The sequence below is a fragment of the Abramis brama genome, assembly GCF_963993115.1.
Source record: "Abramis brama genome assembly, chromosome: 3".
In the NCBI taxonomy this organism is placed as follows: domain Eukaryota; kingdom Metazoa; phylum Chordata; class Actinopteri; order Cypriniformes; family Leuciscidae; genus Abramis; species Abramis brama.
Window position 1 is genome coordinate 7,994,206 of NC_139965.1, and position 144,179 is coordinate 8,138,384.

Sequence of the window (144,179 nt, forward strand, 5' to 3'; positions counted from 1 at the left end):
TATATCTGATGTGATGTAAATCATAAATCTCAGAAAGGGGGATGAAGTGATATGGGTAATTGGTATATGGTTTAATACCCTAGTGGGGAGTTGGGAGGAGAATCAAAAAGGTATATCATCACGTTTGTCTGACCTGGTTTACTTCAGCATAAAATATCGATAAATAGCCATCCTAACACAACAGATGGCAGAGATTAACTTGTAGAGTATCTTTCTTCTTTTTATGAAGCATGTTAATGCAATTTGCGATAATAATAATAATAAGCTTGCTCATGGGTTTAATTGTGGAGTTTCCTTGATAATCCCTTGTTAGAGGTGATCAATCTCTGTTTGTGATAGATCGACTGTTTAAATTCAAGATTTTGAGCTAAGTGTAGGATGTTACTGAAGCAAGTAATGAGGAGGTAGAGACTGCCATGGCTGAGGCTGATGTCGGGGCAGTTTTGCCACCCTTTGAACCCTTTTCACCAGGTACTCCCAGTTAGAGAAGGGAGGTACAGACGAAGGTGCGAAATTGCACTGCTCCATATGGAGGTAGAAGAACAAGCACAAGCCAGCCAAGCAGAGCTGTACCTGCGTCTGAAGGTCAGCAAGCTCGAAATTCAAGCCGAGAAAGAAGTGAAGCTTCGTAAGTTGGAGATTGAAGTGTCTGTGCAACAGAACTTCACGTTGGTGAGTGATAATTCGTCTAATTCAGGTTCCACCACATATGATGTGGGAAAATTTATTGGTTTGGTGCCGAATTTAGAGAATCTGAAGTGGATAGTTATTTTAACGCTTTTGAGAGGATAGCAACTTCCTTAGGTTGGCCGAAGGATGTTTGGTCATTTCTGCTACAATGCAAATAGGTCGGCAAAGTTTTAGAAGTGTACTCTACCTTGCCTTTGGAAGATGGTCTTAAGTACGATGTAGTTAAATTGCATACTTAGAGCAAGCTAGTGCCAGAGGCTTATATGCAAGTTTCAGAATCGCAAGAAAAACGCTACTCAAACCTCTGTATAATTTGCATGAGAGAAGGGAAATCTCTTTGACAAATGGTGCAGTTTTAATGAGGATGATGATTTTGTTTTACATAGGGAACTTATGATACTCGAGGATTTTAAGCAGTGTCTTCCTGAGCGGGTGGTGCTGTATTTAAATGAGCAGAAGGTGGCAACACTTTCGCAAGCCACAGTGCTAGCGAACAAATTTGTGCTTGTGCATACAAACATTTTCAAATAGCAAGTGCCGAAAAGAGTTCCTTACCGAGGTCTTTAGTGAATGTTCAGCTGCCTAATCAGAACAGTGAGAAGTCTAAAGAGACTCGTGACTGTTTTTACTGTCATAAGAAAGGATATGTGATAGCTGACTGTTTTTCTTTGAAGCTCAAACCGGACTTTCAGAGGACAGAAGTTGCGCTGGTGACCTCTGTTGATTCATGTTTGCTTTCTGACCAGATAGACAAAATGCCAGACTATTAAAAGGGTTTGTTTCTTTGACAGGTAAAATGGAGGACCAGGTTGAAGTCCAGATGTTATGTGATACATGAGGTGAACAGTCTTCTGTATTTGCTGGTATGTTGCCCTTTTCAGATCAATCGTCAGTAGGATCCAGGCTAGTAGTTTCAGTATTGAGGTTATGAAGGTGCCCATACACCGCATTCATCGCCAATCTGACTTGGTGACAGATTCTGTGGTGGTAGGAGTACGTCCATTACCTGTGAAAGGTGTGTCTTTCATTTTAGGTAATGATTTAGCCAGGGGGAAGGCAATATACCTTACTCGGATTAAGACCAATGAGTTGTTTCAGAAATACACGAGTGCATTTCCTGCATGCGTTGTTTCACGTGCCCAACCTAAGGGAATGACATCTTTATCTGACTCTTTCTTATGTACAGATGAGGAGACTGAAGAGGTTGTGGAAACCAAGTCTTGTGACAATGGCCAGGTGATGGAAGTTGTAGTTGGTGATCCTTTATCATTAACTGTAACTCATGAAAAATTCATTGAAGCTCAAAATAATTATCCCTCGTTAGTAAAGTGTTTCAAATTGGCAGAGAACTATGAATTTGACATTGTTTCATTCTTGGTTAAGGATGGTTTACTTCTGTGAAAATGGCACAAAAGTACTACTATAGAGAACGAGTGGAGCATAGTTTATCAAGTAGTAGTTCCCACCGACTTTCGCCAGCAGGTTTTGTCATTGGCACATGATCACCTGTTGTCGGGACATTTAGGAATAACAAAGACTTATAACCCTGTCCTTCAACATTTTTTTTTTTTTTTTTGGTATGGTCTAAAGTGCAATCTAATATAGTATTGTAAGATCTGTCACATTTGTCAATACGCAGGAAAACTTATCCCTGTGTTGGTCGAACCGTTTGAACAGTGTTTGGAGAATAGCAAGAGGTAGGCTCATGCTAAGTGTACTGCACGTGTTAAGTGTATTATTTACATTGCAATACCCATAAATGGTAAGATGCACGTAAATTGTTGCATCCAACATTGTTGAAATTTACAACTGTACTTCGGTTTCTTTCACCGCCTTCACCTGCCATGTCTATTGGCTTGCTTTCGGGTTAAACTTTCCGCGACTGCGCAACTGGGTTATAGGTTGCCAGGTTGAGGTGACAAACGGGTTGAAATGGTGTGTGGATTGTGTGAATATAATGCTTTTAATACAAGATCTGGCAACTGGTCAACATTAGACAAACATATTGGTCTGATTATTCATAAAGGAGTTTGGGCCATGCAAATTACGGGAGTTTCCCGGGAGAAATAACAAACCGGGAGGGGTCCGGGAGAAACCTGGGAAAAACGGGAGTGTTGACAGGTATGTTTTAAGGTGGCTAAATATTACACACCATATATATAGTGCTTATCATTACCAAAGTCAGGGAATGTTAGAAAGGTTCTACTAGACACTAAAAGCAATGTTGAGGAAATATTGCAAATAAGTGGGATGAAGGGGTTCAAAATGCCATAAATGTAAACAAATATAATCAAACAAGCAGCAATCACAAGTCAAAATTGACATTTACATTTATGCATTTGGCAGACGCTTTTATCCAAAGCGACTTACGTTGTATTCAAGGTACACATTTTACATTTTGTCAGTTCTTGCTTTCCCTGGGAATCGAACCCATGACCTTGGCGTTGCTAGTGCCAACACTCTACTGTTTGAGCTACAGGAAAGCCTAATATGGACATACATTGAAGCTCTGAAGTTTAATTTCTCTGTTTATTCGTTGAGTTGCAGTACACAGTCCACTCATGGTCTGTAGGTGTTGCTGTGGCTTTAGAAGAGGTTTGTTTGTCATTAGCAAAATATGAGCACTCGTCCTTGCGCTGAGAGTGAGAGAGAATGAATCGCTCAAGTGCCACTGGACGTTATAGAACAGGACGTGACTGACAGCTATCTGGGCCAATAGTAGAGTCAATATGCATGTGACATTTCAAAGAGGCTCATTTGGAGCTGTAAGGGTGGTTTCACTACAGTGGTTCAGGCTGCAGGATTGAAAAAAAAACAAAAACAAAAAAAAAAACATTATCAGTAAGATGGTGTAAAACTGTATCTTGTCTATTACCACCCACTGCTACTAATACCAATGACGGAAATATGTGCAGTTATAGTATGAAAATATATGGGAGAGCATTGCTATAGTGTGACGATATTGTATTGCAATAGGTAGCACATTCATTTTAATACTTAATCAAAACTAGTTAGCACAGTATTTAGTCATGGTTACACTTGAATTGGTTACAAATTAGATGTATAAAATTGTATAAAACACAATTAATTGTACCCAGCATGTATGTAGATTGCTAGAGAGAGAGAGAGAGAGAGAGAGAGAGAGAGAGGGGGAGAGAGAGAGAGAGAGAGAGAGAGAGAGAGAGAGAGAGAGAGAGAAAGACAGAAAGTGTAGAGAAAAAGAGAGAAGGAAGGCAGAGCTCAGGTAGAAGGGAAGTGAAAGACCCCCAAGAAGAAGAGAGGAGTCAAGGACCCAAGGAAAGGACCTAGAGAAAAAAGAAGAGACAGAGCAACTGTTATAATCTACTTTTATCCCTTCCTTGACCATGTGACTGTAACCCAAATGTGAGACATTCAACCTGACCGGTCAGCAGATTACAGCTTCCCCCACCGTACTAAAGGTGTGAGAACTAGAGGGTGACACAGGAGTGGATTTTCAAACCTCTCCTGTCCCACTCCCGCAAAAAAAATCCTGTCCCATCCCTATCCCACAAAAAAAAAACTGGGGGGAAATCTGTCCCGTCCCAATCCCAGAAGAATTACTCCCATTCACTCCCACTTCTGGAATCTGTCAGTTACAGTAAAAAATACAGATCACAGCATGCCCACTTTAGTTGAATAAAAATCCAAATTTTTTTATGTTATTTTATTGAACTGAAAGCCATCTTAAACAATGCATACACATTAAATTATGCCGTCTTTCTCAACTCGTAAACATTTTTTGGTTACTTCAGACCTGACAGAAATGTCAGTGAGCACAACTGAGGTATCATTTTCCGACAGTAGTTGTTGCAGCGTGGCTTTCATGTCTGACTCCATTTTGATTATGCTTTTCGCGGCTACAAAGTGCATGGCGAAGCCTTCTTCTTTTCTTATTGGTGGTTGGCATTGGCATATCAACATGGTGCATTACCGCCACCAACTGTTACGTATATGGAGGAGTCATCAGGAGAGCATAAAGATGAAGTGCAACTAGAATTGAGTTCAAAATTAAAATTGTTTATTTATATGAATGGTATATTTGTGTATAAAGTTGGGTATCATAGTGTTATTATGATTCCCGGTCCCGCCCACTCCCGCTAAATTTTTTTTCCTGTCACGTCCCAATCCCGTGATTAATCGTGATTAATAATGATTTTGTTTCCCATCCCGTGGGATTCCCGCGGGATTCCCGTTACCCTCGGGATTCCCGAAAAAATGTCAGCCTCTAGTGAGAACTAGCAGACCCTGATGTAAGCACATCTTAGCCTACAGTCCTTTATCCCTATCAGCACCTTTAGGAATTCCAAATGGCAAAAGTCTTTGTTGATTTTCAAGCCTACAGAGGGCATTGACAAATATAATGGTAAATATAAAAAAAATATTTTTGTTGTCTTCATCCTTTTTTAATTTTTTAATTTACAATTTTAAATCTCTTTTAAACGGATGTCATTTGCATTGAAATTCCAACAGGTGTGAGAGTGGCTTCAATTTCTCTTTTGGTCTCACTATATTAATTAGAAAAGGCAATTAGGCATTGCTAGAATCTTAGCATGAGCATATTCTCTCCGTCTGTCTCTCCGTGGCCTCTTGGCATCTCCGGCGGGATTCCAATCCAAGGCTGACCGTGACATTTGCTCCTCTGTTTGTGGCTCTTAAAGAGCAACAGTTTTCCATCTGCTGTCTCGCATATTCACAATTTCCATACATGGACTGACATGGAGAAGCCTTATGATCCGGGCTACGTGTGTGTGTTTGTGTGTGTTTGTGTGTGTGTGTGTATTAGAAGAATGTAGCCAGGCTATATTATAGCAGTATGCAGTATTATTATTATTGTTAATAACAGAAATGTCATATGACTTCAAGTCTATAAATTGCTTGTTTATACCTGCCCTGGACTCCTTGACCCAGACAGCATTCCCAGGCTTTGGAGGAGAAACATGATTCTACTGACTCAATCAGAATCTAATGCCAGACATCACATGCTCCCAGAACATACAAAGTTTCTTATGGCCCAGAATGGGGGGCAATCGTGGCCTTATGGTTAGAGTCAAACTGGTAACTAAATAAAACTGGTTTTATTCTTAATACCGGCAGGAAAAGACTGAAGTTCCCTTGAGCAAGGCACCTAACCCCCCATGGCAAAATGGCTGCCCAGCGCTCCAGGTGTGTGTGTCCACAGTTTGCAGTGTGTGTGTTCACTACTCACTCCTCCAAATGTGTGTGCACTAACTTGGAAGGGTTAAATGCATCTGACCAATTCCGAGTATGGGTGGCCATATACTTGGTATCTGGAAATTGAAGCCACTCACACACCTGTTGGAATTGCATTTGCCTAGATGACACATATCAAAGCAAATAGCATCCATTTAAAAGAGATTTAAAATGGTAAAAAAAAGAATGAAGTGAGTTCATAAAAATAGTATTATTGATTAAATCATTTTTTTTAACCATTATATATGTTTGGTCTTCCAATTCATGTCACATAATAGTCACTTAATAGAACTGAGCCAGAACAACGCAGGCACAGTGTTCTCACGCAGACAAGGTCACGGAGTTCCTCTTTTAAAATCATCCCAGTGCAGTGTTGAGTTGTAGAAAGGTCCAGTATCAGTGCAAAAGGTAATTTCTTTTTAGATGTTTTAGATGTAATGTGACTGAGAACTGCATATTTCATCACAATAAAGCAAGCGTAACATTTATTAGACTGATATTTTAGATTTGGAAGGCATTCTTTGCCATGATGTTCTTTAAACACAATGGTGTTTACAACCTGTTTTCCTTTTAATCAAATCGAGTGGCACAGCTGAAAAGTAAGAGGAATTGGTGACATTATCTGAAAAGGAACGGTGGAGCACGTGATTATATTAGATGGCTTGTGATGTGATCATAGTGAATGCTAGAGGTAAAAATAGCGTTATGATGATAACGGTGTGAGCTTGTGAGACACTGATCTTTTTTGCATACCTGACAACAGCACAAGATCCCACATCAACAGAGAGATTCAAGACAAGTTAAGAAACAGATTGGATGCAACTTTTTTTTTGCAACTGTTTTTTTTTTTTACAGAAAAAAGTATATTGATGCTTTTTGACATTTGCTTTTTATAGAAACCTGAAGACACAATGGCAATGGATCAGCAGTGTCTTCAGAGAAGGTGGAGAAGTTCATGCAGAACAGCCAGAGAGGATGAAAACATGAATAATGGAAATGGATGGATGAATATATGCGAAGAAGAGGACGACCGGGAGAATCCAGTGGAGGAAAATGAGCGGTCAGAAGAAGAGGAGCTGCAAGTACAAGCATTTGGAAGTGAGAAGGCTGTTGATGACTGTGATGGATGTAGTGTTTGTTTTCCTTTTATGCATGTAAACAGTGACAGTGACGTTATGTGTACAAATAATGATAAGGCAGGTGATGAAGAGTATGCCAATAAATATGACAACAACAGTAATGTAGAGAATGCTGATAAATATGACAACAAAAATAATGATGAAGAATATAGTAACAGTTTACCTCTTAGGTCTACAAATGGTGACGTTTCAGCTGCTACATGTAAACATATAGATAAAGGCACTGATAAAGCTCACGATAAATATGATGATGACGATGATGATAACTGTTTTGCAGCTGCCTCCGTCAGTACCGATGACATTGGAGATTCAGAAAAAGACTCAACTTTTAGAGGTTTAACATGTAGAGATGAAGAGCAGCAGATGACAGACTCATCAGATGAATATGATGGACATTGCAGTTTTGAAGATTTTGATGATTGCGACATGTATCCCAAGAAGCTATACTCCGATCCAGCGTACCCAGGTGTGGTCTTCGAGGCTCTGGAGAACATGATGTTGTTTTCTGTCCTCACTGACTTGACCATCTACACAGAGGATGGACATCATTTCCAGGTTCATTCTATTGTCCTAGCTGCGGTCAGTAACCTTATCCAGTTGAGGCTCAGACAGAATCCCAGACAAGAACAGATTATCACATTGTGTTTGGGGCCTGAGGTTCATGGTTCGGGGTTGGCAGCAGTGGTGGAGTTTGCCTATACGGGGAACATCAGCATTCTGAACAAAGCAAATATGGAGTTGGTCAGGACTGCAGCTGTTAGCCTTGAAGCTCCGAGAGTTCTGGAACTCTGCAGAGAGGAGGAACAAAGAGAACAGGACAAGGCAATAGGGAAGAAAGAAGGCAGAAAATGTTTTTCTGCTGAGGAACATATGAATGATAATCTACAGCGTATCAGACAGCTGTGGACACAGAGAGTGGGATGTGATGTGGAGCTTGAAGCAGAGGGAAGAGTGTTTAATGGTAAGACATTTGTTAATATGACAGAGGTTTAAGTTTCCTAAGCATACATTAGATGATGCCTTCATGTTGTAGATATGTAGACATCAAAGCATTAATTTGATGCCCTCTGCATTTGCGAAACTGCTCGTAAACTTGTATTTATTTCCCACCCCCATGAAGCTCACCGGGTGCTCCTGGTCGCCAGCAGTGACTACTTCAGAGGCATGTTTACCAGCGGTATGAAGGAGAGCAGGCAGAAACTGGTGTCTCTGCAGTTAGTCTGGGCTGCCAAGTTTGAGGCCCTCCTCCACTACAGTTACAGTGGGGCTCTTGCTCTTGGATGGGGATGTGTGTTTGATCTCACCTGTACATCTCTTCAATTACAGTTTCAGACTGCTTACTCATTATGCCTTAACTTCCTGGAACAAGAAATAGATGCTTACAGCTGCCTGGACGTTGTATCTTTCGCAGAGGCCTATGGGATGTCTGACCTACTTGCACTTGCCAATAACTTCGTCTTGAGGCACTTTCAAGATGTGTCCATCACTCCGAAGTTCCACGATCTTCCTGTAGAAAAATTTAAGAAATACCTTCAAAGTGACTCCCTCTACGTTCTCTCTGAGTTGCCTGTGTTCAAAGCAGTCATGTCTTGGATCGAAGCCTATCCCAAACAACGGGTGAAACTCGCCAGGGAGCTGATGGGGACCATCCGCTTTCCTCTCATGACCTTTAAGGAGTTCAATGAAGTCATGTCTGTAACATCTTGGCCTAGAATTGTTAACGAAAATGTCTATAAGTCTATCTTTAAGGAGTTCTACTCCAGTTCTTCAGATGTCCAGTCAAATATCAGGGTTTACATGCCTAAAGACACTATAGTCCTTGTTGGGGGTGAGAGGATCAATGATAATTTAGACAAACATAGACCCTGCAGGGAAATGTGGTTTAGCAATTCTTTGCAGAACCATGTCGGACTGGTGAAGAAAGTAGAGTGGAAAATGCTGGGAACTTTACCCAAGAAACCAAGATTCAGTCATGGAGTTGGGGCGATGAGGGGGAAGCTTTACGTAGTTGGTGGACGGCATTATTATGGCAAAGCTGATACAATGAAATGCACCTACATGTAAGATGAAATATGAGGCTTTTTCTGTCTAACCTTGTTCAAGTTTACCCCCTCATACTATTGACTACTTGTTCAATCTCTGTTCTAGGTATGATCCCATCCAAAACTCCTGGCAAAGGTTGGCTGATATGCATGAGAGAAGAGGCAGCTTCGCTGTAGTGGTCCTGAATGGTAAACTATATGCTATTGGAGGAGAGAGATACTCGGGGGTCAACATGGAGAGTGTAGAGGTCTACTGCCCCAACACAAATTCTTGGAGGTTAGTACAGTAAATAAATAGCACACACAACATCTAGCAGGTAATTACACACCAAACACAACTGCAAACTCTAAACCATGTCTGAATGTTGTTCAAGACCGAAACCCCAGATCAAACCCTTACCCTAATATTTGATTCGTTTACGGATAAGGGTAGGTGCCATTTTTAACTTTGAACAAATGAAAATAAGTTTGAGATTGACAGATGTACTATACTGTCTTAAGGTCTAATTCTCACAAAATGTTTTCCGGAGGTTTGTCTCACCAGGAATTGTCTATCCCTCATATCCTCATTAAGCGCTTTCCATTAATATTAGGAATGTTGTTTCAGGACTAACAACAATGTAATTCTGAATCATGTCTTACTTTACTAAATAACTTCATTCAGAGTCAGAGTAAGGTAGATTTAAATGTCATAGAACATATTGCAAATGTATAGCAAAAGTCAAACTCTTTCTAATAGCTTGGTTATAATAGTGAGTGATGCTGGTAAACCTGGCCCTTCTCTTCTTAATTCTCTACTTCTCCAGTTTTGTCTGCCCATTAGACCAAGCTCTATGCTGTCATGCAGCCAGTGTATGGAATGGCACAATCTTCCTATCCGGAGGCTTAAACAGCCAGTACCAATGCCTGTCGTCTATGATCCTGTACCACCCAGAACGAGGATCCACTAACCTGAGTGAGATGAGAAATGACAGAGCGCTGCACTGCATGGAGACCCTGGGTGACCGTCTGTACGTGGCTGGTGGGGTTTCAAGCGATGCTGATGGCCTTCTGGTAGATCAATTAGGCTGTGAGGTATATGACCCTGTGGCCAACTCCTGGAGTGCCATTATGCCAATCCCAGTTCCTCATGTTGGGTCAGCATCAGCTGTCTTAGAGGGGAAGGTCTACGTAATCGGAGGCTACTGCCATGATAACTACAAAGATATTAAATTCGTGCACCGCTATGATCCTGCAACAGCACATTGGGAGAACATGAGCATGACACCTGGCCCGAACACATGCATAGCGGCCTGTGTGCTGCCCATACCTATTCACCTTAGAAAGTAAGAGGAGAATATCCTGAATACAATAAATTATCAATACACTAGGGCAGCACGATATGTCATTTTAGAATCAACATCGCGATGTGCGCCTCCATGATAGTCACATTGCAAGATGTGCGATGTCAAGTATAGGGATCGTAGTTGATCTGTGATCCATACAGACCCACTGCCCCCCGGTTCGGAACGCGTGTGATTCGCAGTTTATTTGCAGAGTTTTACCATCATAGAGTGAAAGTTTATCATTTGCATGTGTTTTTAAGTCCTGGCACTTTAAACATAAAACACAAGACAACTGGAACTCGCGCACTGTTTTCTGACAAAAAGTCACGCAGACAGAACGTGAGCACCGAATTCAGTTCTATTTCTCTTCTTTTTGAGCTTGAATAAACACTGTCGGTTATGTGTTGTAAACAACTGAGAAAGAAAACGAATGTGTATCATTATATTAGATCCGTACATTTTGTCTTAAAGTAACGGCAGCCTAATAGTCCCGCAACTGTTTGTGTCACCAATGTTAATCAAACAACAAAAAAGAAAATTACTTTTGTAGCTTTAACAAAATAATTTGTATCAATTATATTAATTATATTTAATTTACACAGTGAAGACTATGCAGATCCTCTGTAAGTCGCAAGGCAATGTGCAGGCATTAGCAGGATCGCAAGAGTTTATCCAAGGATATATTACCATCTCTGGTTATATCCAGCGTGGTGTGTTTTATAACTAGTGAAAATTGCAGGTTACTGTAGAACAGTTCTCTTACGAGAGTCCTCTCGTACTGCGTTTTTTGTAAAAACGCTGCGGGAAAAACTCTTTTTTCACAAATACTGAAGCAAAAAATTATCCTTAATTTTCCATATATGTAAAGCGCGTTGCAGCAGTACACAGCTATGGCGAGACAGCTTGCTCGCTCATTGGCTGTTCTGCGGCAACTGCATAAGCCTATCGAGCGAGGCCTGAAGTGACGTCAGGCCAATGAGGGCGCTTCGCGCCCTCCTTGTCACTTCCCGCCGAGACGGGTGTGGCTAACCTCTATAAAAGGAGCTCGAAAAGGCTGATTCACTTGATTTTCATCTCTTCAGCGAAGCTCACGCATCGCTGGATCACGAGGAAGCACGCGTCGTCTGAGGCAAGCATTTCAGCGGGACGAGCCCTCGAAGCCGCTGGCCAACGCCGCCTTCTACCGCCGTACCTGCTGCGCTTTCCGATGCCATATCCTTTCCTATTATTGTTCTTGTGTGTGTGTGTGTGTGTGTGTGTGTTCGCCTTGCAACACTCACCCCCTAAAAGAGCTGCGTCTTTCTAAAGATGCCTTCCTGCGGCTCGTGCCGAGCCCCACTCACCGAGGGAGACCGTCATGTCATCTGTGTCTCCTGTTTGGGTGAGGATCATGCAGCGCTCGCGCTCGCTGACGGCGGCTGCCCTCACTGCGAGCTTCTGCCGATGGTGACTCTGAGGACTCGCCTGGCATTTTTCTCAGAGCCTGCACTCTCCGCCGCGCTGCCGCGCCGTAAGAAGCGCCGCTCGCAGCGGGCCCCGGAACCCGCTCCAACCCGACCAAGCTCGCCGGTTCGCCCGCCTGCTTCACCGGCTTCCCCTGAATCACTTCCTGATGCTCAGCGCCCGCAGTCTGCCGCCGCTTCATCAGAGGAAGTTGTTTCCGAAGCCGCGTCGGGGGAGAAAGATTCCTGCTCTCTGCTAGCTTCAGGCAGCGAGGACTGGGCGAGCTCCGAGGATCTCGCGCCTCCTGCCCGTAGGCCTTCGACAAGAGCTAGCATCGAGAAGGAGCTCATGCGAGTACTCGCGTTGGCCGCGGCGAGCCTCGGCCTCGAGTGGTCTGCACCGGAACTCCCTTCTCGCACCCGGCTGGATGGTAGCTTCCTCCCTGGTGAGCGCACCTCTCCGGAATCAAAGCCCGCTCCTTTTCTTCCTGAGCTTCACGAAGAAGTTGCGAAGGCCTGGAACGCTCCCTATTCAGCACGAACACGTTCGTCTGTGTCGCCAGCATTTTCCTCCTTGGATAATGCTAAAGACCGAGGCTACCTTTCACTTCCGCCGGTGGAACAGGCGATAGCGACCCACCTTTGCCCGCCCTCTGCTGGACGGCGGACTAAACCGGTGTTGCCTTCCAAAGCCTGCCGCATGACGTTGACGCTGCTCGCGCGAATTTTCTCCGCCGCTGGGCAGGCTGCGTCGGCACTACACACCATGGCTACGCTGCAGATATTCCAGGGTGATCTCCTCCGTAAGCTGGACGAGATGGGGCCTGACGCTATCTGCATCGCGGATTTGAGAAGCGCTTCGGATCTCTCCCTCCGCGCTACCAAGTCTGCTGCACAAGCCATGGGACGGTGTATGGCTTCCGCCACTGTTGCTGAGAGGCATTTATGGCTGACGCTCACGGAGATGGCTGATTCCGAGCGCACCGCGTTTCTCGACGCCCCGCTGTCTTCCGCTGGCCTCTTCGGATCTTCTCTCTCCGAGTTCGTAGAGAGATTTACCGAAGCCCAGAAAGCGTCTCAAGCCTTCAAGCACTTCCTCCCGAAGCGCTCTGGTTCTGCAGCGAGTCGTGAAAAACAGACCCCGCGGAGCTCTCAGCCTCAGCCCCCGCCTTCGGCCGCCTCTTCACAGCAGCGACAGCAGCGCAGCTCTCGGCCCCGCTCTCGCTCTAGCAACCGACGCCCCGCTCAGCGCGGGCCGCGGCCGAGGATTACAGTGAAGCCGGAAGCCCCGAAGAAGTCCTAGCATGCCTAGGAAAGCGCAGGTGTGTGAGTCCCGTTGCGGCCGGTCTCTCACCCAAGCGCGCCGCTGTTTCAGCCCCAAGATTTGCGACTGTTCCAGCGTTTTCTGCAAAGCGCAAGCCCGCACAGCTGCCCGCTTGCCTGCACACAAAAGCCGTTTTTACGGCTACCCAGATATATCCCGAAAAGAGTGTATTTTCTGGTGTCCCGGCCACGGCCGATGGTGCTATAAATGTAGTGTCGATGCCCACTCCTCAGTGCCCATCCATACACACAAGCACAGCCCTACACTTAGGGCTCGCGCACATAAAATCGACTCAGGTCGATTGCGCTTCCAACATAGTAAAAGTGCCCACTTCCCAGTGCCCACGAACACTATGTCTCACAGATCGCAGGCTCTCTGTAAAAACGAGACCTGTGCGCGCTCGCTCTGCTCAGGCAGGCAGCGCGTCCAAAGCAGTGAATGTGCCCGTTTCCCGCCCACATTTACTAGCAGACAGCATGAGTCCCACGAGACTTTCTCAGCCCTCCCTCACTCAGTTAAGCACTGTAGTAGGGTCGAGGACGAGCGTTCTGCCCGCTGTATTAAGCGCGCTCCCCGCCTCGAATGTCACAGGCGTAACGCCTATGTTATTGCGCCCCGAAGCACCTCTGTCGCACGGCGAACAGAGCGCGCTTCGCATCCAACCCTTAGCCAGCCATGCAGAGGCATGGGCAGCGCTTCCAGGGGTTTCGGTCTGGGTGCTAGACTATGCTGGGTGCTTATAAAGAGAGGCTTCTCGCTACAGTTTTGTCGACGCCCTCCCCGCTTCACAGCGCGCGTCGAAACTACGGTGACTTTAGAAGTAGCACACCTACTTCGCGCCGAAATATCAAAACTGATGAGCAAAGGGGCGATAGAGCATGTATCCCAAGCTCAAAGCGAAGGGGGGCTATACAGCAGATACTTTCTGGTCCCCAAAAAGGACGGTGGTATCAGACCCATACTGGATCTAAGACGGCTGAACAGAGCATTAGTGAAACGCAGTTTCAAAATGCTCACGACCAGGAAAATCCTCGCGCATATTCGCCGAGGAGACTGGTTTATGTCGATAGATCTGAAGGACGCGTATTTTCAAATACAGATAGCGTCACATCACAGGCGATACTTGAGATTCGCCTTCGAGGGTCAGACATACCAGTATACAGTCCTGCCGTTCGGCTTGTCCCTGGCACCTCGTACATTTACGAGCGCTCGCACCTCTCAGACTCAGAGGCATGCGAGTGCTGAACTATTTGGACGACTGGCTGATCCTAGCTCAATCACGATCACAGCTCGTGGAGCACAGAACCATTTTACTCGATCACCTCGAGAATCTTGGTATCACGGTCAATTGGACAAAGAGTTCGCTGAACCCCAGTCAAGCGATTTCGTTTCTGGGTACCATTCTGGACTCACAGTCTATGACAGCGCGGCTGTCGCCACAGCGCGTGCTGCACATTCAGCGCGCGGCGAGATCCTTCCGCTGCGGCGCGACTACCCCGCTCAGGATGTTTCAAAGGATGCTGGGTCTCATGGCCTCAGCATCGCCAGTTCTTCAGCTGGGCTTGCTCCGCATGCGCCCTCTGCAGTTCTGGTTGAGAGCGCGAGTACCGCGCGGAGCGTGGGTGTCCGGCCGGTTACGTCTCAAGGTCAATCAGAGCTGTGTGGCAGCCCTGATACCTTGGATGGCGGACGACTGGTACCGATCAGGTGTAAGCCTGGGGACTTCCTCGAGAGTGAAGATGGTGTCGACAGACGCATCCACCTCGGGATGGGGAGCGCTGCTCGAGGGCAGACCGTTCTTCGGCCTGTGGTCGAGAACGAGAAAAGCTCCAACATATCAACTGCCTGGAAATGCTGGCAGTGCACAACGCGCTGACGCGTTTTTGTCCCCAAATCAAGGACCAACACGTCGTAGTCCGTTCGGACAACACGGCCGTAGTGTCCTACATAAATCGCCAGGGCGGTCTCAGATCCAGATCCCTGTACAGGCTGGCGAAACGCCTCCTAACATGGGCTCAGCACAATTTGCGCTCGCTGAGAGCAGTGCATGTGCCTGGGCTCCAGAATGTGGGCCCAGACAGACTGTCCAGGAACAACATTCCCCTGGGCGAATGGTCTCTTCACCCACAAACAGTCCGGCTGCTGTGGGAGAGATTCGGCAGAGCGGAGGTGGACCTATTCGCGTCCCGCGAAAACGCTCATTGCCCCGTGTTCTTTTCCAAGAACGACAGCGCGCTGTCCCAGATGTGGCCGCGCTGCCCGCTATACGCTTTTCCCCCCGTCTCCCTCCTGCCTCAGGTGTTAGAGCGGGTCAGGGAAACAAAATGCACAGTACTGCTTGTAGCACCGTTCTGGAAGAACCAAGCATGGTTTCCAGTCCTGATGCAGTTAGCAGACATCGCTCCATGGCCAGTGCCATTGAGGAAAGATCTCCTCTCGCAGGCCAGGGGCTCGATTTGGCACCCACACCCGGAGTTGTGGTCCCTTCATGTGTGGGCGCTCAACGGATATCCGTTGATCTCGCAGAGGGAGTGATGAATACCATCACTCAGGCTAGAGCACCGTCGACTAGGCGGCTTTATGCCTCGAAGTGGTCGGTTTTCTCCGGCTGGTGTACAGCTCGGGGCCTATCACCCCTCGATTGTGAGGTGACGGAGGTTCTCTCCTTCCTACAAGAGCTGTTGGATAAGGGCAGATCCCCTTCCACGCTCAAAGTTTATGTGGCGGCTATTGCAGCGTTCTCTGGAACAACGCTAGGTCAGTCACTAGGAAGGAACGATTTAGTCATCCGCTTCCTCAGGGGAGCTAGGAGGCTGAATCCTCCCAGACCTCCTTCAGTCCCTATGTGGGACCTTTCTACGGTTTTGGCGGCCATGAAAGGTGCCCCTTTCGAGCCTATCCAATCTATTAGCCTCAAACATTTGTCTTTTAAAACAGTGTTTTTGATGGCTCTCGCTTCGGTGAAGCACATAGGCGACCTGCACGCGCTCTCCGTGAGCCCAGCGTGCTTAGAGTTTGGACCTAATGACTCTAAAGTCATACTCAAACCTAGGCATGGTTATGTGCCAAAATCCCTCAACACGCCGTTTCGGGCTCAGGTTATCTCCCTGTCTGCCCTGCCGGGATCAAGTGAGGAAGGGGACTCAAGTTTTCTTTGCCCCATTAGGGCTTTAAGAGCTTACGTGTCCCGCTCTGCTGTCTTCAGACAGACTGAGCAGCTCTTTGTCTCGTTCAGTGGACGTTCCAAGGGAATGGCTGTTTCGAAACAGAGCCTATCCAGATGGATAGTTGATGCCATAGCGCTGGCTTACACTGTCAAGGGCCTCCAGTGCCCGTTGGGCGTTAGAGCGCACTCCACGAGAGGCGTCGCCTCTTCGTGGGCTTGGTCTAGCCGGATTTCCTTACAGGACATATGTATGGTGGCAGGCTGGGCCTCGCCGTCTACATTTATTAGGTTTTACAACCTAGAGGTTCCCGCCTTGCAGGCTAAGCTACTATCGGTGTAGTCGAATCAGCTGTCTAACTAGAACACTGAAATCGCATGCGCAGCGCGCTACCGACTGTCTTATGGGCAGAATTGTGTAAGACCCACATTTCCCACATTAGTTCAGGTTCCCCACCCTGTCTGTGTGATGTCATATTCGCGTCTGCGGACGCGGCCATATAAGGATGGAGGGATTCCCCTTTTGTCTCTAGACTCTCTCTGTGAGGTCATGTTTTGCGTCTGCGGACGCTACAATATAGGGAATTAAGGTCCCCCCCCCCCTTATTCCCAGACTCTCTGTGAGTCTATCTGGTGATTATGCACTGTATACCTGGGTTAGCTTCCAGTGATCGGTGTTTTATCCCAGCACGCACAGCGTTTTACAAGGGGTTCCCGCAGCGTTTTTACAAAAAACGCAGTACGAGAGGACTCTCGTAAGAGAACGTACTCGGTTACTAACGTAACCTCGGTTCTCTCTAGAAGAGGGAACGAGTACTGCGTTCTCTGCCGTGCGTACGGTTCACTCTGGTTCGCTTCGGCGATGAAAATCAAGTGAATCAGCCTTTTCGAGCTCCTTTTATAGAGGTTAGCCACACCCGTCTCGGCGGGAAGTGACAAGGAGGGCACGAAGTCGAATCAGCTGTCTAACTAGAACACTGAAATCGCATGCGCAGCGCGCTACCGACTGTCTTATGGGCAGAATTGTGTAAGACCCACATTTCCCACATTAGTTCAGGTTCCCCACCCTGTCTGTGTGATGTCATATTCGCGTCTGCGGACGCGGCCATATAAGGACGGAGGGATTCCCCTTTTGTCTCTAGACTCTCTCTGTGAGGTCATGTTTTGCGTCTGCGGACGCTACAATATAGGGAATTAAGGTCCCCCCCCCCTTATTCCCAGACTCTCTGTGAGTCTATCTGGTGATTATGCACTGTATACCTGGGTTAGCTTCCAGTGATCGGTGTTTTATCCCAGCACGCACGGCGTTTTACAAGGGGTTCCCGCAGCGTTTTTACAAAAAACGCAGTACGAGAGGACTCTCGTAAGAGAACGTACTCGGTTACTAACGTAACCTCGGTTCTCTCTAGAAGAGGGAACGAGTACTGCGTTCTCTGCCGTGCGTACGGTTCACTCTGGTTCGCTTCGGCGATGAAAATCAAGTGAATCAGCCTTTTCGAGCTCCTTTTATAGAGGTTAGCCACACCCGTCTCGGCGGGAAGTGACAAGGAGGGCTGGAAGCGCCCTCATTGGCCTGACGTCACTTCAGGCCTCGCTCGATAGGCTTATGCAGTTGCCGCAGAACAGCCAATGAGCGAGCAAGCTGTCTCGCCATAGCTGTGTACTGCTGCAACGCGCTTTACATATATGGAAAATTAAGGATAATTTTTTGCTTCAGTATTCGTGAAAAAAGAGTTTTTCCCGCAGCGTTTTACAAAAAACGCAGTACTCGTTCCCTCTTCTAGAGAGAACCGAGGTTACGTTAGTAACCGAGTACGTTTTTACCGTCGTTTAATATATTTGGCAAAAAGCTTGTGTTATAAAAGACGAAGTGTTATGCACAGGCTGTATTGGCTATGACTAGATGGCAAATACCAGACTAAGACACTCTTCTCCGCTCCTCAAATACAGTTTTAAATAGAGAAAATGCGGTACTTATTAAAATAACCAGTTCTTTATTTACCTTTGCACTGCAAACAAGCAGAGACAGTCTCCAAAATGCGTGCAAGACTTTATTCACGATTGAGGCTACTGGAGCTACTGTATGAGGTTTGGCGACAGTTAAAGGATCCATCGAGTTACGAGGATTAGTCACAAGCTCTTAGTATACAGTTCAACTCAAGCTCTGGTATAAAGTGTAGACAATTTTTTAATTTTTTTATTAACCATTATTTTTCTAATTAAACCGTTTTCGGAACGATACTATGGAAGCTTGTTTCCGCCACAGAATAAAACATTTTAAAAGATAATTGCGACTTTTTATCTCACAATTGCGAGTTTACATCTTGCAATTCTGACTTTATTTCTCATATAAAGTCAGAATTGCGTGAAATAAAGTCGCAATTGTGTGTTATAAAGTCAGAATTGTGAGATATAAAGTCAGAATTGTGTGATATAAAGTCGCAATTGCGTGTTATAAAGTCAGAATTGCGAGATATAAAGTCGCAATTGCGTCTTATAAAGTCAGAATTCTGACTTTTTTTCTCGCAATTGTGACTTTATATCACGCAATTCTGACTTTATAACATAATTGCGAGTTCATATCTCGCAATTCTGACGAGAATTGTGAGTTTATATCTCACAATTCTGAGATATAAAGTCCAATTCTAAGGGGAAAAAAGACCTCAGAATAGTTTATATATCACAATTCTGACCTTATAACACGCAATTGCGACTTTATATCATGCAATTCTGACTTTATATCTCCCAATTGCGTGTTATAAAGTCAGAATTGAGAGATATAAAGTCAGAATTGCGTGAAATGAAGATGCAATTGCGAGAAAAAAAGTCAGAATTCTGACTTTATAAGACGCAATTGCGACTTTATTTCATGCAATTGTGACTTTATATCTCGCAATTCTGACTTTATAACACGCAATTGTGACTTTATTTCACGCAATTCTGACTTTATATCTCGCAATTCTGACTTTATAACACGCAATTCTGACTTTATATCTCGCAATTCTGAGAAATAAAGTCAAGACGCAATTGCGACTTTATTTCATGCAATTGTGACTTTATATCTCGCAATTCTGACTTTATAACACGCAATCTGTGGCAGAAACAAGCTTCCATACAATACTGTTACAGAAAGAGCGCATAAACACAAATGTTAAAATACTGATTCTGCTCTGAGTGAAAGATTGGATTTTTTCCCTGTTTTTTTAAGCTCCGGATAAAGCATTGCTTATGCATGTTTCAGTCTTTAAAAAACACACAATTTTCTCAGCTTTATGCCAAATTTTATATGTATATAATATGTTTTGAAGACTGCTTCTAGAATAAACAAAAATAAAGGAAATTAGTTTCTTCCTACTGTGTGCATTCAGTTTGTTAAGAAGTTTCTTCCATATTGAGATATATTACAGTACAATTCATCAAAGAATACCAACTTGAAAATCCAAATGTGTTTAGTGTTTGTTAAGAAGGGATGTCAAACATTTTAGGACTGAATGACAAAGAGAATTTGGGTTAGATAAGTGCGTTATTATCAACATATTCTTTATTTTTACAAATTGACCATACATTATATCCATCAATCAACAGTGTGTCACAAATACAGTCAACCAAGCTTAGTTTGTATTTAATCCAGAATATTAATTTGACAGGTGTTTTGTGTGTATGGGTTTACTTAACTATTTTGTTGGAATTCATTAGCAAGTTGGTGAAATATGAGAAATCCTCCCATCTAGGGATGTACAGTAGTGGCCAAAAGTGAGGTCTGGCCTAGGAAAATTGACATCTTTATTCAAATATTAAAGATTGTGTAAGCACATTGTGTAGTTGTGCTGGGAGTCAATTGTTTTATTTGTGAATGATTTATTTGGTTATTTGTGAATAACAATGAAACATGCCAAATTTTGCCGACATAATTTTTCCCAGGCTGTCACACAAAGAAATTATAAACACATGTAAAAACAAGAGAGAACCATACCTTAACCAAGTTTAGTGTTTTGTTCTTCCATCATATGGAAGATGGTTATCCTCATATTTTGATGGTTTAATCGAACTTGTAGGGCCATTAAAAAAAATATCCCCCTTAGACATCACTTTTGTACGTTGACCGTGAGGGGACATGTTCGGTTCACTTAGTTTTGTCGTGGCCACAACATATAAACTCGCGGGAACGTGATATTAAGTCATGGGAACGTCATAATATCTCGTGGGCACGAGATTGTAAGTTGAGCAAACGACATCCGTTTCTCGTGGCCATGACTTAATGTTGAGGGAACGACATCCGTTTCTCGTGGCCACGACTTAATATGTTGATGGAACGACATCCGTTTCTCGTGGCCACGACTTAATATGTTGAGGGAACGACATCCGTTTCTCGTGGCCACGACTTAATATGTTGAGGGAACGACATTCATTTCTCGTGGCCACGACTTAATTGCTGAGTCCCAATTCGCATACTATCCATCCTAAATAGTATGCGAAACTAGAATTAGTACGTCCCAAATCGTAGCATGTTGAAATGAGTGTTCCAAAGATACCCGGATGGTCTACTATTTCCGGTTAGAATTCGAAGTGCAGATCAATGCACACTCTTACGGCTAATATTGCCCACAACCCATTGCGTGCGGGAGGGAAGAGCTTTGCGGTGATTGTGGTGATGTAAACCTGGCAGTCGGATGCAGCAGCGGAGATGCGCCCTCAGTTTTTAAGTGTAAGAATTCAAATGTTTAACCCTAATAAAAGTTATATTTTATTGTCTCGTAATATTAATGGGTTTATGTTGTGCCAAAAAAGTACCGTGTTTATCTTGTAGGGTCCGATGAAGATACTGAGCGCCTCATTGCAGGCTCTAAAACAATAAATAAAAAGGCTCTACAGTGTCATTCAAGTGTCTTTTTTATGTATTTATTTTGATGTTTCTGTCTGACTTATTTGTAGTAATACTGTGGCTGTACAAATGTTAACTTTATCAGTCCAACCAAAGAAACATGGTTACACACATACACTTTTACTATAGTAAAAGCATGGTTAATTTTCATCGGGGTATTTTTAAGTATTATACATAAGTATAAGATTAAGTATAAAATACGTTAAACAATAGTTACACTTTAAACTTTAAATATTTTAACTCAGAAAATAGCTTTCGTTACACATTTGCACATGAACGTCAGAACCAGCCGCCTCACAAACGACCTGCGTCTGGTTGATCTACGACGACGACGCCCTGCTTCACTCCTCAATTTGGTAAAACACATTGTAAATGTATTGTGGAAAAAAAGATGGGAATAGTAAATAAAATGATATTGGACATATAAGAATGAATAAAATGTAAAATGTTTTGTTAACAGTCGAGGTGTGCGTAACTAGGCAACCACGTTCAAGTTCACGTTGCATGACGTCATCGAAGTATGTCCCAGAACGTGCATACTCTTTTGCTACACACTCAAAAGTATGTACTTTTTCCTCACAAAAAAAGTACATACTTTTAGGTCGTAGTATAAGTAGGCGAATTGGGACTCAGCGAATATGTTGAGGGAACGACATCCGTTTCTCTTGGCTACCAGTTTTATAACTTGTGGGAACCGAATCTTCACACGCGACATGGGCTCCTCCTTTTACCCCGGTCATTATTTACTTTGTTATTTGTTAATTTAAGTTTCTCATTTGTTTTTTGTTTATTGCCTAAAATGGGACTTTATTCGTGACTCGAGTACTTCATTCAAGCCAGCAAATTTCCAACGAAAAAGCCCATTCAACTTAAGAATGCGCTTCATGTGTCTTTCACTTACTTACTCATGTCTTAATGCCAGAGACCGTACTATATCTTTATATGACATTCCTAATTCAAAGTAAAATGTTATTTCATCAGTCATCTCCATCTCCGACTGCTGTATATGGTTACAGTATTGGCCGCTGTGGTTCCCTCAACATAACTCGTGGCCATGAGAAATAGATCTCATTTTCTCAAAATATGAAGTCGTGGCCATGAGAAAAATATATCGTTCCCTCAACATATGATCTCGAGGCCACGGCTTTACATCGCGTGGCCACAGCATAATGCTGTCGTTACCTCAACAAAATGATCTCGTGGCCACGATTTATTATCACGTTCCCACGACTTAATATGATGTTCCCACGAATGAATATCTCGTGGCAACAACATATTATCACGTTCCCACGAGTTTATATGTTGTGGCCACGACAAAACTAATTGAACCGAACATGCCCCTCCCGGTCACCGTACCTCTGTACTCACTTGGAAAAACTCACTTGGTCTCATTATAAATAACTTTTTATAAAACAATAGAAGTCTGGGGTAAGTCCCTATTTAGATAGCCAAGTGATGACAGAACCTGATTTCGCCAAGCACAATATGTTTCTGGATCAATATCTTTGTTGATCCTGGAACAACATTACATTCAACCAGTCAGATTTGAGGGACACGTTTACAGTTTGTCAAGTTTAGGCTTACAATCAGGGTTAGGTGCTTCTACATCAGTGGATTATTCATCATAATTTTCCTCTGATTTTAGAGATAACTAGGGATATGGTTAATGCCAGGGACACACTAAGCCGACGATCGGCCGTCAGGCAATTTTGGGCCGTTTTTGAGCGTCAGCCGACTGTTTTTTTTCGTTGGCTCTAGTCGGACGTCGTTTTTTTTTAGCCAATTCATCGCGTAGAATCAGCATTGGAATGTCGGTGAGAGAGAGAACTCTGATTGGCTGTTCAGTTTAGTGGATAAGTCAGTGCACGAGAATAATAGCAAAACAGCGCAAGTCAATACGGTACAGACAGAAGGCTGTTCTAATTTTATGAATAAAGAAAGTGATCAGCATGATTGATATTAAAAGTGGTGAGCATGCACTGCTTTGATTACGCTTTGTGTATCTGCAGCCTACAGTGTCGAGAATGACGAATAAAGACATCAAAGTTTTCTCAAGAGCGACTATATATTTAAATTATATAAACTAAATTAATATATTATATATATATATATATATATATATATATATATAACACTGAGCTTACCTAAGCTGGACTGTGACGCTATTTTCTCCTGGAAACAAACTTTGTTGCATTATTTTCCTGTTATCTCTGTAAAGCTGCTTTGAAACAATCTGTATTGTAAAAAGCGCTATATATATAAAGGTGGATTGACATGACTTGACTTGACGTGTGTTCAAGCACAGCTTTTTTGCTATGACGCAAGCGACATGAGGCGACAACATCAGCGCTAGTTCTTTGGCGTTGGTTTGGTGCGTCCCTACCTTCAGACTATATTTTCAGACAGGAATGTTGTTTCAGGATCAACAAAATATATTGACACAGGAACGCGTCTAACTCAGCAAATCAGGACGTGACAAGTGAATCAAAACTTGTGTTCTGTAGAAGAGCAATTTAAGTAATAGAGGAAGACTTGTTTTTGTCTGTATATCTGAAATAGTAACCTTTTAATTAAATTCATTCATATTGAAGAAACATGAGATACAATTTCATGACTGTTAAACAGTTATTTTTGACATTTTGCTAAATAATTCACACTGATTAAATTACACAGAAGCAGAATCCTGTGGGTAAAGCAGGTAGCCTGTGAAAGTGGAATAGTTGAACCGTCGATCCACAAAGATCCAACATCTGACCCACAGCCTCACGTGAACCTCCTCACCAACATCCAGCTCCATCACGGCTCCATTGGACATCTGGTCGTTGCGATCCCCAGAATTATATTCGTATGAAGACACAAATCGTGCTGTGCCTTTAAAGATGCTCAGACCCATATCATTGGAGGCAAACGCGGAGCCTGAGTACCTGAAGTAATACACACCCTTAACAGGTGCAGTGAAGACTCCTGCAACAGATATTTTAGTCACATTTTATCATATATAATAAGCAGCAACTAAACCAAATCTGGAGCATAACAAATACTCTGTTATCTACCTTTGTGTACTTGCATAGAGTACATTCTGGTTTTAAATGCTATATAGAGCAGAACAAAGCAAGGATCTCGATGTTACAAAGTACAATTATTGAGTTTTTTATTTATTTTTTAAACTGAATATGCAGTTACCTGTGACAGGGTTGTATGCATCACCAACGTTGGTTAGGACTTTATCAAAGATAAGTTTGGTCTCTGTACTAAAAGGCCCTCGGCTTGTATCCTTTGTTGCCGACATGGATGCAGTGAATGCCACTTTTGGACTCTCTGTGTGTGGAGAAGAGTATTTCCACAAGGAAATGTGAATAATGCTTGTTCATGCTAAATGGTAATAGTTGCAAAGTTACAACAATGTCCAGATATTGTATCCAAACCCCCAAGAAATTGGAGAATTTACCCTTAACCTGTTTCCGCAGGTCCTGAATCAAGATTTTCTGCTCTTCGAGTTCATTTTTAGCAGAGTTCAGATCCGTTCTCAGTCCATCAAGCGAAGCTTTAAACTCCTTCAACTCAGAGAAGATATTCACCACAGGAGTCATAATATCCGCATCCTGTGGCATGCAGGAACTTATTATCGAGATGAAGAAGATCTGGAATAAAGCCATGACGACCGTTTCTCTGATGCTAAAGAGAAGAGCAAAGATCTACAGTCGCTGTGCTTCTTATTTGTATAGAGCTACCCTTGGTTAATGATTAAGAATTTGGAGTTTTTTGATCGGTCATGAGATTTACGGCTGATGTCTGAGGAAAAAACAGAAACACAAGTACTCAGATTTGACTAATCAATACAAAACTTTCTAGAATTGCACAAGTGAATTTCCATTATGTTGTAGGTTACAAACTTCTCATATTAGTGTAAAAGATATAAACGTTCTGTAGAGGGAAAGATCCTGTGATAATAGCATGGGTGTTTTATTTACATTTTTAGACATATCAGGGTTTCCCGCAGAAAATGTGTTAGTTAAGGTGGTGAGGTAAGGGGGGGGGGGTTGTTTGTGTGATAGGCTACAGGCTTTGTACTACATTTAACAATTATTTATTAAACACTAAATATTAAATTTAAATAATTTATAATTTATAAATAACCAGCTTTTCAAAATTACAGTTGCAATGTGCAATTTTAACAAATTATACAAATATTTAAAAATATTTGTGCCAACAAATGCAAAACAACATAACAACTGAAACAACAACAACTGAATTTTAACCCAAATGCCAGACGAACATTTTTTTTTTAATTTTTTTTTTTAAGATAAATAATGTTGTAGAATGATGACATTCAACCACCAGATGCCGCTGTTTGGACGCATCACACAATTTGGAGGCTTATCACATATTTAAAGGGGTCATATAATGTCATTTTTGTACAAGCTAATATGATTCTTTAGGGTCTAAATTAAAAGTTTGTAATATACTTTAATTAAAAATTCTCATTAGTATTGTAAGAAATCACTCATTTTACCTGGTCAAAAACAGCTCTGTTTTCAGCACGCCGTTTCAGTGCATGTGTCTTTAAATGATAATGAGCTTTGCTGACCCCGCCCCTCTGTTCTGTGCCTACACCGTTTAAAATAGTGGTTCTCAACGGGGGCGTTCAGAGAACAACGGGGGGCGTTGGAAGCAAGATTTTTGAAAGGGGGGCGTTCAGGTCTTAATGGGGGGCGTTTACGAGTTTAAATATGTAACGCAAATTTTTGTTCATTTACTTTTATTCATTTTAAGCATTTAGTAATTTAGTTGTAATAAACACTTTAAGGGGGCTATTTAAAAAGTGTTAGGACTATGTTTTTGTTAAATTATGTTGTAAAACATATGCTCAGAGTATCATATTGTGTGTGCACGCGCATCTATGGTGCGTGTGAAAGAATACCTCAGCAGCGCTCAAAAACAACAACAACAAAAAAAATTCGTGCAGCCGCTCTACTCCTGACCGCAAGTCCACCGTCAGTGTTGTAGGTCGGCACTAGGCAGGTTTTTAGCGCAATTTTCCACCGGACAAAATTACGATTGTTAACTCATGATTTCTGTTCTGTCTGTGCGCACCAATCTTGCACTTCTATCTACTCCTCAACCAGACCACCTAGAGACTTCGGGTTTTCGGCATTATGTTAAGGAAGGTCTAATCTCGGGAACGCACAAAAAAAATCCAGGAAAAGATTTACTATCTCTTAGTGTTGTGATCCCATGAGGTCAGAAAATTGCGCTAAAACACTCAACGAGTTTTTATTACTTGTTTGTGTTCATTTCTATTGCATTATGATTGAAAGCAGTATCAATAATGTCAAAAATATCATGTGCAGTCAAGTTGTGTATATGCTGTTTAAATGAGTGTTCTCACCGCGCGCGCTTGTTGTGATTCGCGGAGTTTTGACGAGTTGTATTTTGACGACTTGATATTATTTCTTATACAAAAGTTTAGAATGCCTAACATTCTAAAATCTTCCAGTTTAAAGCGACATGTAGCCTATCGTTACTTTTGCAACGACTCTATTATTTTTCCAGTCTTAGACCAGCGCTCGAGCACTGACTAGAATCCAGCGCTGACAAGAATCAGCATTCACGAGCTCAAAAATGTGTTTCACGCTGACAACAATCCGGTGGTGCCTAGAATCATGTAGCGGAGGAATGGAAAGTTGACAAGCCATTAAAACGTATTGACTTAAGAAACACTTATATTTTTTTCAAATATTTTCAATAAATCATGTTCCCATTCACTTTGGCGACGAATTTTAAAATTAATTAAAATATTCTATTTATAAGGTCAAACTTTTACATTTTTAGGCATTAACTAATTAAAATCCCTAATGCCATAATGTTTTCTTTGTTCACCAAGTAATTTACTGGTCAGGCATTATTGTTAACTCGCAAGACAGTAAGGAGAAAATGACAATTTGATGGATAATTTAAATATATTTCTGCAATCACATTTTGGTAATGTATTCATTCCGCCATCACATCTGAGCACGAAACGCTGCTTGGGTAGTTTCAAGATATAAAAATAATTAATAATACAATAATAATTTAATTGTTCATATGTGTTTAATCTTGTTTGAAGTTTTTTTGTTTTACTGATTATGAACACAAATGAATCACAACAAACCAAATTAATTGTAATTGTATTAATTATACCATTGATGAAAACAAGCTGATATACCAAGATATTTTAGGCCTACAATTCTAACATAATTTTTCATGAAAAATCATGATTGTATTTATTTATTTTTCGAAAGTAAGGTTAATGTAAGCAGCTTTTTGCAATACTCTCCTAAATGCGTAATAAAACCTAAGTGCAAACATTACCGCTTTAATGACCGTTCTTTATTTTTCAGTGCATTTGTTTTACAATATATGGCTATTACTGTCATAGGATTAATATTATAACTATTATTATGTAGTAGTGTAATGTAGACAGACACAACTAAAAGAGGTTTGAATTTTTCTTTGTTTAATTTGCACATATATATATGGGTTGGCACTTTTAATTTTGAACTCTCAAAGTGCACCAGATTGATGAATTTAACATCAAAATGCCCCCAAACCCCCTTAGAAGGCCCGAGGTTCACTCAACACAGATTTACCAAAATCCTGTGAGAAACACTGGTATTGCTATGCGAAAACTGCGTATCATATGCACGTAAAAACTAATTTTCACGTATAAATTGCACGATAAACACAATGCGTGCTATAGAGACGTATTTTAATGAGATCAGTTTATAACTTGTTTTTTGGATGAATCACTGTGGAGTATAGTTCAATTGTATTAATAAAAGACAATTTTGCACTTATTTAATCTATTAACTCTCACTCGTTCCTGGTCGCTCATTAGTTTGGGGGTGGGGGGCGTTCAGGGATTTGGATATTGGATAGGGGGCGCTGGCCCAAAAAAGGTTGAGAACCACTGGTTTAAAATAACAATACAAAATCCATAACGCGTTGTTCATTATAAACGTGGGATTATGAATTATATTGAGAACGTCGTACATAGAAAACATGCCATAATGTACCCTGAGTGTAAAAATAGCCACATTCATCGTGAAGCGTGCAAGCTATTTGCAAAGATTAATATAAAGATTAATATAAAGGTCAATAAAACGTTACACTCACTTGTTCTTCTGGAGGTTCAGCAGGAACACGAATAGTTGGTACTGATCCTTTTTTCTGGAGCAGCTTCTTAGCAAAAACAGCTTTATACTGACCCTCGTTTGTAAAGCAGTCTCGAGTCTGGTGAAATGATTCGCGCAAACATGACAGCATTGACGTTGATCGTGGGGAATATTCCCTTCGAAAACAAACTCAGCCACTGCGTCTTCAGCTGTACGGATTTAGAAACATCATCTGTTCGTTATTACACCCAAGAACAGAACACCACAATCGTTAGACGCCATTCTGCTCAGCACTCCAGCTATCAACAATGAACGCGCCGGAGGGCGCGAGGGCGGGTCTGTGTTTGAAACGCTGCTGTCAATCAGCCATCGTGGGAGGGGCGTCGATATTGTGACGTCACAATATCGAACAGCTTGATTTGAGACAGGAGGAAACATATAAGAAGATTAAAAAAAAAACACTGGATGGATTTATCATTTTATGATGGTTGTGTACAGGCACTGCCAACACACATTTCAGTACAATCAACTTGTAAAAGTGCATGTACCATTATATGACCCCTTTAAAGATTGAAAGTAGAGCTTAGATCGGGCCCAAAAAATCAAGCCTGACCATACCCAAGCCCGTTGTGTCCGAGCCCGGCCTGGGCTACAGTTACACATTAACTGTAATTATGAGCCCATGCCCGATTTAAACCCGACCATTTTTTAATATGTGGGCCGTTATAACCAGGGTTGGTGCTAGATAATTTTTTAACACAGGTGCTGAGGGGGTGCTAGATATATTATATATAAGTACTATTAATACATGAGCAAACATAGGCCACTTAATATTTAATATTCAATTATTTTAATTATCCCAATTAAAGTATTAATTTGATTCAATTGAACAAGCACAACACTCAGCATTCAATCAAATATTCTTAAAGATTTATTAGGCTATTATTAATAATGTTATTTCAACATAATATCTCGTTATTTTGTAATATGTACATAATATGTGTGCGTGCAACAAGCAAGATGTGCATTTGTAAATCAGGTGACAGGCGTGCATTGATTTTTATTAAAAAACAGTGTCGGCTGCAACTGCAAAGATGAAGTTGACGATCGTCATCTCCGTAGTGAACGCGCCTATAGAGAAATGCACATCATGGATTACATAATCAGAGAGTTGCCTATTTCTTTTAGTTTTGAATTGTTTCATTTAAAGACATTTCAAGCTTTCTTTAGATATATTTCTCATGTCTGTCAGGCATACACTGAGTTTCAGTTAATTTATGATGAGATGCGCTCTAGTTCACGAGCAATGCAAGTGACCACGGCGCACACCGGCGCCTCCATGATTATATTGTCTGCTATATTTGCTTCTTATTTATTACAGGCAATTCGTTGATGAAAAATGTATTAAAATTAAGATACAATTTATACAAAACGAAATTCACTTTAACCCTCTGGGGTCTGAGGTGTTTTCTGGGCCCTGGAGGTGTTCTGACATGCATTTTCATGGCTAAAGTCTGATTACACTGTTTTCAGCACAAACTCTGCTACAATAATATATCAGCAGCATGTATGTAAACGTTTGTAGTTTTGAGATAATGACATTTATGCGTGGTTTGTGAAAAAACAAAACAAAACAAATTGTCACTGAAATAAGGTCATGAAACCCATACTGATTATTTCTTCACAAGACTTTTGAAAATTGTATCACATAGCCTAGAATATTTGCTCCAAAACTATGTGAAAATCATCCTGACTACTCATTCTAGGGCTGCACGATTAATCGCAATAAAATCGCACGCGATTTGGCAAAGGCTGCGATTATTTTGTGCGCAACTTGTCAGTGGAGTGCGGCTGATTGGTAGTAAATACTGACCCGTTTGAACGCCAGAGGGCGCTCTCACGCAAACACGCTAAATATGCCCCACTGCAGAAGTACAATAATGCACATCATTCCAGGAAATCCCTATCGCTGTAGCTGAATAAACAGAAGATTGAAACGCTTTGATTAACCATTACTTATAAATACACGACTGCCTTATTCTGTGTAAGAAGGCACATCATCTCACAGAAGAAGGAGCTCAACTGTCGTTATGAAGTGAGCTTGGAGTTAATGCATGTTATTAAATGTTGTCTGTTGTTGGACAAGAGGTTCATAAATGCTTCTCATGTTTTGGAAAGATGTTTGACGCGTGTTGTTTTTTCAAATGCACGTTATAAGTGACTCAAACTCACAGTGCTTTCAGATGGAGCAGCGTTTACAGAGCCGTACATCAATGACAAACTGCGCATAAAAAATAATCGCAGCCTTTGCGATTTTAAAATCGCAATAAGCCATCTCGATTTAAGTGCGATTACATGTAAATTGCGATTAATCGTGCAGCCCTAACTCATTCAGATAAGACAATATATTGATTTAAAACTTGTAAGACGTGTTTTGTGTAAGAAAGCTTTATGCGAGGAGGCGTAAACACATCCTGAATAATTATGGCTTTCACACCTGAGAAAGACAAAGACCCTCCCATAATGGCCCTATCAGGTGCTATCAGGCCCTATCATTCTGAGCAACCTTGCACAAAGAATGAGGAGAGACTTACAAAAGAATGGCTTTTTGATTGTTTGGATTTATTTTCAACAAAACATAATCCAAAGATACACAACAGATGACAAAAAAACACATTTTTTAACACATATATCTAAAGACAGAGACTTGAACAGTCACACACCTTTGTGCCATTCATGAAACATAGTACATACCTGTCATTTCCAAGGTGTTTGATTTTTCATTTACCATGTTCATGTACTCATGTGAATGTTGAAGTCAGCAGGACACATCAGTGGCATCTGGTCCCTGTATAAAAATAAAAATAAAGACCTGTGAACATGCTGATACCAAGAGAAACTATAGGGCTGCACAATTTTGGGAATACATTTTAGATTTTTCTGGTTAAAATTGCGATTTAAAATGTACAAAATACACACACACACACACATACATACACACACATATATATATATATAAATAATGAACACCAGGTTTGTTGTGCGTTGTAGGCATATACGTGCAGTGCTGCATAAAATAATATTAACAATAGCCTATAGCAGGTGGCATATAGGTTAAAAAGGAACATATCAGTAACACTACACTAGAGAAAAATATGTTGATTATCATGTTACTTCAAATGTTTCCATTCGTTATGATGTTATGAAATGAGATTGGAGTAAAAACATGAAGCCTAATGCACAGTAGGGCTGTCAAAATTGCTCAAAAATGACGTTTGAATATTCCCTCTAAAAAAAACACATATTCGAACATCTGGTTGCGCATTTTGTCAATGACGCACATTACGTCAATAACAGGACAAATTAATACAAAGAGACATAACTACTTGTATAGGTAGTTTATTTAAGCATATTTGACATGTATTACCTACACAAAAACAAGTAAATCACCTAATGGCCAAGACCGCAGACCTCACTCAGTCTCGCTCACTCGCACTCGCAGGCACTCGCACTCTCTCTCACCCTCATGCTGCGTTCACACCAAACGCGAATAGAGCGTCTGGCGGAGCGATTTCAATGTTAAGTCAATGTAAAGACGCGTTTACGCACGTCTGGAGGTCTTGCGGTGCGAATGAGGCGTCACGCTCTCCACGCGTCAAATTCGCTTCAAACTTTTGCCTTTGACGCGCGAATGGATTCAAAATGTTCAAGCATCCAACTAGACGCGAATCCGACAGTGAACGCTCCGAGCGAGCTGTGCTGTGGTAAACATGGAACTTTTCCTTAACATGAAACGGTAAATAATCAAACCAGTGAAGCCTGCAGTGCATGAAGCTGCTGTATCTAACCTTACCTACCTCATTCATGCGATATCTATTCAGTCAGTACAGTAGCCTACACTTTAGTAATGTTTCTGTTTAACGTTAACGCTTCTTCCTGTGACCTGTCCCTGACCCCTCAGGCAGCGCGCCCACTCGCAAAGCAGACAGCCGCGCCTTTGCTACTGCGGGCGTTTTTCCACATTAGAATATTCATTTTCACATTCGAAATTCTGTTTTTAAAACTATTCGAATATATATACGAATTTAGAATATTCGTTGACAGCCCTAATGCACAGCGTGACTGACTCAAACTCAGCGCGTGCGGAGAACATTTACTGAAGCGATCGAGCCGCTCCAAACTATGAAACATTATTGTTACCATCTACATTTGAGCAGATATCCACAAAGTATTTAACAGTAAACACGGGTTTAAACATTATAATAATCACCATATTAGAGTAAACTCTCATACTAGCCAACATTTATCATGCTGTGTTTTATTATCGAAAAAACATCCTCGTGTCGTACATGTATATACATTTAGCATTGAAAGGTTGCCTCTAGTTCACATTTCTACAAGTTTATGTCGATATATAGATAGCCTACATATACATGTACGACATAGGCTTCATGTTTTTACTCCAATCTCATTTCATAATGTACATTTTAGTCTGGCACCAGTTTAACTAGTAGCTACAATGTAAAGTTTATACAACAATAACATGCTTACTATAAGGAGAGGAAATGTCTTACCTTCTCATCTTCAAATCGCGTTCTTCTAATTCTTCTGAGGTAAATCCAAGGTAAACAGCACAGCACAAACACAATCTCGACGAAAAACAGAGAAGTGTGTTACTGTAGTCTCTGATTCTTTGTTTTGAGGTAATGAGGGCGTTTACAGGCCAGCGTGGACTATTTGCATGTCAATCGCTCGTGCGCGCGTGGGCGTGGTCACATTAGAGTTAATGAGTTCGGACTGGAGAAACTGTACATGCTGTTGCTTTCATACGGATGACTTAAATAGAGAACATTTGTTTTTGACATTTGTTTATCATTTAAAAATGGAGACTTCAAGCTTCGTAAAGACATGTTTCATGTCACAGTGACAAGCATTCGCTGAGTTACAGATCATTTTCTGTCGCGAAAATTTTCAATCTTCACATTGAGAGACGGGAGAATGCGCATCATGTTTATTTTCTTTACTTTACGAAAAACATAACATTTTGTTTTTATTATTAGTGTACACAAATAAAAGAAGGCATTTAACAGTTTTAAATTATGTATAACACTTGCCTGTATGACAAAAAGGGGGTTAAAGAAAGGCTTTCTACAAAACAAAACTTAATGAAGTGGTCAAAATCATGTCTGACCCACTCCATGTCACTTTTCATAATGAACATAGATGGAAAAAAATAACATTATAATATTTTAACAAATATGAAACTAAATGGCTACAACACATATAGTAGGCCTACAGACAGGTTTGTACAAATTGCTGCACATTAATTTACTTCTGAATTTTGCACAAATAAGTTGAAAGGCATTTGTTTGTGCATAGTAAAACATATTTGCAACATTTATCAAGTTCACGGATAATTATGCGTGCATTTATTAATTATCTTAATGAATAATGCAACAAGGACGAAGCATGTAAACTGCGTTGTTTGTTTATTCAGAAAGGAATGGATCGCAAATGGATCCGAATGAAGAAACGTAAAAAGAAAACCCGTGAACAATGATGAACACAGAAAATGAACAAGAATGAACTAGGCGGCTACTCTAATATAATTCAACAAGGTTTTAGAATATAGAATATTTTTTAAACAAAATAAATATTTTTAAAGCCTATTATCCCGGGCCCGGTGTGATGCGTGCGAGTGGAGGAGACGCTGCGCATGACACGTGACATGTTGCATTTTGTAACACAAGTGCTTGATCAAGGGCCCGGCCCGACCCGGCCCGAGGATAGTGGCAGGAAATATCAGCCCGACCCGGCCCAAGGGATATTGGAAATATCGTCCCGGCAGTTCGGGCTTGGGCAGAGAATCTAAGCTCTAATTGAAAAGGAGAAAACAGGACAGAGTAACACGGCGGATATCGTTTATATAATTTTTTTTGACGACGTAGTTAAGGCGGCAGGCGTGTGTTGCTTAGGCAACCACCTTAGTCCCAAAGTGCTGCGGGAAACCTTGCATATGTTCTTTCTTAAAACCTTTCCTCCAGCTTTATTATCTACCACCAGTCTGAGGAACAAAAGTATTTTTCTATTTATTTTCTATTCAGCATAATCAACAAAATAAAACTCCTTGCAAACAATAAAATATTTGTTTTATTTCATCAGAATACACTGCTACTTTTGAACAGCCATTAAATTCTCAGGTTATGCATGTAACCATGGTTCCCTTTCAAAAGTTACAATCGATGCTGCGCTGATCAGCACATTGGGAACATCTTTAACGTGACCAGCTGTGAATATGTGTACAACACGTCAATGAAATTGACCCGGAACTTTTATATCCTCGGGCGGTGGCGTCACCGGAGTGTGCGCGTGCCGCGAGGCTATAAATAGATGAGCCACAGCTACATCGACAGGTCTTTTGTCTTCAGACCATACTGTGATGTGTGTGTGCTTCTCAAGCTCTCAAAAATTCTCTGTTTCCTCTGATAGGAGTTAGTTTTTGCTAGGCAGTGCACAGAAAAAAAGAAAGAAAAGAAAATAAAGAAAAAAAGGAGTGATTTACAAAACAAATGGTGTGTGCCTCCATGTTCACGTCCAATGGCTGAATCAGACACACACCAATGCTGTTTTTGTTTGTTTGGAGAAAGAGCATGCTGCCCTTGCGTTTGAGCATGGTGATTGTAAGCACTGTGGAATGTTCACAGTTAAAGTGCATCGCGTTCACTTTTCTTATTTCAAAGGGGTAGCACCCACAATGCAATTGTGAGGCTTGCGTGTCAATCTGGCTGAGGAGCGAGAGACGGGTCGCGATGGGTCTCTCCAGATCGCGATGTCCTTTCGCATTACTACCGAAGGGTGCCTCGTCGCTTCTTCGGCTGAAACTCGTGAGTTCGCCGCCTCCGAGCATTCCTCCCGTGATGATAAAAGGAGGACTGCTCATGGGTGCAGGGGCATGTGGGTTGTACAATGATGCGCCAGCCCGTAGAGATGCTCCTGGGCTATCTCTTCTCTGGGGCTCATCGTCATTTAAGGAGTCAGCACACCCAACCAAGCCGTGTATAATAACATCCACGCTGGTGGGGGTCAGACTGGTGCTGCTCTGTACACTATGGCAGTGTTACAGGCATACCAAGCTGATCTGATTAAAAAAAGAAAAAAAGAAAGAAGAACAAATGGCGAGTTGCGCTCCCCCTCGTAAAGCCTGGGTACTGGCTCGTTGCGCTTAGCAGCCTCATGATAGACCTGAGACAAATCCTGAGGGTTTTCTTGCCTTGGGTCCCACTCCAGGTGCGTCTTGCCGTTGGCAGAATGCTAACGACAGACGCCTCCCTGTTGGGCTGGGTAGCGGTCTTAAGTGGTAGTCCAGCCCATGGCTGTATTTTTGGTCCTGAAATACTTCCACCAGTAGTTTAGGGGCTATAATGTCCTAGCGCAGGTGGACAATACTATGGTAGTTGCCTACAAAAATCGTCAGGCGGACTGTGTTCGCGCCATCTTACAGGTGAGCGCAGCAGGCTCTGCTTTAGGGTCAGGACTAGTTCCTGTCCCTTAGGACGATTTACACTCTTAGGAGTCCTGGCCAAGGTTCATCATCAAGGGTCCTTGCCTCTTACTGATAGCACCTTGTTGGCTGAACAGAGTTTGGTTCTTGGAAATAATATCTCTCCTCAACGGCTTGCACTGGGCGATACCGAACAGGAGGGACGTTCAGTCTCAAACGCAGGGGACAATATCCCCAGCCCGAGTCATGGAACCTTCATGCTTGGCCCCGGAAGGGAACCAACTGAGGGACACTGGGTTTTCTGCTGATATCATAGAGACCATTCTCAGTGCTAGGGCTTCCTCCAATAGAAGATGTTATGCCAATAAATGGGGTGTCTTTGAAAGGTGGTGCACTGCACATAATGCAGATCCAGTTAACTGCCAGATTGCTTCAGTTCTGGACTTCCTGCAAAGAAAAAAATTATCAGCAGGCACACGCCCCGCCACTCTCAGGGTTGATGTGGCCGCTTTATCGGCTTGCCATGCCTTGATTAACAGGGTGCCACTTGAGAAACATCCTCTGCTTGCCTGCTTCATTCGTGGAGCCTGGCGGCAGAGGCCTCCTGTTAAAACCAACATCACTTCATGGGACTTACAGTGAGGAAAATAAGTATTTGAACACCCTGCTATTTTGCAAGTTCTCCCACTTAGAAATCATGGAGGGGTCTGAAATTGTCATCGTAGGTGCATGTCCACTGTGAGAGACATAATCTAAAAAAAAAAAAATCACAATGTATGATTTTTTAACTATTTATTTGTATGATACAGCTGCAAATAAGTATTTGAACACCTGAGAAAATCAATGTTAATATTTGGTACAGTAGCCTTTGTTTGCAATTACAGAGGTCAAACGTTTCCTGTAGTTTTCCACCAGGTTTGCACACACTGCAGGAGGGATTTTGGCCCACTCCTCCACACAGATCTTCTCTAGATCAGTCAGGTTTCTGGGCTGTCACTGAGAAACACGGAGTTTGAGCTCCCTCCAAAGATTCTCTATTGGGTTTAGGTCTGGAGACTGGCTAGGTCACGCCAGAACCTTGTTATGCTTCTTACAGAGCCACTCCTTGGTTATCCTGGCTGTGTGCTTCGGGTCATTGTCATGTTGGAAGACCCAGCCTCGACCCATCTTCAATGCTCTAACTGAGGGAAGGAGGTTGTTCCCCAAAATCTCGCAATACATGGCCCCGGTCATCCTCTCCTTAATACAGTGCAGTCGCCCTGTCCCATGTGCAGAAAAACACCCCCAAAGCATGATGCTACCACCCCCATGCTTCACAGTAGGGATGGTGTTCTTGGGATGGTACTCATCATTCTTCTTCCTCCAAACACGTTTAGTGGAATTATGACCAATAAGTTCTATTTTGGTCTCATCTGACCACATGACTTTCTCCCATGACTCCTCTGGATCATCCAAATGGTCATTGGCAAACTTAAGACGGGCCTTGACATGTGCTGGTTTAAGCAGGGGAACCTTCCGTGCCATGCATGATTTCAAACCATGACGTCTTAGTGTATTACCAACAGTAACCTTGGAAACGGTGGTCCCAGCTCTTTTCAGGTCATTAACCAGCTCCTCCTGTGTAGTTCTGGGCTGATTTCTCACCTTTCTTAGGATCATTGAGACCCCATGAGGTGAGATCTTGCATGGAGCCCCAGTCCGAGGGAGATTGACAGTCATGTTTAGCTTCTTCCATTTTCTAATGATTGCTCCAACAGTGGACCTTTTTTCACCAAGCTGCTTGGCAATTTCCCCGTAGCCCTTTCCAGCCTTGTGGAGGTGTACAATTTTGTCTCTAGTGTCTTTGGACAGCTCTTTGGTCTTGGCCATGTTAGTAGTTGGATTCTTACTGATTGTATGGGGTGGACAGGTGTCTTTATACAGCTAACGACCTCAAACAGGTGCATCTAATTTAGGATAATAAATGGAGTTGAGGTGGACATTTTAAAGGCAGACTAACAGGTCTTTGAGGGTCAGAATTCTAGCTGATAGACAGGTGTTCAAATACTTATTTGCAGCTGTATCATACAAATAAATAGTTAAAAAATCATATATTGTGATTTCTGGATTTTTTTTTTTAGATTATGTCTCTCACAGTGGACATGCACCTACGATGACAATTTCAGACCCCTCCATGATTTCCAAGTGGGAGAACTTGCAAAATAGCAGGGTGTTCAAATACTTATTTTCCTCACTGTAGCTATGGTCCTGGAGGGTCTGGTTGAGACCCCCTTTGAACCTCTAGGGTCAGCGTCTGATAAACTTCAAACTTTTAAGATGGTTTTTCTTATGGTTATCACTTCTTTAAAAAGAATCTTGCATCCTAATCCTGACTAACCTAAGGTGCCCTTCTCGACTGTATATATCCAGTCACTCTTGAGGCCTTCTGCCCTCCTCCGTTCACAACACTGGGTCAGGAGAGACTTCACAGACTGTGTCCAGTCCGTGCTCTTCAGACCTATGTCCACCGCACTAGCTAGTGGTGTAAGTCAGAGCAACTATTTGTTTGTCATGGAGGCCGTAACAGAGGCGGCCGCCACAAAACAGACAATTTCACATTGGGTAAAAGAAATGCTATTGCCCTTGCCTATGAGGCGTGCAGACAAGCTTCGCCAGTAGGCATCAGGGCTCATTCTACTAGGGGGGTCTCTTCTTCCCAAGCCTTGGAGGGGGTTGCCCCCATACAGCATGTTTGTGATGCGGCAGGCTGGTCCTCTCCGCACACATTCATTAGATTCTATAGTTTGGATGTTCATGCCACTCACATGTCCTTGAGTTGACATCACAAGCTCATGAAGCTCTGAGACCTTCTTGCGTTCTTGTGAGCACACACTACACAACCCTAAGGGTTCCAGACACCTCCAAGCACGGCGGCGTGGGTATTCTCGTTCCCAATACGCTGATCAGCACAGCATCGATTGTAGCTTTTGAAAGGGAATGTCTCGGGTTACTTGATTGTAATCCTGTTCCCTGAAAAAACGGAACAAGATGCTGCGCTGTATTGCCGTGCTGTAGATGTCCCAGGACTGCTCTTCAGACAAAATATCCTGTCGATGCAGCTGTGGCTCATCTATTTATAGCCTTGCGGCGCAGGCAGTGAGAAGGGGAACGAGACACTGCGTCTTCAAGAGGACACTTTGGGGAACGCCTCTAGCATGACTGGTGTCTGCAGCATGTTCAAATGCGTCAATGTCGCTGGCCGACGACAGTCAGTGACTGTCAGTGACTGTCAGTGACTGAGTAAGATTATCTTACTCAGGTCCACGGAACTGGTAATGCCAGCCTCTAAGCCAGACATTATCTTTAAGGGAATACAATGGTTCCCTCGCCTGTCACTCACAACCTAAGTGAGCTGTCTACTTAAGGGACTCGCTTTCGGGGGGAGACAACTTCAACCTTAGTATTGATTCATGAAGGAGCTGCCTACTTGGAAACCCAACCTGTAGGGAGACAGCACAGCTTCATGAAACATAAAGAAGCTGCCTACTTAGAAACCCACCATTAGGGTTAGGCATGAGCCTTACATGAGGCATGATATATATAGGGTTATCTGGTTCAACCCCTAAACACCAGAGGGGAGCATTTTAGTAGCAACATTCTCCATCCCGTCTTACCTAGAGTCAGGATCTCGCAAGGCCAGCACTCCTGAATTAAGTGTGCTCAACCAGTGGGAAGGGATGCAAAGCTCAGGCAAACCCACTTCTCACCAGGGCCCAGAGATGGGTCCTCTGGGGAGCTGAGGACCCTTTAAGTGAGGGGAGTCCAATGCTCACGCAATACTGTGATCCCCAACTTAGACTAGGCTAGAAGCAGGGACCATAGACCCTGATAAGGAAACCCTATCAGGGAAGGGTGAATTACACCCATTAGAGGAAATTAGAAAAAAATCTGCAAAGTGTTAGCCATGCTAAAGTCCCTTAAAGTCTGCCTGAGCGTGAACAGAGCATGAAGGACCCAAGAGAGGGTATCCCACTTACAGTGATAGTATGTGCAGTTATAATATGAAAATATATGGGAGAGCATTGCTATAGTGTGACGATATTGTATTGCAATAGGTAGCACATTAATGTTAATACTTAATCAGAACTAGTTAGCACAGTATTTGGTCATGGTTACACTTGAATTGGTTACAAATTAGATGTAAAACACAACACAAAACACATACAAAACACAAGTAATTGTACCAAGCATGTATGTAGATTGCTACCTAGAGAGAGAGAGAGAGAGAGAGAGAGAGAGAAAGAGAGATGGAAGGCAGAGATCAGGTAGAGAGGAAGTGAAAGGCCCCCAAGAAGAAGAGACAAAGAAGAGAGGAGTCAAGGACCCAAAGAAAGGGACCCTGAGAAAAAAAGAAGAGACAGAGCAACTGTTACAATCTACTTTTATCCCTTCCTTGAACATTTGACTGTAACCCAAATGTGAGACATTCAAACTGACCGGTCAGTAGATTACAGCTTCCCCCGCTGCCCCGTGAAAACTAGCAGACCCTGATGTAAGCACATCTTAGCCTACAGTCCTTGATCCCTATCAGCACCTTTAGGAATTCCAAATGGCAAAAGTCTTTGTTGATTTTCAAGCCTACATAAGGCATTGACAAATATAATAGTAAAATAACAAATATTTTTGTTGTCCTTCATCCTTTTTTTAAATTTTTATTTACCATTTTAAATCTCTTTTAAACAGATGTCATTTGCATTGAAATTCCAACAGGTGTGAGAGTGGATTCAATTTCCAGACTCTTTTGGTCGCTATATTAATTAGAAAAGGCAATTCATTGCTAGAGTCTTAGCATGAGCATATTCTCTCTGTCTGTCTCTCCATGGCCTCTTGGCATCTCCGGCAGGATTCCAGTCCAAGGCTGACAGTGACATTTGCTCCTCTGTTTGTGGCTCTTAAAGAGCAACGGTTTTCCATCTGTTGTCTCTATTTCCATACATGGACAGACAAAAGACATGGAGAAGCCTTATGATCCAGGCTACATGTGTGTGTGTGTGTGTGTGTGTGTGTGTGTTTATTAGAAGAATGTAGCCAGGCTATGTTATAGCATTATGCATTATTATTATTATTGTTAATGAGAGAAATGTCATATGAAAATTGTATTAAAGCGTTCAAATAAACAAACAAACACACACACACACACACACACACACACACACACACAAAAAAACGTTAAATCTATAAAATGTTTTATTGTGTAAAGTTTCATTTAAAGCATTTTTAAAAAGAAAATTAACCTTCAAGTCTATAAATTGCTTGTTTATACCTGCCCTGGACTCCTTGACCCAGATAGCATTCCCAGGCTGTGGAGGAGAAACATGATTCTACTGACTCGATCAGAATCTAATGCCAGCCATCACATGCTGCCAGAACATACTCCAAAATTTCTTATGGCCCAGAATAGGGGGCAGTCTTGTGGAGGCAGTCGTGGCCTTATGGTTAGAGTCAAACTGGTAACCCAAAGGTTGCAGGTTTGATTCTTAATACCGGCAGGAAACGACTGAAGTTCGTTCGTCAAAATGGCTTCCCACCGCTGCGGGTTTGTGTGTCCACAGTTTGCAGTGTGTGTGTTCACTACTCACAGCTTATACTGTGTGTGCACTAACTTGGATAGGTTAAATGCATTTGGCCAATTCTGAGTATGGGTGGCCATATACTTGATATCTGGAAATTGAAGCCACTCACACACCTGTTGGAATTGCATTTGCCAATATGATAAATATCAAAGCAAATAGCATCCGTTTAAAAGAGTTTATAATGTGTTTTTTTTTACCATTATATATGTTTGGCCTTCCAATTCATGTCACATAATAGTCATTTAATAGAACTGAGCCAGAACACTGTAGTCACATAGTGTTCTCACGCAGGCAAAGTCAAGGAGTTCCTCTTTTAAAATCATCCCAGTGCAGTGTTGAGTTGTAGAAAGGTCCAGTATCAGTGCAAAAGGTAATTTCTTTTTAGATGTTTTAGATGTAATGTGACTGAGAACTGCATATTTCATCACAATAAAGCAAGCGTAACATTTATTAGACTGATATTTTAGATTTGGAAGACATTCTTTGCCATGATGTTCTTTAAACACAATGGTGTTTACAACCTGTTTTTCTTTTAATCAAATTGAGTGGCACAGCTGAAAAGTAAGAGGAATTGGTGACATTATCTGAAAAGGAACGGTGGAGCACGTGATTATATTAGATGGCTTGTGATGTGATCATAGTGAATGCTAGAGGTAAAAATAGCATTATGATGATAACATTGTGAACTTGTGAGACACTGATCTTTTTTGCATACCTGACTACAGCATAAGATCCCACATCAACAGAGAGATTCAAGACAAGTTAAGAAACAGATTTGATGCAAGTTGTTCTGCTTTTTTTTTTTTTTTTTTTTTTTTTTACATAAGTAAAGAAGTTTTTTGCTTTTTATAGAAACCTGAAGACACAATGGCAATGGATCAGCAGTGTCTTCAGAGAAAGTGGAGAAGTTCATGGAGAACAGCCAGAGAGGATGCAAACATGAATGGTGGAAATGAATGGATGGATGTGAGTGAAGAACAGGAAGACCGGGAGAATCCAGTTGAGGAATATGAGCGGTCGGAAGAAGAGGAGCTGCAAGTACAAGCATATGAAAGTGAGAAGGCTGTTGATAACTGTGATGGATGTAGTATTAGTTTTCCTTTTATGCATGTAAACAGTGACAGTGACGTTATGTGTACAAATAATGATAAGGCAGGTGATGAAGAGTATGCCAATAAATATGACAACAACAGTAATGTAGAGAATGCTGATAAATATGACAACAAAAATAATGATGAAGAATATAGTAACAGTTTACCTCTTAGGTCTACAAATGGTGACGTTTCAGCTGCTACATGTAAACATATAGATAAAGGCACTGATAAAGCTCACGATAAATATGATGATGACGATGATGATAACTGTTTTGCAGCTGCCTCCGTCAGTACCGATGACATTGGAGATTCAGAAAAAGACTCAACTTTTAGAGGTTTAACATGTAGAGATGAAGAGCAGCACATGACAGACTCATCAGATGAATATGATGGACATTGCAGTTTTGAAAATTTTGATGATTGCGACATGTATCCCAAGAAGCTATACTCCGATCCAGCGTACCCAGGTGTGGTCTTCGAGGCTCTGGAGAACATGAAGTTGTATTCTGTCCTCACTGACTTGACCATATGCACAGAGGACGGGCATCAATTCCAGGTTCATTCTATTGTCCTGGCTGCGGTCAGTAACCTTATCCAGTTGAGGCTCAGACAGAAACCCAGACAAGAACGGATTATCGCATTGTGTTTGGGGCCCGAGGTTCATGGTCCGGGGTTGGCAGCAGTGGTGGAGTTTGCCTATACGGGGAACATCAGCATTCTGAACAAAGCAAATATGGAGTTGGTCAGGACTGCAGCTGTTAGCCTTGAAGCTCAGAGAGTTCTGGAACTCTGCACAGAGGAGGGACAAAGAGAACAGGACAAGGCAATAGGGAAGAAAGAAGGCAGACAAAGTTTTTCTGCTGAGGAACATATGAATGATAATCTACAGCGTATCAGACAGCTGTGGACACAGAGAGTGGGATGTGATGTGGAGCTTGAAGCAGAGGGAAGAGTGTTTCATGGTAAGAAATTTGTTAATATGAGGTTTACGTTTCCTAAGCATACATTAGATGATGCCTTTATGTTGTAGAAATGTAGACATCACAGCATTAATTTGATCGCCTGTGCATTTGCGAAACTGCTCGTAAACTTGTATTTATTTCCCACCCCCATGAAGCTCACCGGGTGCTCCTGGTTGCCAGCAGTGACTACTTCAGAGGCATGTTTACCAGCGGTATGAAGGAGAGCAGGCAGAAATTGGTGTCTCTGCAGTTAGTCTGGGCTGCCATGTTTGAGGCCCTCCTCCACTATAGTTACAGTGGGGCTCTTGCTCTTGGATGGGGCTGTGTGTTTGATCTCACCTGTACATCTCTTCAATTACAGTTTCAGACTGCCTACTCACTATGCCTTAACTTCCTGAAACAAGAAATAGATGCTCACAGCTGCCTGGACGTTGTATCTTTCGCAGAGGCCTATGGGATGTCTGACCTACTTGCACTTGCCAATAACTTCGTCTTGAGGCACTTTCAAGATGTGTCCATCACTCTGAAGTTCCACGATCTTCCTGTAGAAAAATTTAAGAAATACCTCCAAAGTGACTCCCTTTACGTTCTCTCTGAGTTGCCTGTGTTCAAAGCAGTCATGTCTTGGATCGAAGCCTATCCCAAACAACGGGTGAAACTCGCCAGGGAGCTGATGGGGGCCATCCGCTTTCCTCTCATGACCTTTAAGGAGTTCAATGAAGTCATGTCTGTAACATCTTGGCCTCGAATTGGTGACAAAAATGTCTATAAGTCTCTCCTTAAGGAGTTCTTCTCTAGTTCTTCAGATGTCCAGTCAAATATCAGGGTCTACATGCCTAAAGACACTATAGTTCTTGTTGGGGGTGAGAAGATCACTGATAATTTTGACAAACATAGACCCTGCAGGGAAATGTGGTTTAGCAATTCTTTGCAGAACCATGTCGGATTGGTGAAGAAAGTAGAGTGGAAAATGCTGGGAACTTTACCTGAGAAACCAAGATTCAGTCATGGAGTTGGGACGATAAGGGGGAAGCTTTACGTAGTTGGTGGACGGCATTATTATGGCAAAGCTGATACAATGAAATGCACCTACATGTAAGATGAAATATGAGGCTTTTTCTGTCTAACCTTGTTCAAGTTTACCCCCTCATACTATTGACTACTTGTTCAATCTCTGATCTAGGTATGATCCCATCCAAAACTTCTGGCAAAGGTTGGCTGATATGCATGAGAGAAGAGGCAGCTTCGCTGTAGTGGTCCTGAATGGTAAACTATATGCTATTGGAGGAGAGAGATACTCGGGGGTCAACATGGAGAGTGTAGAGGTCTACTGCCCCAACACAAATTCTTGGAGGTTAGTAGAGTAAATAAATAGCACACACAACATCAACTGTTGTTCTTGAAACATGTCTAGCAGGTAATTGCACACCAAACACAACTGCAAACTCTAAACTATGTCTAAATGTTGTTCAAGACCGAAACCCCAGATCAAACCCTTACCCTAATATCCGATTTGTTTACGGATAAGGGTAGGCACCATTTTTAACTTTGAACAAATGAAAATAAGTTTGAGATTGACAGATGTACTATACTGTCTTAAGGTCTAATTCTCACAAAATGTTTTCCGGAGGTTTGTCTCACCAGGAATTGACCGACAGCCAGGTTAATAACATTACTTACACATCTTGTATGTAGTGTATGTCTATCCCCCATATCCTCATTAAACGTTTTCCATGATTAATTAGGATGTTGTTTCAGGACTAACAACAATTTAATTCCGAATCATGTCCTACTTTACTAAATAACTTTATTCAGAGTAAGAGTTAGGTAGATTTAAATATCATAGATCATATTGCGAATGTATAGGAAAAGTCAAACTCTTTCTAATAGCTTGGTTATAATAGTGAGTGATGCTGGTAAACCTGGCCCTTCTCTTCTTAATTCTCTACTTCTCCAGTTTTGTCTGCCCATTAGACCAAGCTCTATGCTGTCATGCAGCCAGTGTATGGAATGGCACAATCTTCCTATCCGGAGGCTTAAACAGCCAGTACCAATGCCTGTCGTCTATGATCCTTTACCACCCAGAACGAGGATCCACTAACCTGGGTGAGATGAGAAATGACAGAGCGCTGCACTGCATGGAGACCCTGGGTGACCGTCTGTACGTGGCTGGTGGTGTTTCAAGCGATGCTGATGGCCTTCTGGTAGATCAATTAGGCTGTGAGGTCTATGACCCTGTGGCCAACTCCTGGAGTGCCATTATGCCAATCCCAGTGCCTCATGTTGGGTCAGCATCAGCTGTCTTAGAGGGGAAGGTCTACGTTATCGGAGGCTACTGCCATGATAACTACAGAGATATCCAATCCGTGCACCGCTATGATCCTGCAACAGCACATTGGGAGAACATGAGCGTGACACCTGGCCCGAACATATGCATAGCGGCCTGTGTGCTGCCCATACCTATTCACCTTAGAAAGTAAGAGGAGAATATCCTGAATACAATAAATTGTCAATACACTTGGGCTGCACGATATATTGTTTTAGAATCAATATTGCGATATGTGCATCCACGATAGTCACATCGCAAGATCTGTGATCCATACAGACCAACTGCCCAACTTGTATTAATTAATTATATTTAATTTACACAGTGAAGACTATGCAGTGTTATTTGACATTTGATTATTCAATTTCTGTACCTGAATATGGATAAACTAACCCAAAAAACATAAATCACTGCTTAATTTTCATTTGTATCTTTGTTCTATTTTATTTATCTATGCTTGTAATTTGTTTATTTAAATTTTTTTCTCCCCTACAAAATCAACCCAATTATCCTAGAATGATTAATTCTTTACAAATAGAGCTATTAAAATCATCTGGTGACATTTTTTCATATCACAATATATATATATATATAGGCTAGGGCTCTAATCAAACATTAGCAAAATTATTTTTTTTAAAGGAGTCATAACCTAGTATTACCTTGGATACCCACGCTCCATTATAGTCTTTCAGGCCCTTCTAAAAAAGAAAAGTGGAAAAAAAGTGGAAAAAAAAATAAACACAGAGCTCCTCTGACCCTTATTTCTGAAGGCATTATTGTCTCGCGAGATCTGATGCGATATTTTGGCTGTCGTGGACGGTCATTGTAATAATGCAAATGAGGGGCGCGTTGATTGGTGGCAGGAAGGAGGGGGGTTGACACCGCAGGTAACGCTTCAGCATATCATTCCAAAATGACATCATGGCGCAAGTTGTGAACGTTTCTGCATCTTTCACGGTCGAGTGCATACTTCGAATCGGAATTCAGTAATGGCGGCGCTCGACTGAATATGAGGGGGAGAGGGGCAGGGCGGGCTTCCTGCAGCATAGGTCTGCGGTGTCCATATATGGTATATCCTGAATTTAACATCACGTATTTGAGTGCGCGTGCACGTGGGCTGGTTGACGAACCCAGGGGTAAACAAATGCTTCACTTTTAAATATCGGCTTCCCAGCCAGTGTATAATCGTTAGGCAATCATAACATACATTTTTTCTCGTGGAAAAGTGAAAATTACAGGTCATGACTCCTTTAATACTTCCCTGTCACTGAATAAATATATTGATGTTTTACTTCTTTAAAATCAATACATTTTTTTTATTTTGTGAATCAATGATGATGTGGGCTTATTTGGAACACACACGGGCTTAAATGGTGCCAAAGTACCAATTAAGCCCATGCCAGACTTAAGACTTTATTCCTAAATTATCTTAATTTTATATTCTAAAATGTACATCAACTAATTAATACAATTTCAAATGAGAGATTAATCTTGCATTTTAACAAATTATTTTTCTTATAATCTATGTCAATATCTATGAAAAAAACCTAGACTTTGGTGGGCTTAATGGGTACACTTACCCTATCACAGAAAAACAAAAATGTCGTGCAGCCCTACAATACACACAAGCAAGGCAATGGTTGAGTATTAACTCTTTCCCCGCCACTGATGGAACATTCTGAAGAGAAACACTTATTTGAAAATACCATTAACCGGTTAATAACATTATTGTATCATTCTATTTAAGATTTTAATTTGGCAGTCAACCAATCATGAATTCAAATAGTAGGACCTATGCAAATCTGACTTTGACGCATCCAACGTGAGTGAAATACCCGCGCTCAGTTGTCAAATCATCCTCTGTAAGTCGCAAGGCAATGTGCAGGCATTAGCTGTTGGATCACAGGAGTTTATCCAAGGATATATTACCATCTCTGGTTATATCCAGCGTGGTGTATTTTATAATTAGCGAAAATTGCAGGTTACTGTAGAACAGTTTTTACCGTCGTTTAATATATTTGGCAAAAATCATGTGTTATAAAAGATGAAGTGTTATGCACAGGCTATATTGGCTATGACTAGATGGCAAATACCAGACTAAGACACTCTTCTCCACTCCTCAAATACAGTTTTAAATAGAGAAAATGCGGTACTTATAAAATAACCAGTTTTTTATGTACCCTTGCACTGCAAACAAGCAAAGACAGTCTAAAATGTGTGCGAGACTTCATTCACGATTGAAGCGGGTGGAGCTACTGTATGAGGTTTGGCGACAGTTTAAGGATCCATCGAGTTACAAGGTTTAGTCACACGCTCTTAGTATACAGTTCAACTCAAGCTCTGGTATAAAGTGTAGAAATTTTTTTTTGTTTTTTTATTAACCAGTATTTTTTCTAATTAATCCTTTTTTGGAATGATACTGTTAAAGAAAGAGCGCATAAACAGAAATGTTAACATACTAATTCTGCTCGGAGTGAACGACTGTATTTTCTTTTTTCCTTCTGTTTTTTTTAAGCCCTGGCTAAAGCATTGCTTATACTTCTTGTTGTCTTTAAAAAACACAATTTTCTCAGCTTTATGCCAGATTTTATATGTATATAATATTTGTTTTGAGGATTGCTTCTAGAATAAACAAAAATAAAGGAAAATAGTTTCTTACTACTGTGTGCATTCAGTTTATTAAGACGATTATTCAATATTGTGAGATATTACAGTACAATTCAGTATACCGACTTAAATGAAAATCTCAGTGTTTGTTAAAAAAGGGATCTCAAAAAATCTTTTGGGGGATTGGATGACAAAGAAAATTTGGGTTACACCGTGTCCTAACCAGACGCGATGCGATAAGATTCCAGCAACAAATAATATGTCTGTCCACACTAAACGCGACGCAACTGCGAGATGCGTCAAAAAGTAGAAAATGGATAAGTAGGCTACATAATCAAATTCACAAATATTACACCATTTAAACATTATTAAAAATACATCCTCCCATCTAGGGATGTACAGTTCTGGCCAAAAGTGAGGTCCGGCCTAGGAAAATTTACATTTTTATTCAAATAATATTAAAGATTGTGTGAGCACATTGTGTAGTTGTGCTTGGTGTCAATTGTTTTATTTGTGACAACACAATGAAACATGCCAAATTGTGCGGACATAATTTTTTGGCAGGTGCATTACAAAGAAATTAAACGCATGTAAAAACAAGAGAGAACCATACCTTAACCAAGTTTAGTGTTTTGTTCTTCCATCATATGGAAGATGGTTATCCTCATATTTTGATGTTTTAATCGAACTTGTAGGGCCATTAATAACAAATATCCCCCTCAGACATAACTTTTGGCCACTACTGTACTCACTTGGAAAAATTGTAAACAGTTCAGTTAGTCTGCATTATAAATAACTTAATATAGAACAACAGACGTCTAGGGTGAGTCCCTATTTGAAGAGCCAAGATAGCCAAATTATGGCAGAACTTATGGGTAGGATAGGGATCTGGTTAATGCCAGGGACACACTAAGCCGACGATCGGACAATGTTGGGCTGTTTTTAATCGTTTTGGTGTTCCGCACCATTGGCTCTAGTCGGATGGGCGTTGTGTTTTTTTGGACCAAAAAATATATATATCGGGCTGTCGGTGAGAGAGAGAACTTTGATTGGCTGTTCAGTTTAATGAATGAGTCAGTGAACCAGAATAATAGCAAAAGTCAATACTGTACAGACAGAGAAGGCTGTTCTAAATTTAGTGTTCCTGGGTGAATATTTTAATAATCACATGAGTCGAGTGGAATAAAGTAAGTGATCAGAATGATTGATATTAAAAACAGTAAGCACGTGTGACCGGCCTTCGTTTAGCTCTGCGTTGTGTTGGTCAATGAACAAGACCGGGCAACAGAAATTTCTCAGGCCAGATTTTATTCTGCACGAATAAAAAGAATTTTAGCTCGAGTCTGTGGCCTTCTCTCACAATTCAGCCTCTCTTCACATTTACCACGAACTGAAACATTTTACACTTTTGACCAGAGGTGGGAGTAAGTCACACATGTGCAAGTCACAAGTAAGTCTCAAGTCTTAACCTTCAAGTCTCAAGCAAGTCCAAGTTAATTTTGTGAAAAGCAAGTCAAGTCAAGTCAAGTCACTGCTTTATGTCAAGCAATTCAAGTCAAGTCGTAGCTTGGGTTAAGCAAGTCACTGGCAAGTCATACAAATGTTTGACGATTTAACTGAATTTATATATTAAAATAAGTTAAAACTGTAGTAGTTACGGACTATGGGATTTTTATTTGCAACAAAAAAATTGCAATATGCATTTCTACTCAAAAGGACTCCACATACAGCTGAGTTGTTAATACAATAAAAATCTAAAAATAAAAAAAATAAATAAAATGTAAAACTACATAGCCTAAAATGTAACTGAAATTAGGCCAACATAAAAGCATATAAAATATTGAAACAGCTGCTGTACCTAAATATGCCTCAAAAATTGCAGAAGACCATTAAAAAGTATTAATCAATGCAAGTATAATGGTTCCTATGCCACCAAATGGCATTCTTCAAACAAGCATCCCCTTTATGGAACATGAACATATATATCCTCAAGTTAGATATTTCCTTTTTTTTTTTTTTTTTTTTTTAAAGGAAAGAGAAAGAGAGGTTATTTGATTTAGTATGATTAAAGTGAGTGAATGTGTGTGCATATGTATGAGTGAAGAGTGTATTGTTTGCATGTGCATGGTTGAGTTTGACTGTTTTTTTTTTTATTTTCATGTGTGTGTGTGTGTGTGTGTGTGTGTAGAGAGAGAGAGAGAGTCTTTTCACTCAAAGTCTAACACTGAAGACCAATTATTAGACAGTGTACGATTGCAAAAAAAAAGTTTACAGTTTGACAAAAGCACAAGGTTGTGTTTTATTGCGAGTGTACACAAATATAAGTAAACACTTTGCAGTTTGAATGATATCCTGTACTATGAACTAAATAACAAGAGTATGTTTTTATGTTTCCACTGTTCGATCGCGCCCACGCCTCTCTCACACACACCCACACACACACACGCAACATATTTCAGCATTGCAATCTTGACATCGCACTCGCAGCCTGTTCATTATAGCCACAGAGCTAAGGCGGGACAGATTAGGTGACCGTTAAGAACCTGCGTATCTAACAGTAGTTCCGCATTACATTCATTAATTTGCACGTGTGTTATTTTATTTTTATACCGTTTAAATTCATGCACCAACCGTGACGCCCGTACCATTTCGGTTCAATACGAATACATGTACCGTTTCACCCCTAGTCTGTGCAGCGCCAGTTCAAGTCGAACAAGCCTGTTAGCGCTCTCTGCTTGCCTACTGCGTCACGTGGTTAGGTTGCGGTGCGTTCAAAAACAGATATTTATTTAACAGAATACAAGTTATTTCGAGTCATTTAACTCAAGTCAGAGTCAAGTCTCAAGTCATGAATATAAAGTCAAAGTCAAGTCAAGTCTTTTAGAAATATTTGTCAAGCAAGTCTCAAGTCCTAAAATTTGCGACTTAAGTCCGACTCGAGTCAAGTCATGTGACTCGAGTCCCCCACCTCTGCTTTTGACATCTTTATAAACATGTATTTCAGTTTCTCATATAGGCTAATCAAATCGTGTTTGTTCAATAGATTTCATAAAAAAAAATAAAGTGTTTTACATAAACTCAAAACAATATTAACAGAAAAATGAAGAAAACATATACCTGCAAGAATAAAAATTACGAAAAAAAGCTCGAGTCTGTGGCCTTCTCTCACAATTCAGCCTGTCAGTGAAAGGCATTATTTTAGCCAACAGATCGATATTGCACACTCATGCTTAATGAATTCTCTCCGAAAATACATGTTATAACTCATCACATCATTCACACAAACTTCATGCATGTTTGAATAAGATTAAAGTGCATTTTAGAACAAAATTACATGTTGTATTACAATAAAGAAAACTCATATTAAACTTTTTAGACGGAGCATCAGTACAACTCACCTCTCTTCAGTCGCATTTACCGCGAAATGAAGGAGAGCAACCGGAACCGGAACACAAGTCTTAAAGGAACCACGCACCGTATTGAACAAAACTCGATATTAGAATAATACATTAAATAAAATATTAAAATAATAATTCCAGAATACAAAATAATGAAAGAAATCTAACAAATGATAATAACACAGGGAGAGATTTTGAGTGAAATTAATAAATAAATAACTCCCGTTACACACGCACTATGTATGCACACCTGACATCCTATATGAATGTTAAAATATGTTTCATGTATGCTCACAATATAAGCAATAAATATTTGTCATTTTGAGCCTGTAATGCACAAATTCAAAACATATACTAAAAGTGTCATTGTGCATGTTTACTTTTGAGGAAGATTTTATGACAACACACAAGCACCAATACATTTAAATCAACATATCAAGGCCATGTTATAGATTAATAAATAGATGTAACCATTAACAGAAGTAAACAGAAGTTAAAATACTGGTCACAGGCCTCCATTCAAGTAAAAGAGGTAGGTCTATCTATATAGCTTCCCTTATTTTGTAAATAAATGCTGTTGGCCTACTAAAACATTCAGTGTTCAAAACTGGTGAGCAACATTTTACAGTTCTAGTTCTATTGGGTTTCAAATCACCTCTAGATTTAACATGACTCAGAACTAGATCATTTATGGGAAAATGTAAAGTGGCAGAACCAAGGTAAAGTATAGTGATTACCTAATTCATAAATAGTATAACAGAATTCATAATACATATGGTAATGTCATGGTTCTTTGTGATACGTTTACTGTTTTTCGAGTACTGTTAAGTGTTTCTGCTGTTGGCAAACATCTTACCTGCACCTGCAGTACAGAGTCATTTACAAACGCCAGATGCAGGTGTTGATCAACAGTAAAGTCATCGCTGACAGAAAATAAGAAACATTTGAAGATGTGGATTCAGCGGATTGTAGGTAAATGTCCACCTTACCCAGCGATGATTTTTTTTTTCTCTGTGTTGTTCCAAAGTATCGACTGAAAGCATTTAAACCGTTTTGAGTGAGTACATTAAAATGAACTAACTGAACAGAGTGATTCATTCACGAAGCGGTGAAAACTATTCAAAACAGTCGACAGTAAATAGGAATACATGAAATATATGAAAAATGCTTATCTATTAGTGTAGGGTAATTTTCCTTGTCAGACAAAGTTTATCTGTGATATTTAAATAATACTGGAGCTCGTGGCAGGATTGACAGATCAGAGAAATGGCGCCTTTTATAGTCGCCATGACGCTCCGTCATAAGAATTTGATTCTTTAAAAATAATTGGTTTCTTAGAAGAAACTAATTATTTTTTAGTTGTTATTATTATTTATTGTGTGCTATTTTAGTATTATATTATAGCTTTTTTTTATGTTTGAATTTGGTTTTAGTTTCTGTTTTGATTTTAATTTTAGTTAAAGTTTTAGAATTTTTGATTGTTGATTTTTTTTGTCATTTTTATTAGTTTTTGTAATATCTGTATAGGTTTTTTTTTTCAGCTTTATGTAGCCTAAATAAAATCGATTTTTTCATATTTTATTTTATGTCAGTTATTTATTAAGTAATGGTTATATAATGATATGTATAAATAAAAATAGTTCTGATTAAAATGAATAATAAAATGTCTTCATGTAAGGACTTTTATTTGTATGACAATCAGACTTGCTGCTTATACAGAGCGTTCCATCTGAGTTTTCATTTGAGAGAAAATTCTCCCTCACAAGGCAGCTCCCTGTGTAGACATAAAGGCTATACAAATAAAAGCAACACATATTTTTCTCATTTCCTGATGTGCTCAGGTAGATCAAGGAGGCATGCGCGCACGTCAGTGATGGGACCGGGCATCTTTCCCATGCTGTCCCATCTCTGAGTCACAGGGTCATAGCGGTGAGTTTGTCTTGCCTCGCTATAGTCCTCCTGACAATAACCGCCTAGAATATACAGCCTCTCCTCCAGGACAGCAGAGGCCGCGCCAACGTGGGGAATGGGAAGAGGAGTGAACACGGTCCAGGTGTCGTGTACCGGGTTGTACATCTCGCAGACCAGCTGGTTGGTGTAGTACTTATTAAGGTTGCACACCCCGCCAGCTACATAGAAATGGTTTCTCATGCTCTCCATACAGTGCTGGGCCCGGTCGTGGGTCATGTCAGCGAGGTATGTGGTTCCTCTCACTGGGTGGTAGAGGAACATCGACATCAGGCATTGGTACTTGCAGTTGAAGCCTCCAGAGATGAAGATTTCACCTCCCCAGACGGTGGCAGCATGACCGCTTAAGGCTTGGTCCAAAGGATGGGTGAAGCTGTTCCATAGGTCAGAAAAGGCAATTGACTCATTTACAAATGACTCATTTGTGCCTATGTTTTATTTATCCCAATTAATCGTAAAAGAGAAAAGCCTGAGACAAAGCTGAAAGAGCAACCTCTAAGCAATAACATTTGACTTTGGACTGGCAAATCAAATGATTGTCCAAAGATTCTCCATCATTTACAGGTATGCTGTGCTTCTGAGAGCCACAAGATGTCAGTCAGTTCATTCATTCTGTGCATTCTGTGTTTACATTTTTATTTTCACAATAACAGGCAGAATATAGTTAATTATTACTAAGGAATCTTTTAGAAAATATTTAACTTGCTCTTTTATCCTGTTATACGTTTTTCTCCTACCTCCAGGAATCTGTTTCTAGTGAGTATTTTTCCACGCTGTCAATATTCGTGTTGATGTCTTTGTCTCCTCCGACAGCATACAGGGCGTCTCCGCTCACCACCAGCGTAAAGTTACTCCTTAGTTCAAGAAGGTCTGCCAGCCTTTTCCAATGATCTCGCTCAGGGTCGTACCTGTTGATGCAGATGTGTGGATAGAGAAAAATTGAGAACAGGTGAAAGAAAAGTAAACAAATACAGGCTGACATACCCACAGAAAAACTGCGATGCAATGCAAATTCTGTGTTTTATATGCTTTTAGCTAAATTAATAGAACAAGACTTAAATACCTCATTACATTGTTTGATAAATCAAGCCACAAAACCGGACTTTGGATTTTGTGAGGTCTTTAAGTATGCATCACTTTACCTGTAAACAGATTTCATGACGTCATACTTTGTGTAAAAGTGGCAACCTCCAGCTACATACAGTTGACCATCATGGACCCCAACGCCATGTCTAAATCTGGCCTGATCTGGCATTTCTCCCAGCATTCTCCACTCTATCTCCTTCACAAGGCCTGTTCCACTTCTCAGGGAGTTAACAAACCAGAGCTGCTTGCTGGGAAGTCGTTGATCCATGTCTGGATTCAGCTGATCGCCTCCGACCAAAACCAGGGCATCTTTGGGGTGACGCACACGTTGTTGCGCCACACGGTCAGAGATGCCAAATCCAAACTCCTTCAGTGCCGATTTGTAGAGTTCAACCTCAAATTCTCCACTGCATTCCATGCTCAGGTTTACAGCACGAACTTCTCGAAATTCTTTGAAGGTCATAAATGAAAAACGCACCGCTTGCATGAGCTCTTCGGCCTGCGGGAGCCGTTCAGCGAGATCTGTCTCCACCCAAGCGACGACAGCTCGGAAAACTGCCAGCTCCGATGGAGTGGACAGCGCGTCGCATCGTAGGAACGCCAGAAGCTTCTCGGCCGGGAGGTCCTGAAACTTTGGGGTGGCAGATACTTCTTGGAAGTGTCTCAGGACAAAATCCTCAGCCAGCTCCATCAGCTCCGCCATCCCGTAGGCCTCTGCGAAAGACGCCACGTCCAGGCAGTTGTGGGCATCCATTTCTTGCTCCAAGAACTCAAGGCAGACCGAGATGGCAGGCTGAATCTGAAACTGGAGGGAAGTAGATGCGAGGTCAAACACGCAGCCCCATCCGAGCATCAGAGTGCCGCTGTAGGCCCAGTTCAGGAGGGGCTCAAGCTCAGCGGCTCCGACCGACAGCAGAGACACGGACTCCTGCTGGCTCTCCTTCATACCGCTGGTAAACATGCCTCTGAAGTAGTCGCTGCTGGCTGCCAGTAGCACCCTGTGAGCTTCATGAGGGCAAAGAATTGAGTCTTTTAAAGATGCTACTTTCTCTGTTCAAGGACACTACTGAAATGTAACTTTCTAAATTTTAAAACATTCAAATTTGAATGGTCACTGATATAACTGTGTAGAATGGATGGAATAGAATCAAAAGGTTTGTGAAGTCATTAACATAACTGTCATTTTGTCTCTACCCCTGTCCTTCACTATTGAAGACTAGCTAATGACTATTGTTGTCTTTTTCTCCAGCTGGATAAAAGTCAAGACCAGCATCTGACAAAATGGACGGACAAACAATTGTCATTTTCTTCTGTTCAAATTAAAGTTTTTAAAACGTTCAAAGTTTGTGTTGAAAATGTGTTGATTATATGGAATCAAAAGATTTATGAAGTCAATGACGTAATTGTAATTTTCCCCTGCCTCTTTTTTTCCACTTTTAAACTATTTTTTTTGGTCTTTCTCTACAGCTGAATAAACGTCAAGACCATGCCTCTGACAAAATGGAGAGAAAAGCGATTGTTATTTTCTTGTGTTCAAATTTAATTATTTATTTCTAAATTTGAATAATGCATGAATGGAATAGATTCAAAAGGTTTGTGATGTCATCAACATAAATGTATTTTTTTCTCTACCTCTGTTCTTCACTTATAATGTTCTTCACGGTAATTTACCGGGATTGCTGTGTGAAATGGGCTAATGAAGCAACCATATGGCAACATCCTGGCAACCAACCACATTGTGTTGACTCATGGACAAGCATCACTCATCACCTCTAATCATATTTAGGATGTTACAAGGTGTCTTACCTTGAAAAACCATTCCTTCTGCGACCAGTTCAACATCACATCCCACTCTCTTGGCCCACAAGTCCTTCATGGACTGCAGGCCAACTTTCATCTGCTCCTCCGCTGAGATCTTACTCAGTTTTTCTTCCCTGTTACCTCCATCTTCCTCCTCTTTGGAGATCTCCAGGACTCTTGGTGCTCCCAGACAAAGAGCTGCAGTCTGAATCTGTGGCATGTCGTCTTTGTTCAGATTGCGGATGGCTCCAGTGTAGGCGAACTCCACCACTGCAGCCAAACCCGAACCGTGAACCTCGGGACCCAGTCTCAGCGAGATCTCCTTCTCATCTCCATCCCTCTCCTGGAGCTTTTGCTGGATAAGAGAGCTCACCACAGCCAAGACGAGCGAGTGAACATGGAAGCTCATCCCATCCTCGGTGCTCAGGATCAGATCCGTGAGGATGTTCTCCATCTTCATCTCCCCTAGAGTCTGGAAGATCTCGCTTGGGTAACTTTGTCTATGATACCTTCGTAGAAGTTCATCTTCCTCCATATTATCGCACTCGTTGTCCTTCACTGCCCTCTCTTTCATTCCCATCCTGCTGTCATTGTAGGACATGATCCATTTTAGCTTCCTGTTTTCTTCCTCAAACTTCTCTCCTCCTTCCTCTATCATCCTTTTCCTGCGCTCCTTCTCTCTTCTCCAGCGTTCGTCCCATTCCATGGGCAGATATTGTCTTTTAATTTCCATGAAAAAACAGTACTTCTCCTTACTGCCGTTCTCTGTTTACAGCACTCAGTCTAGTCGGCACTCATGTATGCTGAAGTCATGTTATTCCCTGAAGTCAACAGCAAGCTAATAATAGCTCATGAGTCAGTAGATCTCATTTCGATAGACATGCAACCTTTACAGAGGGGACACAATTATTTTACAATTATTAAGTGACAATTATTATGAAGATAGTGTTACAAGTTTCTTTTTTTTCTTTCTTTTTTTAAGTATTGTATAACCTGATTATGATTATCAGGGATATATTAAAATATATCTCAGTTCTTTAACAAGAAAGGATTGTTTATCATGATATCAATTTTGAGATTTTGGGCTTTTTAGCTTTTCATAGTGTTTTTTTCAGACTATAGTGAAAATAAAACATCCAAAATACACTTTTAAGTGTATCTTTTATAGCACTTTATCTATTTGCTTCTGCAGATTTCAATTACCGTACATATCTTTAAAGGACATTTTCTCAAAATCATGAGCCATACATCTCCACTTCAGCAGCACTTACATACACCACACTTTACACTTTTATTCCTATCTATATTCTGAAGGTTTTTACAGAGGGGTTTGTGTTTATATAATTTGCATTTTATTCCTAAAAAAACTAGTGTTTTTTTTTTTCTCTTTCTGGCTGTTGACAGTATTTTCTGGTTGATAAAATCCCTAATGTAAAAGTCTTTAACTCTATATTTTACAAAAATTAAAGAATAATTTTGAACCTGGCTTTAACAAATGTTTAGATTTTTGTTCTAGAAATGTATGCAAATTAGTGCATATTTAATTGCACTAAGAAATATAAACCTTGTAATATATATATATATATATATATATATATATATATATATATATATATATATATATAATTTTTTTTTTGGGTGAAAGTTTGTTTTTGGTGAAATGAATACATGAAAACAGATTTTCTGTTTTATTTATTTTTTATCTTGTTTAATATGACCATTGTCATAGTCAAAATATGTCATGTTAACATGTCATGTTTTTGGTATAATTTTGAAAACAAAAAAAGAGCACAAATTCTGTCTGTTCAGTGATAAATTAGATATTTTAAGGAACATTCAATAGAGACATTTACATCTTTGTTTGACAGAACAGAAACTGTCCAGATGTCGAAAGAGGTGGATCAAGTCAAGCAGAAATACAGCAAAAAACGTTTCCAAAAGCTCAACTGGACCCGCCTGTTCGACGTTATCATTTGCCACATCAAAGGGATTTGCAGCAAAAGTTAAAGGTTTCTTGATGAGAGCTGGTATATTTGCATTGTTCACTAACTGTTTTGTGTACATGTCCATCTTCATTTTTAAACTATATACATAATGTTTTACTTTTACACATAGGCTAGTTCATACCGGTCACACCATTTGCAGATATGATCTGGTGTGTCATTTCACATTTCACAGTATAAAGCGCAGGAACGCATTCTTGTTAAGACTATAAAAGTAAGAGACATTTAAGCATTGGAAGATATTTGTCTGTTTTTTTATAGCCACTTATTGAAATGGAGTATGCCAGATGTATTAACTAAATAATTGGCCATAAGCTGAAAAATATAATAACATGCACATCAACCATGCATTAAACAACGTTTGTAGGTTATTTATATGTTCGTAAGTTGATCTCTTACGTAGTCACATGTACATGTTCTCTTTAAGAGATCCATAAAAGTTAAACATTATTTTTAGTGATGAATAATGCCATTAATTCCATGTGATGATAATGAACAAAAAACAACTAACTTTAGAATAATTTTGCTATACTTCGAACTTGCTCAGAATCAAACTTTAGGTTATGAAACATGTTTTCATTAGAGTTGATGGTTTGACCTTCCAGAAACGCCAGTGCTAGATAATACCAGAAACCCAGCAGACTTTCGTGAACATTTTCCCTCTGTTTACCACAAAGTAGACATGCACTTTTTTTAGAAAGATGATTCTTATTTAGCACAGTCATGTTGTTTTTTGTTTGGGGTGAAATCCATGAATAACATACTGCTGAAAAGCACATCAAATCAAACACAAATAGCCATGTGACCCAAATGAACTGTATGTAATGTGACCATGTGAAAAAAATCATTGTATTTATGCATATAACATTAAATATCTCATAAAATTAAGAAAAATAATCATGTATCAACCTGATAGTTTTAATGTATTTGCACAGAAAAGAAGACAAGCATTACAAATGTTGGACAATAGTGTATGAGATCTAAGACCCACTAAATGAGCATTTAATCACCAGCAGTTTATTCAGAATGTTATTTATTCATTGAATAATTTATGAATGTTCTGTAGATGCATACTGTACATCAACATCTAATTTCTTGTTTGTACTCTTCTTTGTACTTGTTAACAGAGATGACATTTCGAGACCCAAGGTCACTTACAAAAAGTGGACAAGCCCACCAAATGGGAACGTACCCAATAAATAACCAAAAAAAGCCACGGTAAGAAGTTTTACTGTTCATAAAATAAACTTTATGAACTTCTTTATGGCATGCAGTTCCATGAAACTTGTATAAACAGTGGAAAAGGTTTATTGCTCTTTGAAATCGAAATTCTAGGAATGGACGAAAACACTAACTGATTGGCTAATGTCCACTCTATAAATTACATATCCTTTGGCCATCCATATTTTGCCCTCATGAAAAGCATGATGGTTCCAGTAAACACAACCTGCATACCAAGATGTGATTGGTTAGATGGGCATGTGGGTGTGTTTACCAAATACCCCAGTATAGATAGCTGGAACACGTTCCCAAAGAAAACCCACATCAACAAAATATTTTCATGTTAGTACTCACAACAAATGAATGGGAACACTAGGCAAAAGTAGCAGATATCAGACAACACACATACTACTAGTATGCTGGTACTGCCGGTTCAAATCATTGTCTTTCACATATAACAACAAGGCTCTTTTACAGTAATTCCATTTGATAAAAATGGAAAAATCATGGAAACGTTCTCATTAAATTTTCATGACGTTCATTATCTTGCTACTAAGTTTTATGTGTTGTCATAATGACCCATTTTCCATTGATGCAAAGTTTAAATTCAATTAAAATTTTTACATATTGTGCTTTTCACAATGCAAGCAGGTTTACAAAGGTGAGATAGCAGTGGGACAATTCCCTTCAATGTTTTAGGAGGAAGAAACCTTAGCAATGACTCAGTTAACATGTCCAAGCATGTGTTTTGGGCAAAATAACATAAAAAAGTAAACACAGATAGTTATTGGGTAATCAATTGTAAAGACGGATCTATCTGAAGCAATTGGAGAATGCTTTTTATTATTTGGAAACATATCTCAGCAGTGAAATTAAAAGCAATTTGTGACTTCTTATAGTTTCCTGCTTGTCAGATGTTTCTCCTGAGAAAAAGACCCCAGTAACCTCAAGAGTTGCAGATGAGATCTCAACAGTGTCTCAGATTGTGCTCATGTTTGCAAAGATACCAAAGTCTGCCATCAAAAAATCAGCAATCTCAATATGAACTCGAACATTTCACATCAAATGATCTGAACTGCTTCTTACTGGATGACAATGAGAGGCTCATTTGGGTCTGATTTATTTCAGGAGAAGTTGATGAGCTATGAAAGAGCAACATCTGAGCAAATCTCTCCATTTCATGTAATTGTTAGGAGAAACAGTCAATTTTAAAAAGATCTCATTTGTGTCTCTTAATTTCCAGCAGATTTTGTGAACAGGTTTGAGATGTTGCACATGCTTCTCTAATAACAGCTGGATAAACTTTAAACATGCTTCAAAACAATGGAAAAAATCACAGGTTTTAGGGCGAGTTTCCAGGCCAGTCCAGTCATATGGGGTCATTTCAGACCAATAATAATAACTTGTAATCATTTCATTCATGATGCTCACTTTAGGAGAACGATATGTGATGTTCACACATCGAAACTGTTGCCAGACAAACTCCATTTGGCAGATTTGACAGATGTGAAATCTTGGGAAACCAGTTCGTAGATATTTCTGAAGAAGACTTCAAAGATAGCAAGAGAACACAATACAAAGAACTGCCAGTCATGGTTCTTCAAACATGTTTGTGTACGTCTAATAATGGGTGTGTGTTATTATGGTATAAAAGAAAACGCAACTCATTTCCTGACAGCAGAGAAAGGTCGGTTCATCTCCACTCGGCTCGGCGCTGTGATTTCCGTGGATGTGTTGGTACATTTCTGTGATCTCCAAAAGGATTAAAGCAGGTCGACTTCTTAAAGTTTAAAGTCCTACAGGATCCATGATGGCCAAATTTATTGATCGCATCAGAAACTCAATCCCGGGTCTGCGGCGCCCGGACAACAATGTCCCACCTCAAGGTGTTACTGTGGATGTGGGAGAGGTTGATTATGAGCTGGAAAAGAAAAAAATGTCGTTCTACAATCCGCTTGACCCCGTACCAAAATATGACTTTTACGCCAACGACACATTCTCTGGACGTATAAAAAGCACCAGACCATCACTGGATGTTCTGCGCAAACCAGTAAGTAAATTTTAATTAAATAGTTATTTGAATGAAAATTCTTGTCTAATTTAACTTATTAACACATATATTTGAGTTTATTGAATATTGTACGTGAAGAATATTGTTTGGATGGCAACACTTTGATATTTGTTGTTGATTTTCTGTATGTTTCTGTCAACAGCCGGATCCTGATGATCTTCCTCCACCACCAGAGGATGATGGACGGCCCAAAGTAAAACTTGTTCGCTTTGGATGGGTTCTGGGAGTCATGGTGAGAAAACAGGAATCATATATTTGATCTCTTTAGCATCGCAAGAAGTTTCTCCTAGACATTAAATGAAGAGCTAATGTTTAAGTCTCCAGCTTCTCCAATTTTTCTCCTGAAAAAAAGAGCAGATTTTTTCTCTACAAAGGAGAGATCTCAACATCAGAGAGCTGTGGGTGACCCGAGTTTAAATCCCGGCTCCAGTCTTGCCTCATACCGCCCTATCTAGGCAAAAAAGCAAAATATTAACTTTAAAAAATGTGTCTCAAACTGTACTCGTATTTGTAAAGATACCTGCTGTCAAAAGCCAGATGTCACCATCAGAGAACTCAAAAACTTCTCATCAAATTCACACAAAAAGAGCTGATGTTCTGAGATACTGTCCAAATTTATTTTATACCTCTATAGCCTATAGAATTCAGGTCACATTCAGCTTCCCATAGTCAAATTAGATTAATAATGAAGTGATAAAAAAGTAAAGTCTTCTCAAGTCTCTCTGTACATTTCACCCAAATTGTCATTATCATAAAGCGTTTCTTGATTCTCATTACAGCGATGAGAACTGGGAAATTATGTTTAGCAGGGATGTAAACTGCTCACTTTAATGTTAATTCGCCGTTTTGAAAGCAAAATGTGTCACCTACTTGATTCTTGCAGAAACAAAGAGTTTTGTTTGGTGGGTTTGTGGCGCGAACACATTTGTCAACGTTCGTTCTGCACGCTTTCGCTTGACTACAGTAGCGGCCAATCATGTGGCTGACCCCAGCCGTAGCCAATCACAAGTCTCGCAATCGCACTTCTGACTAGAGCAGCGACCAATCGCGTGACTGACATCAGCAGCGCGCGAACAGGGATTCTGCTTTTAATGTTTTGCTGGGCTATTGTGGCTTTTTCTCAATGCATACATTTGTACATAATAAACACACCACTGTTGAGTTTGCTGTGATTCTGTTTCAGATTCGCTGTATGTTGAACATCTGGGGTGTCATTATGTACCTGCGGCTGCCGTGGATCACGTCTCAAGCCGGACTCAGTGAGTTCATCACTTATCACTACTCAAATGACTTTTAACAGTTTCATGTTTCCTCCCTCGGAGAATTGAAAGATCTAGACCTTATCTAAAGTCATTTGACACATTTGTGCATTTTTGCTTGCAGTTCTGACCTACGTAATTATCTTCATGTCTATCGTTATCACAACAATCACGGCGACGTCAGTGTCTGCAATCTCCACCAACGGGAAGGTCAAGTCTGGTGAGTCAAATGAATTGTTTACCATAAAAACAGGAACATTTGATTTCAAATGGGTTCAATCAGAATCTTTGTCTCGTTTTCCAGTAAATATATAAATATATGCTACTTAAAACAATATAAGTTTACCTGAGATTTGTAAAATTGCCCAAGAAATGCATTGTTTTTATTTGTCTTAAACACATTTAGTGAGGCGTATTTAGTGAGGTGTATTTTTTTAAACTAGTGAAGCCAACTTGTCAAAGCAAGTGAAAGCAGACTTGTTCATCTCCAGGTGGCACGTACTTCATGATCTCTCGGAGTCTGGGTCCGGAGCTCGGAGCGCCCATCGGATTGCTCTTCGCCTTCGCCAACGCTCTCGCCTGTGCGCTCCACACAGTGGGGTTTTCAGAGACCGTCAGAGATCTTCTGAAAGTGAGACATGCACACTTTGTAGGGCTTGACAGAAACTCAGAGAGCAGCTTTATAGAAAAAAGCACATGACAAGAGTGATGCAAAACACTTAACGTGAAACACGCTTAACTTTGCTCACTATAATGCATAGTAATAAAGCATTCTATGTACAGAAAAGCAGATGAGTCAAGAAACAAACTCAACGCATTTAATTACACGGTAAGCATTCTCTGAAAACGTTATAAAGAAAACACTTAATGTGGCTTAATTAGTGATATTAAAAGACCAGTAAACTCAGTAAACACTGCACTCAGCATACTATGTTAAGCTTTTTCCCGTTAAGCGTTTTTGAATGTCCTGAGATGACTGACAGGACAATGGCAGAAGCAAAAGCGCAAGAGATCTTTTGGTAATAAACGTTGCATTTCTTTGTTTAATCGAAGTGAATTTGTGTTTGTTAGTATAGTTATAACTAGCATTTGTTTTAAAGTAAGGAGAAAATTCAAAGAGCTTTAATTTATTTGTGTTACAACGTGAGTATCATCCGTCTTATTAGTTTTGTTAATTACAGTTCGATATGTTTAATAAAAGCACATTTTCCAGTGTAGCCTACTATTTTATTGTTGACGTGTTTTCATTAATAATAATATATAATATATAATATAATATAAGCATTCGTTTTTAAAATAAGGGAAAAATCCATGACCTTTCATTTATATGTTACATCCCAGTTCCCATTTCATCAGTCTTATTCAATTTGTTAATAAAGGTTCTATGTGTAACAAGCAAGTTTGTTATTATAGCCAACTACTTGTTTTTCATTAAGAATAATATTGAATCAACATTAAACATTCTTTTTGTTCCAAGAAAAGGAAACATCTAACGTTAAAGATCAAAATAAGCACTACAGGTCCATCATTGACAAATATATTTTCTTGTAAAATATGCAGTGTGGTATCGGTAACACCGGTGTTGTCACATGGTTATTAATTAAACAAACACATAAACACAGGTAATATGTATGCCTGGAATCAAAGCATAATCTCCAAACACGACTGCAGGCTGCACAGCGACAGCACATAAAAATCAACTCGTGGACTCGTATGACCTTCACTTATGTGCGCATGTGACCTTCAGTGTGTGCTGTGACGTCACGAGACAATTGTTGGTTGTTTTCATTGTGGCTCAGGCTACTAACTAATAAATAGACTAATTAATAACATTACTTTTTTTTTTTTTTAAAGACATTTATGTTTAAATCTCATCCACAATCGTTTTCTTTATTCTCAGGACTATGAAGCTCAGATGGTGAGTGATGTCGATGACGTGAGGATCATTGGTGCGATTACTGTCGTCATCCTGCTCTGCATCACATTCGCTGGCATGAGTTGGGAGGCGAAGGTATACTGTCCTCTGCTCCTGTTTTTGATCATTTCCCAAAACAGCCTCTTGTAACATGAATGTTCCTCTTGGTTTTCATTCCACCACAGGCTCAGATCCTGTTCTTCATCGCAATCATGCTCTCCTTAATTAGCTACTTTATTGGGACGGTCCTCCCCCCCGACACACCTAAGCAGGCTGCAGGATTTTTCGGCTACCAATGTGAGTTAACAAGATCCAGAATGTGGCCTTCAAGTGCATCTAGTTGTTTCTAAGTTTGGGAGTCGTTATTTCCACCTGTTGCAACAAAACAAATAAACAGTAGATGACAAGCTTTTTTTTACCAAGCTCAGCACCGAAACGTTAACACAACATATGATTCATGCATGTGTAGCCCCTTCAGTTCGCACTGCCCGCATATTAGGATCCCCCTTGAGATTAGGGGAGTGAGGTTTACACGCACAGCTCACACTAGCCTACTTTTGTTACACTCACCCCCTAAACCTAACTCCCATCCGGGTCACGGCACCACTGTAGCCCCTCCAGTTCTCACCGCCAGCTCTAAGCGGGACGTAAACCCAGGCACGTCCGCATGGGAGGTGGGCTCTCTAACAAGGAGGCTAAAGACTGCAGTCTTTAGTGTCAGTCACTAGATCGCCCCTTGAGATTAGGGGAGTGAGGTTTACACACACAGCTCACACTGGCTTTTGTCTGAAACACATGACATCATGCAATAACCATGCAGTTTTTTTGTTGAAATCCAGACCTAAAATGTGAAATAACTTTACATTCAACTTGATGTTGGTTTGTGTTGGAACAACCAGACCTAAACAAAGTTTTCTTCTTCCAGATGATATTTTCATGTCCAACCTACTGCCTTCCTACCGAGGTCCAGATGGATATTTCTTTAGGATGTTCGCCATCTTTTTCCCAGCTGCTACTGGAATTCTTTCTGGCGTCAACATCTGTGGAGATCTCAAGGTAATATTGCCATTTTTCAGGCAGAGCGTGTAAAGTAGGAAAGTCACCATGCCCTAAAACACTACAGAAATGACTTGTGTTTGTGGTTTTCCAGGACCCAACGGGTGGGATTCCTAAAGGGACACTGCTGGCCATATTGTGGACCACCTTGAGCTATTTATTGATCTCAATCACATGCGGTGAGATCAGACCTTTTTCCGTCACACCTTTGTGTATCATAAACTCTCATGAAATTAATTGAAATGTGCATCTTATTGGTGATCCGTTCTCATCACTGAATCACTTCCTCTCTTCCTCCTCAGCTGCAACTGTTGTAAGAGACGCTTCTGGCAATACGACTGATAATTTAGCGCTATCGAATTATACGATCCACTGCACCGGTCTGGGCTGTAAACATGGCTGGAACTTTGACCGCTGTGAACAGAACTACACATGTACTTCTGGACTGGCAAACAACCTCCGTGTGAGCGCATTGGCCCAAATGGTTATAGTTTTCATTATTTTGTTGTTGGATGGATGGATAGACTTACTAATAGCTATTCATGTTTTTTTCCCCTCCAGATTCTTACCACTGTTTCAGGATCTGGCATTTTGATCACCATTGGTGTCTTTGCAGCCACCTTATCATCAGCTCTGGGTTTCTTGGTGTCTGCACCCAAAATTTTCCAGGTAAATGATGTGAATGTTGATTTAATGTTGTGTATTCTGCAGTTGATTGTAACATTTTTGTATGTGTGTTTTCATACAGTGTTTGTGTAGGGATAACATCTACCCCTACATCGGCTTCTTTGCAAAAGGTTATGGGAAAAACAACGAGCCTCTACGTGCATACTGTCTCGCGTTTCTCATCGCTATGGCTTTCATCCTCATCGGTGAGTCCTGGATCACCTCCAGATCAGTCACTGAGGTGTTTCTCTCTGCGGACGCTTTAACATTTGGTGTCATGTTGATATTTTTAGGTAATCTGAACACAATCGCTCCCCTGATCTCCAACTTCTTCCTCTGCTCTTACGGCCTCATTAACTTCAGCTGCTTCCATGCGACGGTCACCAGATCACCTGGTGAGAACTTCATCATCATCAGTTTTGCATTCTGAACAGATAAACAGTAATGTACCGTGAAAATAAATAAATAATAATAAACAGGATGTAATAAAATGGATGTAAATGAAAAGCTAAAAGTTAGTTGTTGCTTCTGGGATAGTCCTAAAATGGTTCAGGTCATACTTAGATGGGAGAGGTTATTATGTGAGTATAGGAGATCATAAGTCTGAGTGGACATCCATGACATGCGGATTCCCTCAAGGCTCGATTCTTGCACCACTCCAGTTCAACCTGTATATGCTCCCAATGAGCCAAATAATGAGAAAGAACCAAATTGCTTACCACAGCTATGCAGACGACACACAGATTTACTTAGCCCTATCCCCTAACGATTACAGCCCCATACAGACTCCCTGTGCCAATGCATCGATGATGTCAACAGTTGGATGTGTCAAAACTTTCTTCAGCTAAACAAAGACCAAACTGAAGTCATTGCGTTTGGAAACAAAGATGAAGTTCTCAAGGTGAACGCATACCTTCACTCTAGGGGTCAAACAACTAAAAATCAAGTCAGGAATCTTGGTGTGACACTAGAGTCAGACCTTAGTTTCAGTAGTCATGTCAAAGCAATAACTAAATCAGCATACTATCATCTGAAAAATATTGCAAGAATTAGATGCTTTGTTTCCAGACAAGACTTAGCATGCTTTCATCACCAGCAGGGTGGATTATTGTAATGGACTCCTCACTGGCCTTCCCAAAAAGACCATAAGACAGTTGCAGCTCATACAGAACGCTGCCGCCAGGATTCTGAGCAGAACCAGAAAATATGAACATATCACACCAGTCCTCAGGTCTTTACACTGGCTCCCAGTTAAATTTAGGATTGATTTTAAAGTATTATTACTGGTATATAAATCATTCAATGGCCTAGGACCTCAATACATTGCAGATATGCTCACTGAATATAAACCCAACAGATCACTCAGATCACTAGGATCATATCAGCTAGAAATACCAAGGGTTCACTCAAAGCATGGCGAGTCCGCTTTTAGCTATTATGCCAGCCGCAGCTGGAACCAGCTTCCAGAGGAGATCAGATGTGCTCCTACAATAGTCACTTTCAAATCCAGACTCAAAACACTTCTGTTTAACTATGCATTTAATGAATGAGCACTGTGCCAATGTTCGTCCGACTGTTTGTACTGTACTGTATTATTATTTTTTATTTTTCTAAACTGTTTTAATTATTCTTATTTCTTTTTATTATTTTAATTTCTTCTATGTAAAGCACTTTGAATTGTCATTGTGTATGAAATGTGCTATATAAATAAACTTGCCTTGCCTCTGTGGGAGATTAAAAATAAGGTTTGAAATTATGAATTCTGAGTTTTCAAATAAAAAGACAACCAACAGTTGTTGGGGGGTGAAATAACCCTAACCCTAAAATAAGAAATATCTTGGTTTCTATATTTTAAGTCATTCTGAAGCCCTTTTTTGAGAACAGCTGTTCTGTGTGTCTAATATTCGTGTTTGTCGTCTGTCTCTCGCAGGCTGGCGGCCGCAGTACCGTTTCTTCAGTCCGTGGACGTCTCTGTTTGGTGCTTGCTTGTCTTTTGTCCTCATGTTTCTGTTCACATGGTGGTACGCTCTTGTCACGTTCGCTGTCATCCTCTTCCTAATAGGTTATGTTTCCTATACAAAGCCTCGTGAGTAACCTTATTGTTTGTCTGGTTTGCTTTCAGTGACCCAATATGTTGCAGATTATGACTTACATTTTCCACTTATCATCAAAATATAATTTATGTTCAGTTATTTGAACACATTGACTGTTGTCTTATCGTCTGTCCAGGGGTTAACTGGGGATCATCTTATCAATCCAGTTTCTACAACATGGCTTTGTCCTTCTCGATGTCTCTGACTAGTATAAGTGATCACGTCAAAAACTACAGGTAAGACTGTAAAAGTAAAAATTACCAATCTGATCTGATCACGATACACCAGCCGCTCATGATAAGCTCTCTCTTAGGCCTCAGTGTCTCGTTCTCACCGGCCCTCCTAACGCCCGTCCTGCTCTGGTGGACTTTGTGGGCACTTTCACCAAAAGCATCTGCCTGATGATCTGTGGGAACATCATCATGGTAAGAACCGGAGCTGGGCCATTGATGCACACCGATAAGTCTATGATATGAAAGATCATGCAAATGGGTTGAAGCTATTTACTTTTATTTATCTTTATCTATTAATTATAGATCCCGGTTCGAATCATATATGCATGCCCATTCTGTCCAACGTCACTCAGAAATGCATCACCTTATGAAAGTTAAACAGAATGCGAACACGAGCAGTATTTTATTTTGACAACTTAAATACCTGTATATGCACTACCATTGTAAAGTGTGGGATCAGTGAGATTATTAATGTTTATAGCGATGGTATATAACATCATGATGCACATTAGTGATAGCGATGCACCCTCCATCAATTATATATTTAATTTAAAGGTACAATATGTAGTTTTTTTTATTTAAAAATAGCAAAAATCACTATATCTATGTTATATATTTTTTTTAGTTGTGTACTTACATTATCCCGACTGTTTCCAACAACTTTTAAACCAGGACAAATTTGTAATTTAATTCGAAGACACGTCCCGTTTCTTTATTTCCGTTTTGTCACAGTCAATGGTGTCATATCCGCGTTGTCTCTGGTTTCCGCTCGTGCTGCCATAGTAACCAGAGCTATGAACCAGAGCCCTCTGATAGTAACCAAGGCGACAGACGTGGACAACTGTGTAGTTCGTAATCTCTATCTGCACGCTGTTGATGTTTCGTTCAAACATTATGGACCATGGCAAGCAGACTTTGTATAAAAAAGGAGAACTAAAATGAGAATCAATATCAGCGCGGTGTTTTCGAGATGCCGAGAGCTCCCATAGACAGTATATAAACGAGAGCTCCACGCCCGAGACTTCGACCGCTCCTACATGTACTTTATTAAACAGGTGAGCAGATTTACATAAAACTAATCAATGTTATATAGTTCAACAATAATAAAATGTTAGAATATGATCTGTATGTTATTCTAATGTTGATCTAGCTTACTGCTAGTCTCATACAAACTAACACATAGAATAACATAAATTTCAACACATTCAAATGCAGTTTAGAGTGATAGTGTAATGTTAGACCAAGTGAAACAGCGCTGCGTTACCTCACAAGTTTAATTTGTCTAATAAACTGACCTGTGAGTAGTAATTCTGCGTGTAGTTTGGTAGAATGAAATGTCCATATTCCTTTTATATCCACGGGACTCGCGTCGCGTGTGGAGCTGATAGCTGTCTCTTAGCAATCCCGAACTGCTTCATATCACAGTCATGATAAAAGCATCGAAGTATTCAGTCATCCATAAACATTATTAGATCGGTCAGCTTGACGTTGACGACAAGATCCATAATTCTTAGCAAATGTTGCGTCATCAAACTACGCCTTTGTTATTGTAAGAGGTTAGCGACCCCTAGCGGCAAAAAAAAATTACATATTGTACGTTTAATAGCAGAGTGAATATTTAGAGCTGCTCCAGCAGGGCTCAACCAGTCAAGAGCAGTGAGTGATTTTCTCTTTGTCTTTTGTTGTCAGATGAAACATTGAGGACAGCAGTATGTTTATTAGACTGCTGTCACTTTAAGAGCTGCACGTATCCAACATACTGTTACACACACATTTTCTTTTCAACTGTTCACAGTCACTTACGACCAACTGTTTCACAAGGATACTTGCCTATTAGGGGTGTAACGATACATCGATATGGATCGATGCATCGATATAACGCCTAACGATACGATGCATCGATTCCACACTTAAAATATCGATATCCACCTTTATTTTGACACTCCACATTCTCACGTAACATCCTTACGTGACACGAAACGGCTTATTCAGTGCGCACTCATGATGTGAAGGTGTCGTGGGTTTATTGCGCTCTCATGCTTTCAGGAGGACGAGAAGTCCAGTTTTCCTCAGCACAGCACCGATATGCTGGTAGACTGGCTGAATCAGAGGAAGGTTCGTTCTTTCTACACGTCCTTCAATGCCGACAGTCTGAAAGAGGGCGCGTACAATCTCATGCAGGTAAGACCGTCGCTAATCTGTTCTAACACCTTTTTCTTCTCCTCATTACATCCTTCTCAAAGACTCAATCATCTTTCTAGGCTTCAGGTCTTGGTAAACTGAAGCCGAACACCCTCGTTATGGGATACAAGACAAACTGGAAGGAATGTAAACCTGAGAGTTTACAGGACTACGTCAACACCATCAGGTGAGTTCAGATGCTGCTTCTGTTCACAAATATCAGTTTGTTTGTCATTCAGTTCTTTGTATATTGACGTTGTTTCATGTTTTTTTGTTTAGCGACGCGTTTGACTCCTGCTACGGCCTTGCAATTCTGAGAATGATGGATGGATTGGACGTTATGGATGCTTTGCAGAGTTCAGGTGTGAACTGTGTGTTTTATACAGTATAATGACTTAAAATGCATTGGTGCTGCAGTTTGAATCATAAAACAAAGTTTGACGTGGGTCTATTTTGAGCAGCAGGCAGATCATCTGCAATTGATAATCCGGCATTCGATGCAGACGAAGTCCCGCAATCCGAAAAAGATGAGACAGACCTGAATTCAGGTGACAAACACACATTTGAAGTCTTTTTTGGTGCACTTTTACCCCATTGGCACTGCTAGTGAAGTATTGTGACAAACTAGAATGTTACAATCAACCGTCTACACTGCAAGCAATGGAATTCTGATGTCATCACCCAGTCAGCCAATCAGAACAGTGGACATTGACATCCAGTCGACCAATCAGAACAGTTCCACTCTAAATGAATTACTTTATGTTTCAGACAATTAAATACACAGATGTAGTAGAAAAATATTGACAGTTTGTAAACATTCACACTGATGCCAATGGAAGCAAGTAAATGACCGTTCAAATACAATCTGACTGCATGTTCTATACATACTAAAGGTCACTATAAGGTTTACTGTATCCTTCTCTCAGCTCACTGTTATGTTTTTAAAGGGGTGGTTGATAATGATTTCACTTTTCTAACTTTAGTTAGTGTGTAATGTTCCTGTTTGGGCATAAACAACATCTGCAAAGTTACAATGCTCAAAGTTCAAAGCAAAGGGAGATATTTACTATTAAAGCAGAACTCGGCAACTCTGGCGAACTCTAGTTACTTCTTCGCTGATTTTCCCCTTTGTTGTCACATATTTTCCCCACGAGCTCCCCCATAGCTGTGGGGCATATATTTCACAACACGGTCGTAAAAAACTCACTTGCGGTGGCCTCCTCCCCCTCTCTACCGCTGCTCATGTATGTTTGTTATGATCGGAGCAAGCCAACTGTATCGTGTGGAGCTATGTCTACCGAGGTGGGTAATCTAGTACATCATACATGCGTGTGTGTTTATGTCGAATTGCCGTAAAGCAATTAGTGTTTCGCGCTCGTTTCAAGAAATTGCTTTTTAAGAACCACAACAAATGGCTGGTACAGACTACACAAGCTTCCTCCCGGGTTAGTGACATCATTAGTCTCTCCATCATTGACTCCATTGACATCATCTGACTCCGGTTTGAACATAAAAGGTTAAATTTTAAAGGTACAGTGCATGTCTGTGTGAGGTAAAAGGACACAAGCTGTTGTAGCTCCGCCCCCAGTACTGGGAGCAGCAGCTCATTTGCATTTAAAGGAACAGACACAAAAACGGTGCGTCTTTGCTCACCCTCAAAACGTTTAACATGACATTATACCACCCCTTTAAGGAAAAGTGGATGTATTTACATGTACTGTAAATCCAACTGAGTCAGACTCTCTGACTGCGCCACAGCGCAAACAAATATGGCAGAGCTCATCGTCCATCATAACTTGCCAATCAACTAAAAATATTCACGATAAAGCAGTTTAAAACACAAAATGCATTTACTTGCCCAGAAAGTTAAATAAAACCATTCAGTCATACAGTGCCATTGTGACTGTGAAGTGTCACATAACAAGCTTGATGCGTCGCCATGGAAACAGGAATGTGAAACATTCTAAACTAACCGAGAATGTTTTACATTTATTTTAAAATGAAATCCTGATGTCATAACCCAGTCAGTCAATCAGAGCAGTCCATTGCACACAGGGTGTACTAACTTTTTCTCAATCAAGCTTTGGCTGGTGTGAAGTAAATGTTTTTTATACACATCTCACCTGGTTTTTTGACTCCCCATCAGATATTTCTGACGATGACTCGAACGATCAAGTCAGGTCGGTGTTTCAGACGAAACAGGGCAGGAAGACTATTGACATCTACTGGATCTCTGATGATGGAGGTAAGATACGACTGCATGAATGATACTTAAACTCACTGTGGAAAAAAAAAAATCATGGCATGAAGTTCCAAACTGGTTCAGTCTGGATTGGTAGACAACCATGGTTTTGGTCTTGGTAAAGCACAAGGGGGTCTGATAAACCTCCAGCACAATCCGTTTGCACTCCCATTTTCTTATTATGAATGCTGTTGCTCTCTTTCAGGTCTGACTCTTTTAGTGCCGTATTTGTTGATCAGAAGAAACCGCTGGAAAAAGTGCAAAATCAGAGTGTTTATCTTAGGAGACCAGGAGACCATGAAGGAAGACCGTAAAGAGTGAGTGATCGGTATATCATAATCATCTGTTAGTTTTGATATGCAGAAACAGTGGTTCTTTAAACAGTTGTTCTCATTCCAGCATGAAATTGCTGTTGAAGACATTCCGGCTGGAGTTCGAGGACATAGTCGTGATAACAGACGTGGATAAAGCTCCTCTGCCTAAAAAGTGAGAAATGTTCACAAATAAACATGGCAAAAACTTGCAGGTTTGTAGGAATGCTGCCTTAATGTGCTATCGGAAACATCCTACTTACCACTTCTGAACACTGTTTGTAAATGGTCAAATTATTCTTTTTAATGTTTTCCTTTTCCTGTAGTGTGTAATGTATCTGTTTATGTTTGTATATAATATACAAAGAAACCTACAAAGCTCATAGTCTCCCACAAAGCAATTTATTCTATCTAACAGAGAACACTTTTCCAGACCTGCCTAAAATGCCTCGGTCGAAGTCCAGATATCACTTCCTCAAAAGCCCATCTCACAATGTTAAAATATTAGCATAATGCCCGCAAAAAGGCACGGTTTCTGTGAATTGAAGTGTTGTCGTCATGTCGCGGAGACGCTGTGTGTTGGATGCGAAAGCAAAACCGCTTTTGCTTTCAGAAGTCAATAAGAGTTTCAGATTTGTTTATAAAGCTCTTCCTGAGCTGTACAACTCAAACGTTTTATTATGTACAGTGCATTTTACAGAGGACAGCTTCCTGAACCAGGGAGAGTACAATGCCGGCTATAAACTTTAGACTAGTTACCACTGTGAAACGTTCTGCTCAAGTCGTGCTTGTGTAACGGAGGCCAGTAAGAGCTGTGAGAGTCATCCTCACTCCCCTGATCTCAAGAAGTGCAATAGCAACTGGGACTGTAGTCTTAAGCTCCTTGTTATTAGCGCATCCGCTTCCCATGCTGGAGATGCTGGTTCGATTCCCACTTGGAGCGGGGTGAGTAGGACCGGAGGGGTTACAATGGTGCCGTGACACAGATGGGAGTGAGGTTTAGGGGGTGAGTGTAACATAGAGCTGTGAGAGTAATCCTCACTCCCCTGATCTCAAGAAGTGCAATAGCAACTGGCACTGCAGTCTTAAGCATCCTTGTTGTTAGTGCATCCGCTTCCCATGCTGGAGATGCTGGTTCGAGTCCCACTTGGAGCGGGGTGAGTAGGTGCCGTGACACGGATGGGAGTGTAGTTTAGGGGTTGAGTGTAACGTAGGCCAGAAAGAGCTGTGAGAGTAATCCTCACTCCCCTGATCTCAAGAGGTGCACTAGCAACTGACGCTGTGGTCTTTAGCATCCTTGTTAGCGTGCCCGCTTCCCATGTTGGAGATGCCTGCTCGAGTCATGCTTGGAGCAGGGTGAGCAGGACCGGAGGGATTAAACTTGCAAAGTGGGTACCAATCGATTGGCTTGATCATACTCATTTTCAGAATCCGACTGGGGCTTGAACTGACAAGGTAAAATCAATGACATTAATTTTAACTGTGCATTTACAAATGCTATAGAAGCCTTGGAAGCTCAAGCTCACGATAACGGCAAGGCCTGTTACATTTTCGATGTACGCTTGAGGTGTTTGTCCAATCACAACCTAATGGGTCAGGTGGCCAATCAGAGTACTCTGAGTTTTTCAGAAGGAGGGGCTTTGAAGAAATCAGCGTGTTTCAGACATACTGGGAATAGAGGAGCTGTAATAATGTACAGTATGTAAAAATTCTTCTTCCTCTCTGCTCCTGTAGTTGGCAGCGGTATGAGGAAAACATCGCCCCCTTCATGCTGAGTGAGGAACAGGCTGGAGGAGACGTACAGGAGCTCAAGAGACTGAGTCCATGGAAAGTTTCCGACAAAGACCTGGAGGCCATAAAACCCAAGGTGTGTGTGCTTGCTGGTGTGGGTCGTTTTGAACACGAGTACGATCCATCAGACCCTCCATTTGACTGTCTTATTTTCAGGTGGAGAGGTCGGTGAGACTAAACGAGATCATCAAGAGGAACTCCATCCCAGCGGCTTTGGTTGTAATGTGAGTATTGCTAGTTAGAGCAGTTTACCCATCCCATATGATACGCCATTTTCATGTATCAATCCAAAGTGATACACAAATGAGTGACATCACAAGCAATTGGTCATACTTTTGCATAATTTGGGGCCTTTGAGAACGAAGGCAAAACCAGTTGAGGCTTCTTAACTCGCTTAACTAATATGACCAGCGTTGCCAGTAAATGTATGCCTGATAACAGCTCTAAACAGAATGTGTGTGTGTTTCAGTTCTCTTCCAGTCCCTGATGTCAACTGCCCCAGTTCTCTCTATATGGCCTGGGTGGAAGCGCTGAGTTACGGCATCCACTGTCCCGCCCTGCTCATACGAGGAAACCAAGAGAACGTCATGACCTTCTACTGCCAGTAAAACACTCACATTAATGTGAGTTCATCATTAAACACAATAATTCCTGCAGGTGAAGCTGCTGTCAGTATCAGTCATGTGAAGATGTTAAACTTGCTGTGAATCAGACCTGTTGAACTGAAATCAGCTGCTTAATCCTCTTGAACATTGATTCTATTACAATGTATATGTATATCACATGGTCATATGTCTATATATATATATATATATACAATTTATATTATAAATATAAAATATAAATGCAATAGAGTTATGTTGGTGGAGGGAAGTCATTTATCTCAGGACTTTCATTTCAAAGTAGAATATAAGAGTTTCATGCCATAATAATAAAGACACAATAATAATGTTATAAAAATGTTACATTTTGACTGTATATGAATGGTAAATTATTAGGTTGTTGTTACAAATATGTAAAATTACAAATATGTTATTGATGTGCTTTTCAATGTGAAAAATACAATTTCATACAATGGCAGACATCTCAATTTTCATTGATTGTCTCATTACAACAAGTTAAAAAAAAAAAAAAAAAAATTAAAATACATTAATGCTGTAAGATCTCGATCTCAAGATACTGTGTCGATCACAACATATATTTAACAGAATATATTGCAGATGAGTATATTATTTTCTTAGGATAAAAGTGCCTGCCGAATGCATTGCAAATGTAAAACACCAGTTGATTCAAAGGCACTGAAAAGACTTTAAAAGATGATGAAGAAAAGTGAGCTTGATGTTTTGCATTTAATAAAATGACATGCACACATTTTGAAGTGTGACTTTTGGGGCTGCTAACCTAAAACACACACTCAGGTTTATTAATAATTAGCAAGTATGTTTGTTTAACCTCAAATTATGATTCTTAAATTTTAAACGTAAATGATTTATGAGGCTCCAATATTATCAGATTGTGCTTTGTACATAGATTACATATTGACCAGCAGCCTCTTCCGGCATGGCTCAGTTTCTGTGAACTTCTTTTAATGATTCTGATGATCCTTTTGATTTTAAATAATTCGATTTTTAAAATCTGGTGTGAGTTTAAAATCACATTTAAAAAAAAAAAAATGTGGTGTGCACCTCAGATCATTTGAGACATTTTAAAATGACTGACTTTTGAATGAAGACTTTGGTGTCTAGACAAACCAGAAAATAGTTTGAGACATTACTGATCTCTTTTAAAATTAATTTGTCTAGCTTGGTCAACCCATTACAAATCCTGATCATTCATTATTTCCCACTGCTGAATGGAGCTTATTTGTTTTAGATGGATTCATATTCTGAGAAGCACGCCTGCCTATGTACGAAAAAGTAGGCAGCTGACCTGTTGCCTATGCCCAATAACTTCCATGGCATGGCCATGGCATGCACTGTATGGTCCTAGATTATGATCACAAATAATTTTCTGAACTTTTTTAATGTTTTAGGAAGCTATTGTCTGCTAACATGTTTTTGAAAAAAAAAAAGTTTTATCATCTGAACAATTAGCATGTTGTTAATGAACACACTTTATTTCTATCCCTCACAGCCTAGTTAAATCCTGTCAAAAATGTAATATCCCACACTAGCAAGGCTAAAGTAGCCTACGATCTAAATGGTTGTCAAAGTGTGTGTCACCCTCTACAGACGTATTGTAATGAGGGTAAGTGAGACTTACCAAGTTTTCAAATCGTTTTCACTTTCAACACTCAAATATACCGCACTGACGACAGGCGCGACAACCAACGTGTGCCGTAGTTTCTTCTAAATGGCGCTCATTGTGCACGCTTATGTAAACAAACCAACAGTCTCGCGAGCGCGCAGATTCAAATGAGGGAGGAGGACACGACTGGAGTAAATACGCCTTAAATTAGGGTATGTTCTTCACATAAAGCAATCGACTGAATTCAGAAGACTCCAGATAATGCACACGAATCATATGGACTACTTTTACGAGTTCGGAACTTCTCAGTTACAATCACCATCATCTCGTTCTTTTGTGTTTTTGTTTTAAATTCTGGGTCAACTATTCCTGTCTTTAATTAAAATGTTTTGTTCTGTTTTTTTTTTTGTTTTTTTTTTGCAAAACAAAGTAGGCTACAATGTCCTGTTTTCCACAAATAATAATTGTGTTAATTACAGTGACAATGAATGAAGAACTCACTCTAATATGTTTAAAGCATATTAACAATGTAGAGACAACAAACTAGCTATGAATTAAATATAAATGATTAGTTTGTTGATGATTTGTAAGTACTATGTTACTATACTTATTATAAAGTGTTACAAAAATTAATTAATTAAATGAGTTCTTTTTTTTTTACAGCTGTTTTTCTAATAAAAACATAACTGGTATTGTATGCTCCAGGTACTTTTTTTCATCATTATATTGACTAGATTATCTCTGTCACTTGCTGTGTGTATACAACCCAGAAGACAAGAAGAAAATAAAGCAAAAGGAGATTTAATAATCAGAGTAACAGACTAGCTTACAATATCAACATCAACGCAAGACAAAGGACTGGAGAAACGGAGGGCTAAGATACAGAGGAATGGTAATCAACAGAACAACATACAGTGGAGGACTAATCAGTAGTGACAAACCATAATAACAAACTAACCATAGTGACAAACAAGTGGTGGGAAAACTGATAACAAAGAAAACTAGGACAGGTTTGAGAACCACTGCTCTTGTTCAAGGCAGAGGAGTTGAACAGCTGGCAAATCCAATAATATTCTGTCTTCACCTTTGCTGTTTGAAATTTTATTTGTTCTTACGTTGTCACAATAAAAAAAATTACAATACATCCTTTATTGGTTTGAGTTAGTAATCTTTATTCACAGTAATCTTACGTCTCAAGCGTTTCGAAAGCAATCTCAACAAATTCTCAGATTGTGTTCAGATCTCCCAAAGTCTGCCATCAAAGGTCAGAGATCTCAATATGAATATTAACTCAAACATTTCCCATATCATCATTATTTTTTATAGCATTTGACACTTACTGTTGGACAACTATTTACTCATTTGGGTCTGTTTTTTCTACATTTGAGACAAAGTTGATGAGCTATGAATTAGCAGTGTCTGAGTAAGAGTCCCATATCCATTAATTTCCATTTAATCATTGTCAAGTGATGTGTTAAAAATATAATCTATGTATTTTTCTTTCCTTTGAGGTGTGTGAGCAGTTTTGAGGTGTTGCACGCTGATCTGATAACAGATGGATAAACTTTAACCTTGCTTGAAAGCATGGGAAATCCCAGGTTAATGACAAGTTTCCAGGCCTACATGCAAGTCATTCAGACCAGTAAACTCAATCAAGTGTCTGTCTGCACATCAACATGATCTGTAATCATTTCATTTATGATGGTGACATTGGCTGAAGGAGATCTGATCTTCAGATGTCCAAACTTCAGTGTTTGTTTTGCTTCTTGCTTGTAATGTTGGCTAGTTTTATATTAATCAACTTTTTTTCTACATGACTGAGTAAGAGTTTAGCTTTTGGCAGTCTCTATTTGAAAGATCTATGTGAAGATCTTGACCCGTTGATAATTTTCCAAACAAGATTTCAAAGATTGCAACAATGTTTGTGTATGCATAATGTATATTTGTGTGGGTGTATGCAAGTTGGCCCAATTAAGGTATAAAAGAAAACTCAACTACTTTTCCTGACAGCAGATGAAGGTCAGTTCAAGTCCGCTCGGCTCGCTGGATGCGTGGAATGACTCGGCACTGTGATCGTCTGGTGTGATTTCTGTGGATCTGAAGGATCATTTTATGATCTTCACAAGGATTTAGGCAGAAGGGGGCAGGAAAATCTCAGGCAAAAGTACCACAGGATCCACGATGGTCAAAACTATTGATCGCATCAGAAACTTAATCCCGGGTCTGCGCCGCCCGGACAACAATATCCCGTCTCAAGGTGTTACCGTGCATATGGGAGAGTTTGATTATGGGAAGGAGCAGGACAAGAGAAAAATGTCATTCTACAATCCGCTTGACCCCGTGCCAAAATATGAATATTATGCTAAAGACACGTGGACGGGACGTATAAAAAGCACCAGACCCTCACTGGATGTTCTGCGCAAACCAGTAAGTGGTTATTTGAATGAAAAAACATCTAAATTAATATTGTACATAATATTGTTTGGATGGCAACACTTTGAAATTCAGTGTTGATTTTCTGTATGTTTCTGTCAACAGCCGGATCCTGATGATCTTCCTCCACCACCAGAGGATGATGGACGGCCCAAAGTAAAGCTTGTTCGCTTTGGATGGGTTCTTGGAGTCATGGTGAGAAAACATGAATCATATATTTGATCTCTTTAACATCGCAAGAAGTTTCTCCAAGAAGTTAAATAGCGAGCTAATGTTTAGGTCTCCCACTTCTCTGAAGTAAGTTTCAAGACATCTCAACGTTAGAGCTGTAACCTTGTGCTTAGGGTCATTCAAAACTCTCACAATGTCTCTTCTCACACTGTCATAAATAAAAAAGGCAACAAGGCCAAAAATGTCTTAAACTGTTCATATTTGTCCATAGTCCATTTTATACCTCTAAACTGACTAGATATGGATGAATTTCAGGTCACTTTTCACCCCATTGAAATAATAAAGTACGAAATAATAAAGTACATTTCTCCCAAATGGTCATAATGCATATGAATGTTTTTTTGCTATTCATTTCAGATTCGCTGTATGTTAAACATCTGGGGAGTCATTATGTTCCTCCGGCTGCCGTGGATCACGTCTCAAGCCGGAATCAGTGAGTCAATCCTTCATCTGGTTTATTTTATTTAGTTCATACCCAAACTTCAGTCAAAGTCACCTTTCTTTCTTCAATGCCATTTAAACAGTAACTTTTTGCTTGTAGTTCTGACCTACGTCATTATCCTTATGTCTGTCACCATCACAACAATCACGGCGACGTCAGTGTCTGCAATCTCCACCAACGGGAAGATCTACTCTGGTGAGTCAAATGAATTGTTTACCATGAGAAAGCAACATGTTTTAAAGAGATTGAATGAATTCATACGAATAAGCCACCAATTCATCAAAACATAAAATAGTTACGAATTGTCATGAGATTTTTTTTATTTCACCCGAGAATAAAAATGTGGAAGAACTGCATCATTTTTTTTTTTTTTTAAACAAATGTAGGGATATTTTTATTTTATTTTAAGCAAACATTTATTTTAAGCAAACATAAAGCATGATCTTTTCTCTAGGTGGCACGTACTTCATGATCTCTCGGAGTCTGGGTCCGGAGCTGGGAGCGCCCATCGGATTGCTCTTCGCCTTCGCCAACGCTCTCGCCTGTTCGCTCAACACAGTGGGGTTTGCAGAGACTGTCAGAGATGTTATGAAAGTGAGACACACTTACAAATTAATGTATTTATTGTTGGGTTTCAGGAAATTCAGAGAGCTGCTTGAAAGAAAAAGCAGTAAAAAGTTCAATATTGTACCAAACACTGTCCATATTTTCTATGAAGAAAATGTAATGTAATAAAATGTAATATTTTTAATGTGAGAAAATAACATTTCGCACAAATAAATGCAAGAAATTATAGTAATAAATTCATAACTCATAATTCATAAATTTTGACATAACAAAAAAATCTAATTCTCAGAACCGCTGTTTTTATCTCCCTCACAATCGTTTTCTGTCTTCTCAGGACAATAAAGCTCAGATGGTGGATGATGTCAATGATGTGAGAATCATTGGGACAATTACTGTCGTCATCCTGCTCTGCATCACATTTGCTGGCATGAGTTGGGAGGCGAAGGTACGGTCCTCTGCTCCTGTCTTTGCTCGTTTCCCAATACTTGATGGCATGACTGGCATTTGTTCTTCTTGGTTTTCGCTCTACCACAGGCTCAGATCCTGTTCTTCATTGCACTCTTGCTCTCCTTGGCTAATTACTTTGTTGGGACGATCCTTCCTCCCAGCACAGAAAAGCAGGCTGTGGGATTTTTCGGCTACCAGGGTGAGTAAACAAGATCCAGATCTAATGCAGGCATTAAGAGCATCCAGTAAACTTTTGTTTATAATTTGGGGAGTCGATATTTTGTCCTGAGACAACAAAACAAATAAAGAAAGAAATGGAAGCCCATTTCCACCATATGCCAAAAATCATGCTTTGATAAATCATAATTATAACCCAAGTCAAAACTACAGTATGACATATTAAGTCATAATTCTGAATCATAGGTATGTCATAATTTTGACATTTGATCTTATAATTATTTTCTTTTACATTGTATCCCAGAATTATGACTTACATAATCCAATAATGGTGGTATATCAGCTAGACCAGCATAAACTAACCTCAAGCAACATGATACATAATGCTTGTCTGCTCTGGTTTTCAAAGAGGACCTACTGTATTATGTGTGTTTTTTTTTGTTGTTTTTTTTTTTAATAGCTGTTTTGTCAAATTTGGGAAAAATAATGTTTTTGAACATTCAAGCATAAAAACCTATTCCAGTAGAGACCAAAAACGAAATCAAGTCTTTGTAAAAGGTCATAATATGACCTCTTTAAAGCAGTTATGGCACTGATTATCCAGAAATTAGAGACTCATCCTTGTATCCTGAAGGTTGTCACAGGATGGGGAATCAAAGACGGCAGACAGAGATGAGGGATCCAAATGCAGGGAGATTTTAATGAAAATAAACAACCATAACATAAGTCAGGAACAATATAACACTGAGAAAAACAAAAAAAAACACAGGGAACTGGAGACACCTGCATGACATCAAACAATGACTGACAGAGAACCAGAGAATACAAGGGCTATTTAAACAGAGGAGTAAAGGAGCTCAACAAGGGAAAGTGACACACCTGGAGCAGACTAATGAAAGTGGAAAAGCCTACAAAACCTTCAACCTGGCCACAGAAAACAGGACACATGAATGAACACAGAAACTAGACACGGAGAAACTACAACATAAAAGTCCCACGGAGCACAAGACACAGAAGCAGATCTGTAAAAGTTGTTAATATCACAGCCAGGGGTGCGTTTCCCAAAAGCATCGTTAGCCAACTACGTTCGCAAGTTCCGTCGTTATCAGCATAGTTCAACGAGTCAGTGTTTCCCGAAACCATCGTTCTAACGAACATACGCAAACAGCATCGCAAAGTTGTGTAGTTGGAACATCAGCTCTCGACCTATGGTTAGATGCATAGTTTCTATTTTGTATGACATGTGGAATTAATAAATCATTATCTTGAGCAAAATAAGCAAGCTGACATTCTGTACAACCTGTGTCTTTTATTTAGAATACAGTACATACAAATGTAATTTACGTCTTTTAGTTTGTCAAGAGATTTAAAGCACTGTTTTTGAAGAGTGCGCATGTGCGAACGTGCTCTAGTATGTAAGAACGAGCCTATGACTGAATCTGGAAATGAAGCAAAATAACTGAGAAAAATGAGAAATAGTCCTCAGATGTCATGTCTGTAATTTATAGCAAAATATATTGCGTTAATTCGATCTCAAACAGATTCATTAAAAGAAGTTATTACTCCACCACGTGCGTGACGTCATAAACCAACGTGGTTGAACGACCAATTTGCGACAATACAGTTTCGGGAAACAGTCGTGACCAGCTAGTTGATATCTTCAACGATCATCGTACTATAGTAGTTAAGCAGCGAGTTACGTCGTTGTTCGGGAAACGCACCCCAGAGCGTTTGACGAAGGTACTGCTAAACCTAACAACAGTTTTTGTTCTTCCAGCTGAAATTTTCATGTCCAACCTACTGCCTTCCTTCCGGGGTAAAGATGGATCTTTCTTCAGGATGTTTTCCATCTTCTTCCCCTCTGCCACTGGAATTCTGTCTGGTGTCAATATCTGTGGAGATCTCAAGGTAATCTTATTATTTTTCAGGAGTAGAGCGTGTATAAAAGGAAAGTCAGTGTGCCTTTAAAACGCTAAAGAAATGATGCGTGTTTGTCCTTGTTTTTCCAGGATCCAACAGGTGGGATTCCTAAAGGGACACTGCTGGCCATATTCTGGACCACCGTGAGCTATTTATTTATCGCAATCACATGTGGTGAGATTAGACATTTTTCTGCTCTGTTTTGTATCTTAAACTCATGCAATTAGTGAAATGTGCATCTTATTGGTGATCCGTTCACCTCACTGAATCACTTCCTCTCTTCCTCCTCAGCTTCAACTGTTGTAAGAGACGCTTCTGGCATTCTGAACGATAGTTTAGCGCTATCCAATTCTTCTATCCACTGCAGCGGTCTGGGCTGTAAATTTGGCTGGAACTTTGACCGGTGTGAACAGAACTACACATGTAGCTCTGGACTGGCAAACAACTTCCAAGTGAGCCTTCCGACCCTGTTAGCAATTTTTTTTTTTACGTTTGGTGAACTTATTGCTGGAAGGTGGAGTAGATTTTACATTCACACTAATGCATTTAACAAAATGAGAAGTGACACTACATTTTTAAAGGGGTTTTATCAGTACATATATTCTTTGGGAATCAAACCATTGACCTTGGCATTGCTGTTGCTCATATTTGTTGTGTCCAGTACAATGCTGTTACTGTTAAGTAAAACTATTAAAAACTTATTTTGTTCTTGCCATAACAAACACAGTTACAGCAGACAGAGAACAACCAACGTTAAAATAAAGAGTCAAACTGTCCAACTAAAGCAAACACTGATCACCATAATGATGACCAAACTATTATCAACATCTTACATCTAAACCTCTGTTATCTCTCAATAAGTCTTAATTGTTAAGTAAGTGAAGCTGGTGATGCTGTCTGTGGAGTTGTTCAATCCTCCTCTGCTGAGATCTTGAAATATTTCAGTCTTCAAATATCTTCAGTTGATTTGATGTAAGGCTGTGGCTGGAAGTCAGTTGTAGTTCTTGTGTTTCTCTATTCTTCAGGGATTCTGCTTGCTATCAAGTAAAGTCACCTTTATTTATATAACGCTTTTTACAATACAGATTGCATCAAAGCAGCTTCACAGTGAAAACATGAAAATAATACAACAAAGTTTGTTTCTAGAAGAAAATTGCGTCATTGTCCACCTTAAGTAAGGCAGATCAGTAATTTTGTTGAATTTTAAATGTCCCCAACCAAGCAAGCCAAAAGCCAAGGCAACAGTGGCAAGGAACCAAAACTCCATCAGTGACAGAAAGGAGAAAAAAACCTTGGGAGAACCCAGACTCAGTCGGTCAGTCAGTTTTCCTCTGGCCAACAAGCGAATAGTGTGTGATTATGATTATGGATGAATGAAAGTATGGCTGGCTGTCTGGATGGATGGATGGCTGGTTGGATAGATGCATGCTTTAATGGATAGATGGATGGATGATTGGATGGATAACTAAGGCTGTTTTTCCTCCAGATTCTTACCACTGTTTCAGGAACTGGCCATTTGATTACCATCGGGATCTTTGCCGCCACCTTGTCGTCAGCGCTGGGTTTCTTAGTGTCTGCACCTAAAATATTTCAGGTAGATGATGTGACGGTTTAATGATAATGTTGTTTATCTCAAATACAGTTGATTGTGACATTATGTGTGTGTTTTCATACAGTGTTTGTGTAAGGATAACATCTACCCCTACATTGGCTTCTTCGGGAAAGGTTATGGGAAAAACGATGAGCCTTTACGAGGATACATGCTCATGTTCACCATTGCTTTGGCTTTCATCCTCATTGGTGAGTCCTGGATCTCCTCCAGATCAGTTACTGGGGTGTTTCTCCCTGCAGACGCTTTAACATTTGGTGTCATTGGTCTTTTCAGGTGATCTGAACACAATCGCTCCTCTGATCTCCAACTTCTTTCTCTGCTCTTACGGTCTCATTAACTTCAGCTGCTTCCATGCGACGGTCACCAGATCACCTGGTGAGAACTTCATCATCATCATCATCATCAGTTTTGAACTGTATAAATGACAGACTGGATTAACAGACAAACTATATGTAAATAACCAAATAAATAAATATTAAAATGTATTCATAAAAAAAAAAAATAAAAAAAAAATATATACATCTGGGTATATATATATTAGATCTTTTGTTGCCTTTTAAGGCAATATTTTTTATAAAACAGTCATTTAGAATTATGCTCCGGTTAAGTTTAGACACTTTAACTTTTTTAATTGTAATATGATTATTGATAAATGAATGGAAATTAAGATATAAAGTTTATCATGGCTCTGTGAGAGACTGAAAATGGGGTTAAAATATATATTTACAGTGATTTAGTCCATAATCTGTGTCTAATATTCGTGTTTGTTGTCTGTCTCGCGCAGGCTGGCGGCCGCAGTTCCGTTACTTCAATCCATGGACGTCTCTGTTTGCTGCTTTCTTGTCTTTTGTCCTCATGTTTCTGTTCACATGGTGGGCCGCTCTTGTCACGTCCGCTATCGTCCTCTGCCTCTTAGGCTACGTCACCTATAACAAGCCTCGTGTGTATATGATGCATATTATGACTTTTTCCAATTAAGATTAATAAAGCATAATTTATCTTCAGTTATTTGAATGCATTGACTGTTGTGTTATCGTCTGTCCAGAGATTAACTGGGGCTCATCTTATCAGGCCAGTTTCTACAATATGGCTTTGTCCTTCTCGATGTCTCTGACTGGTGTGAGTGATCATGTCAAAAACTACAGGTAAGACTGTAAAAGTAAATATGACCAATATGATCTGATCACAACACACCAGCCGCTCATGATAAGCTCTCTCTTAGGCCTCAGTGTCTTGTTCTGACCGGCCCTCCGAACATCCGTCCCGCTCTGGTGGACTTTGTGGGCACTTTCACCAAAAACATCAGCCTTATGATCTGTGGGAACATTATCATGGTAAGAACTGCAGCTGGGCCATTTTTGATGCACACTGTTAAACTGGCAATATGAACATAATGTATGGGTTAAATTCAAAATGAAATACAAAATTCCTATAATTTCTTATATAAAGATGTTTTCATATTGTGAAAAACTCTGGCCCAGGGTTGATATCCTTAACAAAAACTATTAAAAACATTTACGTTATTTGAAATGGAGCTGAAATAAAATAAAATGCCATTGTGTGAAGGGTGGAACCAGCCTGGCAGGTTGCGGCAAACGCGGGCAGACATTGCTCTGCACACTTCAGACGGGTGGGAGGCTTGGGTCGACAGAAATAAGCAGCGACGGCTTCTTTCAACGGGGGAAAGATTAGTATCCCATTTCCTTTATGCCGTCAACCGTGGTGAAGGCAGCTGAAAAGGAGTAATGGACATGCGCTGAATAGGGGGTGCACCATGACTTTGTCAGTTCTTCGTGGACCTCTGGGAAGAATGGGGTTGGTCGCCTGCTGGTGGTGCGCCGGCTGCAGGAACCACTCTTCGGGCGGCTGCGGTCGGGCTCTTCCAGAGCCGACCAGTCCAAACCCAAAAAATTATCTGCCTTGGTAAGGACACAGATGAGCTCTGAGTCCTACCAAGTCTACTAAGTCTCTTTCTGAGTCATCACCGGAGTTCACCCAGTCCTCAGCCAGAGACATTGGGCCCTATTTTAACGATCTAAGCACATGGTCTTAAGCGCACGGTACAAGTGCACTTAGGGTGTCCGAATCCACTTTTGCTAGTTTAATGACGGGAAAAATGGTCGGCTCTCCCGGCACATGGTCTAAAAGGGCTGTCCCTATTCTCTTAATGAGTAATGGGTGTGTTTTGGGAGTAACGTGCAAAAAAACAATCAGAGTGTAATTTCCCATTAACTTGATAAGCCAGTTTCCCAAAGCCAGTTGATAAAGTGCATTTGCTTTTTTAACAACGTGGTGAAGGATGTGAAAATGATAACTGGGTCGGGCTGAAACTAGCAAAAAACACTTGCATCGTGCCTGGCGCTTCATTGCACCAGGTGTTTAATAAGGCCCATTGTGTCACCAAAATCCTTCTTGGAGACGCCAACTGAAACCATGCCGCTCGCTCCAGATGATGGGCGATGGTCATCGCAGGCGAATCAGCAAGCTCTGGGGAGAGCAAGGCATGTGGGTGCTGGGCCCTGTTGCTCTTCCCTGTGACTCCGCTGTTTCTTCCGTCTCGGCTCGAAAGGGGAAGAGAATGGGAGAGTGTGCAAGCCGGAATCGCTCTCTTTAAAAAAAGTGATCCGTGAACGGGCTGAAAAGGCGGGCTGAAAAGGCGGGCTGAAAAGCCATTTGTCTGAGCAGTGTTCAGACAAGAACCAATCAAGATTCAGTATCCTGAGAAAATAGGGGAAAGGTCATACATGATTTACAGAAATCAGATCGCTACAATTTGCTTAGTATAGCTGATTCTCCTTGAATTTTAACATCAAATGGCTTATTCAGTGTGCACTCAAGATGTGAAGGTGTCGTGGGTTTATTGCGCTCTCATGCTTTCAGGAAGACGAGAAGTCCAGTTTTCCGCAGCACAGCACCGATATGCTGGTGGACTGGCTGAATCAGAGGAAGGTTCGTTCTTTCTACACATCCTTCAATGCCGACAGTCTGAAAGAGGGCGCGTACAATCTCATGCAGGTAAGACCGTCGCTAATCTGTTCTAACACCTTTTTCTTCTCCTCATTACATCCTTCTCAAAGACTCAATCATCTTTCTAGGCTTCAGGTCTTGGTAAACTGAAGCCGAACACCCTCGTTATGGGATTCAAGATGAACTGGAAGGAATGTAAACCTGAGAGTTTACAAGACTACGTCAACACCATCAGGTGAGTTCAGATGCTGCTTCTGTTCACAAATATCAGTTTATTTGTCATGCAGTTCTTTGTATATTGATGTTGATGTTTTTTTTGTTTTTTTTTCAGCGACGCATTTGACTCCAGCTACGGCATCGCGATTCTGAGAATGATGGATGGATTAGATGTTACAGATGCATTGGAGAGTTCAGGTGTGTACTGTGTGTTTTATACAGTATAATAACTAGAAAATGGATTGATGCTGCAGTTTGAGGCATAAGATAAAATCTTATGATGTGTTTTTTTTTTTTTTTTTTTTTGGCTGAAGGTCGATCATCAGCAATTGACAATCCGGCATTCGACGCAGATGAAGTCAAGCAATCCGAAAATGACGAGACAGACCGGAATTCAGGTAACCAGTCTTTTTTTCTGCGCTCATAAATATAATTTGACAAACCCTGAGGACATTTAACACCCAGGTCAATAACTATAATGATAATGATAAAGATTTAGTTTTTAAAAATCTTTCTAAATGTGAAATCATTTTAGAATTATTTCTAAATAATTAGTCCACAACACAACACAGCTATACTGATAACGACACAGAGGAATGATTGATCATATGAATCATTTTCAGAATGATTTTTTCCTGCCTATAAATGATAAAAACACTGGCAGCCAATCAGATTCAACTTTACTTTAAAGAGCTTGAGCAGAAAAAGTGTCAGACGACAAAAATGTAGCATGCGTTTATAATAAACAGAATGATACTTTGCGTTGTTGTGGATGCTAAAATAGTTATCGTTATAGTTATCCTTACAGTTATTGTTCTTGGTGTGAACGGGCCTTAAACAATCATAATCTAATAGAACATTATAATCAACACTTCAAGACCTGATCTCATCACTCAGTCAGCCAATCAGAATGCTTCCATTATAATCAACAAAGCCGTGTTGTTTCAATTAAGCTTTATTTGGTGGGATCTGACCCCTTTTTTGACTCCCCATCCAGATATTTCTGATGATGGCTCGAATGATCAAGTAAGGTCAGTGTTTCAGACGAAACAGGGCAGGAAGACCATTGACATCTACTGGATCTCTGATGATGGAGGTGAGATACGACTGCATGAATGATACTTAAACTCACTGTAAAAAAAAAAAAAAAAAAAAACCCCGCCATGAAGTTCCAAACTGGTTCAGTCTGGGTTGGTATTGGTCTAGCATCTGGACCAACATGGTTTTGGTCTGGTAAAGGCGGTCAAAGCTCAAGGGGGTCTGATAAACCTTCAGCACTGAACAACTCTAGCGTGGCCTCTTGCTCTCAAGAACTCCTCTAAAGCTGTCTTGGCAGCTGCAGAGGCCACTCGAGGGTCGACCACAGATGCAACAGTACAAGAAAGCAACAGTGCTCATTACAGGGATCCCTGACTGGCTGAAGGGAACAGACTGATAGGCCAGAGGACCCACTGAGGCTTCAGAGTTCTCCAGTTACAGGTCCTCTATGGGAAACCGCAAGAAGTAAAGAATACAGTCATCCTGTGTGCTGCTGCCAACGTGCTCCGACACCTTATTCCAGTCATCTTTATACATCTCCAAAGCCTCCAAAAGCAAGAGTGTTTCCTGTTCTGTCCATTCTCTCCCTGCATTTGTGCCTTTACTCTTTGGATGTTTCTTAGCATAAATGTCAATCCGTAGACCAACAATTCTGCAGATTAGACAGGTTTTTTCTAAATTTCTTAAAGGCTGAAACCTGTTGTAGGTTTGTGTTGTAGTCTGTGTTGTAGTGGGAAAAGTCCGGATGGTGAGTCTGTAAGAACGTTAAAGTGTGGCGTTGGGGGTTGGCCCATGGGGAGGGATTGACTTTCTGCATCTACCTGATAATTTATCAGCCCCCACTGCTCCAAAAACAAATGAATCCTTTTAAGTGCACCCACATCTCCTGTCAGGTTTAGTCTGCAGGAGGTTGAGGTCTAATACTCATGAGGGTTAAGCCGGTATGTGTCAATCATGAAGTTGCGGTATGCAAGATATATTTCTGGTGTTTTGGACTTATTTTTCACATTGAAGAACTCGGGCAGAGCTCGTCTCTCTATATGATGAATACAGTTGTAGTCGAACCAAGAGGCATAGGTGGGCACAATAATGTGATGCGTTTGCTCTGTGGCACTCTCCTCCCCCTCCATCCCGCGGCCAAACTCCCTCTGATCTTCCTCATCTCTGACACCAGAGAGCAGGTCCTGTTCTTGGTCATCTAAATCAGCCATGATCCCTCCTTTAACTGGAGTGTTTTCACTGTCTTGACTTCCTCCATGTTAGGGACTGGCATGGGATCCTCCATGTCTTTTGTGAGATCCTCCTCTGGCTCCGGCCTCTTCTGGTTGGCCACGCCTCTTATACATCCCTAAGCTTTTCTTTCCTACCTACTTTTTAGACTCAGATGATGGTGGAGTGGGGGAGTGCCGCCGCTTCTTCACAGGTTTCTCTGTGCTTTGGTAAATATGCCTGCGGAAACTCATACTATTCCCATTCTTGTCAATCTCATAGTCTTCCTCGTACATCCACTCATTATATGTGTCAGTGTCAAGAATCCATCTGGCATGAACCTTCAAGCACCTGTCTGGGTTTGGAGGTTCCTCTACATTTGCTGATTCAAGTGAGTCATAACTGTCTGGACACATACCCCAATGAACCAACACATGCCGATCCAATCGCATGACTGGTCGAAGCCACTCTTCTTCATCTGCTGTGGAGGATGATGGGTATACCTGGTGTCTTTGAGTTTAAGTGCTTGCTTCTGTTCAAGATCAGGGGACAGGTACACCACAGGTCTGTTAATGGAGGTGATTCACCGCAGCCCGAGCCCAAGGACAAAGAAAGAAGTGAGGTCCTTTTGTGGGCCTTGTGGGATGGTACAGGAGATTCATCCCGGAGTTTGCCTCCATCGCCACTCCACTGACCAACCTACTGGCTAAAATGGTGAGGAACCCCGTACCTTGGACAGAGGACTGTGAGACAGCATTCAGAACCCTGAAAGAAAATATCTGTTCACGTTCGGTCCTGCAAATTCCTGATTTCACCCAGCGGTTCCTTGTTCCAGCATAGGAGCTGTCCTGGCCCAGGGGACCACTGGGGCAGAGAAACAGCTGGTGTTCCTCAGCCACAAAATGTTGCCTAGAGAAACAAAATATTCAACCATTGAGAAAGTGTGCCTCGCCGTCAAGTGGTCCCTTGACAGCCTCCTGTATTACTTGCTTGGAAGGGAGTTTGAGCTAGAGACAGACCACCCGGTGGTAGTTGGCACTTTGGCCCTTCCACTACAAGGTCCGCTACATACCCGGCAGGATGAATGTTATCGCTGACTACCTGTCTCGGTATCCGAACAGTGCGCTGCCTGGAGAGGAGGAAGGTAGTGTTAAAAAGGGGACCTGATCTGGCGGTGAAATAGCACTGGCACACACTTTAATTACATGATTACATTCATTCACGCAGTATTTCCTGGCCATAATACATACTCGGACATTCAAACATTTGATAAGTTTGTTGTAAATGTTGAAGTACGTCACTGGATTGTGTTGTATTGTATGTCATACCTGTTGCATGTTGAGTGTTGTTGAATTATGGGTCGGAGGAGGCGGCGGCGAAAACGAGCGCTGAGTGCGCATCACCTTTATGCCGCTATAGATATCTCCCGCCGACACTGGAAGCAGAATAAACTATTTGTGCCTCATGAGGGGGAGGCCGTTATTGTTTGTGCATGTTGAGGGTGATCACTTGTGAATGCATTGGATGTTTTATATCATTGTCTTTCTGATTTTTATGTTTGTATGTCACATATGGTAATATATGTGTAGTATATGTTTATTTATATGTGAATACATTTACCATACACCTGTTATTGGTAGGCTCCTAAAGGGCACCCAAAGTACCCAAAATGCTGGAACTTTTTCTCTTGGTAGGCTGGATGAGTGAGTGAGTGAGCCACGAACGAATCACCACCTGTTAAGTATGTAGTGGATATGTGGACATATTTTTGGAGTTTGTTCTCATTTGTGTTGTAAGTATTTGTTTTGTTACTTTGTTATTTTATCCCTTCAGCACTTGTAAATACTTTGCACTTTGTGGTTTTCATGCTACTTCAGTGTAAATAAACACCACCATTGCACCGTAGTGTAGCTGCGAGTTGGACCATAATTTTCTTTGAATGACATCTTGGACAGTTCCTCGTCCAGAAGGTGGGCAGTCGAACCCACTTTTCTACAGTTTGCGTTCCCATTTTATTATTCTGAATGCTGTTGCTCTCTTTCAGGTCTGACTCTTTTAGTGCCGTATTTGTTGACCAGAAGAAACCGCTGGAAAAAGAGCAAAATCAGAGTGTTTATCTTAGGAGACCAGCAGACCATGAAGGAAGACCGTAAAGAGTAAGAGTGTCGATGATCATCATTTCTTAACTAGATACTTTTGATATGCAGACAAGTTAATGTGTTTCTCATTTCAGCATTAAAATGCTGTTGAAGAGATTCCGACTGGAGATCGAGGACATTGTCGTGATAACAGATGTGGATAAAGCTCCTCTAGCTAAAAAGTGAGAAACGTGCACAAGTAAACATGCATACAAAAACATGCAGGTTTGTAGTAATTGTTGTGGTTTGCTTCCTCCCTGCTCCTGTAGTTTGCAGCGGTATGAGGAAACCATCGCCCCCTTCATGCTGAGTGAGGAACAGGCTGGAGGAGACGTACAGGAGCTCAAGAGACTGAGTCCATGGAAAGTTTCCAACAAAGACCTGGAGGCCATAAAACCCAAGGTGTGTGTGTGTGTGTGTGTGTATGTGTGTGTGTTTTCTTGGTTGTACAAATGTTAAGCGAATACAAAAGCGAATAAAACATTATGGGAACATTACTTTTTAATATTTTCTGAATGTTCTGAAACTAGATGAATGTTCAATTGAAAATTTCAGATAAAAACATTCCATAAACGATATATAAATAAGGTTTTTGTGCTATTTTGTGCTAATGTTAGGAGAACATTATTAAAGACTGTAACTATTCACTACTTTGAATGAACATTCTGTTAATGTTACTGGAAATATGTTTGTTCATAACTTGCCAGAAAGTTATGAGAATGTTCCCCGTTAGCTGGGATCCATCAGTTCCTCTATTTTTTTATTTTCAGTTGGAGAGGACGGTGAGACTAAACGAGATCATCAAGAAGAACTCCATACATGCTGCTTTAGTTGTAATGTGAGTATAGATTTGATATAAAATTAACAATAAAATAAACACTAAAATAAAATTAAAACTAATAAAAATGACAAAAACACTAAAACTAACTAAAATTGGTAACACTTTACAAAATGTTCTCATTTGTTAATATTAGTGAAATAAAAAATACAATTGTTCATTATCGGTTCATATTATTTCAGTGAATTAACTAATGTTAACATAACACTTTTGATTTTAGATTTTTTTTATTTTTTATTTCTTCATAAGCACAGTTTGTATTTGTCTCTAAAACTAATTATGAAGCATCTAAGAAGGTGTTTGATTGGTAATGTGTATGTTTAATGTCTCTTCATCAATAATGTGCGTGTGTATGTGTGTGTGTTTCAGTTCTCTTCCAGTCCCTGATGTCAACTGTCCCAGTTCTCTCTATATGGCCTGGGTGGAAGCGCTGAGTTACGGCATCCACTGTCCCGCCCTGCTCATACGAGGAAACCAAGAGAACGTCATGACCTTCTACTGCCAGTAAAACACTCACATTAATGTGAGTTCATCATTAAACACAATAATTCCTGCAGGTGAAGCTGCTGTCAGTATCAGTCATGTGAAGATGTTAAACTTGCTGTGAATCAAACCTGTTGAACTGAAATGAGCTGCTTAATCCTCTTGTGCATTGATTGTATTACTGCGGATGTATATTTATATCACATGTTCATATGGCTGTGTAATCTTCGAGGATGTCAGGTCAGACAGATTCGGCTTGAAAGAATACAATAGAAAAACAGTAGAAATACAGTGCAGTTGTGCTGGTGGAGGGAAGCAATGAAACCGTTTCTGGGTAGAAATTTCATGCAATTTAAACAAGACAAAATTATAATATTTTAAAATATGTTTATTTGTTCTTGCTTTGTAAAATTACATTTCAAAACATTATAATGAAAATTTGAGAAAATTTTACATTTTGACTGCATATACATACTAGATTATTATGAATTACAAGTATGTTCTTGATCTGCTTTTCAATGTGAAAAAATATAATTTAGCACAATGATGAACATCTCAATTTCCATTGATTGTCTCATTACACCAAGTAGAGAGAGAGAAAAAAAAAAACATGTTATAAAATTTGTTCAATCACATGGAAATAAAAGATTTTAAGCATCACAACTTATAGAATATACACTACAGCTGAAATAAACTCAGATTGCACAAAGTGTTTCTGTTTCTGTGTAATGGCCCCCTTTCAATAAAATTATAATTAAAAAATTGAAGATATTACAGTATTTATTACATAATTAAAATGACAAATTATTTAAATTACACCTTAACTCTAGCAACTTCAGCCCTTCACCATACAATACCTTGACACAGACATGGGTTCAAGTTCACAGCAAAAAGAAAAATTAGAAATACAATAATATATACTGTATAATGAGCTTTAAGCAAGAGGACGAATGAGCAAAAAGAATAAGGCAAAACATTTGATACACTGAAAAAATCTAAATTTACAGTGGCCTCAAATATATTTAGATTTATACAATGCCAAGTCATGGGTTCAATTCTCAGCGAATGCATTAACTCATGTAGTATATTTAATAATAAAGTGCAATATATATTATATATAATGCATGTTATATAAATTATATGCACATATTTTAAAGTGTGATAAGTGTCTGAGGCTGCTGTAGCTTATTTTAAAGTTTTTTTTTGCAGCAAACGACAAAATCTATGAACTGCACATGGCCAAGTGAGTCGACACATTAAGGCAAGACACCATAGGTAAAAAGGGTTAAAAAAAATGAATAGATATTATCACCATAGTTGATTGATTACATTAAGAACTGCAATTTCTTTTGTAATTCAATTTTTTTCTGAAATGTTATTTATAGATATGTATATGAGGCAATATGTAATGAAATATACACTAACTTGCATACATTTCCAGAACATAAATCTGAACATTGGATAAAGCCAGGTTAAAACTTATCGTTTGATTTTGTTACAGATAACAGTTTTTATAGAGGGGATTTTGGATATCTCTTTTTATCACCGCATAAATCAGAAAATACTCTCAACAGACAAACAACAATCATTTTCACCATGTTTTTAGTAATACAATGTTGTATAAAATGATATGAATTATATATGAACAAACCCTTCAGTAAAAACCTTTAGAATATAGATAAGAATAAAACTGTAAATTTTGGTGTATATAGAATTTTTTTTGTTTTATTGAGAAAACGGCTTAAGTGAAATCTACAGATGCAAATAGACAAAATAAAATAAACACTTAAAAGTGTATTTTGGATGTTTTTTTGGAAGTCTGAAATAAGACATTTTTTAAAAGCAAACTAGCCAAAAAATCTCAAACTTGACCAGTGGATGAAAAAAAAAAAAAAAAACCCTATGCGTTTTGCCTGAAGTGTCTTTGCCTTAAAGAGCCAGGATAAGCCAGTTAATCACGTGAGACTTTTACTGGCAGTAGAAGGTCATGACGTTCTGCTGGTTTCCTCGAATGAGCAGGACGGGACAGTGTAGGCCGCAGCTAAGTGTGTCCAGCCAGGCCATATAGAGAGATCTGGGACAGTCGGCCTGCGGTACGGGGAGAGACCTGAAGCACAGGGGTGTTAATAATTAACAGGTGTGTTTACCCTCCAATTATGATTCTTAACATTTCAGATATAAATGATTTATGAGGCTCCAATATTATCAGATTGTGCTTTCTTTGTGTATGAAGCACATTTTGACCAGCAGCCGGTAATGGTTAATGGTCTCACAGTCAATACTCACACTAGAACCAGCGCGGCGTGCTTCGAATTCCTCCGTATGATCTCGTTCAGATGCACTTTTTTCTCCGACTATCAAAGGAGGATGAAAAAAATTGAGCTGCCAAGTGGGATTTATGATTGTAGCAGGACATTGAGGTCCAACACACACACACACACACACACACACACACACCTTGAACCTCAGTGCGTCCATCTCTTTGTCCGTGACTTTCCATGGACACTCTGTCCTCTGCTGTTGCGCCGTCCTCTCGTCCAGCTGTGCCTCGTTCAGCCTGAAGGGGGCGAGCGTTTCCTCAAAGCGCCTAGTACTAATGACAACAAAGAAGTTCTGTTCCTGTGTTTGGGTGTTAAAAGTCTTATATTTCTCACTAAATTCACACTAAACCTACTTTTTAGCAAGTGGTGGCCGTTCGCTGTCCGTCATCACGATGACATCATGAACGTCCAGTCGGAAACGCTGGAGCAAAGTCATCATTCTGAGCAAACGAAGACATTTTATTAATAAATGAGTTACTCAATATATACGAAAAAATAGAGATAGAGTGAGATACAGTTACTGACAGCTTTTATGTACATTCAATATACAAGCAGGCTTACGATACAAGACACTCTTCGCCATAAAGATTCCAATGATTCAGTGACTCTCCTAATTCTGTTGTGTCAAATAACTGATTATTATGAACGAGTCTGAATTTGATGATTCAGATTATTCATACAATGACAACTGTGGTGAAATATAATGATAATTAATATTAATGATTCTGATGATCCGCATGATTTGAAATAACGAGGTCTAATGTTCTTGTTAAATCTGATCATTTCAGTGATTATAGAGTAAGATATCATTTGATCTCGGGAGAATTTGATGGAGAAATGCTTGAGGTCATATTGAGATGCCTGACTTTTTTGATCTCAGACGTTGGTATCTTGTCAAATCTGAGCACAGTTTGAGACATTACTGAGATCTCTTCTGCTTATTGGTGTCGTTTTTCTCAGGAGAAACATTGGGAGACTTATTTAACCTAAATGCGGTCTAGATGAATTAATTGAGATATTCAAATATCCTCTGTCATAATGATTCAAATTAATCTGATGATCAACGATTCACGAGTCTCACTCTTTGCGGTCGTTCTCCATGGTTTGCTGCTCTCCAATGATGAACACTCTGACTTTGCATCGTCTCCAGCGTTTTCTTCTGGTCAACAGGTACGGCACTAACAAAGTCAAACCTGAGACAGAGCGAGGGTCACATTACTCAATCGTTTAGACTTAACTGAAGGGTTATCAAACCCAAATGATGACGACTGAAGCCTGGTAATGATTACAGTCCGTATCTCACCTCCATCGTCAGAGATCCAGTACACGTCAATGGTCTTCTTCCCTTGTTTATTCTGGAACACGGTTTTGATCTGATCGTTCACCGTGCTCTTTGTGTTGTCGACGTCTACGAGGGAGAAACAGATGAGAAGAGAACAAAGACGTGAGATAAGGACTGCAGAACAAAGAGAAGACTCATCGATCGGCTTGAGTTGATTCACCTGAATCGGCGTCTGAATTCTGCTGATCAGACTCGATGGCCTCGTCCATCTCAAAGGCCTGATTGACTGTCAGAAACACAGGACAGAATTACCGCGATATCCACATGTACATTAAAAGCACACACACATTTGCACACGGGACATACCCTCAGTCTGTAACTCGTCTCGGACGTCCAGTCCGTCCATCATGCGCAGAACACACACTCCGTGGTTGGAGTCGAAAGAATCGCTGAGAGCAAAGAAAAACACTTCATTGAATCTCACAACATCATGTCCATGTCACATTTCAATATTTTGCATAAAAGAAATTAAGCCTTTTTTAGGACCATTAATAAAATTAAGCACATTTTCCCTTTCAAAATTGTAAATGGAGATTCTCTTTAGAAAATGATACTTTACAGTGTTTTATATTATTATAATTAAATATCAGCATAAATTAAGTTAATAGAACAAAAATGTCCATTGTGTATAAACACTATGATTTAAATAAATAAATTATCTTTTTTTTTTTTGCATTACAATAAAGACAATAAGGATTTTGTACATTTTCAATATACAAGCAGACTTACGATCACTATTCGGTTTTAAACATTAACATTTATTTGTAAACTTGGATTTATGTTGTTTAATTAATTTATTGACAGGTTCCAATAATTGGGATGACTCTCCTGATTCTGATATTTCATGTAACAAATTTTCCCTCCAAATTGTAATTTTCGATCTCAGTGGAGATTTTCTTTAGAAAAGGTTATTTTATTTTAATTTATGCTGACTTTTTTTTGCATTACAGTAAAGAGAATTGTATGTTCTTTTGCATTACTGGGCATGTGTTTATGTCAATTTTCAATATGCAAGCAGACTTGCAATCGCTTTTCACTTAAACAAATTATGCCATTGATTGTAATAGATGTCAAATGAAAATTTTCACATTTTCCTCCAAATTGTTATTTTCATTCTCAATTGAGAGTCTCTTTAGAAAAGGCTTATTTATGTTTTTTGTTTGTTTGTTTTAAATAAAATCTGCATTAATGATGTCTACTTTACCAGTAAAATAAATAAATTATCTCTTTGTGCATTCCAATAAAGAGAATGATATATATATATATATATATATACATTTTTTTTTTTTTTTTGTATGATTAATTGTGCTTATTTTAGCCATATATAGATATTTCCTTCTGGACAGATCCTAGGGTTTGTGAGGTAGTTTTCTCTCACTATATGGTGTTGATGTAGTCCTCTATGACTTGACCGCTGCTCTCCTGCCAGTTCATTTTGAATCCCAACACCAGTATATTCGGCTTCAGCTTTCCCAAACCAGAGGCCTTAAGAGGGGAAAATGATCATATTTTCTACATTAAATTGAAAACACCAAAAAACTCCCTAGAAAAAAAAAAGAAAAATAACCAGCATAGAGAATAAAAATCACTGGGCTTTATGCATAAAACACAATCAGTCATTATGTGCAATGAACAAAATCACTTTTACACACAGTAATTGTTTCACTGTAATAATTAATGTCAAAAACGATTAGCACAGTGATCCATTCTGCTCATGTCTCATGAACGAGGTTTGTCACCTGTAGAAGATGCCGGGCTCCGTCTCTCAGACTGGACGCCTTGAAGGCCGTGTAGAAGGAACGAACCTTCCTCTGATTCAGCCACTTTATCATGTCATTAGTGTTGCGCTGGGACACAACCGACTTCTCGTCCTCCTGAAGAGACAATAACAGATCCATGATATTCTGCTCTTTTGAGGGCAGAACGTTCTCATTTAGAAGAGTTTTAAATACCAAGAAATGGAAAATAAAGCATTTCTACATGATACAGCTGGTTCTTACCATGAGAATGTCTCCACAAATCATCAAACTGACATTTTTGGTGAAAGAGCCCACAAAGTCCACCAGCGCTGGACGCAGATTCGGAGGACCCGTCAGAACCAGACACTGAGGCCTGAAGAGATGAAACGAACAAGTGAATTTAACATTTCTTTTATTGTGAATGAAAATTAGGCTGTTCAATGGGTTGAACTGCTATAATGCAGAAGATAACGGCGCTAGAAACACTTTTTTTTTCTCCACAATTTTTTCTCCACAAAAAAAACAAAAAAAGGTTTTAAAATTTGAATTTATTAAATTATAAAGATGAAATTATGACATTATAATAATTTGTCATAATTATGAGATAATAAAAAATATTGAAAAGTAATGAGACAATGGCCTTATTTATGACACACTAAGTCATAATTATGAGATAAAAAAAGTAAAAATTATGAAAATCCCAAAAAATCTAAATTACAATTACTTTAGAACGTCATAATTGTTGGGTTTTATCTCATAATTATGACATAGTAAGTTGTCATTTTGGTTTCTTATCACATCATTATTATTTTTATCTAAGAAAATACTTTTCATCCCATAATTATTACTTAGTAAGTCATCATTTTGGTTTATTATCTCATAATTATTACTTTTTTATCTAAAAAGTGACCTTTATCACATAATTATGACATAGTAAGTCATAACTTTGGTTTCTTATCTCATCATTATTACTTTTTATTTCAACAATGACTCATAATTATGACAGTCAACATTTTGGCTTATCTCATACATTTGATAATTTAAAAAAACAAACATTAAAAACATCTAAAACATTACATTTTTTTTAATCTAAAAATTACTTTTTATCTCATAATTATGACAGTCAACATTTTGGCTTATCTCATACATTTGATAATTTAAAAAAACAAACATTAAAAACATTACATTTTTTTTTATCTAAAAATTACTTTTTATCTCATAATTATGACAGTCAACATTTTGGCTTATCTCATAATTATTATTTTTTTAATCTAAAAATGACTTTTTCTCTCATAATTATGACCAAGTTAATAATGTTAAGAACAGACAGTGCATCTACAGTATCTCATTCACATCCCATTAAAACCCCCTGTAGCATCTGACCTGTAGTTTTTGACGTGATCTTCGACTCCTGCCAGAGACACGGAGTAGGACAGAGCCATGTTGTAGGTACTGGCCTGGACAGACGAACCCCAGTTCACCTCTTGAACGACACGAAAACATCATTACGGTCAGTAAAAGCACATCGTTTCAATGTGATCTTTACTCTGATGGGTCATCATGGTCCTGCTCACCTGGTTTCTTGTAGGCCACGTAGCCGAATAAGAAGATGATTAAACCTAAAGAGATGAGCGCGGCCCACCAGGTGAGCAAGAACATCAGTACGACAGAAATAACGGCCCCGAACAAACCCGTCCAGGGGCTGTAATACCGAAACGATGGCCTCCATCCTGAGACGAGCAGCAGAAATGACCAGAAAACAGAGAGTGGAAACAAAAAACGTGATAGTATTTATATCTGGACTGAACAAACTTGTAATGTAACTCAATGTAACTTCACATGATTATGAAATACTCAATCTTTAAAATATGTACAGAACAGATAATCAGACTGATTTTGCTTAGGTGTTTTGAACCCACCAGGTGAATTGGTGATGGAAGCGTGGAAACAGCTGAAGTTGATCAGCGCGTAAGAGCAGAGGAAGAAGTTGGAGATCAGAGGAGCGATTACGTTCAGCTCAGCTGCCAGGATGAGAGGGGAACGTTAAAAGTGATTATACCATAAAATACATGACATACAGAATATGTGCGGTACACTCTAAAAAATGAGTTGTTTCAACCCAACTTTGGGTCAAATATGGACAAACTCAGCCGTTCGGTCAAATTTTTTAATTACATTTTTAATTACAATGACCATATTTGACCCAAAATTGGGTTAAAACAACCCAGCATTTTTTAGAGAGAATAGTAGTTCACGTATTGTATTTCACATCAAGATTTAAGGGTTCAACTGTATATGAATGTTTATCTGTAACTGGTCACTTGTCTTCACTAGTTCATTTGAAATAATCCTGCGAATTTGAAAGTATAAATATTTGAATATATAATATTTTATGCCCTGAAACTGCATAAACAACAAATATGCATATAAAATATAAGAATATACAGTATTAGCGTTGAATATTGCAAGTTGAAATGAATGTTATAGCTTTATCAGATATATTTTTGACTCACCAATCAGAATAAAGCACATGGCGATGATGTAACACAGCAGATAAGCTCGCAGTGGCTCGCTGTTTTTCCCATAACCCTTCCCAAAGAAGCCGATGTACGGGTAGATATTGTCCCTACAGAGACACTGTGCCAAGAGGAGATGTTCAAAATTCTTTGAATTTTATAAGCCATGCTCACTTTGATGATCGTATGAAGTTATATATTAGCTATTATCTGTGTAAGGTGCGGTGTTTCACCTGGAAGACTTTGGGTGCGGAGACGAGGAACGCAAGGGCGGACGACAGGGTGGCTGCGAATATGCCCGCGTAGATCAACGGACCAAAGCCCGAGACCTGGATCAGAACCTGCGGATTTGAGCGGGAAACCACATGAATGTAAAATAAAGTTAATCTGTGTTGGAGAGAGCCATCCAGAACAGTGTCCAACATTTTAACCAGCTAATCTCTACTCTAAGGAAACTAATTCACACAATGTCAAGGCAAACCATAGAAATGTGTCCCCTGAGATTTTGAATACAATAAATAAATACATAAATACATCTAGTAATTGAGTTAATAAATACATTTAAATAAATAAATAAATGCATACATACATAAATCATTATTAACTAATAAATGAATTTAAATAAATAAATGAAAATTAACTCTAATAACCAAAGTAATAAAAAAAAACATTTAAATAAATACATAAATAATTATAACTATAGTGACCTAACTAATAAATACATTTATATAAACAAATAAATTAACTCGAGTAACCAAAGTAATACATAAATACATTAATAAATATAAATAACGAATAACTAATGAATTTGTTTAACATGATAAACAAATAAATTATGATTTACTTTAGTAATGAAAATAATAAATAAAAAAAAATACATAAATTGAAATATAAACACAAATAAATGACAATTCACTCTAGTAACCTAACTTATGAATAATTTTAAATAAATAAATAAATTATATTAGTAACCCAAGTAATAAATACATTTAAATATATAAATAAACTCTAGCAACCTAAAATAATAATAATAATTGATACTGAAATCAATTTTAATAATGCATGATTATTATAGGTTAAAACAGCATTTCTATAAAGTACTGTGACAGAAATCATGTAAAAATCTAAAAATCCCTCGTCTACGTTTGGTCAGTCCAGTTGGGCCACATCTTTGCAGATCACTCGCTTTACACTGAACATTATGATCTACGCGTCCTTCTGTCGCTCCAAACGCTTTTTTCCTGTTCTGTTCCGATCCATACAGACATTCCTGGTGATCACTGGCTGCCTAGTTGAGTGGTGTTTTGCAACTATAACCAACAGACCAACCCATCTGACATGCATACACCACAATCTAAGTGTGTCAGAAGCGGATCTGTTCACCTGGAAGTTGTTGGAGAGGCCGAAGGCACAGGAGCCGCTCTGCTGGCACTCGGTGAAGTTCCAGCCCAGACTGCAGCTCAGACCCTCGCACGCCTCGGTGAAGTTCAGCGGAAGACTGTCGTTCAGGTTCCCGGAGGCGTCGCGCAGAACACACGCTCCTGTGGGACAAACACACACTTCAGGACAAAACTGAGACATTCTCACGCTGCCATTATTATCACTGCACACATTCTTCATATTCCATGTTTGGTTCCCATGAACAAGAGAGCAGAATGACATGTTTAAAGATCAGAAATGTCGAAAATGTAACGTTTTTATTTTGTCATCGACTGCAAAAATTATGTTTTGTGACCTCATCGGCAGATATTATTCCTTCATTTAAGCGTAAACTCATTTAATTTCAAATTTACATTTTCAGAAATAGAGACTTAATATTATGTCAGTTTGCTTAATTTTTAGGTTCAAAGTGAATTGACTCCTATAGCTAACTTGTGTTTGCAAGTCTTAAGGCCCATGCTCACCAATAAAGATAACTATAACGGTAACTATATTAGCGTCCACAACAATATCGTTCTGTTTATTAAAAGCGCTTTAAATGCTGTAGCTCTTTAAAACAGGATGGATTCTGATTGGCTGTCAATGTTTTTAGCTGCTTTTCAATGTTTTCAGCTGGAAAAAAATCGTTCTGAAAGTGATTCCAACTATATCATTCCTCTGTGTCCTTATCGTTATATAGTTGTGATGTGGACTCTGCTATTCTTTTATATTTAGAACGATTTTTAGAACTATATATTTATTGTATCGTTATAGTTATCATCCATGTTGTGCTTGTTCGACTTTTGGCTAAAATCAAGGCTCATTCAACTATTTCTCCAAGAATATCACCACACAACATCAAAACTCACGTGTCACATTAAATCAAAATCTTTATTCCAAGACGTGATTCAAATCAATGAAAGATAATGTTAAAGAAAATTCTTAATAAATGTTCTTCCAATGCACCGATTTGCTTTTTGCAAATTTAAAAATGTCTTTGCAAACATGAGCAGCCTGTTATTAAACGTATTAACTGTATGAGCTAGAAATACATTGACTTACTGAACATTAGTGCTGATACTCACTGCCTCTATTGGCATATGAATTTAATACAATTAGGTAATGAACTGAGTAAGTTCTGTTGAACGCTTGATGAAATACTCACCCACAGTTGAAGATATGGCTAAATAACTAATGGTGGTAGAGAATATGGCCATCAATGTCCCTCTTGGGATGGCGATCTCAGGCTCCTGAAACATTCACAAACACAGCATTTGATTAATTCCATATTTGTCATTTCAAAAACACTGAGACAAAACGTGAAGTTTATTTATTCATTCATGGACTTATGCTCCACGTGTAAAGAACCATAAATCACTCAAAGCTCAGTAGCGTCACTTTGGTTTCGACATGTTTGCAGATGTTCTTCACCTTCAGATCGCCTGAGATGTTTGCTCCGGCGAGGATCCCAATGGCAGATGGGAAGAAGATGGCAAACATCCGGAAGAAGTCGCCGTCTGGCCCTCTCCAGTCCGGGAAGAGGTTCTCCATGAAGATCTCGCCTGGCAAAACAACGTAGATATCAAAATTAGTTATACTGTGCAAGATCATTTCAAAGGAAAAGTTGAAACATCTGTCATTATTCATTCTCATGTTGCTTCAAACCTGTATGCTGTTAATGGACAATCTATCCAACTTTATTGTTGTTTTTTCATGGAGAGTTTTTTTATGGGGACACCATAAAATTTTTATAGAGACACCATCAAATTAGTCCATGTCTTCTAGCTTTGTGTGGTATTTAAGTCACAAATTCAAAAACAAAATGTACTTTTCTGTATCACAAATTTTCAAGCAACTATTGCATAAAGCTTTAAACCCAGACAGCAACATATAGTGGGTCCAGATCCGGGCCACATCTGGTACATGTGGATTCAACACGTGGGCCAGTTGCTGTCTGGGAAGCTATTAACGTCATAGAAGTTAAGCATTTATAAACCAATCAAACTTCTAGGATCTTGACAGAGAGTTGACACTTCGAAACTCACTGCGATAACTGAAGAAACCCATCGACTGTTTCTGGGGAGTCGCAGGAATCACGGTGCCAACAAAGTAGTTGGTGAAGGCCACCATAAGAACCAAGAAGAACAGGATCTGAGTCTGTGAGAGAATGAAAGCAGAGCCATTGTGAAGGAAAGCACTACACTATGAGCTGATGGTTTGTGAGAAGACGCTCAGAGTTTCAGAACAAGGGCTTTGTAGAGCCTCTAGAGGAGAGTGAGGGAACTGCAGGTTCATGAGATTCGGATAGAACGGCTCAATATCAAAATAAACTGAATTCTTGAAATCTCAGATAAATAAATAAGATCAAATAGATTCAGCTGACAAAAAAAAGGTCAGGAACCCAAAAAGTGACAAACCAACCAGAAAGCGTTCATTTTCAATAAGAAACAGGTCAAATTTCTGTAATAGTACTAATAAACTGAATGCTTTTAAATACACAATAACCAGGTTTATGTATTTATATATAAATACATGCAATATAAGCAATTTGAATACATGCATTTTGAAATATATTATTTAAATAAACCAAATAGATGCAAATACTTAATGAAGACCTATGGCGTGATTTATTGAGTGTAGAAATCTAGCGTCTTTCATACCTGCTCATTTATGTAATAATACCAAATATGAGTCTTTATTAGCTTATGTTAAAATTGACTGTAAAATGCTTTATTTTGAAGAATGTACCTTCGCCTCCCACTCCATCCCAGCCAATGAGATGAGAAGCAACATGGTGACTGTGATGGATCCTATAATTCGGACATCATTGACTGAATCCACAATTTGGGAGTCATACTCCTGTTGGATCATAAACAAGCATCATATCACAATCAGCAAAAACACAACATAAAGTCATGCAACAAAACATCTGTGTTCGTTTCTTACAATGAGAAGATCTCTGACCGTCTCGGAGAATCCCACCGTGTTGAGTGCGCAAGCGAGAGCGTTGGCGAAGGAAAACACCACGCCGATGGGACCTCCCAGCTCAGGACCCAGTGTGCGGGAGATCATGAAGTACGCGCCGCCTGACGGGTGGAGGAGAGACATATGGACAACCATGACTGCTATGTGGATGCTAACGTCTCTTCAGTGGTTTCTAGAGATGGTTGGTCTAAAAGTCAAGTCACCTTCAGCGCTTTTAACAATATGGATTGTTTCAAAGCAGCTTTACAGTGATAATAGGAAATTACAGTAACAGAGATTGATTTGGCTTTACAGCAGCTCTAGAATAAAGTTATTGTCCAGCTAAAGTTAGTTTTGATTGATTCACTTCCATTGTAAAGATCATTAGTTATTAACTTAACATTAATAAGTTACACGACACTGTTCTAACTGAAAACTTTTAATGTGTTCTGGCCATAAGAGTTCCCATAACACACAATGTGTCAGTTCTACGCAATTTATTGGTACTATGTGGTAATTTCATGACTTAATAATTGATAGCGTAACTACATCGTTGCATGCTTGTAATTTCATTACCATCAAATTGAAACTTCACAACGTTGCCAGTATGATCTCCAAAGGTTATAAGTATAACCAAGAACGTTCCAATTATGTACTATATTCGCAATATTTTGGCAATTTCATGATTTATTGGCAACGTAACAGCAATGTTATGTGCCCATAATTTCATTACCATCAATTTCAGAATCTGTATATATTTTCTGATGACCAGAATTTGCTAAGTGGGTAATTAATGTGTAATTAATGTGTAATTAATGCGTAATTAAACGTCAGTCACAAAATTGAAATTTCCTTTAAGATAAAATTAGTTTTTCTTTTCACCAAGTCAGAATAATAGAGCCCAGAAATAAACTTTGTTCAAAAGTAATTTGATTTCAGCTACTGGATTGGATCAAATCTTTAAAATGGGTTCTTCTTCTTCTTCTTCTTCAAAAAAAAAAGAAAAAGGTTTTGGTTCTGATCGGGATCAAACCCACAGTTCAGAACTTCTTAGTAGGATTGGGGTTTGTGTAACACTGCAGTTGTTTGCTCAGTTCACACCATCAATATGAAACAAATTAAAAATCGTTTTCTTGCTGTTTACATCACCAATTAATAGCTTTTATCAATTTTACTTTTGATCAATTGTAACTTCATAAATTACTTTTTGAATACATGAAATCGAAACCATTTATTTATTTATTTTTGTCTTGCAATTCATCCTGATCCCAGCAGAACTGTGGATTCAGGGTGAATTTCAGGAACAAAAATGTAATAAAACTTCTAAATTGTATTGAATCATGCAGCATACATATTTATTTATATTTTGCATTTGACTTGTTTAACTATTACAGTGATAACGTAGAAAAAGTGCACATTATGTTAAGACTTTCAGCACAGTAAAGTTTTTTTGGGTTTGATTATTTTATGGGGACAATATCTATCAACTATTTTTTATTATTTTATTTTAAATCACTGTATATTCATCAGTCATCTGTAAAAGTTTGAATTTGGATCAGATAGATCCAATCCACAATTGTTGCTTTGAAAAATAATTTCGATCCTGGCTAAACTTTTTGTCTGTAGATATGACTCCCTAATTTCAATTAGAATTTATTAGATTGTTTTGCACAGGCAGTGAAGGACGAGTTACACAGCAAATTAAGCGTCGTCATCATCGATAATCAAAATCAGTACAATCTGATCAGTTTGATGTCATGCTCTTGTCAATGGACTCACCAGAAGAGACTCTCCCATTGGTGGAAATGGCAGATACAGACAGTGCCGTTATGGACGTCACAAGGACTGACATCAGTATAATTAACCATGTAAGAACTAAAGTAGAGGAAATAAAAAATAAAAAATAAACGAATAGGACACAATGTCTGTACAGACCTCCAGTTCAAAGAAAAGACAAAACACATCAAAGATAAGTGGCCATCAGAGATTACACACACAGTTCTGGTAAGTCTTTCTATAAAATATTTTCACAGGGAATTTCTTAAGCAACATTATCTTTACTAAAGCAAATAGCCTGTCTGGCCTGTGGTTCATTAAAGGAAGTTGTTTTATTGCATTGCGCAGACGGTTTATCTTAGACTGTCTTTTCCCGAGTCACCAAAAAGTATCCACTCACGGATTCCTGCTTGAGATGTGATCCAGGACAAACGCAGGAACAGAATGACTCCCCAGATATTCAACATACAGCGAATCTGAAACACAATAACAGAGCATGTACAGTATGGATATGCGTGCGTGGCCGTTTGAAAGCACGAGTGTGTATTTTTTCACTGTTTCTCACCATAACCCCAGTCACCCATCCAAAGCGCACTGGTTGGTAGGTCTTCCCTCCTTTTCCGTTTTCCTCAGACTCGTTTCCACTCTCTTGAAGAGCCGAAAGGCTTCCCGTACTAGAGACGCACGTGTTACTGCAAGATTCTCCATCCTAAACCAATACACACACGCACTCTTAAATCACAAAATTTAAGTAGGCCTGCATACAATGTAAAAAAGTTGCTGCCTTAAATTAAGTAATTTCAACTTAAATTACATTAAACTGACTTAAAAAATTAGTTGAATCTTGTATAACATAAAAAAGTTGAAAATTGCTTAACTTAATTATATGAGTTAAAGCAATATAAAAACATATGTTGTCATAACTTTTTGATCATACTTTACGTAATTTTTTACATTGTACAGAATCATTGGAAGTATGTTAAAGCAGATGATCTTGCAGTACCAGGCGTTACAGTTTCGGGACTGCATTTCTAGAACTGTGCTCGTACTTTATACTATTTTATAGCATTTACTGTTCAGCTGAATTCAACGATTTACTTTTTTAATTTACCTTTGTCGCCTTTGGCTTTTGGCTTGCTTATTTGGGGACACTTAATATTCAACAATATTATTGATCTGCTTGCATATGAGAACTGAAATGAGCTGGACAATGACATCACGGTTTTCTCCAGAATGGCTATATATTACTAACTAAATTAATAACTTCTTTACAACAAAAATGAACCATCACTGAGCTTACTTAAGCTGGACTGTGACGCTATTTTCTTCTAGAAACAAACTTTGTTGCATCATTTTCCTGTTATCTCTGTAAAGCTGATTTGAAACAATCTGTATTGTAAAAAGCACTATATAAATAAAGGCGACTTGACTTAATTATTCAAATTTAATTGATATATTATTCTATTCAACTCCTAATCCTAAACATAACCGCTGACAACCCTCTTGACATTTCTAAACAAATGTGTTTAATTTTATTAGCCGCTGGGTATAAATTCAGTTATCTTGGAAAGAAAAACCTGATTTTCAACTGGGAAGTAAGCTAAGGAGTTAGTTCCCGTGTTTTAGTTAAATCAAAACGAGGTGGCCACGATTTAGGCTACTAAAACGAGGGAAGAAATTAAATAAGTTATTAAATCAAAATAAGATGAAAAGATTTAAACCAATTTAATAATTTCCGTAGCTTTCATTTTGCGCCTGCTTTTATGCGGTCTCATCGGATGGAGTAGATTTGGTCAGGTGGCGCTGTCACATGAAACAAGGGCCCTAGAAATGCGGTCCTGAAACTGCAGCCTCTGGTACTTTTTCTATTGTTTTAACGCGCGACCCACATCGCAAGCCTTGCGCAGAGTCTCCAGCGAGGGTCTGCTGCGCCTGATGCGGCCCGTGGCGGTGGCGTTGGCGTAAAACTCCAGATGTGGCATTGCATCCATGGGGCTGTATATGGACGGTCTCCTATTGTCCTGCCTCGAGTTCAGAGCCTCAGACGTCCTTCGTGCCGGTGTCTCCACCGTGACGGTCGTCTCCTCGCCGGTGCTGTGATTGGAGTAATGCGGCGGAGCCTCTTCACTGACCGAGAAGCGACCGGAGGGCAAGATATCTGACCCCTCCAGCCTGCGTTTGGAGAAGCGTTGACCCATTTGTGCACGCTCAGAAACACTGCTTTGACTGTAAAGTAAAAGATAATACATTTTAGCAATAGGTTTAGACCAGGGGTGCCAAATCCTGCTCCTGCCGATCGACTGTCCTGCACAGTTCATCTCCAACCCTATCAAACACACCAATCCTTAAGATTCTGCATTACTTCAAATCTCTACTTCAATCAAACTTGTGACATTGGTATTAACTCCTTGTACAGACAGATTTTGCTTTGGAAAAACTAAGCTTTAAGGGGGAGAAAAAAATTAAATAAGAGGTTTGATTTTTACCCCAAAATATTCAATAACTTACTTTATGTACTTCTAATGGTTGACAGCTGATCTCCTCTTCTTTAATTCCTGAATGAACTTAGAAAAAAAAATGAACAGAGTACAAAACCACCAACAATATTAGTCTAAAGAGCCTCCATCCTATTATGAGCAGTTATGCAGTTTTGTCTTCTGTTATCATCATGGTTTCTAAATTTATAGCAAAAGTTACACCTCCTCTCATCCCACGTGGACGCGCGCTACTTCTGAGACGCGTTTCTGCGTAACTGATGACATAAAAGATGTCAAGCGTGCTCTGTTTCCTCTTCGGATTATCCTGATAACGGTATCTGTGTCAACTGGCTCGGATTAATCATTAACCCAAATAATAACATCTAATATGAGACTGACATTACATTACACAGAAGGCGACAATAAATGTGATGGGTGGTTAAAAGAGCTAGAAAAATAGTCAGACTCCTGATTTTGTGATATGATTGAAAGTTTCCTATTTTGGCTTCATTGTACAGAGATTAAAACGTTTGCATTGGAAGTTCTTTATATACACTTGATACACAAGTGGTCCTTATCAAAATGTACACCAAATGACACATAAGTAGTGTGCTTTGTTACCGAGTTTATGATCTTTTTGCAGAAACTCCTTTTATAAACTTTCTGTAGACTTTATGGCCTCGAGGTCTCAAGTTCACTTGTGTAAAAAAAAAGAAGAATTATGGTGTTCAAAGCGCCTTTATAGAGTGGAAGAAGCCCTGATTTGTCCACACACACACTCACACACACTTGTATAAAATCTTTATCTAGAACAATTTGTTGGCTAACCGCTCATTACTGACTGACTGAGGTAATCATGGGTTCATCTGGCAGAACTTTGCATTAAAAAGAGGGTGTGCGACTCTGTAAGACTGTAAACGGGCGTAAATTTGCCAAAACTCTTCAGATAATTCCTGGAATTAAGAACAGCACTGAATATAGGGTCCAGGATTAATGTTTTGCAGAGATTTCATGAGAGAACATCATTTATCACACCATAAATGCTTTATTATTATTCACATTTTATCTTTGTAAAACTCGGATGCGCACATTCATTCGCCTTAGGGATATTTGTATAAGAAACCCACAGGATTTCAATACCATGACAGTCAGAATAATAGCTGACACATTCTTTAAGCAAACACATTATTTTTCCTGATGTTGAATTCAACAAACTATAGATATGAACATAATGAATTAAAGTTAATAACAAAACATTTCAACAATACGTTTGATTCCGAAAAAAAAAATCTTTATGAAGACGATACAATAAATCTTACATGTAATTTTCCATATATGGTGTAGTAAGTAAACATGATGCAGAATATAACAATAACTTCTTTAATTAACCAGGAGAATATACACAGGTTAATACACGGCTAATAATTTCAGTGACCCACAAACTAAATAAGAGAATCGACAATAAACTGAACAGAACAAGGAGTTTAAATACACAGGGAAACATAACAATAGACAGCTGAGCATAATCAGTAACAAAGGAGACTAACTAGAACATAATCAAGACTTTTTTGGATAAAATATGACACAGACGTGTTCTCATGAAATTAACTCTATATGTACTAATATAGAGTTAATTTCATTGCCTTAATACTAATATAGAGTCTGTACTAATATAGAGTTAATTATTCATTGCCACTCTTTTATTCTTTATTTCTTTATTCTATATTAGTCCATTGGTTTCAAGCCACAAATAAAAACATATAGACGGCTGGCTAATTTTGAAGTGGCTCAAATCATGTGAAGAACCACAAACAGACTTAACTATAACAATTTTTACAATAACTTTGTGTTTACTTTATAACCGATTTACAGAAAGCAGCCCAGACTGTTTTAAAGGACAAAAGCTTCCAGCACTTTCCTCGATATTCACCACAGAAATAACGGTGAGTTGGAGTAGGTTAAACTGTAATCAAGGGAGTATTGTAGAGTCATTATTCATGTTTAAGAGCTTTCGTGTGTCAGTCAGCGTCAACATGCCTGTGTTTCAGCGGGTCACCTCTGATATAATGAGCGTGATGGCAGGACTGAGGGAAGTTCAGGCCTCGTATAACAAAACCAATGAAGAAAACCTCCTCGTTTTTTCTTTTCTTTTTAAAAGTATTGGCAAAAGACATTACTTATTAACTTTGTAAAAGATAAAGTATGTTGGGCCACATGTGCTTAAAAATATGTACGCTACTGTAAATACAAGAAGTAGACATATTTTTGACCCCTTACCAATTCATTAGATTGAACTATTAATCTTACACTGAAATGTGTAACTGTAACTTACTTCAATTCTAAAAACAAATTGTTTTATAAAAAAAAACATTCTTTCAAAATAAGAACTGCGATGATAAATGCGATGGCTGGTAAAATAAGAATATATATTGTGCTTTGTCACTGTTTTGATGACCTTTTGTGTTTTGTTGCAAGATCTTTTACAAAATTATATATATATAGCTGGTTCAGATAGTTGTTCATTAACTGTTCATTAACACTCTTTTAAAAGGTTACTAATGACAAAACCGGAGGGAAATTAGAGAAAAAGGATGCAAATATGCCCATTCATCTCCACTGTGGTTCTTCTGTGAAAGGCAGACATGCAAGTGAAGAAGAGAAAAAGAAGCTGGAAGTCGCATCACATCCTCAAGTCTAAAAAGAAATGTTAGAGAAAAACAATCCATCATCCTTACTCCTCCCACTTCAACAACTCCTCCCACTTCAACATTTTCCCCGCCCACTTTCAGAAAATCTCCCTCTATAGAACCCCCCATTATAATGAACCCAAAGCTCCGCCCCTTTGCGTTTTCCACTATGAGGACTCAAGGAGGAGGGGCTTCTACTGGACTGCAGTTTAAAGCTCCTAGGCAACCTCCACAAAGGTCAGTGACTGGTGCTCGCTGCTGTCAGTCAAAGGGCAGAGGCGTGGCTGCTATCTGGAGAGGCGGGGCTTAAGGAAGTGGAACTGGATGGAGGACGGATGACTCCTGCAGGACTGAAGACTGTACTGGACTTCAGCCACAGCGGAGAAGTGGATAGAGGAGAAATGGATGAAGTGCTGGAAGCCTGTAGGGGTTTAGGGTTTAGGGACTCGAGCGAGTGTGTGGTGGAGACGTTCTCGTCAACGGGAACAGAGAGAGGGAAAGAAGCCTGCAGATCATACGAACACTGTGGGAGGGAAACGTTGGCTGTGTTGTCATCTCATCAATCAAGCAGACAGTGGAGACCATTTCCCTGGTAACTATGAGATTTCGAGGTATATATATATATGTGTGTGTGTGTGTGTGTGTGTGTGTGTGTGTGTGTGTGTGTGTGTGTGTGTGTGTGTGTGTGTGTATACAGTGCTGCTTGAAAGTTTGTGAATCACTTGCAGAATCCTGTTCAAAAGTTTTCAAAACAATTTTCAAGCAAGGGACTCATGAACAACCATCATAAAAAATAAAAATAATTTTTTTTTTTTAAAAAAAGTCGGTAAATTTCTCAGATCAGAATTGAAATTCTCAAAACTACCCGTTCAATCTTCACATCATTGTCTCACTTGTGCACATCAAAAAAGCAGTTTCTCATTCTTTGAACAAGTTGCAAATGCTTTGGTACATCCATGCAAATGATTACGTACAATTCTCTGCTGTTTACTACATTATTAATTGTTTATGTCATGTGGATCAAAATGTATTATAATGGGTCTCTGTTCTGTTGAATAGTCTCACCCCCCACAACATTTAGGCATTAGTTCACAGCATAAGTCTTTACATGCAGAATGGTTGAACAAGTTGTCATAATATGTCAAGCATATTTCTATACATTTCCATTAGACTTTTTTTTTCTAAATCTGTCCCGAATTGGTAAATTGCTTCCAGGTGAATCTTGACTTTCTTTTGCATCTCATGAACCATCAACTGGCAAGTATATATATAGCCGGAGCACAACACAATGTTACAATGTCTGACAATGGAAGGACAAGGAATTGGACGGGGTCAACAGCCAGAGAGAAGAAGAAGAGGAGGAAGAGGAGTGAGGCTGCGTGGCGGAGGAGTTGGGAGGCAAAACAGAGAAAGAGGCAGAAGAGGCCGAGGACATATGCGCGTTCCTGATGATACAAGAGCCACACTTGTAGACCACGTTCTCAATCATGGGCGTACAATGGCCGAGGCTGGTCGAAGGGTGCAGCCAAATGTTGGGAGAACAACTGTGTCCTCAATCATTCAGACTTTTCGTCGACAGAACAGGTATGCAATCTAACAATAGGCACTGTACTGTAATACCGTATACTTTCTGCAATGCTTCATGCAATATTACAGTATTCCACTTGCATTTTACAATATACAGTAAGTATACTTTAAACAGTGACATTTTACCTATGTGGGAAAAAAAATATAGTAATGCAAAACACAAAATTGAGTAAGGACTGCAAGACAACTTCACAGGGCTGGCAGAGGACTCTCTTCACACCTGAACGGGAGGAGGCTGTTTGCACCAAGATTGTAGAAAACAATGCCATAAGACTAAGGGAGATAAAGAGTCCCATTATAGAGGACAACAAGATCTTTGAAAACATCCAAACAGTCAACATCTCAACTCACCATTGACAGGGTGCTGAAAACACACCAAATGAATATGAGGCAGCTGTGCACTGTTCCACTTGAAAGAAATGGTGAAAGAGTGAAGGAGCTGCGCTACCAGTATGTACAGGTAAAACATGTATGAGCATGCAGCAACTGTTCCTCACAGTAAACAGCACAACACCGTACAGTGAAATACAGTACAGTGAGTGTGCCCTTTACACATTTGCTGTGGCTGTAGAAGAGAAGATGCAATATGTGCTGTATACATTTGATGTAACTGTATCTTGCCCAAAATGAAAATGCATGTAATTCATATAACTCATTTAGTGTCTTCTGGATACAGCGTATAATGGAACTGGAAGCAAGTGAACCACCGCACAGCTTCATCTACATGGATGAGGCTGGCTCCAACCTAACGAAACGAGGAAGGCGCGGGCGAAATATCATCGGCCACAGAGCTACAGTCGATGTGCCAGGCCAACGGGGCGGGAACATAACCATGGGTGCTAATATTCCCATTATTGGGCCATTCAATACAGAGCGTCTTGTCTCTACAGGGATCTCATCCCTGAACAAGAGAGGGGTCAGATTGGAGATGACCTGCCAAAGTACGTGATAGTTTGGGACAATGTCAGTTTCCATCGCTCCAGCATCATCAGGCAATGGTGTGCGGCCCACAACAGGATGCTGATGGAGTTCCTCTCATATTTGTTGTGACGTGGATGAGCATTTGTGGCCCAACAGACAGGAGCGTCAGGAGGTGTAGGAAGACTGAACTGTAATTCCTACAGCACTGCATGTCCAGGTTTCCCTAAGGTGATTGTCCTATGTTCACATTTCCTTTTTTTTTTCTTTGTGCCATGTAGTGCTCTCTTTTCCTTTCAGTATCGCAATGACATGGTCTGTCAACAAAGTACAGTACAAACAGTAAAAGCGTTAAGGTGAATCTTGTCCAGTCTCTTGCACTCCCACATACACTAAGGTGGAACCTACAATTTACAATAACTGTCATCAAAACTATAGCCATAGTTTACATCAGAAAACCCCTCCAGAGTACACTGTTATACTGACAACATGTCTTATCCGTACACAGTGACACAAGGACTTGTCCTTCTGATGGCACTGACATGCTCGTTGACAGATATTTACTTTTGAGAGATGAACTAAGGATTTTGAGCAAGAGACTGGCTTTTGCAGGTAATCGTGGTGTTTTGCTATTTGTATGAATTGTTTTGAGAAATGCACTTACTGTTTTGCAAATGTCGAGGATGATTCGAGAAATGTACCAAAGCGAATGAGAAGACTCAAGGGTACATACATTTTTTGATAAAAAAAAGGACTATATGTAAACATATTTTATGTAAAATATCTTATTCCAGACAGTTCTTAGTAAAAAAATAACATGCATTTCGTATGATCCCTCTTAATTTGTTAAAACCAGTAACCAGGACCAGTAACACGGGCGCGGTAACAAGGACACTAACGACGGATACAAAAAAAAAATATATATATATATATTTATATTAATTAATAATAATGAAAATATTTCTTAAAATGTTACTGGGAAATAATTAATGATCATGAAATAATGCCAAACATAAATGTATTTAAAATAATTTGAACTAATAAATAAGTAAAGAAATTAAACTAAAATTAAACAATTAAAGGAACTATATTTGTGCAAATTAGTACTGCTTGTTCAAGACATAAAGACAGAAACTCAATTAAGTCAAATAACTAAATAAAACAAAAACACTTCAAAATATTTCTGGGAATTATTGCTGCTTAGTCTCACTGTCTCTGTGCTTTTGAGTAATTCTGGAACTTTGCTGCATTTTTCATGTTATTTTGTCCCTTTCAGGAAAAGCATCCACTAAATGAATAAACATACAAATGTAATTAATGTCAAATGTATTGTTACTTTCTAATGTCATGAAAGACTGTTAGCAAAAACAATTTTTTGACTGTATGACAATGCATAGAGCAGCAGGGGGCGGCATCAGCGTATTCAGACTCTCTCTCTCTCTCTCTCTCTCTCTCTCTCTCTCTCTCTCTCTCTCTCTCTCTCCCTCTCCTCCCTCCCTCCCTCCCTCCCTCCCTCCCTCCCTCTCTCATGACTGTCATCTCTCTTCCGACTGATGCAGGGTGTTGGTTTCCTTCTCATGAGACTGGAGGAGCTGCAGATTACCTCACATTACTGTTGCCAGAAGAATGAACCGTCTGTCCTGACAATCAACAGCTTTCTTCACCGCTTCATAAGGACCACTTTTGCCTCTTGTCTTCATGTGCAGGGCTGTATAAACTGCTGGTCAGGAGTTCAGGAGGGAAAATTGTGCTCTGGAAATTGTGAATAATCTCCTACATGGTGATGGGAGAACGGCGGACTGTAAGCCGCATGCACAACCTCCTGAAAAAGAAAATGTTTACATAAATATAATAATCAATAAGAAGGCAAAAGGAATTTCCTCAGAACAGAGTTATTATAATTTAACTAAAAGTAAAAGCATAAAAATACTTAAAGAAATAAACTAGTTGCCAAAGCAACATTTCTCATTTTAATTTAGTTTAACTTGATACGCTAACATAACTAAAATAAAAACAATACATATTGTATTGTAAAACTAATGAAACGAATAAAATGACAAGATAACATTAAAATTACTCATTAAAATACAAAAATAAATATAAATTCAAAATATTATCATTAATAATCAATGATAATAAAATTACACTGAACACTAAAATAACACTCAATACTAAAATATTGAAGACTAAAAAAAACCCTGTTTTTGTCATTAGTGGTTATAGCTTTTAAAAAATGTATATATATATATATATATATATATATATATATATATATATATATATATATATATATATATATATATATATATATATATCACTTAGGGAGTGTACACAGCAATTAAGTTGAGACCAAAATTCAAAAGAACTGTTTCAATTTCAATTCAATTTCCTTTTATTGTTGGAATTTATTCCAAAAATTCCCTCGTATTCCACAGCGTTTACTGTCTCACATCAAAACACATCAGTTCTACATCAATACTATACAACACAATAAACACCATTCATATAAATAATAATACATGAATACTGTACATAAGTAAATAAGTGGCTGCAGTGCATCAATTTAATCATTTAAATATTTCCAGAACACTGAGGCCTAATTAAAACCCCATTTTTTACTTAGACTTTACAGATATGTTACACATACTGTAATATAATAATATAAATATAACTAATTTAATTATGTTCTCGTCTCAAACATAAATGTATTGTAAGTGTATTGTTTCCGTATTCTCAATAGAGCAGCTTTCCCTTAGTTCAGTGTAACCCTGTGTGCAACTAAAACTGACTTGGCTTAAAGGTACACAAGATGCCCTCTAGTGGTTAAATAACAAAACTGCATGCGTTTTGCAGGGGAACATTGTTTTGGTTGTGCTTCGGCTTTGCATGCTGGTGCAGTTGAATCCTTCAGCTCATAAAACATTCACTTCACCTAGTAATTCTGCTGTATGTATACCTCGTTGATTGAGTTGATCAACTGAATGTGCTCCTTTTGTGTTAATTAGGTTAATTATATGAACATGCTCCTCCCGTACTTTTTTAATAAAACATAATTTCACAAGGTCACACTTACATCTAATTAAATAGAGTAAAGGTTATGCGTATTTGGCGTGCTGTCCGTGGGGAGGGCTGCAAGCTCCGAATTTGGCCCGAATGCAGAGTACTCCCCCAAAAAGCAAATGAGCAAAAGAACAGCTGCCAGACTAAAGACATCCCCCCTGCTTTAATCAATGTACTTCTCTTAACCCTCAAGCCGCCTTCACATAGCAGCCCTTAATTCCCCCTTCGTGGACAAATTTTGGCACAAAGTTCTCAGGTGTGATCCAATTATTATTATTGTTATATGTTATATCACTATCTTCGATAAAATAAAAACTATCAATTTATGCCGTTTTTATTTATTTATGGGGTATTTTTGAATTTATTTACCTCTAAAAGTAACATTTTATATGTAAATTACACTTATTTTTATGTTATATTTAATGTTTCTTTAACTTCAGAAAAAAAAAGTCAGCCATTGAGTACTACAGCCATCTAGTGGCTATTTATTTAATTGCTTTTTTTGTTATTTTTATACCAACATAAGATGTCACCAAAATCACCTATGGAAGTAAAATAATGACAATTAAATGTTTTTTTTTTTTTTTTTTTTTTTTTAAAAAAGCTTGTTGAATTGCACTACTTGAAAAAAATATGCATTGCATTAACCCTGCTTGCATTTTAATGCATTGTATTTTCAGGGCTTGCGTTTTTATGGGCTGAAATTCAACATGGTTGTATTATTTAAGCTATGAATATTTCAATTCAAAACATTTCACACATGTTTTCATTAATGAAAATTCAATAATCCATATTCACCTTTCAGATTTCACTTCCAAAATATTCACTGATGAATTTCAGCCCATAAAAATGCAAGCAGGGTTAATGCAATGCATATTTTTTTTCAAGTAGTGCAATTCAACAAGCTTTTCTGTTTCAAGCAAATCGAGCAAAACATAATTCCCAGTTCTCACAGTTCTCCTTGGATAATACAGATGCATTATATAGCGGGTGGGATATGGTGGGAGTTGGTAAGTCTCCATCATAATCTATCAGCCAGTCCTCCGTCTCACTTCCCTAGGCCTCTGGTGTCTTGGGCTCTCACCCCGGTCAGATCCATGCTGGGGCACTTCGTCCAGGGCAATGGCAAGCTCTGTCCTCTTATCCTCGGGGGGCTTCTCCACGGTCACCAGTGGTGAAACGGGCTCTGGATCTGGCAGTGCTCTGGATCGGGGCGCGATGCTCTCTAGACACCTCACAATGGAAGGTCTGGAAGGTTGGTGGTGTTGTGGAAGTTCACCCTGATCCAGAACAGGTTATTTAGGGTCTCGTCGCCAAGGGAGCTTGTGACGGCCAAACAAACAAAATCTTTGAAAAAAGAAAAGAAATCATGGCTCTCCTGAGCCAGGACGATAAACTTGGCCCATTCGTCCATATTGGGCGGTCTGATCATCTGTCATGTTGTGTTTCAGGCAGGAAGACAAAGACAAAGACAGACAGATCCAGTTCAGAACACTCTGTTTAATCTTAATACTAGTGATGGGACGGTTGATACCGGGGCTCCGATGCTCTGACGCAGTTTTCAAAGCACTATTGTAGCACACACTGTACCGATGCTTGTATCGAAATGACAATACCACATGATTGATGACGTGTGAAGCTTTGAAAGTCATGCAGTATCGGAAGGTCGGGACAGCTGGTTTAAAAAAAATTGGCGCTTCGCGAGAATCACAACCTCATCTGATGCATAAAAAGGGAAATTATTATGGTGGAGGCAATTTTTTAAATCATCATCATTTATATTTTTTTAAAACAGAACACCCAAAATATTTTTTTAACATTACAGGCCTATAATTATGATCACATACTTGTATATTTTATATTATTAAACAATATGTAAATCCGTTGACCAGGCTACACATGACACGAGTTGTGGTCTCATTGGCACAAATTAATTTAGATGAGATTAGATAGAACTGTAATGATCCCACACTTGTATGTCACAGACTTCTGACTTCCAAACCTTTGTTTGGTCACATGCTTTTTCTGTTCTGCAGTGGTTTGTTAGATATGGTGGAGAAAACAAGTCTGACCACCAGATGTCACTAATGCGATTGTGTTAAAACTTAAAAGCTTTGAGTAATGAACCTTTTTGGCTCAATTTGATGAAAGCCTCAGATGCTTCAGAAAGCCTCGGTTTCCCATCACTACTTAATACCGCAGGCAGGCAATTACAAACACAACTTAACGTAACGGTGATCAGACGGAGAATGAATGTGAGGGACCAACTTATAAGCAAACACAAATGAGGATGATGAATGGAACACAGCTGACACATATTAACTAATGATGAGGAGTGGAAAAACTGAACAGTCCGTGATAATGAAAGCTAGGCTGAACATAATGGTGACAATAACACGATTCACGATCATCCAGACAATATTAATGACGAGAGAAACCCCGACGCGCATCTGCAAAGGGACGGATGGCCCGACGAAACGTTGTCATCATAGGAGAGGAATGTGGAGAGGGGCACGGGAAGTGTTTTCACATGATTGTAAATTTAACGAAAATTTTTGTTCATTTACATTTATTCATTTTAAGCAATTAGTAATTTATTTGTAATAAACAATTTAAGTGGGCTATTTAAATTTAAAAAGTGCTAGGACTATTTACATGTTTAATTATATTTTTAAAACATACGCGCAGATTGTGAAAAAAGAAAAAGAAAATTGTCCACAGCTGCTCTACTCCTGAGCGCAACTCCACTGTCAGTGTTGTGTAAGTACAGGCTCTAGACAGTTTTTTGTGTTAATTTCTATTTCTTGTCGCTGTGCAGGTGTGGCGGTATGGGTGATTTTGTTTTCGTCATCATTTGTATCCCAGCCTATTATCTGCGCCCTCTGGGCTATAAAAGGAGTAGCGCATGTGCCGTCTGTTATGCGTCACCTTTTGTGAACTGCGTCGTCAATGCGCTTCTGTCGTCACTTCCTGGGAACCATATGCGATCACCCGAGCTGGTAAGAAGAATGCTAGTTGTTTGTATGTTTTGAAGCGTATGCGTTATGCATTTGAGTTCTGTCTAATGTATGTTTTAGAGACACTGATCTGTGTTGGAGAACGCGTTTCTGTCCTCCGCTGTACAAGACTGGTACAGTGTTATCACTGTTTGCACGCACTGGACGTGGACCCTGGAGTCGGTAGGGAGAAGTTGGTGATCTCTCGTAATTGTTCTCAATAGTATGAAGTGCGTGTTTTCGGGGCGCTGGTTTGTATTTGAGCGTGATCTAATCTATTTCCTCTCTCAGCTGTAGAGAGCCTGATACAGTGGTTGGACTACTGTTGTATCTCTGCGTTGTTCCTTGTCAGAGAAAGCTACGGTTCTCTTACGAGAGGTTCTCTCGTATTGCATAAGCTCTGCTTACGCAGCGGGAAAAGCCTTCTTTTCTCGAGATACTGAAACCAAAAATTATCCTTAATTTCATATATTGTCAACGCAGTGCAGCTGCAGGCAGCTGAGCTAGAGCGGCATACTGCGCGCTCATTGGCTGCCGCGCGGCAACTGCTTAAGCCTACCAGTGAGCCTGGCGTGACGTCACGCCCAATGAGGGCGCGCGCGACCTCGCGCGTCACAGCCCGCCAGAATGGGCGGCGTCAGAGCGTATATAAGGAAGGCTCGTAGGCTATATTCTCTGATTTCTGTCTTTTCAGCGAAGCACTCGCATCGCTGGTCTCTGAGAGGAAACCGTCGCCGTGGCCTTCTTGGATCAAGCTAACGAGCCAGCTTAGGACAGCCTGAGGAAGCCGGACGATCTCTTCGCCGCCTTCAGCCTGCCGTGCCAGCTCAGCTATCCGGCGATACATATCCTTCCGTGATAAGCTCTTTTGCGTGTATTGCTTTTTCTCCGCAGCACTCTAAAAGAGCACGAGGCGTTGTTGCAAATGCCTCGCACCACGTGCGGCTCATGCCGCTCACCGCTCAGCGACGGAGACCGCCATCTTCTCTGCGCTCTCTGCCTGGGACGGGATCATGCAGCCGTCGCGTTTTCCTCGGGCGGCTGCAAATTCTGCGAAGAGCTGCAGATGTCGACCCTGCGGGCTCGACTCGCCCTCTTTTCAGACACCGCTCCTGCCGTTGCTGGGCCGCGTAAGAAAAAACGCCGCTCACAACGCCCACCGGAGCCTGAGACACGAGCCAGGGCCTCGCCGGAGCCTCTCCCGCGAGCCTCGCTCTCTCCCTCTCCGCCCCCGCTCCCCGACGCGCAGCCGACGGCTCTCGCCCTCGATGCCGTCGACACAGCGGATGAAGCGGACGACAACGATCGGCTGGACACGTGCTCTTTGTTGGCGTTGGACAGCGAGGTGTGGTCCGGCTCCGCCCGATCCACCTCCTCCACCAGAGCTTCCAGCAGGGCTCCCGCCGGGGTGGAGGCCGAGCTTCTCCGCCTCCTCACTATGGCGGTCGAGCGTCTGGGCCTCGAGTGGTCTACGCTGGAGGTACCCCCGCCTAACAGGCTTGATGGATGCTTCCTGACCACCAGTCGCCAGGCTCCAGCGTCTAGACCAGCGCCGTTTCTGCCTGAGCTTCACGATGAGCTTTCTAAATCGTGGAACGCTCCAGTTTCGGCCAGACTCCGTTCTCCAGCCTCATCGACTCTCTCCCGCGTGGACGGAGCCACGGAGAAGGGGTATGACCGGATTCCACCGGTCGAACAGGCGGTTGCAGCGCATCTTTGCCCCCCATCCGCGAGATGGCGCTCAAAGACTGCCCTCCCGTCCAAAGCCTGCAGGACTACTTCGGCGTTCGCCAGCCGCGCTTTCTCCGCCGCTGGGCAAGCCGCCTCAGCCCTGCACACAATGGCGGTCCTTCAAGTTCTCCAGGCGGACCTCCTCCGCCAGCTCGACGAGGGAGAACTGGACAGATCGGCCCTAACCAACCTGCGCAGTGCGACGGACCTTTCCCTTCGCACGACCAAGACAGCGGCCCAAGCGATCGGACGATCCATGGCTTCGCTGACCGTCATTGAGCGCCACCTTTGGTTAACTCTCGCCGATATGGGGGAACAAGAGCGATCCGTCTTCCTGAACGCTCCGCTCTCGCCTACTGGTCTCTTCGGCCCGGCAGTGAGCGGCCTCGTGGCCGAGCTCTTTAGTCTATCACTTTTCTGGGTATAGATCTGGACTCGGCGGCAATGACGGCCAGACTGTTCGCACAGCGCGCGCGCTGTGTTCGACACCTCGCCGCCTCCTTTCAGGAGGGAAAAGTTTTTCCATTGAAAACTTTTCAGAGGTTGCTGGGCCACATGGCATCAGCAGCAGCTGTCCTGCAGCTGGGTTTACTCCGAATGCGTCCGCTTCAACGCTGGCTAAAAACGGAAACGCCCCGCAAAGCATGGATTTCGGGCCGTGCTCCAATCAGAGTGACTCAGCGCTGTGTTACAGCCCTGCAGCCCTGGCTGGCGGCCGAATGGTATCAGCGGGGAGTGTCGATGGGAACCATCGCACACCGCAAAGTGATCTCGACAGACGCGTCCAACATGGGTTGGGGAGCGACTCACGAAGGCAGTCCGATTTGCGGCCCGTGGTCGAATACGGAGAAAGACCTTCACATAAACTGTCTAGAGATGCTGGCGGTCGAGAAAGCGTTGAAGCACTTTCTACCGCTTATACGGGGACACCATGTGCTAGTTCGCTCGGACAACATGTCAGTGGTGTCGTACGTGAACCGCCAGGGCGGAATCAAATCCAGAACCCTGTGCGCGCTCGCAGAGCGCCTCCTATCCTGGGCTCAAGGCCCGTTGCGCTCCCTAAGGGCAGCTCATGTACCCGGTCGTTTGAACGACGGCCCGGACAGACTGTCCAGGGACAACGTTCCCCCAGGGGAATGGTCTCTACACCGCCAGACGATACAGACGCTTTGGCGTCGTTTCGGCGAAGCGAAGATCGACCTCTTCGCCACGAGCGAGAACGCTCAGTGCCAGAGGTTCTTCTCGAAACGGGAGGACGCGCTGGCCCAGACCTGGCCCAGCGCCCCGCTGTACGCGTTCCCACCGATCTCGATGCTACCTCAAGTGCTAGCGAGGATCAGGAGTTTGAACTGCGCAGTGCTCCTCATAGCCCCGCGCTGGGAAAACCAACCATGGTTCCCCGAGCTAATGAGACTGGCAGACACAGCCCCATGGCCGATTCCGGTGAGGAGAGATCTCCTCTCTCAAGCCCGAGGCTCGATTCTGCATCCCCATCCAGAGCACTGGTCTCTGCATGCGTGGATAATCAACGATTACTCGTTGGCCTGCCAGAAGGGGTAATTAACACGATCACGCAGTCCAGAGCCCCCTCGACGAGGCGGCTCTATGCGTCTAAATGGTCAGTGTTTAACAAGTGGTGTGTGAATACGGGTTCTAATGCTCGAACCTGTGGAGTTCCACAGGTACTGAAATTTCTCCAAGAGATGTTGGACGCGGGCAGGTCCCCCTCCACGCTCAAGGTTTATGTCGCGGCCATAGCAGCGTTCGCTGAGTCGGTGCGCGGCCGTGCACTGGGCAGAAATGAACTCATTACCCGCTTTCTACGCGGGGCCAGGAGAATGAACCCTCCACGGCCCCCGACGGTTCCTATTTGGGACCTGTCCCTGGTCCTGGAGTCCTTAAAAGCGCATCCCTTTGAGCCTTTGGACTCCGTGGAGTTGAAATACTTAACGCTTAAGACTGTTTTTCTGCTAGCTCTGGCTTCAGTTAAACGTGTGGGAGATTTACACGCGCTGTCCATCAGCGCGTCGTGCCTCGAGTTTGGACCTAACGACTCGTTAGCCATTCTCAAACCGAAGCACGGCTATGTCCCCAAAGTGTTAGGCACTCCCTTCAGGACTCAGGTCGTTACCCTATCGGCTCTGCCGTCCTCCAGCAGTGAGGAAGGGGTTAACTGCCTTTGCCCGGTCAGGGCGTTAAGGTGTTATGTGACGCGCTCTGCAGCCTTCAGGTTCTCAGAGCAGCTTTTCGTTTCGTTTGGCGGGCGCACCAAGGGTCGCGCCGCTTCGAAACAGACACTGTCCAGATGGATAGTAGACGCAATTGCAGCAGCTTATGCGTCAAAAGACCTGCAATGTCCGTTAGGCATACGGGCTCATTCCACCAGAGGCATGGCCTCATCGTGGGCATGGTCCAGTGGGATTTCCATTGACGACATTTGTAAGGCGGCGGGCTGGGCCCCTCCACATTTGTTAGGTTTTATAACCTGGAAGTTCCCGCTATGCAGGCTAAACTTCTGTCAGTCTAGTCGTGATTCGTGTCCTGCCCAAGGGTCAGGCTGTATTACCGATTAGCTTGTCTGTTGAGCTGCACGCTCAGGGTATCAGTTAACATGAACCGGCAGTGCCGTTCTGTGTTTTTCCCTATGTGTGCTTATGAACATGTGTTGGCCCGCACCGCTGGCCACCTGTTTAATCACCTCTATGTTTTTCTATGAGTCATATGTGATTGTTGGGCTCGCACGGCGTGGACAAAGGGTTCCCGCTGCGCAAGCAGAGCTTACGCAATACGAGAGAACCTCTCGTAAGAGAACGATACTTGGTTACTCACGTAACCTCGGTTCTCTCTAGAGAGGGAACGAGTATTGCGTTCCCTGACCGTGCTGAGCCTATCGCTCGTGTCGCTTCAGTCGACAGAAAACAGAGAATATAGCCTACGAGCCTTCCTTATACACGCTCTGACGCCGCCCATTCTGGCGGGCTGTGATGCGCGAGGTCGCGCGCGCCCTCATTGGGCGTGACGTCACGCCAGGCTCACTGGTAGGCTTAAGCAGTTGCCGCGCGGCAGCCAATGAGCGCGCAGTATGCCGCTCTAGCTCAGCTGCCTGCAGCTGCACTGCGTTGACAATATATGAAATTAAGGATAATTTTTGGTTTCAGCATCTCGAGAAAAGAAGGCTTTTCCCGCTGCGTAAGCAGAGCTTACGCAATACTCGTTCCCTCTCTAGAGAGAACCGAGGTTACGTGAGTAACCAAGTATCGTTTCACTGTCTCTTGATAAAGCATTGACTAATTTTCTCGACGGTCGGTACGTATTAGTTTTATGTTTACATGTGTTAGGTTGAGAATTAATCTGGCAGAGTCATAATCTCATTTTGCTTTTAGGTTTGTGAAGGCCCATATCTGCATTTCAGTCCGGGTGCTTCGTGTTCATTCGCGGCCGCAGTGCTGTTCTGTTTCCAAAATAATTTGGGTTTTCATTTTGTTTCTGTTTCCAAAATAATTTGGGTTTTCATTTTGTTTCTGTTTCCAAAATAATTTGGGTTTTCATTTTGTTTCTGTTTCCAAAATAATTTGGGTTTTCATTTTGTTTTTGTTTCCAATTTATTTTTTTGTGGTGAACTCTCTGACTTTTAGGATTGTTCCTAAATATATTAATTGTCTATTGTTTTTTTGTTTAATCATTTTCCTTTGTGGTTTTCTTTAGTTGATTTCATTTGCTCTTTTTTCATTGCATTAGATTTGTTCTTTTGATATGTCATTTGGTTGTTTTTCTTTTTTGATTTCTTTTTGAACGTAATTGTTGGTATTTTGTTGCCATCTGTTTGCTTTAAAAACTTGGTTATTTATTTTGTTTTTATTTATTAGTGGCAACATATCTTTGTTTATTTTGCTTTGACTAAAGTGGATTGAGTATATGCACCTGGCCTTAAAGTGATTGCATTTTATGTACATTCTTCTGTGTTGGCAGGATTCGAGCACCGGGGGCAGAGGACTGGCTTTGGGTGGTGGTATCTTCCTCACCGTGTGCTGTGCTTCGTATTAACACGTGTGTGTGTGTGTGTGTGTGTGTGTGTGTGTGTGTGTGTGTGTGCGCACACCTTGAACTGCAGTGACCTCCATTTGTGCGTGGCTTGACTTTCTGCCTCCTGGTAAGCCTCGTTCCTGGCCCTGATGTTGTCCTAAATCCCTAGTAGTCTGTTGAGTGTTCCATAACCATTTTATGAGATTTCTCTTTTAAGAATTGTCAATAAAGTATATTTTTGATATGTTGACCCATGTCTCTGACTCATGTTGGTGATCCGAACCTGTGTGTGCCTTTTCGTAGGGGCTAATATTAATTCTTTGGGTGAAATTCCCAAGGTGGCGTAGTCGGAGTGTGAAATTGTGTAAAACCCCCTATAGTGACTCCTCGTAGGTCGGCTCTCCCTTCTGCCACACAGGCTCTTTATTGTATAACAGTGAACAGCACTTAATTTATGTGCCGTAGATCGGTCCGTTGCATTACGAAAGAAAGCATTATCAATAATGTCAAATATGTGATGTGCAGTCAAGTTCAGGTGTGTGTATGTTGTTTTAACGAGTGTTCTCACCGATACGCTTGTGATTCGTGGAGTTTTATAGACATTGTTTCTTATTCAAAAGTGGTGTTTGGCAACTTTGCATATCGCAGAGCATGAAACATATTTTGTGTTCATCCATTTGTGCAAGAGAATTTAACCCTTTAAGCATGCGCGGTATGTTTCAGATAGTAGCCTAGCCTATGGCAAGTGTAAACACATGAATCAGATATGGGTCACAATTTAAAGAACGTGTAAACAGACAGTCAAAAAAATCGGATATAGGCAACAAATCAGAATTGGGCATCAAGACCTGCAGTGTAAACGAGGCCATAGACACATTGTCCATTACAATGTGAAAAACCTAACAAACTATTAAAGCTCCAATATGTAGGAATTTTGTAATAAAATTTCCGAAAATAACTTGGACAGTGTGATATATTTCCTCCAGTTGTGTACTTACAATATCTCAAAAGTCTCCAAAGATTTTTTATTTCAGAGAAATTCCGATTTTAAATAACTGGCCGTCCCGGAAAAGAAATGTCGCGCCTCAGTGACGCAATGTCCGCTCTATCCTTTTTTTCCGTTTTTGGCCATGTGATAGGATATTCCACCACACCGGATTTTTATTTTATTTTTTTACAACAACTTTGAGTTTTTTTTTCTTATCACAATAAACAATAAAGACGTCTGACAAAGAATAAAAAAGAATAAAATAAAAAATATGACCCACCACACCGGAATATCACGGTCAAATGCGGAAGTGGTGGTTATAGCGTTATTGCCATAGACTGTATGGTTATAGCTGTTATGGATCACGATTACTCTTTGGCGAGTATTGAAGTGCCAACAAAACGAAAGCGTCCATATTCGGATACACGCGGAGTCACGGACTGTGTGACAAACGGAGGAATAAAACCCGGATAAATATCGTCAGGCGTTTTCGAGATGGAGAGAGCTGCGCGACTATCTTGGACTTGACAGAGACTCTGCTCTCGCGATTGTATTGATAGACAGGTAAGACATGCAACTGTCAATAATAGCACTTATAAACAAAGTTATATTGCTCTTTGTACTTCGGTAAGGCTTTTTATCACGTGTGGTGACCGAGATTATGGCAGTACAATTAAATACAATCGGATATGTTGTTAAAAAATATATTTAGTCATTACTTGCAAATGTTCGTTCAAATTTACTTTTAGATATTGGTTTGAACACGTTAAACAACACGGCATTAACCATAAAAACGTAAAACTGCACAACATAAAGCAAACAAATCATTTGACAAATAGCTGTATGTTGTAACGGGATAATATAGCATAACATTTCACGTTCCTTGCAGTTCATTAATTATGATGACATAAAATAATACGATCAGACATACAGGTAATACAAAAACGAATAAATTACCTCATCCGTGATCATGATTCATTAATTCCATTTAGATACATTGCTGTGGTGAAAACGCATTAAAAACGACATCTCCCATCGTCACCTCCTTCATAGCGTCATCAAGCTTCGCCTTTGTTATTGTTGGAAACTGCGCCCTCTTGTGGTCACATACAAAAGTTACATACTGGAGCTTTAACAAACACTAATAGTGTTTTTATTGCAACAATATTAATTTCTATGTATTATTAGTCTACAATTCAACCTTTTGAATTATTTTTTTACTGACATTCTTCTTCTAATGACTAGTTAAAAAATATATTTAGCTGCAGTTTAACATCTTCATCTGTTTGATGTGTCTCTCATTCAGCTCTGTGTGTCTGAATACAGAATTCTTGAAAAATGTGTAATAAAATATGATGGAGAAATATAAAGATGCAATAAAATTACCACAAAAATTCACAAAGGATACTTAATGTTAGCAAAATCATCATTAATATAATTTGTAATATATCATCAGCTGTAGAAACAGTCTTTGAATTAAATGTGTTTCTGATGCTTCGCTGCTCTTATTCACATTAAAAACCATAAACCAGCGTAATAATGATGACCAAACTGATTTATAAATCTTTTTCCATTTGTTTTTCTTAAAGTGAACACAGGACTCGTCTTTGTCAATCAGACGAAGAACTGGAGAGACGCTCAGAGTTTCTGCAGACAGAATCACATTGATCTGGTCAGTGTGAGGAACCAGAATGAGAGTCAACAGATTCAGAAGTTCATCAATGATAGTCACATATCTAAAGATGTCTGGATCGGTCTGTTCAGAGACTCATGGCAGTGGTCAGATCAGAGTAACTCCTCATTCAGTGACTGGGCTTCTGGTGAACCTAATAATGCTGGAGGTGTTGAAAACTGTACAATGCTCAATCTGAACGCTCTGGGTCAATGGCATGACGTCTCTTGCAACCTCCAATATCCTTTTGTGTGTCATGAAGGGGAGCAGATCCTCACAAACACACACAATCCATCCATCACCTCCAGATATCTTAAAGTTCACGCTACATGTCTGACATGACAGATTCCTCCACAGTGTTTGTTCTGCATGTTGTTTTTGATCAGTCTCTCTCTAGTTTTTGTTTGTGGTTTGTTTTGTGTAGCAGCCTTACGAAGAGAAAAGGAGCAGTTCAGTCTGGAGGAGATCAGCGCTGGATCAGCCTTCCTGAGACTCACAAACTCAACTTCATCTGCAGCAGATCTTAGGAGTGAGAAGACGGCAATGTTTGTGTGTTTACTTACATTTACTGTTTTCATTCTTTATTTTTCATATCACTTTCATTTGTTTGATTTGTTCTTTAATAATTTCTGAGTGAATCCAGTAATTGTTTTATTTATTTTTTTAGTATGTTAATTATCATGGCATAATGTGATCTAATCAAATTTTTATTACATCAATGTTTACTATTCTTTAGATGTCTAAAATACTAACACTATATACATGTTTAAGAATCTCTTTGCATATCTGGTGTGTTTATGTGTCTTTATGTTTTTCACTAATCATATCTGTATCAATAACTGTTGAATATGATTCTGTGAGCAGCAGCTCTTAAGAATAATCATTATTTGTGTCTCAGGAGAATTAAATCTGGTTTATTCTTAGAAAGGCAGAAGTGAAGTGAAGTCACAATGAACTGTCAATTAAATGTAATAAATATGCAAAATGTATATTTGATTGTTGGTGTGTTTGGTTGATATTTAGGATATGATGTCACTTACAAAACATGCATATTTCAGTTCCTGGAATAAATTAGTGGTATGAATCTTTGGACCGACAGCAATTCATGATTCATAGGTTTTCGATTCAGGAGCAATTTTCGCAAATTCAGAATGATTAGATTCGAGACGATTCACAATGCGATACAATTCAATTAATGATTCGATTCTGAATTTCTAAAGTGCGTTCATAAAATTGTTTAAAGGGATACTTCAGGATTTAGCATTAAGCTTTGTATTAGTAGAAAACCTGTAGTATTTTCGAATTCCACCCTCATATCCCCCTGAGACGAGAGATTTATGTATTTTTTGTCTGGAAAAAAAAATTTTGGCCAGAGGCGAGAGACTACAGCCAGTAGTAGGGGCTGTCCCGCATGTGTTCAAACCGCCCATAGGCTGTGTATCATAGTATCTCACTCACAAAATGTACACATAGTGTCAGCCATATTTTTTTTGGAAGCTAAGTTAACAGGCTCTTGTTCTGTGGAGAAAGCTGAGTAGTAGGGGTTACCATCCTCTTTTTCCCGGACATGTGAAAAACATAACGAGATTGTCCAAAATGTCCGGGATTCGGCTTTTGCTTTCTGCAGTCGCCATTCATTGTTTACATGCACACCTTTTGTTTCAGTCTAACTGAATTCATTCTGATTGGTGAATCTGAATGTAGTGTTTACATGAACGCTAAACAAGTGATCGGTTGATGTGCGTTTTAACATTGCTAAGAAAATTCCCGCTCCTCCGTGAGAGATACGAGACCGGTGCCTCACATGTGTCGCTCATCAGTAATCACACCACCGGCCTCGCGCCGTTCTCCCGCGGCCCTCAGTCTCGTCCTGCTCGCCACAGTAAACATAATGAATGGCGACTGTAGAACGCAAAAGCCGAATCCCGGACATTTTGGGCGATCTCGACTAACTACTGCGCTCTCTTACTGGTAGGCGTGGCTTGGGAGAGGCCTCATAGAGCAGTGAAGCAAGTGCATTCTGGGAGTTGTTGTCTTTCATCCACATAAGCTAAAAATACATTTTCTGGCTTTTCTCATTCTAGAAAGCTCCAAATTCAAAAATAATTTCACATTTCTTCTACATAAATGACCCATTTTAAATACACATTCATCTTTCCAGAGGTGAAGTATCCCTTTAAAATGCTTCCCTTAATGTGTCTTTTTCATGGTGTGAATCACAGAAACCTTCAGTGGGTCAAAGAGTCAAAATCCAAATCCTTTTTTTCCATTGATAGATCATGTTAGTTATTAATGATGCAACATCACTTTATTTTATTAGCCAGACTTCTAAATGTCTAATAATTGGAACCTGTATTTGTCCATAAAGCTTCTTGTTTATTATTTTATTTTTTGTAAAACAAACCAGTTGAGTTTTTGCCACTGATAGTCTGAAACTTGCAACTGTCTGTCTGACTTTGGTTACATGTTTTGTGTTACAACCCATATAGCGCGTAATCTGCATACAGTGGTCTCATATCTTTCTTTATTTGCTGAAAAAGTTGATAATTATGTTGAACAATGTCATACAGCATACACTACCTTGTGGTGTACCATTATCTATTGTATATATTTTCAAAACAAGGTGTTCCCACTCTTACATGCACCATACTATCAAATAAGAAACCCATTATCCAATTATACTTCCTTCAACACCCACGTTTTTCTAATTAATCAAAAGCCCCTCTTTCCAAAGCATATCATATGCATTTATGGAAGATGCCAGAACCAATGAGGTTTTTATTATTTTTTTATTGACTTATTTGTTAGTTTGTTTTAAACCAATATGGTGGCCATGATTGTTCTTACTGTTCTTGCATGATTTATCCTGTTTGGGACAGTTTTCAAATGTTGTTCACTTTCAACACTCCAAATACACAGCGGACCCGGTCAGGGGATCTCTGGATAATCCGTAATTCGTTTGGAGTTATAAAACGAAAATACCGTTTTTCTGTTTTTTGTTTCAAAACGAAAAACCAAATAACCGTTTTTGGTGTCAGAATCAAAAAACGAAAAACCAATTAAAAACGGCCCGTTTTTCGTTTTGAACTTCAGTCAATTCGTTTTTCGTTTATAAACGAAAAACGGAAGGTCACGTGGTCTATGCTGGATAATCCGTAATTCGTTTGTAATTATAAAACGAAAATACCGTTTTTCTGTTTTTTGTTTCAAAACGAAAAACAAATTAAAAACGGCCCGTTTTTCGTTTTTGGCGCCCATTTTATCGTTATTCCTTTTTGAACAATGAATGAAGAGAGTCTTTGAACTTCAGTCAATTCGTTTTTCGTTTATAAACCAAAAACGGAAGTCACGTGGTCTATTCCTTTTTTGGAAGCGAAAGTAACCGGTAACACTTTCAAAATAAAAGTAACTATAGTTAACGAGGTGATTGTAGACTAACTATAACGTTTTTTAGTGCAACTAAAGTAGCACTGGGTGTGAAAAAAAACAAAAAAAAAACACTTAAGTTAACTGAAATAAAAATTAAAACTAATAAAATAATAACTCTGGCTGTTAGGGAGAATTAAACATTTGTAAGACCATTGGAGACCTGTAACTTCAGATTAAGACAAGTGAACTAATTTTATATGTAGCTTAGGATAGCAGGTAGCCTATTTATTTATAAGTTTCTATTATTTAATTTACATTTTAGTTTTGTAAATCATTTAAGGGCATATATGCAAGTGAAAGAGTTGCAATGCAGAGCCCTGCTTCACTGTACCTTTGTACATTATGATGTACATTTGTATTTAAAGACATAAGTTGACATCATCCAATTCCACAAAAGTAGTGCCACAATTCAAAGATGTGGCTTACCATAAACCATGATGTAAATATCTGAAAGTGACAACAAAGGCCCTTTTATGGTGCCGGAGGAAGGAGTGGTGTCCTGCCAGTCCAGCATTTATTTGAAGAGAGAGTGATGGTAGGTGACTGGGGCCAGTCTTGCTACTATCATCAGTCCTTAAACCCTGCACACAGTGCACAGGCTCACATCCTCCAGGTATTGGGGAAACTCTGGGAGGCCCTGACACGAGTACTAGGGTAGTACCAGAGTACCAAAACTAAATGATTTAACTTCACTTTTATTTTACTTTACACAAGTACCAAGAGTACAGAGCACTGCCTTTCCCTGGTGGTTCATCAAACAGAATTAAACCCAAAAAAGCACTAAAAGATCTGAAAGTCCCAGGGCTAGAGATAATTTTTGACTGAGTAAGGCTAGGTTTCACACACAAGTAGGTCTACATAACTAATGAGAACTACAAGCTGCATAAAAAATTTACTTTACTAACATAATAAGTATATTACACTGGAGAAAAATGCGAATGAAAATAAAAATTATACAACTTTATAGATTTGTTTTGGAAGAGTTTTGTTTTGACACAGAAGGGGTAACAGTAGATGGTGGAAGCTGAGAGTTTTTAGCAGCTATAGTGCCATAGAAAGAGGAGCTGGAAGGCACGTGAAGTTCTGTACACCCTTCAAACTCAGTGATTAGCTTCTGTTGGTAGCAGTGCTTGCCTTCTCTTTGATATAAACACAAGTCAAAAGGTCAAACCCTTGTTGCCTGTTGTCGCCACAGAAAGAGTCGGTGCACAGAAGGGGGTAGAGTGACCTCTGCTGGTTGAGCTTCCACATAGCAAGAAATATGTTACAAAACTAAAATGTGAATTAAATAATAGAAACTTATAAATAAATAGGCTACCTGCTATCCTAAGCTACATATAAAATTAGTTCACTTGTCTTAATCTGAAGTAACAGGTCACCAATGGTCTTACAAATGTTTAATTCTCCCTAACAGCCAGAGTTATTATTTTATTAGTTTTAATTTTTATTTCAGTTAACTTAAGTGTTTTTTGTTTTGTTTTTTTCACACCCAGTGCTACTTTAGTTGCACTAAAAAACGTTATAGTTAGTCTACAATCACCTCGTTAACTATAGTTACTTTTATTTTGAAAGTGTTACCGGTTACTTTCGCTTCCAAAAAAGGAATAGACCACGTGACTTCCGTTTTTGGTTTATAAACGAAAAACGAATTGACTGAAGTTCAAAGACTCTCTTCATTCTTTGTTCAAAAAGGAATAACGATGAAATGATCGCCAAAAACGAAAAACGGGCCATTTTTAATTTGTTTTTCGTTTTGAAACAAAAAACAGAAAAACGGTATTTTCGTTTTATAATTACAAACGAATTACGGATTATCCAGCATAGACCACGTGACCCTCCGTTTTTCGTTTATAAACGAAAAACGAATTGACTGAAGTTCAAAACGGACCGTTTTTAATTGGTTTTTCGTTTTTTGATTCTGACACCAAAAACGGTTATTTGGTTTTTCGTTTTGAAACAAAAAACAGAAAAACGGTATTTTCGTTTTATAACAAACGAATTACGGATTATCCAGAGATCCCCTGACCGGTGACGATAGACGCGAGAGCCAATCAAGACGCTGCGCTGCAGGCTGTGGCAGGACGACATACTTGATTAATCCAAAATCGAACCACTGAGGTTTGTGTGCAGCTTCTTTATCGTAATGGCGATCGCTTATGCAAATGAGCCAATGGTTTCACGAGGGGAGATGGATTCAAATGAGGGAGGACATGATTAGAAAAAAAAATACGACTTAAATTGCGACCTGTTCTTCAAATAAAGCAATCAAATTAACTCAGGCCATGGGTTAAGACGATCCTTTGTTGTCTTTCCGTAGGAGCCCGGCATGATCACTATGGCCGAGGACGTATAGCCCCCTGAACGGGCGGTCTCAGCGGGAAACTCCAGGCTGGGACGAAGGGTTATCTCTGGAGCGGGCAGAGAGATGGCTGCTGGAGGTGTTGATAGTCCTGGGGAGTCGGAAATCATGTTTTCGTTGTCCTCACCACAGGGAGGATCCGCACACCCACAAGGCACAGTCGGCGAACTTGATGAAAGGAAGGAGATCCTCCCCCAACAGCAGCATCTGGCCGAGTATATCATCCATCCCGCTCCAGAAATGCTGTTTTAGAGTTTCATCTTCCCAGCGCGCCTCGTGATAGAGTTCATGGTAATCCTCCACATAATCCTACAGTGACCGGCCGTTCTGTGAAACGCAGTCCTCCTTGTTCATTTTGTAGGTCGGTTATTCTGTCACAAATTAGATCCAGTGAAGACGATGATGGGGATGGCTGACGCAAAACTGACGTTCTGAAGCTTTGCGAGATCCCGAAGCGCAGATGTTTCGAAACACTGATCCGAAGCGTGATTCAAAACACCCATGTCACGTGACTACGGCTAAATGAAGCTTCGGAGTGTTTCACAAGTGTTTCATCAGGTGTGGTCCGCCGAATCAGCGTTTGATTGATAGGGTCGGGAACAGACCACACAATCGCACATCTGTATAAAAGTGAAGTCAACGCATCTTGACCTCGTGGGTTTGATTTTGAGATAGCGGATTTTTGGTGATATAGTGACATTTATAGTGCGATTTGTTTAGTTATATTTAGGCTTACATTTAAATTTACACATTGACTGATAGACTAGAGACAGATGCATAGATAGAAATATATATAGACAGATAGATTAATAGATAGATACATAGGCTATATACATAGATAGATTAATAGATAGATACATATATAGATACATAGATAGATTAAGCGACAGATAGATAAATAAAAATGGAGGCTCCACAGAAGAGATGCCGTACATCTGTGGTGTGGGAGCATTTCCATTGGAAACCCCAAATAAAGTGAGATGTATGTATTGTGCGGCAGTATGGAAGCTTGTTTTCGCCACAGAGTGAAAAATAAAAAAGGTAATTGCAACTTTTTAATCTCACAATTCTGACTTTTTTTTCTCACAATTGCGAGTTTACATCTCACAATTTTGACTTTTTATCTCAGAATTACGTGATATAAAGTCGCAGTTGCAGGTTATAAAGTCAGAATTGCGTGATATAAAGTCGCAAATGCGTGTTATAAAGTCAGAATTATGAGATATAAACTAGCAATTGCGAGAAATATACTTGAAATTCTGACTTTTTTTCTCAGAATTGCATGTTTATATCTCGCAATTCTGACTTTATAATACGTAATTGGGAGATATAAAGTCAGAATTGCATGATATAAAGTCGCAATTGCGTGTTATAAAGTGAGAATTGTGAGATATAAACTATTCTGAGGTAAAAAAAAAAAAAGACCAATGTCTAAATGTCTTTTTTTCCCTTAGAATTGGACTTTATATCTCACAGTTGTGAGTTTATATCTCAAAATTCTGAAAAAAGATGTCAGAATTGCGAGATATAAACTCGCAATTGCGAGAAAAAAAGTCAGAATTCTGACTTTATAAGACGCAATTGCGACTTTATTTCACGCAATTCTGACTTTATATCTAGCAATTCTGACTTTATATCTCGCAATTCTGAGAAATAAAGTCAGAATTGTGAGATAAAAAGTCGCAATTATCTTTTAAAATGTTTTATTCTGTGGCGGAAACAAACTTCCATACGGCAGCTAGCCTACTGCAACAATACATCATACATGATGTGCCATTAGGGTGCAGAGGATGGCATTCCCCCTGTTTCTAGGCCTGCTACTGACACTGCTGGGCCATCTAAGCAAGGTATGCATTGTTTGAAATATAATTATTTGTATGTCCTTGCTAAAAAATATCTTTGCATGCCAGCAACAAGTGTCCCTTGTGAGAGGATTTTTTCAAAGGCTGGAGAAATTATCTGTAAAAAAAAAGAAGTAGGCTAATTCCTTCCACAGCAGAGAAATTAATATTTTTGAATAAAAATCTATAAAAAATTGAGATATTGTGGCTTGATTTCTTTTATTAATATTAATTTTTCAAGACCAAAATAACATCATGCACAGCGAGGAGCCTATAGGTTACAAGCTTCACATATTAGAAAAATACAATAATAAAAAAACCACAATTTTTTAATGGCTCGTTGTCAAGGTTGTTTCAGATCAACACCTGCAAGTGAACACTAGGTGTCACCGTTGAGACGGGTGTCGGATTGATTTGAAGCCTGGACACAATATGGCACATTTGCTTCAACTGTTTCATTGTTTCACGAAGCCTCGATCTGCCCACCACTAGACGATGATAATCAAAAGGTAACAAGTTTGATTAAAAGGTAACTCAAAATAACAACCGACATGCAAGACAGCATGCAGACAGTGTGCACTTACACAAACAATAACCAGCCCTGAACATAGAACAGAGAGGAACTTAAATACACTGATGAACAATCAAGACAAGCTGATAATGATGATCGCTGGCAGGTGCGGGTAATGGTGGAGTGAGTGCAGGTGTGAGCCGAAGAGGATGATGGGACATGTAGTGCAGACGGTGACTAACAGATGACAGTGACAGTGACAGTTACATGTTGTTTTTTGTTTCTGTTATTGTTTCTGTTTGTTTTCCAATTGTAATGTGATATGCAACTGCAATCACTCATTTCTTGGACTGGGCAAATGTCTATTGTCCATTTATGTATGAACTGATTGTTTGTTCTTTACTGTTATTGTGACGCATCCTTGAGCTTGGGAAAGGTGCTATATAAATTAAACGTATTATTATTATTATTATTATGTGGAGTTAGTCTGAGCCGTGCATTAATATACAGCTATTATGTGAGTGGCTTGACAAAAAGACAAAACAAAGCTGTCTACTGTGCATTAGAAAAATGTTCTTGACCCTTCAGAAACGAATTAATGCTGTCACGTAATAAATCTGCTTTACGGTAAAATTAAATTAATTTCTAACATTGAAATAAAAATGTAAAGCCTGTACAAATACTAGAAATCGTGAAATAATTGGGAATCATTAGACAAACAGTACATTTACTTTAATTATAACCTTAATGTCGTTTTGGTAGCTTGGCTGTTTTCTTATAAAGGTCCAGAAGTTCAAGTTTTCGTCAGGTGTGTGATGTTTTTTTTATATACTTAATCTAGATTTTTTAATCAAATCCACAAAATTGTTTGAAGAACCAATTCAGACAGAGATCAGGTCTGGTATCTGTCAAATCATCTCAGATGTATCGAGTAAGTTACGAAGAACGGACCCCTGTTCTGTTGCCTAGTTTTAATAATTTGTCTCCTTGGTTATATTGTTTAGGTAGCCACACCTGTTTCTCTTTTCTTTGATTGGTTTGGTCTTGCATTTAATCTGTTCACTTTCACTCAGTTATTGTCTGGACTTGTTGTTGTAAGTTTCGTGGATTCACCTTTTGCACCATTTTTGTTGGAAAAGACTTACTGTTTTGTTACCAATTTATGGATCTTACCTGAGTAATTTGTAGACTTGTAGTCAAGACCGCCTAAACCGAGACCAAGACACTACCAAGACCAGAGGGTATCGAGACCAAGACAAGACCAAGACCAAGACCAAGACAGAATAAGTCAAGACCAAGACCAAGTCGAGACCAAGACCGAGACCAAGTCGAGACCGGAGGAAAAAAAAAACAGACTAGTGTTGAAGCTAAGCTATAACTTGTATGAATTCAAGAACAGCAGCATACTAGGGTTCAGCCGCAGTCAGGGCCGGCGCGTCCATATAGGCGAACTAGGCAATTGCCTAGAGCGGCACTTTTGTAAGGGCGGCAAAATGTGTGCCAACCGGGATGAACAATTCACAAAATAGGCTATATGATTCGCTGAGCTGCCGCTGCCCCGCCCCGCCCCCTGCTCTCACGAGTCATGACTGAGTGATGGGAAGTTCGGATAATTTTACTGACTCTCTTGTACGATCTCGTTCATCAAAATGAACGAATCTTTATTTGAGTAATTTCGTTAATTTAAGTGGCTTTGAATGTTATACTTTTAACAGCCAAATTCCCCGATCACATGATCCACCTACGCAATGTTGATCATATTCTGAATTAAGAAATCATTATAATGCAGTCAAAAATAATTTACATGGAACATAATAATTACTTAACCTTCCGAGTCTTTCCATTTGTCACCTGACATACGCAATGAACCGGATCGTTCATGAATCGAGACTTTTGAAGGAGAAAGCACACCAACAGGGTTCGTTGTCAAAATATATTGATCCCGGGAGTATTTGCAAGGATGAAACGCCGTCAAGTCCACCACAGAACCAAGAGACCGCTAGCACAGCTAACGTTACCGGAATTTCTATTAAAAAAAATGTTACACACCTGGCATCCCTCTCGAAACGGTTCTCATTCGCGCTTGAATATGTTCAACACTATAAAATCTTTTTTCTTTTTTTTTTAACTTTTTTTTTGTAACTTTTTTTTTTTTTTTTTACAATTATCTTATATAGCCTATAGCCATTTTAATAGGATGGACAGTTGAAGGAACCAAACCTAATATATTTGCTTCCTCTTGGCCTACTAAAGTGTTCATACAACAGGAGTATTCTCTGGCTAGAGCAGAACAGCGGAGTGTGTGTGGACAGAAGTGCCTGAGCTTGTGTTTTGGTTTAAGCTGCGATGCTTTGACATTGTGGAAAATAGAATAACAGAAACAAAATGTATTAGCCTTTTTACCCATTATTATCAATCTAAATTAATCTCGTTTTTAATTTAACTTAATTTCGTTTTTCTTTATTTAAATTTCGTTTTTCTTTATTTAAATTTCGTTTTTTCTTTATTTAAATTTCGTTTTTCAAATTTGTTTTTTCAAATTTCGTTTTTTCTTTATTTCAATTTCGTTTTTTCTTTATTTAAATTTCGTTTTTTCTTTATTTAAAATTTGTTTTTCTTTATTTAAATTTCGTTTTTTATTTAAAATTTGTTTTTCTTTATTTAAATTTCGTTTTTCTTTATTTAAAATTTGTTTTTCTTTATTTAAATTTCGTTTTTTCTTTATTTAAATTTCGTTTTTCTTTATTTAAATTTCGTTTTTTCTTTATTTAAAATTTGTTTTTCTTTATTTAAATTTCGTTTTTTCTTTATTTAAAATTTGTTTTTCTTTATTTAAATTTCGTTTTTCTTTATTTAAATCTACCCTTTACTGTGTCAGTATTTTTTTAGTCAGAAAAATATTAGACTACCTTAAAAGTAGCCTATTGCTTAAGTTAACAGACCTGTGAGTGTGCGTTTAATAAGCAAATAAGCCCTGCCTGCGTGAGGTGCGCCGCTTCCCGCTCGCGCTAAAAGTTTATAAATTCTGAATGTGTCGCGTCTCGCGTGTCCATCTATATTGCACCAAATGCGACACTGCACTCCCTTGTGAAGTCGATTGGATGAACGGTTCTCCAAATAATCAAAATGCAAACAGAAAGACAGACATATAGAGATTCCTGCCTTTATTAGAGAGAAGAATATGTTCAGTTCCCTCTCCCCGAAGCTTCAAATATTCGATGTTCATTACTACCGAAGCTTCGAAGCTCAAAAAATGGTATTTTGGTACAACCTGGCCGCAGTTGGCAGAACAATACAGAAACAGACCATGTCGTGTGTGACTGTGAGCTCACTGTAAATGTTTTTGCAGACTGGGTGAGATCAACTATGTGAGCAATTATTGCATGACGGCTGTTACTGCACTATTAGAGGATTGAGACTCCCTTAACTTATTGTGTACTGTTGAAGACTGACATGACACTGACTGGTTCATCTGACAAAACATCAAACACCTCCAACACCATCTTGCTCCTCCAACAACTGTCTAAAGAATGAGAAATATTTAACCAATTGAAATTATACTTAATGTGTAGATGAAATCGTAACAGCAAATTAAAGATGCACAATTATAAACTTGGATAGGCCTAATGTTTAGTTAACACAACATAGATATGCAGATGATATTTTAAAGATCATTTATTTAGTCTAACACCATCTTAAATACAATATACTGTAATCAAACAACACACACACACACACACACACACACACAGATATCAAAGACACAAATTCATCTAAGCAAATGCTATCTCTATCTGACTAAATGTCTATCTCTGCCGATTTCGGAGTCTCAGACTCCAAATGAATCCATTCTGCAACTTTTAAATACTTAATTACATTTTTAAAAACGAAATTATAGGCTTAAGTGCAGGATCCGAAAGTTTGTCGTTTTGTCGCTATGGTTACACACACAACACACACACACACAGACCGTTTGGCGGTGCGCTCAAAGTCATCTGTCAGTTGTGCAGTTACCCAAAATCTCCTGAATGAAGTTAAAACCCATCATGTCACTGATATGTGTTTTTTAAACCAAGTGATCAAAGTGCTTGTTGCCGCTGCGATCAGTGGCGCGGATACAGTGTTTTCTCGTGTGGCTCGAGCACACACCGCACTGTCATCAATCGGGCGCGCGCTTCAATCCGTTCCGTTGCGGATAATAATGTTGCATTATTATCACTAGTAATTTCCCAGCGAGCAAAAAGTCGTCCAGAAGACGTCTAAAAGACGTCATTCTTAGACATCCAGAAGACGTCCTCACAGGAGCCAGAATGAAAGTTTTTTTGACGTCTTTTCTGGACATTGTATAGACGTCAATTAAAGACGTGCTAAAGACGTCATTCTTAGACATCCAGAAGACGTCCTCACAGAAGCCAGAATGAAAGTTTTTTTGACGTCTTTTCTGGACATTGTATAGACGTCAATTAAAGACGTGCTAAAGACGTCATTCTTAGACATCCAGAAGACGTCCTCACAGAAGCCAGAATGAAAGTTTTTTTGACGTCTTTTCTGGACATTGTATAGACGTCAATTAAAGACGTGCTACAGACGTCATTCTTAGACATCCAGAAGACGTCCTCTCAGGAGCCAGAATGAAAGTTTTTTTGACGTCTTTTCTGGACATTGTATAGACGTCAATTAAAGACGTGCTAAAGACGTCATTCTTAGACATCCAGAAGACGTCCTCACAGAAGCCAGAATGAAAGTTTTTTTGACGTCTTTTCTGGACATTGTATAGACGTCAATTAAAGACGTGCTACAGACGTCATTCTTAGACATCCAGAAGACGTCCTCACAGAAGCCAGAATGAAAGTTTTTTTTACGTCTTTTCTGGACATTGTATAGACGTCAATTAAAGACGTGCTAAAGACGTCATTCTTAGACATCCAGAAGACGTCCTCACAGAAGCCAGAATTAAAGTTTTTTTGACGTCTTTTCTGGACATTGTATAGATGTAAATTAAAGACGTGCTACAGACGTCATTCTTAGACATCCAGAAGACATCCTCACAGAAGCCAGAATGAACGTTT

At 39.9% G+C, this 144,179-nt stretch overlaps 7 protein-coding genes and 1 pseudogene across 9 annotated transcripts; 4 read left to right on the forward strand and 4 right to left on the reverse strand.

Moving 5' to 3' along the window:
• The first annotated feature begins 6,590 nt into the window (after positions 1–6,590).
• Positions 6,591–11,205, forward strand: LOC311079341 (kelch-like protein 33). 2 transcript variants are annotated; one of them, XM_084108646.1, is made up of 6 exons: positions 6,591–7,020; positions 7,339–8,022; positions 8,182–8,238; positions 8,473–9,121; positions 9,210–9,380; positions 9,910–11,205. In XM_084108646.1, exons 1-6 carry the CDS (start codon positions 6,834–6,836, stop codon positions 10,430–10,432), a joined length of 2,271 nt encoding a protein of 756 aa, XP_083964772.1. In that variant the 5' UTR covers positions 6,591–6,833; the 3' UTR covers positions 10,433–11,205. The 2 variants fall into 2 exon arrangements, with proteins under 2 accessions (XP_083964772.1, XP_083964771.1); XM_084108645.1 differs by having other exon boundaries at positions 8,182–9,121.
• A 12,572-nt stretch (positions 11,206–23,777) lies between these two features.
• cbln11 (cerebellin 11) lies at positions 23,778–24,970 on the reverse strand. Its single transcript, XM_084110257.1, has 3 exons — positions 24,688–24,970; positions 24,423–24,557; positions 23,778–24,203 (listed from the first exon to the last, which is right to left on the reverse strand). Exons 1-3 carry the CDS (start codon positions 24,893–24,895, stop codon positions 23,905–23,907), a joined length of 642 nt encoding a protein of 213 aa, XP_083966383.1. The 5' UTR covers positions 24,896–24,970; the 3' UTR covers positions 23,778–23,904.
• Positions 24,971–41,946: 16,976 nt separating this feature from the next.
• On the forward strand, positions 41,947–46,042 carry LOC311079878 (kelch-like protein 33; the record flags this gene model as incomplete). The annotated part of the gene is made up of 4 exons (XM_084109601.1): positions 41,947–43,562; positions 43,718–44,657; positions 44,746–44,916; positions 45,520–46,042. Exons 1-4 carry the CDS (start codon positions 42,374–42,376, stop codon positions 46,040–46,042), a joined length of 2,823 nt encoding a protein of 940 aa, XP_083965727.1. The 5' UTR covers positions 41,947–42,373.
• A 7,363-nt stretch (positions 46,043–53,405) lies between these two features.
• LOC311079324 (kelch-like protein 33) lies at positions 53,406–57,570 on the reverse strand. The gene is made up of 4 exons (XM_084108612.1): positions 56,754–57,570; positions 55,004–55,952; positions 54,599–54,769; positions 53,406–54,234 (listed from the first exon to the last, which is right to left on the reverse strand). The coding sequence occupies exons 1-4, from the start codon at positions 57,478–57,480 to the stop codon at positions 53,715–53,717; spliced, it is 2,367 nt and encodes a 788-aa protein (XP_083964738.1). The 5' UTR covers positions 57,481–57,570; the 3' UTR covers positions 53,406–53,714.
• A 4,211-nt stretch (positions 57,571–61,781) lies between these two features.
• On the forward strand, positions 61,782–78,721 carry LOC311080459 (solute carrier family 12 member 3-like; the record flags this gene model as incomplete). Its single annotated transcript, XM_084110440.1, has 26 exons — positions 61,782–62,021; positions 62,185–62,274; positions 63,226–63,301; positions 63,426–63,521; positions 63,793–63,932; positions 65,202–65,312; positions 65,402–65,513; positions 66,142–66,272; positions 66,367–66,451; positions 66,575–66,735; positions 66,834–66,941; positions 67,021–67,144; positions 67,232–67,333; positions 68,869–69,024; positions 69,168–69,267; positions 69,345–69,456; positions 71,311–71,445; positions 71,526–71,632; positions 71,725–71,807; positions 71,907–71,993; positions 73,592–73,690; positions 73,893–74,004; positions 74,087–74,173; positions 75,733–75,865; positions 75,946–76,013; positions 76,259–78,721. 26 exons carry the CDS (start codon positions 61,782–61,784, stop codon positions 76,395–76,397), a joined length of 2,994 nt encoding a protein of 997 aa, XP_083966566.1. The 3' UTR covers positions 76,398–78,721.
• A 1,496-nt stretch (positions 78,722–80,217) lies between these two features.
• Positions 80,218–94,813, forward strand: LOC311079879 (solute carrier family 12 member 3-like; the record flags this gene model as incomplete). Its single annotated transcript, XM_084109602.1, has 26 exons — positions 80,218–80,463; positions 80,575–80,664; positions 81,058–81,133; positions 81,242–81,337; positions 81,597–81,736; positions 82,044–82,154; positions 82,244–82,355; positions 84,111–84,241; positions 84,343–84,427; positions 84,545–84,705; positions 85,740–85,847; positions 85,930–86,053; positions 86,139–86,240; positions 86,650–86,805; positions 86,911–87,010; positions 87,088–87,199; positions 88,746–88,880; positions 88,961–89,067; positions 89,164–89,246; positions 89,363–89,446; positions 90,046–90,144; positions 93,340–93,451; positions 93,529–93,615; positions 93,703–93,835; positions 94,204–94,271; positions 94,641–94,813. 26 exons carry the CDS (start codon positions 80,218–80,220, stop codon positions 94,777–94,779), a joined length of 2,997 nt encoding a protein of 998 aa, XP_083965728.1. The 3' UTR covers positions 94,780–94,813.
• Positions 90,320–93,241, reverse strand: LOC311078904 (SWI/SNF complex subunit SMARCC1-like; annotated as a pseudogene). The gene is made up of 3 exons: positions 93,189–93,241; positions 91,947–92,204; positions 90,320–91,805 (listed from the first exon to the last, which is right to left on the reverse strand). The product of its transcript is annotated as an SWI/SNF complex subunit SMARCC1-like (transcript).
• Positions 94,814–96,722: 1,909 nt separating the features above from the next.
• On the reverse strand, positions 96,723–111,029 carry slc12a10.1 (solute carrier family 12 member 10, tandem duplicate 1; the record flags this gene model as incomplete). Its single annotated transcript, XM_084109905.1, has 26 exons — positions 96,723–96,861; positions 97,041–97,108; positions 97,212–97,347; positions 97,429–97,515; positions 98,157–98,268; positions 98,379–98,483; positions 98,578–98,643; positions 98,724–98,806; positions 99,796–99,902; positions 100,157–100,291; positions 100,418–100,529; positions 101,540–101,639; positions 101,731–101,886; positions 102,076–102,177; positions 102,670–102,793; positions 102,906–103,013; positions 104,056–104,213; positions 105,257–105,341; positions 105,523–105,653; positions 106,137–106,248; positions 106,840–106,950; positions 107,038–107,177; positions 108,835–108,930; positions 109,232–109,307; positions 109,397–109,540; positions 110,721–111,029. The coding sequence occupies 26 exons, from the start codon at positions 111,027–111,029 to the stop codon at positions 96,723–96,725; spliced, it is 3,102 nt and encodes a 1,033-aa protein (XP_083966031.1).
• Positions 111,030–144,179: the final 33,150 nt, after the last annotated feature.

What these genes read in the sequence shown, in the direction of transcription:
- LOC311079341 (XM_084108645.1), top strand. Translation starts at nt 6,834, where the DNA reads ATGGCAATGGATCAGCAGTGTCTTCAGAGAAGGTGGAGAAGTTCATGC. An exon ending in GCAAGTACAAGCATTTGGAA is followed by an intron (nt 7,021 to 7,338) that starts GTGAGAAGGCTG and finishes ACTGTTTTGCAG; the next exon opens with CTGCCTCCGTCAGTACCGAT. An exon ending in CCCAACACAAATTCTTGGAG is followed by an intron (nt 9,381 to 9,909) that starts GTTAGTACAGTA and finishes CTACTTCTCCAG; the next exon opens with TTTTGTCTGCCCATTAGACC.
- cbln11 (XM_084110257.1), bottom strand. Translation starts at nt 24,895, where the DNA reads ATGGCTTTATTCCAGATCTTCTTCATCTCGATAATAAGTTCCTGCATG. An exon ending in CCTGCGGAAACAGGTTAAGG is followed by an intron (nt 24,558 to 24,687) that starts GTAAATTCTCCA and finishes CTCCACACACAG; the next exon opens with AGAGTCCAAAAGTGGCATTC. An exon ending in TGCATACAACCCTGTCACAG is followed by an intron (nt 24,204 to 24,422) that starts GTAACTGCATAT and finishes TATCTGTTGCAG; the next exon opens with GAGTCTTCACTGCACCTGTT.
- LOC311079324 (XM_084108612.1), bottom strand. Translation starts at nt 57,480, where the DNA reads ATGGAAATTAAAAGACAATATCTGCCCATGGAATGGGACGAACGCTGG. An exon ending in AGAAGGAATGGTTTTTCAAG is followed by an intron (nt 55,953 to 56,753) that starts GTAAGACACCTT and finishes GCCCTCATGAAG; the next exon opens with CTCACAGGGTGCTACTGGCA. An exon ending in CTAGAAACAGATTCCTGGAG is followed by an intron (nt 54,235 to 54,598) that starts GTAGGAGAAAAA and finishes CCTATGGAACAG; the next exon opens with CTTCACCCATCCTTTGGACC.